At 57.5% G+C, this 103,690-nt stretch overlaps 9 protein-coding genes across 12 annotated transcripts; 4 read left to right on the top strand and 5 right to left on the bottom strand.

The window, feature by feature from the left end:
- Positions 1-7,530: 7,530 nt before the first annotated feature.
- On the top strand, positions 7,531-25,683 carry MEX3A (mex-3 RNA binding family member A). Its single transcript, XM_056510902.1, has 2 exons — positions 7,531-8,295; positions 21,342-25,683. The coding sequence occupies exons 1-2, from the start codon at positions 7,827-7,829 to the stop codon at positions 22,442-22,444; spliced, it is 1,572 nt and encodes a 523-aa protein (XP_056366877.1). The 5' UTR covers positions 7,531-7,826; the 3' UTR covers positions 22,445-25,683.
- Positions 25,684-36,118: 10,435 nt separating this feature from the next.
- LOC130263275 (ras-related protein Rab-11A-like) lies at positions 36,119-42,395 on the bottom strand. 2 transcript variants are annotated; one of them, XM_056510797.1, is made up of 5 exons: positions 42,287-42,395; positions 39,099-39,294; positions 37,654-37,847; positions 37,510-37,590; positions 36,119-37,287 (listed from the first exon to the last, which is right to left on the bottom strand). In XM_056510797.1, exons 1-5 carry the CDS (start codon positions 42,324-42,326, stop codon positions 37,151-37,153), a joined length of 648 nt encoding a protein of 215 aa, XP_056366772.1. In that variant the 5' UTR covers positions 42,327-42,395; the 3' UTR covers positions 36,119-37,150. The 2 variants fall into 2 exon arrangements, with proteins under 2 accessions (XP_056366772.1, XP_056366771.1); XM_056510796.1 differs by having other exon boundaries at positions 37,510-37,847.
- Positions 42,396-42,937: 542 nt separating this feature from the next.
- Positions 42,938-46,228, bottom strand: RAB25 (RAB25, member RAS oncogene family). The gene is made up of 5 exons (XM_056510901.1): positions 45,888-46,228; positions 44,920-45,115; positions 44,634-44,827; positions 44,401-44,481; positions 42,938-43,678 (listed from the first exon to the last, which is right to left on the bottom strand). Exons 1-5 carry the CDS (start codon positions 45,925-45,927, stop codon positions 43,548-43,550), a joined length of 642 nt encoding a protein of 213 aa, XP_056366876.1. The 5' UTR covers positions 45,928-46,228; the 3' UTR covers positions 42,938-43,547.
- A 1,176-nt stretch (positions 46,229-47,404) lies between these two features.
- On the bottom strand, positions 47,405-49,409 carry LAMTOR2 (late endosomal/lysosomal adaptor, MAPK and MTOR activator 2). Of its 2 annotated transcripts, XM_056510612.1 has the most exons (4): positions 49,265-49,409; positions 48,081-48,243; positions 47,895-47,984; positions 47,405-47,623 (listed from the first exon to the last, which is right to left on the bottom strand). In XM_056510612.1, the coding sequence occupies exons 1-4, from the start codon at positions 49,330-49,332 to the stop codon at positions 47,567-47,569; spliced, it is 378 nt and encodes a 125-aa protein (XP_056366587.1). In that variant the 5' UTR covers positions 49,333-49,409; the 3' UTR covers positions 47,405-47,566. The 2 variants fall into 2 exon arrangements, with proteins under 2 accessions (XP_056366587.1, XP_056366588.1); XM_056510613.1 differs by lacking the exon at positions 47,895-47,984 and having other exon boundaries at positions 49,265-49,372.
- A 355-nt stretch (positions 49,410-49,764) lies between these two features.
- Positions 49,765-62,202, top strand: UBQLN4 (ubiquilin 4). Of its 2 annotated transcripts, XM_056510609.1 has the most exons (11): positions 49,766-49,945; positions 51,781-51,932; positions 54,150-54,346; positions 54,654-54,916; positions 56,088-56,246; positions 56,904-57,129; positions 57,472-57,611; positions 58,043-58,126; positions 58,711-58,826; positions 59,751-59,928; positions 61,003-62,202. In XM_056510609.1, the coding sequence occupies exons 1-11, from the start codon at positions 49,793-49,795 to the stop codon at positions 61,153-61,155; spliced, it is 1,821 nt and encodes a 606-aa protein (XP_056366584.1). In that variant the 5' UTR covers positions 49,766-49,792; the 3' UTR covers positions 61,156-62,202. The 2 variants fall into 2 exon arrangements, with proteins under 2 accessions (XP_056366585.1, XP_056366584.1); XM_056510610.1 differs by lacking the exon at positions 58,043-58,126 and having other exon boundaries at positions 49,765-49,945.
- A 3,300-nt stretch (positions 62,203-65,502) lies between these two features.
- Positions 65,503-68,522, top strand: LOC130263212 (G patch domain-containing protein 4). Its single transcript, XM_056510745.1, has 7 exons — positions 65,503-65,676; positions 66,624-66,697; positions 66,778-66,870; positions 67,049-67,156; positions 67,244-67,344; positions 67,439-67,489; positions 67,599-68,522. Exons 1-7 carry the CDS (start codon positions 65,601-65,603, stop codon positions 68,176-68,178), a joined length of 1,083 nt encoding a protein of 360 aa, XP_056366720.1. The 5' UTR covers positions 65,503-65,600; the 3' UTR covers positions 68,179-68,522.
- Positions 68,467-70,949, bottom strand: NAXE (NAD(P)HX epimerase). Its single transcript, XM_056510746.1, has 6 exons — positions 70,678-70,949; positions 70,140-70,248; positions 69,684-69,794; positions 69,442-69,555; positions 69,212-69,359; positions 68,467-68,963 (listed from the first exon to the last, which is right to left on the bottom strand). The coding sequence occupies exons 1-6, from the start codon at positions 70,857-70,859 to the stop codon at positions 68,761-68,763; spliced, it is 867 nt and encodes a 288-aa protein (XP_056366721.1). The 5' UTR covers positions 70,860-70,949; the 3' UTR covers positions 68,467-68,760.
- A 126-nt stretch (positions 70,950-71,075) lies between these two features.
- Positions 71,076-75,427, bottom strand: TTC24 (tetratricopeptide repeat domain 24; the record flags this gene model as incomplete). The annotated part of the gene is made up of 10 exons (XM_056510744.1): positions 71,076-71,709; positions 71,844-72,017; positions 72,237-72,369; positions 72,485-72,549; positions 72,644-72,711; positions 72,798-72,914; positions 73,010-73,131; positions 73,955-74,083; positions 74,165-74,383; positions 74,830-75,427. Coding segments are annotated over 10 exons (1,725 nt in total), but the record flags the coding sequence as incomplete, so codon positions are not given.
- Positions 75,428-78,777: 3,350 nt separating this feature from the next.
- On the top strand, positions 78,778-96,420 carry IQGAP3 (IQ motif containing GTPase activating protein 3). Its single transcript, XM_056510792.1, has 38 exons — positions 78,778-78,798; positions 79,623-79,710; positions 80,055-80,211; positions 80,459-80,536; positions 80,661-80,737; positions 80,856-80,923; positions 81,191-81,304; positions 81,718-81,896; positions 82,174-82,261; positions 82,509-82,672; positions 82,858-82,945; positions 83,076-83,239; positions 83,353-83,513; positions 83,744-83,868; positions 84,041-84,204; positions 84,382-84,472; positions 84,552-84,719; positions 84,830-84,972; positions 86,121-86,291; positions 87,023-87,106; positions 87,604-87,675; positions 88,251-88,320; positions 88,671-88,879; positions 89,064-89,216; positions 89,295-89,458; positions 90,304-90,528; positions 90,613-90,753; positions 91,182-91,266; positions 92,189-92,415; positions 92,486-92,618; positions 92,892-92,994; positions 93,132-93,273; positions 93,415-93,502; positions 94,194-94,370; positions 94,832-94,998; positions 95,134-95,235; positions 95,582-95,690; positions 95,919-96,420. Exons 2-38 carry the CDS (start codon positions 79,646-79,648, stop codon positions 96,030-96,032), a joined length of 4,830 nt encoding a protein of 1,609 aa, XP_056366767.1. The 5' UTR covers positions 78,778-78,798; positions 79,623-79,645; the 3' UTR covers positions 96,033-96,420.
- The last annotated feature ends 7,270 nt before the right edge of the window (positions 96,421-103,690 follow it).

The following is a 103,690-nucleotide window of genomic DNA, read 5'->3' on the forward strand; positions in this document are numbered from 1 at the left end:
GTGCCAGAGGGCAGGGCTAGATGGGATATTGGGAGGGAATTCTTCCCTGTGAGGGTGATGAGGCCCTGGCAGAGCTGCCCAGAGAAGTTGTGACTGCCCCATCCCTGGAGGTGTCCAAGGCCAGGATGGATGGGGCTTGGAGCAACCTGGGATGGTGGAAGATGTCCCTGCCCAAGGCAGGGGCTGGTACTGAATGAGATTTAAATTCCCTTGAACCTTGGATGCAGCCAAGGGGATGGGGCAGCCACAGCTTCTCTGGGTCCCTCTGCTCTGACTCTTGTGTCCCCTCAACCTCCACCACCAAAAGCAGAACAGGGCAAGGCTGAGCCCAGAGCTAGGATAAAACACCCTCTTTTCAAGCTGTGAGATGCTTCCAAAACGATCTGGAGCTGCAGAGAGAAAATAAATGCAAAGGTCTGACAGTGTCACCTGCTTGCTTGTGCCCACAGTCCCTGTGCTGACAAGGCCTTCTCTGCATGGCAGAGCAAGAACCTTCTCTCAGAAAGGCTCAGCATCCCCACAGGAGCCTGCCCAGACAGGTGGAGCCAGGAGGTGAACGCCTGGGAACTCCTGGCCCTGCTTGAGGTGCCTGCATGAGACTGAACTTTGGAACTGCAGGTCCCCACTGTCTGTGCTGTGCCCCTGGAGAGGTGTCAGCCATCCCTGGGCTGTGCAAAGTGCAAAACAGCTCAAAAAGTGCCAAGATGTGCTCCTTAGACTTTTCCCAAGGAGGTCTGACACCCAGGCTCGTGCAGGATGCAGGAGCAGCAGTAGGATGGCAGCACACCTGCATGGCCCAGGCTCCATCCCATCCTGGCAGCAACTTCCACCACGAGACTAAAATTAGCACGGGCAGGAAGAGCTCTGGAGCACGGCAGGATGATTAGAGCCTGCCTGGAAAGGAGGCATCACCTGCAACGTAATGACTTTCCTCATCTCTGTCAAAATGTGCAACAGCCATTGTGAGCATGGTGGGGAAAAGTGAGGCAGTGAGACAGGGAAAGGGGTTTCTGCACAATTGGAGTGGTAGCACTTGTCCAGAGGAGAAAAAACAGGATGCTGGCTCTACAGCCTGGACCTGCTGCATGACTTCAATCAAATTGCTTAGAAAGACACAGAAGATTTAAGGATCATGCATGCCAACTCCACCTGCAGTTTAAGGACAGCAAGAAAACACCCAGATAGAAGGTAAAAAAATCTCTTTTACATGTATTTAACTCTGTATGTTGTGAGTGTGAGTAATCAGTGTCACTCTTCTCCAGCACAGAATTCATGCTTCAAAACTCTTTGTTGGCCTTCTATGGCTAAAAATAGCCAGCACCACCCACAGCAATGCTCCTGAAAGAATGGGATTCCATTGGGCATTGCCCCTCCTATAAACTTGCCCTGTTTTCATTTAAAATAACTCATAACTAGAAACCTTAAAAGGGGGTGCACTGAGACTCCAAGTGGGAAGATGTGACTGTGCTGAGGGAGCTCACAGAAATGCCAGAGCCACTCTTGTTGCACCCAGTGCAAGTTGGTTTGACTCCCTGACTCACATTCCTGTCTTGAAACTGGAATGTGAAACTGGAAATCGTGGAACCATGGGATGATTAGTGTTGGACAGGACCTGGAAGCTCAAGGTCCATCCCCTGCCATGGGCAGGGACACCTTCCACTGTCCCAGGCTGTTCCAAACCCCATCCAACCTGGCCTGGGACACTTCCACAGATGGGGCATCCACAGCTTCTCTGGGCAGCTTGTGCTTCACCTCCCTCACAGGGAAGAGTTTCCTCCTAATATCTGATGGAAATCTCCCCTCTTTTTGGTTTGAAATCTTTTTCCTCAGAATATGGCTCATCCTCCTTTCTCAGGTGGACCCTTACAGCCAAGGCTCATTTACCAGGATAACAGGAGACAGGTAAGTCCCTTGGATGAAGCTGCAGAATTTCCCTTCAAGATTTCCTGGACAGAAACACGTGCACATGCTCTGCACAGCTTGACAAGGGACGTGCAGCGAATCCAGCACATCCTGGACTTGCTGGATCTGCTGGGCACACATGGACCATCTGGCCACCACATGGGCCTGGGGCTTGGCATGTCCAGGAAGCATGTGAGAGATGGAGGATGCAGCAGGCAGCCAGCCCCACTGGCACCAGGCTGGAGGTGGGTGTGATGCTCACGAGCTGATCTCTGGCTGTACCAGCATTGCTGGGCTGGAGGAGGTTCAGACTCAGGCAAAACCCCAGTGTGCCCCTGGACAAAATTCAAAAGAGGATGTACCCAATGAAACACATGGTCATCCTGATGTCCTGGAAATTGAAACTGGGAGTTGTCTGCTTGCAGAAGATGGGATTCTAAAGGGAGGAAAACACTTTCCTTGGAAAATGAACTGTGTGTATAAGCAGTGGGAATAAGGGGAGAGTGTGACCTTGAAATATGAAAGTTAAGTTCATGTATTAAGTTAAAGGTCACTGACACATACATGGGCATCATAGTTCAACAGTATTTCTTTCCTTTTATGCATGTTAGTCTATCTCATCTGGCAGGTCTTTGAGAACAAAATTTTCACAGAAGACCCAACTACTGGCAGGATGAGCACAACTGTTGTGGGGAAAATTATCACTGTTCATGATGATCCATACATTCAAAGTAACTAGCAGTATTGCAACCATTTGATCCCAGATCTAAGATCATTCAGATTTCAGCAGAAGTTTCTTCAGCAGCCTCAGTGCAGTTTTTATGAAAGAGCCCCTCGTGACCAGAAGCCCAAACCCTCCAGGTTACTAACCAAGGGTGTGGCACCCGCCCTCCCAGCGCCAGATTGTGCCTGTAGCTTAGCACCCATCTGCAGCCAGCATGCTGAGCTCTTAACAAAATTGAGGGGTTTAAAATGTGGCCTCCTGGGCCTGATCCCATGGACCTGAGCTCACCAAAACCAATGGACTTCAAGGAGCTTTGGATCAGGCTTTGTGCTAATTTACTTATCTCGTAGAACAGCTTAATTAACAAATGTTTGCAAAGCACTTTAGGATCCTTGCAGGGACAGTGAGACTCCTCTTGCTGCCAGCCCATTGACAAAGCAAAGAGGTGTAAGGTCAACAGGCAGCAGAGGAGTTGTATGGGCAGTGGTGGCCACAGGGGATGGAGGGGATGGGAGGATCGGTCACCACGGAGTGCAGAGCTCCCCCGAGCCCCTGAAGGGCTCAGTGAGTGGAGAAGGGAGCCCTGAGAGCTTTCCAGCATTTGGGATACTTCTGCTTCACATGCAGCTGAGCAGTTTTTGAAATGAGCTGCCCAGGGACAGGGATGTGACATCTCAAAGCACTCGTGGCAATGGTGCCCCAGCTTCGGCTGTCTAACTCGGAATATTCAAAGATTCTGTGCAGTATGAAAATGAAGAAAAGCCTAAAAAAGGTGTTCTGCTTCCAAGCAGGTGTTTGCTCCCCCTGTCCCCCCCACCAGCTCATCACCTCAGTCTGTGGGATGTGGGATGCTTGCACAGCATTAAACCTTTCCTAGCAGCTGCCACCTTTCCCCCAGACTGGGCTGGTGCTGGTGGGCAGAGGGATGCAGCACTTGGAAGTGCCAAATTCAACTTCACACTGGTGACACAAATTCATCCAGAAAGTTTCTCTCTGCATTAGCTCTTGATGGTGACTCTGAGCTGCTGTTCTGCCTAAGGACAGGCTGCTGGCACCTCCTCAGTCAGTGTCAGCTTTATTGCTGCCTCCCACAGAACTTTCTGTCACCAGCCTGGCCACCCCTCCCCAGCAGCTCTGGCACTGGCAGCAGCTGCAGTTTGCATTTTCTCCCTTTTCTTTGGAGGTTCTGCAGCCTCCTGCCCTGGGAAGGGACAAGTGATGCCTCTGCCTGATCCTGATCCCTCTGCTCAGAGCACTCTGCCACCATCCCTGGCTTTAATTAATACTTTTTTTTCCCCTTGACAGTAATTCTGGGATTTGGATTTTAAAACATTTGGAAATACCCACTTTTTAACTAGAAACACTGTGTCTCTGCCAAAGTTTTGGCAAGGGTGTTCCTGGAGTGGATGTAGCTGTGCAGAGACTACACCCATGGTGAAATCCTCACTGGGAAACCAGCACTACCTGCCCCCCAAAAATAACATTTTACCCTCTATCCAGTGAGCTGGGGATGATCCAGCCCCCAGCAGCCCAGAGACACCAGCCCCTATGACCTACTCCAGCTCATTGAGCTGGTTCAAGCCACCTGGCAGAGCCAACTTTAACCTGAATTACTCCTGAAATCCAGCTGCCCCCAGGCAGTGATGCCAGACGGGAGGTAAGATCATTCCCAAGCAGCTGCTATCACTGGGAAGAGGATCAAAGTCTTGGTTGTAGCCCAGCTACGCCCCCAAAATATTGTATGAACTGAGAGATGCTGCTATCAGGGACCCATCAGGATTAGTCACTGCCCATGTTGCCAATTGCTGTGATTTTTCTACTCTCTGGTTGCCTTAAATTCCCAGCTCTGTGAGTCATGTGAATCTGAGCGAGTATGAATTTTTTTGTTTTTTTAAAGTAAGTTTCTAGACCTTGTGGCTGTGCAGAAAAGCAAGGTGATGTAACCAGAGTGAAATCCAACAGCCTCAGGAGAAGGCAAAGGAAAAGAAACTCGATTTTCAATATTTTTTTTTGCAGCCACACAAACTTTTTAGGCAGTTTGGTGATTTCTGAGCCTGGCTCATGCTGCTGGTATGCTCAGAGTTTTTTCCTTTTTTTCCTTTCACTTTCTGATTTCCAGGGGCACTTTCTTCTCCTGAGACCTCCGTGAGAGAACTTAAAATGGAGGTGGAAGCAAAACCATGCCCCTAAAATGCCGTGCTGCCTGCAGAGCAGGCATTGCTACCAGCCTCACACATGAGATCCAGCTTGGACAAGTGAAAAGTCCCAAATTTACAGGGCAGAACACCATAGTTCCCACCAGCACCACGTGTGTTCTAGCACATGGGCCCACTCTGGGAACCCCTGCACGGAGAAGTGTGTGCACACAAACACCTCATACACAAATTTGTGTGATTTATGGGCATACCCCAATGTACATAATTCTGTGCTTGCACTGTGACACGTGCTTAGACACACACACAAGGGTTTCACCTGGTTGTAAGCGTGGAGTGAGCCACAGCCAGCAGGTGAGTGCCAGGGAACCTGCAGAGTGTGTGTGTGTGTGTTGCATGTGCATTAAATGCACATTTTTGGCCGTTTAATGGGGCACACCCGGCTGAGTGCCTGTGTTAAAACTTGCCATGTGATGTGTGTGTGCGCCCTGTGAAGCCAACGTCCATCACATCCCAACACAAACACCTCTTAGAAGAAGGAATATCCCAAACTGCCACAAAGGAAAACATCCCAAACTGCCCCTCAGGAGCCCCATCACCACACAAAGGTGAAAAAAGAAATAAAGCCTAATTCAGGACACTGTTCTACAACCATAACCACGAAACACAGCATTGGGTGGGTTCTCCTTTACTTTTTTCCCTCTTTTTTGTGCACAACCAGCACAAACTCTAACCCACGGCTGCCCCACGCCAGCTCCTGCCAGCAGCAGCTCCTCCAGCGGGTGTCCCAGCACCTCCCTGAGTTTGTACTACACATCAGGAAGCCTGGATGCCAAAACCAAACTACAAGCACAAATTTCCCTTCCCAGAGCGGCTGGGCAAACTCAGAGGGAAAGCTCCAGCAGCACCTTACCGGCTGAGTCAGTGGATGAGCCATCTCCTTGTGCCGGGTGCCCCATCTGCCGAGTTAACTGCAGCTGAGATCTTCGGCTGGTAGACCCGGAAAGGGGAGGGGGGGAAAGGAAAGAAAACCCTTCCTGTAAGGATCCCAGAGAGAGCAGATCGTGCAGGATGCAGCGGGGGGAGAGGTCCAGCCCCGGGGACAAGGCAGCAGTGCCACAGCCCCCGGCGCAGCCATCGCCTCTGCCGGAGCTGCAGCGCGATGTGGCTCGGCGGGAGCCTCGCATCCCTCCGCATTGTCCCTCTCCAGCGCAGCTCCAGCGATCTCATTTCATGGGAGACATCTGGTTTGATTCAAAGGGAAGAAAGGGGCGAGGGGAGAACGGCGCGCTCACACGCTCAGCGCCCAGCCCGGCTGCCGGGAGCGGGGAGCGATTGTCGATGCTTCCCTCCACGCTGAATGCTCATTTCAATGAGAAAGGCCAGCCCAGGGAGCAGGGCTGTCCCACGGCCCCACCAGCATCCCCAGTCTGCGGGAGGGGGCTTTGCTGGAGCGCGGAGCCAAGGCTGGGGAGCTGAGCCCCACCGAGCCTCGCTGTGCCTGCAGCCACTGCCAGGCCTTGGGGGCCTGGGGGGCTCCCCCTTCCTGTTTTCCATAATTCCCAGGCCTGGTGGACGTGCAGTATTGCCCCTCAAATGCTGGTGGCTGTGTCCATATCGCAAGACTGAAGTCCTCCTGTTTGTGGGGACCCCTTTTGCAAGGCCACGTCCTCCTTTCAAGGACGGAGCAGCGAGCTCCTTGTCCATGGGAGGGGGTTCCTGCCCCCCTGTCCCACCACTCACCCCGCTGACCCCGGTGTCCTGCTGGCCTGTACCCACCCAGGGGTGTCCCTGGACTCCTCCCAGGGATCCCTGTGTGTCTCTGGATGGATCCCAGCCCCGGACACCTCTGCAGCACCCCTCGTGAGTGGGCAGCAACAGGTCCCCACACAAACCCTCCTTCACCCACGACCCCTCCACAGCGGGGTGAGTCCCCTCCCACTCATGACCCCTCCATGCCGGGTGCACCCAGTGGGTCCCCTCACAGACCCTCCTTTCCTGTGATCCCTCTATGCTGGCGTGTGCACAGAGTCACTCATGGAGCCCAGAGTGGGTCCCCACGCGGGTCCCTCCACAAGTGACACGGGAAATCCCACTGCAGCCCGCTGCACCCATTGCACAGCAGATCCCACCACAGTCCCTTCCACCCGTGGCACGGCTGATTCCCTCGATTCATCCTCCAGCCGTGTCACAGCGGCTTTTCCCACTGTCCCCTCCACCCGTTCATTGGGTCCCCTCGCACCTCCCACGCCCGTGTCACAGCGTGTACCCCCACTCCCCACCCCCATGTCATGGCATGCCCACCACAGGGTGGATCCTCCTGCATCCCCCTCCGCTGGTGGCACCGCGTGGTGCCCCCGCAGCCCTCACACCCGTGGCACAGTGCACGCCCCGGAGCCCCTCCATCCACGGCACAATGTGACCCCGCTCCGTGCCCCGCACATCACTCCACCCCTATCACCGTGGGTGCCCGCGCAGCCTCTCCACTCGTGTCACGGCGGGTCCCCTCCAGCCCCTCCCCGTGTCACATCCCACACCACGCGTGGCACCGCGGCTCCGCACACCCCCTGCCCGTGTCCCAGCGGGTCCCGTGCCCCCTCCCCGCCCGTCCCCGCCGCTCGCCGCTGGCCGCTGGCCGCTCGCCGCGGGCGGGGGTGTGCCGCGGCCGGACTACATCCCCCAGCAGCCCGCGGGCCGGGCCGCTCCCGCAGCGCCCAGCCGCCTTCAAACAAAAGAGTTTCCCCCCGCGGGGCCGCGCTCCGCTCCGCGCCCCCCGCACCCCCCGCACCCCCCGGCGGCGGCGGCCGGGGGCGGGGGCGGCGGCGGGGGGACCGCGGTGGAGGCGGCGGGCGCGGGGCTCGGGTTACACGGGAAAGGGGCTTGGCCAGGCGGGGGGCGGGGGGCGGAGGGTCCTTTTCTCTCTCTCGTTCTCTCCCTCTGCCTTTTTTTTTCCCTTCTCCCTCCCGAGCTCTTTGTGTCCCCCCCCTCCCCTCCTCTCGCCCCCCCCCCCCCCCAGCCCCCAGCCCCCTCCCAAGCCTTTGTTAGCCATGCCTAGCCTGGTAGTCCCAGGGATAATGGAAAGGAACGGGGGTTTCGGCGATTTAGGCTGTTTCGGTGGGAGCGGCAAAGACAGAGCGCTGCTTGAGGATGACCGGGCGCTGCAGCTCGCCCTGGACCAGCTCTGCCTGCTGGGGCTAGGCGAGCCTTCCTCCTCCTCCTCCTCCTCGGCCGTGGTGCTGGTGGAGGACAGCAACAACAACAACAATAACCCGCCGCCGCCGCCGCCGCAGCAGCCCCCGCCGCCGCCGCCGCCGCCGCAGCAGCCGCCGCCGCCGCCGCCGCCGCCGCCCCCGGCGGCCCCGAAGGGCTCGGCGGCGCCCAGCGCCGGGGCGGCGGAGCCCAAGTTGTGCGCGCTCTACAAGGAGGCCGAGCTGCGGCTCAAGAGCAGCTCCAACACCACCGAGTGCGTCCCGGTGCCCAGCTCCGAGCACGTGGCCGAGATCGTGGGACGGCAAGGTGAGCGCCGGGCCCCCGGTACCCCCGAACCCCGCAGCCGCCGCTCGCCGGCCCCGGGACACTCCCCCCGCGGCCGGGGGGCCCCGCCGCTCCCGCCCGCCCATTGTTCGGGACCGGGGCCGGGGCCGCTCGGCCCCGCCGGGGACAAAGCGCGGGGCTCCGGGGCGGCTGCGCTCCCGCACGGGGGGTTTTTGGGCGCCGTGGGATGGGCGGTCTGTGGCGATGCTGCGGGGGCTCGTCCGGCTGCCGGCACCGGAGCCCCGCGCGCCGCTCCCCGCTTCTGCCAAAGAGCCGATCTCCACCGCGCTCTCCTTAAGAAAAAAAAAAAAAAAAAAAAAACTGGGAATAAGGCGGGGGAAGGGCGGGGGGTGCAGGCTGAGCCCGGCCCCGCGCCTCGGAGTCCCCCTTTGTTGGCCGGGCGGAGGGGGTGTGGTGGTGCCGGGCTCGCTGCGAGCGGAGGGACCGCGCTCCCGCCGCCGCCCCCGGCCGCGCGGGGACCCCGGGGCAGGAGCCGCCGTCCCGCGTGGGGCCCCGCAGCCGCTGCCCGCGCGCCGCCACAGTGATGCTTTTGTTCTCCTCGCGGCTCCGTTCGGAGCGAGGTGGAATGGAGGAGGGCTTTAAAAAAAAATCATATATATATTTATATATATATATACCCATACCACACCCACTCTTAAGTCACCCCTCGCCCACCCCCACCACTCCCGGGTGTGTGGTGCGGGGCCCCGTGCCGCCCGTGGGCACTGCAGGAGCCGGGGCACGGCGCTGCCGAGAGAAGTTTTGAGTCGCTACAGAGAAAAAAAAATAATAATAGTGCGGCTAAGTGTTGGGCTTTTTTTTTTTTTTTTCTTTCTTTCTTTCTCTGAACAAGTAACTTGACGCTCTGGAAGTGCGGTGGGCAGAGCCAGCGGCTCCACGGGCAGATGCTCCCCTGTGGGTTGGGATCGAAGGCGCTTGAGCTGGGGGTTTGTGGTGGGACTCGGGGGGGGATGACCCCCAGTGTCCCGAGAAGGGCCGAGGTGGGCGAGGGGAAGCCACGGGGCGAGGACACAAATGGCTCCTTGCTGGGCATCCCCGACGCTAGGGCGTGCGGCTGGAACAATGGGGCCTGCGGAGGCTCGGCTGCCTCTCCCGGGCAGCGAGCGAGGGTCCGGCTCCTGCGCCGGGATGGAGCGTGGGCAGGGGTCCGGGGTGCTGACCTCCCCAAAACTTGGGGCGTCTGCAGCCGGGGGAGCAGCTCTTGCTCTGGCATCCGCACGAGGATGGGGGCCCCTCACTGGGGCACGAGGGGGTGAAGGTCTGGCCCTGATCCTGATCCCGATCCTGATCCTGATCCCGATCCCGATCCTCCCTGTGCTGCCTTTCCACGGCCGGGAGCGCGGCGCGGGCAGACAACGGTGGGCTCAGCACCAGCTCTGCACGGGTGGGTGTGAGGCCGCAGAGAATCAGGCCCCCTTTGTTTAACAAAGTTGGGAAAGAGGATTCGGCAGGCGGAACCGAGGGGAAATGTGCCAGGGCTGCTTTCCTGCGGGATGTCGGTGCTGCCCCAGACTCCTGAGAGGGGGGTGTGTTCCGATGTGCTCCGAACGCAGCACGTGCCTCTTGTGTCCAGAGCGATGGAGAGGAACGTGGAGACCTGGATTTTTTCCACCATTTTTTGGTGTGTCTGAGGGCTTTTTCCCACATCTGGGAGACTGAAATGTCAGTGTGCTGGGGCTGTGGGGGTGTGGCTGTGCTCCTGTGGCTGGTGGGGCAGATGGTGCAGCCTGTGCCCCATCGGGGAGGTGGGTGGGATGGATCCTGCGCCGAGGATTCCTTCAGCACTGTCCCTGCAGCTATGGCTCTTCACTCCAGCAGAGATCGTGGCCCACACTTGTTTCTAAAGGCATGTAGGAATGTCTCCACTGTCTCCTGTGCCATGTTTTGTGTAGAAGGACAGATTAAGAGAGTCTGGATCTGGGTGTGGGGCTCCCAGGGGGATTGAATCCTGAACTCTCATGGATGCCTGGCCAGGAATCCCAGAAACTGCAGATTGTCACCCCTTGGTAGGACTGCTCCTGTGGCAGATGGTTTTGCAGTAAAACAATTGTTTATGGGTACCTGTGAACAGGGTGATGAACATCTTGAAAAAGGGAGGGGGAAAGAAGTAATAATGAAATAAAAATTATTTCACAGCTTTGCTTGGTAACAGGGTTTAGCTTTTTCTTCAACTTACTATTTTCTGAAGAAACACACTATCCCTTCAGATTATTTTATAATAATATCAACCATCTATGAAAGTGTTCCTCACAGGCAGGTGTGGGTATGAGAGGCCTGGATCTGGGCACAGGGGCCGTGGTGCAGCCCTTGGCCTTGGGAATTCCACCTGCCATCAGGCACCCCTCACTTTGCCAAGGGAGTGAAAAGGCACTTAAGTGTAAATAAGGCTCAAGGCCGATGTATTTTTATTGGAGTGTCTGTAAGGGTGGTTTGTGAAGAGGTGTAATTGTGGCAGAGGGGGTGGCTCCACTCCAAGCAATAGATGCTGCAGGAGCTCAACCTGAGCTTGGCAGCTCCTGCTTTCCCCAGGAGCTGTGAACGTGCCCTCATGGAGCCAATTGCTGCTGGAAACCTTGCTCTGGTTTGAGCTGGGGCTGCTTTGTGTGCTGAATTTGAGCAGTGTGTCTCCAGCAGTGCAGCCACAGGCTGGGATGGGGGTACAGGATGGGGTGGGGCAGTGGCTGGGATGGGGGCACAGGCTGGGATGGGGCAGTGGCTGGGATGGGGGTACAGGCTGGGATGGGGGTACAGGCTGGGATGGGGCAGTGGCTGGGATGGGACACAGGCTGGGATGGGGCAGTGGCTGGGATGGGGCAGTGGCTGGGATGGGGCACAGGCTGGGATGGGGGCAGTGGCTGGGATGGGGCAGTGGCTGGGATGGGGCAGTGGCTGGGATGGGGACTGGCTGGGATGGGGGCACAGGCTGGGATGGGGCAGTGGCTGGGATGGGGGAGTGGCTGGGATGGGGCACGGCTGGGATGGGGGCACAGGATGGGATGGGGCAGTGGCTGGGATGGGGCAGTGGCTGGGATGGGGCAGTGGCTGGTATGGGGCACAGGCTGGGATGGGGGCACAGGATGGGATGGGGCAGTGGCTGGGATGGGGGCAGTGGCTGGGATGGGGCAGTGGCTGGGATGGGGCATAGGCTGGGATGGGGGCACAGGCTGGGATGGGGCAGTGGCTGGGATGGGGCACAGGCTGGGATGGGGGCACAGGCTGGGATGGGGCAGTGGCTGGGATGGGGCAGTGGCTGGGATGGGGCAGTGGCTGGGATGGGGCACAGGCTGGGATGGGGGCAGTGGCTGGGATGGGGCACAGGCTGGGATGGGGCAGTGGCTGGGATGGGGCAGTGGCTGGGATGGGGCAGTGGCTGGGATGGGGCACAGGCTGGGATGGGGCAGTGGCTGGGATGGGGCACAGGCTGGGATGGGGCACAGGCTGGGATGGGGCACAGGCTGGGATGGGGCAGTGGCTGGGATGGGGCACAGGCTGGGATGGGGCACAGGCTGGGATGGGGCACAGGCTGGGATGGGGCAGTGGCTGGGATGGGGCAGTGGCTGGGATGGGGCAGTGGCTGGGATGGGGCACAGGCTGGGATGGGGCAGTGGCTGGGATGGGGCAGTGGCTGGGATGGGGGCACAGGATGGGATGGGGCAGTGGCTGGGATGGGGGCAGTGGCTGGGATGGGGGCACAGGATGGGATGGGGCAGTGGTGGGATGGGGGCAGTGGCTGGGATGGGGCACAGGATGGGATGGGGCAGTGGCTGGGATGGGGGATAGGCTGGGATGGGGCACAGGCTGGGATGGGGGCACAGGCTGGGATGGGGCACAGGCTGGGATGGGGGCACAGTCTGGGATGGGGGCACAGGCTGGGATGAGGCACAGGCTGGGATGGGGGCACAGGCTGGGATGGGGCAGTGGCTGGGATGGGGGATAGGCTGGGATGGGGCAGTGGCTGGGCACAGGCTGGGATGGGGGATAGGCTGGGATGGGGCACAGAATGGGATGAGAGGTGAGCTGTGCAAAGGGGGATTGGTGGGAAAGGCCAGACTGGCTCCTCTCCACCTGGTGCCCCAGGGTCCATGGCAAAGAGCTGGGTGGCTTGGGGGATGTGCCAAGTGCTGCTTTGCAAACTGGAAAAGGAAGAATGAAGGGGTGAAGTCACAAGGATCCCTTTGACTGGAGCCTGTGACCCCTGGGCATGGTTGGAAGTGACATCCCTTCCCTGGCTGGAGATGGAGTGTGACCTCCATGCCTGTCCTGTAGCTGTGAGGGTGAGGAGCAGGGGTGAGTCTCTGCCTGAGTCAGGGCTCCTGCATGTCATCCTCCTTCCCCTGGCCTGTGTGTGACCTCCAGCTGTGCTGAGATGGGTGACCAAACCTGGTTTGTGCCATGGCACGGGCAGTGCTCCCTGCTTCTGCAGCCAGCCACAGGCACATCAGGGTGCTTGGTGGCTCTTGCATTTTCCTGCCAGCTCACATTGTGGGTGTCCTGCCTGCAATAGCCCACCTTGGCTGTGCTGGCTCTCACGGCCATGCCAATGAAATTGTCAGGACAAAGCACTGGAGGTGTTTGCAGTAGATCTTTGAGGAGGTGGTGGACATCACAGGATGTGTGTTGGCATGGGAGAGGTGCTGAAGGAATGGAGAGTGCATGAAGGGCATCTTGTTTTGGTTGTGCAGACTGTGAAATTAGAAAGGGGCAGAAATCCTCAGCCACTGTGGTGCCTGGGTTCTTCCCTTGAAGTGACTCGAGGTGGGTGTGGATCAGCCAGATCAAGATTCACATCCAACTTTTCTGCCTGCTCCCACGGACAACCTGGACTGTCAGTGGAGCCAGGGAAGAGCCCATAGGGCACATTTAGGGCCAGATGTTGTGGTTAGGGAGACACAGTGCTGGTTCTTTGTGTGTCTGGTGTGTGCAGGTGTTGGGAGAAGGTGTGGGGTTGGTTTGGCTTCATTCTGCAACCACTCCCAGGTGAGACTTTTCCTGTAAGGATTTTTGGACTCTGAGGATTTTTGGTCCTTCCAAGGGTTCTTGATCTCATCACAGTAGTAGCATCCATTGTCACCTGTACTCACAGACACCCTTTGATGCAGCATCTCCCAGCCTGCTCCAACCAGCCTGTTGTCACCAGGAATGAGATTATGTGAGAGGATCTTAACATAAATTGCTCTTTCTTGGCAAGGTGAAGTCAAATAACAAGAGGCCCTGCTAAACCCAGGTGATTGGGCTCTTTGTGTAGCGCCAAACATGCTCCAATGCTTTCAGCATTTAAAAATAGTCCAAGGAAGCCTTTTCCATTGAGGAAGTCTGATGATGGCAGCTCCCCCACCCACCCTGTGGAGGTGGATGTATGTACAGCATCCGAGAAGCAGCGAGGGGGGCAGATCTTCTTGTCTGCTGGCTTCACCGAAATCTTGGAGCAAAAGCCACCGGGTCTGGCGGGGTCTGAAGAAAACCTCCGTCCGCTGCTCCGGCAGCTCGGGATGGGCCTTAAAGGGAGAGAGAGAGAGATATTGCAGTCAGTGTCGGGTTGTTACAAAGTGCTAATGAGAATCGGTCTGAATTTTCACAAGGGAAAAGTGCGGAGCGGGATCGACTTTGCGCTGTTTGAACTGGAGGTGGGAGGAGAAAACTGGTCTGTGAGAGAGACAAAGGGAATTTTCTCGGGAGACACGCACGCTCCCCGCGCATGGGATCGGGCTGGGTGCCGCGCTGACCGAGTGAACCGCAGCGCAGCCGCCCGGAATGTAGGGCAGTGGGAAAGCGTGTGCTGCCATTGGGTGGGGGCCCCCGCCTTTGTCTGGCAGCCCCCTCCTCCCTCCCTCCTCCCTGCCCGCGTCCCCGCCGCTCGCCGTGCCCCGCATCCCCGCTCGCCGTGCCCCGCATCCCCGCTCGCCGTGCCCCGCATCCCCCGCACCACCCGTGCCCCGCATCCCCCTCTCACCGTGCCCCGCATCCCCTCCTCACCATGCCCCGCATCCCCCGCACCACCCGTGCCCCGCATCCCCCGCTCGCCGTGCCCCGCATCTCCCCGCACCACCCGTGCCCCGCATCCCCTGCTCGCCGTGCCCCGCATCCCCCTGCTCACCGTGCCCGGCATCCCCCTGCTCACCGTGCCCCGCATCCCCGCACCTCCCGTGCCCCGCTTCCCTCCCGCATCCCTCCCGCACCACCCGTGCCCGTTTCCCCTGCACCACCCGTGCCCCGCATCCCTCCTCACCATGCCCCGCATCCCCGCTCACCGTGCCCCGCATCCCTGCTCGCCGTGCCCTGCATCCCCCGCACCGCCCGGCCCCGCATCCCCTCTCTCTCACCGTGCCCCGCATCCCCTCCTCACCATGCCCCGCATCCCCCGCACCACCCGTGCCCCGCATCCCCCGCTCGCCGTGCCCCGCATCTCCCCGCACCATCCGGCCCCGCATCTCCACTCACCGTGCCCCGCATCCCCGCACCTCCCGTGCCCCGCATTCCCCGCTCACCGTGCCCCGCATCCCCTGCTCGCCGTGCCCCGCATTCCCCGCACCTCCCGTGCCCCCATCCCTCCCGCACCCTCCGCACCGCCCGTGCCCGTTTTCCCTGCACCACCCGTGCCCCGCATCCCCCGCACCGCCCGGCCCCGCATCCCCTCTCTCTCACCGTGCCCCGCATCCCCGCTCGCCGTGCCCCGCATCCCCCGCACCGCCCGGCCCCGCCTCCCCTCTCACTGTGCCCGGCATTCCCCCGCACCGCCCGTTTTCTCCGCACCGCCCGGTCCCGCTTCCCCCTGCTCGCCGTGCCCCGCATCCCTCGCACTGCCCGGCTCCACCTGCCCCGCACCGCCCGTGCCCCGCATCCCTCCCGCATCCCCCACATCCCTCTCGCACCGCCCGTGCCCGTTTTCCCCTCACCGTGCCCGTTTTCCCCGCACCGCGGACCGGCCGGGGCGCCGCGGGCACACCCACCCCACCCACCCCACCCAGCACGGCCGGGGGCAGCCGCTTCCCAACTTTCTTCCACCGCATAAGGCACCGATTGTCTGTGGCGCTGGGGCTGTTGCTGTTGGGTGTTTTTTTCCCTTTTTCTTTGTTTTGTTTTTGTTTGGGTTTTCTTTTTTTTTTTTTTTTTTTTTTTTCATAAACAACTTTCATCACAATGTGAAAAAGCGTAAAATCGCCGCACTGGAACAAGGCAGTCACTGATTTTCCTGGCATGGTGTGTTGGGTGGTGTTTTTTCCCCTTTCTTGTAAACACAACTTGCATCATCAGGACAATAAACCCTCGGTGCAAAGAGATTTGGTTGGTTGGTTGTGGTCCTTTTGTGTGCATTTGTGTTTTTTGACACCACTTCCACCAGGTTTTCAATGCAGCAAAACCTTACCCCACAGGCCGGCAGGAGGGTTTACTTGTGAGCTTCTTTGTGTGCTTGTCTTTTAACAAGGCTTTCATCTTAACGGGGAAAAGAATGCCCCACCTTACCCGAGGTAGCTGAGGGTTGTTGATTTTATGATCCTCTTCAATTTTATGACTACAGCAGAAAAACAGACCAAGTTCTGATTTGCCCTTAGACCCTCTTGCACCCCACTAGCGCTGCAAGAAGGGACTGTGGGGTATTCACAGGTGTAATTTGTATCTGTGCCTTGGGATAAAGGAGAAGAGGGCTACAAAGCTTTTGTCTGTAGAGATTACTTTGTATCTGATGAGAACAAGAAATATCAGAACCTGGAGTGATTTGTGGGGTGTGCTTTCCAAAATAAACCACGAGGCAGTCAATGAAACAAAAAGATCCACCCGGGGTTGGCTCGCAGCTGTTGGTGCAGCTCCTGTGGTGGTCCCAGGGCTGGGGTCGTGCTCTGGGCTGGAGGTGCCAGCTGGTGCCAAGAGGGAGCCTGGACTGCATCAGAAGCAGAGTGTACCTGGGCAGGATCTGGCCTTGTGGCAGGAGGACACCAGCAGGTCTCACTCTGAATTTACAAAGTGAAATTGTTTGAGGGGTGTGCTCCACAGGCTGCGAGTGCCATTGCTCTGTCCTGGTGGCACTGCCACCGTGCTGGCACGTCCATTCCATGCCCTGCTCTGTCCTCTGCCTGCTGCTGGGAGCCTTGGTGTAAACCCCACGAGAACACCTTGCTTTGGGGCTGCTGAGTGATTTGGGATGGGTTCATGGCAAGGAAACAACAGCTGGACCAGATGCATGCAGCACCCTCCAGTCCCTTGTGAGCAGCTGCCTCTGCTGGGGAGGTGAACCAGCTGCTGGAGCCTTCTCTGCTCATTTTGATGGATTTGTTGCCCTGATGCAGGGATAAGCAGAGACCAGAGGGTGGCTGTGCATCCAGATCTCCCCCTGACCCCCACCACCCATCTTGGCAATGTCTAGACTCAATTTATTATATGTTTTCAGCCAGAGATGGCTGCTCTGAGGATTAATTCCAGTTAGTCTGGGCACCAGAGGCTCTCCACTCCTCCAGGGTTTGGTCCTGTGTGGGAATGTTTGTGATCTACTCAGGTAATTTGCAAACACGTTTACTTTGAGTCAATTGGTAATCAGTGAAATTAAAGAGAAAAAAGGGTGAGGGGAGTAACTGAGCTTACAGCCTCCTTCATTAAATGCTTTGGGATCTGCATTATTGACAAAAACTAGGATAATAGAAGGTAGGCTGTGGGAACACAATGAGAAAGGGCTTAATTCTCTGTTTAATATAAAAATCTAAGTGGCAGGGGTCTGCCAGGGATCGACACACTGATGTCTGTGTGCTGCCATAACGAGGAGAACATACACCAGGTTATGTGTTAGTGTGGCTTTCATGGGTCCTTTTCTTCCCTTAGCTTCATTTTGTCACCACCTGCCAGGCAATTCCCTCCCTTCCACCTCCCTCCCCTTTGAATAATCCCCTGAGTGAAATGCTTTGTTACGTGGTGTTTTCAAATTTCAGTTATCAAAGAGAAAAGAGTGTCCAAAAAACGCCCCACGCAGGACAAATTTTGTTTGGAATGAGCACAGGGGGGTGTGCTGCCCACCTGGCTGGGATGCCCAGGCCACATCCTGATCCAGCTGTGCTCCAGCAGGAGCTGGGTGATCTCAGAGGAGGCTCAGACCCTTTTCAGTGTGCAAAGCAGAGTCGGGTGGGGCTGAGATGGGCCCGGAGCCTTGGCACTGAGTGAGTGAATCACGTTTGAGCCCAGCCTGGTTTTAGCTGATGTAAACCAGTGCAGCAGCCCTGGAAGTTTTCAGTCCTGTGGGTTTGGGCTGCTGATGGTTTGGCCATTGTCCGTGCCAGTTCAGAGCTGCTGGAGGTCGGGACCGCTGAGCCCACTGGGCTGAAGTTGGTCTGATTTCCTAGGAGGTGATTTTCTGCTGTTTGTAAGCACAGGATCCCCATCTGTCTGTCTCCACAAAGCTGGCTTTCCCGTCTGCAGGCCTGCACAGAGACCCTCCTTCCCTCCTCCCCCTCCCACACCACCGACTGCACCACGCGTCCTTTTGTCCCTTCCAGATCCTCCTCCCCTCCCTCTCCCCTCTCTCCTTGCCCATCTTCCTCCTGCCCTTTTGGGGTGTCCTGGCTGTGCCTCCACGCCCCTCCTTCTCCTCCTCCCTCGCGGGGAGCAGGGCGTGCCTTCCCCTCAATTTCCATCACCTTTGCTCCATCCCTAACTCGCTCCCGCCCTCGTTCCTTGAGCTGCTCCTTCCATCTGTCCCCGGCACGGAGCCCTGTCCTTTGTCACAGCCCTGCCTGCCTGACCCTCCCTGTCGGCTCTGTGATTGTTTCCTGTCCTGCCGGGCTCGGATCTCTCTCCCCACACGCTGTCATTGTCCCCCAGCTCAATCCCTGCCCGAGGTCATTTCTGCTCAGGAGACGAGCCCGGGGTCACTGCGGGATGTGCTGCAGCCCGGGGTGGTGCTCGGGGAGGCATTTCCAGCTCCCTGCTTGCTGGGAACACCCCTGGTTTTCCATGTGATATCCCTGGGGAAATGGTGGCATCTCGGTTAATCTTCCTAAGATGGAATCTCCCTCTCTGGAGTGAGCAGCACAGCAGTGGGGCAGGGAAATGTGTGCCAGCGTGGGGCAGGCACAGCCCACCCTGCCCAGGGGTGCCAGAGGGGGTAGGTGACCTCTCACAGTTTAGTCCAGCTCTCCTTGGGATGAGCCTTTGTGTGGGTTTATCCTACAGCTGAGCTGTGCCTGGCTCCATGAGATCCTGTCCTTTGAGTTTCCTGGGAAATAATCGCCACCACTGGGTGACCACTGGTCCACATGGGCTGTTTGGAAACTTGACTGCACAAAGCATCACAAATGCACCTCATGGTGCAAACTCTGGGGAGTAACCCTTGAGCTACACTGGATTTAGCAGGGGGTAGATTTGGTTTGGATTTGGGGGTTTTCCCAGGTCTTTCTTTGTGCCAGATCTGGCATTTCCATTCCCCAGGAACATGGAATTCCTGTTTCAGAGATGGGTTTAGTGCAGCAGCACTGTGATGTGGAGTCAAGAGGAAATTTTGCAGGAGCACAAGGCAGGAGACAGCTATTCCTGCTCCAGAAATGGGAAACGAGGCTCCAGGAGCTGAAGCAGCTCTGAGGAGTTAAAAGTCACACTGGGAGTGGGCAGTGAAGTTCTGATTTACTGCTGTGTGTCCCATGCTGCTGCCACGACCCTCTGAGGGGCAGCGGGCTCAGGGTGTGCCAGGGCTGTGCCAGGGACTGTGAGTGCCTAGGGCTGTGCCAGGGCTGTGCCAGGGCTGTGCCAGGGCTGTGAGTGCCTAGGGCTGTGCCAGGGCTGTGAGTGCCTAGGGCTGTGCCAGGGCTGTGCCAGGGCTGTGCCAGGGCTGTGAGTGCCTAGGGCTGTGCCAGGGCTGGGCCCAGTGCCTGGTGCCTGAGGGGCTGGTTGAGCTGAGCTGAGCTGAGCTGAGCTGAGCTGAGCTGGGCTGGGCTGAGCTGGGCTGGGCTGAGCTGAGCTGAGCCTGCTCCATACTGGGCTGAGCTGAGCAGACTGAGCCTGCTCCACACTGGGCTGGGCTAGGCTGGGCTGGGCTGAGCTGAGCTGAGCAGGGCTGAGCTGAGCTGAGCTGAGCTGAGCTGGGCTGGGCTGAGCTGGGCTGAGCTGGGCTGGGCTGGGCTGAGCTGAGCTGGGCTGGGCTGGGCTGGGCTGAGCAGGGCTGAGCTGAGCTGAGCTGAGCTGAGCTGGGCTGGGCTGGGCTGAGCTGAGCTGGGCTGGGCTGGGCTGAGCAGGGCTGAGCTGGGCTGGGCTGAGCTGAGCTGAGCCTGCTCCATACTGGGCTGAGCTGAGCAGACTGAGCCTGCTCCACGCTGGGCTGGGCTGGGCTGAGCTGGGCTGGGCTGAGCCTGCTCCAAGCTGGGCTGAGCTGAGCCTGCCCACCCCAGGCATGCTGGATGCAGCAGCACCTGCGAGCCCAGGGTTGGTTCCTGTCAGCTCCAGTGGCACCAGGCTGCTCCCATCACCACAGGAGCAGCTTCAGTTCTTGCCAGTGATACTGGGATCGTTCCAGTGATCACCCCGGTGTCACCAGCCTGTGTCACAGGAGGAGCTGTGGATGAGTGGCAGCCCTGAGCTCCCAGCCTGGGAGATGCTGTTGTTTATTAGGATCTGTATAAATAATAATGTTCCAGCCCAGGGGCTGAGGAATCTGCGTTTTGTGGCTGCAGAGGCATCGTTTGCAGGTCCTTGTGTGTTGGAGTGTGATGTCAGTGGAGTGTGTGGAGGAAAACCTGCTGGTGTCAGTAGTCAGAGAGGTGCAGGAGAAGGTCTTTTCTGGGGAAAGAAGGTGGGGTAGGAGGCACTGGGGGATCTCACAGTGGTCCCAGTGCTGTGTCCTCATCCTTGTGTCAGACACCCAAATCCTCAGGAAACAGCAGCAAAGTGCTCACCTTACTCCATCTGCACTGGAGAATCACAGGTTTTAACTTTCCTTTGAGATCTGGGCTCAGAGCAGAGGAACCCCCATCCTGCACAGGAGCTTGGTGCCAGGCTTCAGGAATGCCTTGGGGCACAAAGTGAGGCTTTTCAAGAGAGGGGACAGCAGCACAGAGAGCTCCAGGAATAGCTCAGAGAACTGTGCCACATCTGTAAAAACAGTTACTGGATGGCTTCCTGGTATCATCTGGGAACCTGGAGCCAAACAGCTGGATCAAGACCCTCCAAAAGATCTTTTGGAAGCCAAAACACACTGGGAAGTGTTTTGCCCTTTTTGGGAAAGCAGAAGGCTGTTTTCTGAGCTGGGCAATGGGTTTGGTGGGTTCTGGGAGTTGGGGAATGGGCTCAGTGGGCTCTGGGGCATGGATACTGGTGTGCCAAAGCACCACTTGGCCAGTGATCTCAGGGAGGGTCTGAGTACCTGGAGCAGGGGTCTTTGCACAGCCCTGCCCCATTTGTTGCTGTTTCAGCCCCAGAGCAAATCCTGGCCTCCTGCTACCCCTGGCCATCCAGCTGTGCTGGCATTTGCAGTCCTGTCATATCTGCAGTGGGGAGGCCCAGACTGCTGCATCTCTGCAACTCCTCTCCAAACTTGGCTCCCTGAATTTCACCACATTCACCACAAAACCTCCTCAGCAGTACCAAAATCCTCTGTCTCTCTGGAGTCATGGCAGGCAACTCCCCTGGGGCTCTGGCACCGGGTGGCCAAGGGGTTCCACACTGGCCGTGCAGGCTGTGGATCCCCCTGCTCTCCTGTGACCCCCAGGCTGTCCCCAGAGCCCAAGAATCGCCTTTGCCTCGGGGGGGTCGCCCTGGGGATCTCCCATTACTCCGTGGTGCTGGGGTGTGTGGAAGGGAGATCTTTGGGATGACTGCAGAGGGAAGGCAGGCGGGGGGACGGTGTGGGGTGCAGCACACAAACTGGTGATCCCCGTTTCGGGGGATGAGGGAGCAGGAATGGCGAGGGTGGAGCTCCCTCTGGCATTTCCCCTGCGGGTCGGGGGGGATCGGGCTTTTGTTCCGTGCGCTGCACGGGAGATTAGGCCGGGCAGGGTGGGGCAGCCCCGCTAACCACCGCGCTTCTCTCTCCCCCTAAGGCTGCAAGATCAAAGCCCTGCGGGCAAAGACCAACACGTACATCAAGACGCCGGTGCGGGGCGAGGAGCCGGTGTTCATGGTGACGGGGCGGCGGGAGGACGTGGCCATGGCGCGGCGGGAGATCATCTCCGCGGCCGAGCACTTCTCCATGATCCGCGCGTCGCGCAACAAGGCGGGCAGCGCGTTCGGCAGCGCGCCCACGCTGCCGGGGCAGGTCACCATCCGCGTGCGCGTGCCCTACCGCGTGGTGGGGCTGGTCGTGGGCCCCAAGGGAGCCACCATCAAGAGGATCCAGCAGCAGACCAACACCTACATCATCACGCCCAGCCGGGACCGCGACCCCGTCTTCGAGATCACGGGCGCGCCGGGCAACGTGGAGCGCGCCCGGGAGGAGATCGAGACGCACATCGCGGTGAGGACGGGCAAGATCCTGGAGTACAACAACGAGAACGACTTCCTGTCCAGCAGCCCCGACTCCGGCATGGAGAACCGCTACTCCGAGGCCTGGCGGGTGCACACGCCGGCGCCGGGCTGCAAGCCGCTCTCCACCTTCCGCCAGAACAGCCTGGGCTGCATCGGCGACTGCGCCGTCGACCCCGTCTACGAGACCCCCCGGCTGAACGACCAAAACGACTTCAATTACGGTTACCTCTTCCCCAACTACGGCGTCAACAAGCAGGATCTGTACTACGGGGTGCCGGAGTCGGGGGCCCCGATGTGGGCCGGCCAGGAGAACACCAACCCCGTCTCGGTGCTCTTCTCCAAGCAGCAGCGCTCCAGCAGCACCGGCGCCATCCACCCCGGCTCGCACCGCTCGCCCTCCTCCATGGGCGAGCCCGGGCTCTCGGGGCTGCCCCGGCGCTCGCAGGGCGAGCCCCTGCAGGGCTTCTCCAAGCTGGGCACGCCCGGCGCCGCCCGGACGCCGGTGGGCGGCAGCCGCGAGTGCATGGTGTGCTTCGAGAGCGAGGTGACGGCCGCGCTGGTGCCCTGCGGCCACAACCTCTTCTGCATGGAGTGCGCCGTCAGGATCTGCGAGAGGACTGACCCCGAGTGCCCCGTCTGCCACGCCGCAGCCACTCAGGCCATTAGAATATTTTCCTAAAGAGACAGAGCAGGGCGTTGGGGGGGGTGGGGGTAGGAAGGGAGAAGTTGTGGGGGGGGGTCGATGACAGAAAAATGATGACGATAATAATGCTAATGATAATAATAATAATAATAATAATAATGACATCCGAAGAACAAAAAAAAAAAAAAAAGAATGAAAGAATAAATTAATTTAAAGAATAAGAAGAAGAAGAAGAAGAAGAAAAAGAAATTATTTTACGAGCAATGTATGTTATTTTTTAAAAAAAAAGAAAAGAAGTGAATAATAAAATTAAAATTAATAGCAAAGCCAGAAATTTTGAAGGGCGAACGATGCTCCAGCCTGCAATGTCTTTTGTAAAGCAAGTGGTCAGAACGCACACTCGGATCTCGGTTCAGTTTTTTTGGTGTGAGATGGCGACTCCTTGGCCATGCCCAAGCCAGGCCACCTGGATGGACCGGGGAGGGAGCAGGGACGCAGGGAGGGCCCTGCCAGCCTTTCTCCAGCCACCTTCAACCTTTGTCTTGGCCTGAAGCCCCCCACTCTCCTCCCCCCAGGGTTGTCGGCCCAACTGGGAGCTCAGAAAGAAACAACAGAAAGAAAGGAAAACGGATGACAGGGATTTAGAAGAACAAGAAAGAAACCATCAACCTCTGGGAACCTGTTAGAACGAGGGCACAACTGTATTACCTCAAAGATTTAAACAAAAAAAAAAAAATCACAGCTAAAGAACTTTTATTGTTTTCCTTTTTTTCTAAAAAAAAACCAAACAAAAAAAAAAACACAAAAAAAAAAAAAAAAGAAAATCAAAAAAAACAAGGTGAAGAAATAAAAACGACGCCAGTGAAACTGAAGAAGGTTTGCAAGAACCTATTGGGATCACACCAGGCGACGAGCATTTATTTTGTTATTCTGAGCCACCGTGGAGTCTGGAACTTTGTTCTTTTTTCCTTATCCAAGCAGGGATTTGTTCATCAGTCCGATCAGGAGTCACTAACAGGGTATTTCCAAAGCAGTCCCGAGTTCCCATCCATGGGGGGAGTGCAGCGACTTCCACGTTTCATTCTTTTCTCCAAGTGATGCCAGCTGCAGCTACACACACACACAGAGAACATTGTGCTTTTCTTTTCTTAACAAATATTCCTATTGCACCAAAACCTAAGAGAGACGATCATGCAATACAGGCAATGAGCCCATGTGAAACCAACATGCATCCCAACAGAGAGCAAAAAAACCCCGAGTTTATAGAGATAATTTTGTTGTCGTTGTTTTTAAACTGGACCAAAACTTTTGTTACCCAAACCAAGTGGGGGAAAAAAAAAAAACAAAGAAGAAGTATTTCTTTATGGACCAAAACCTCTTCAGCTGTCCTTTTCCTGGATCTTCCTGAGGTTGGCCACTTTTATATATTATATTTTTTTCAGAACGAAACAAAACAGAAAAAAAAATTGCCTTGTTGAACATCCTTTAATCATTTCAAGACTCCTGGTTTTGTTTATTGAGATACTTTAAAAGCATTGGGAAGTGGGAGAGGATGAGCTCCAGATCTGGCTCCCCTGCCAACGCATGCAAGGTGCAGGCCAGCACCTTCACTCCATCAGGTTTGTTCAGCTGGTCTGTGGATGCCAAAATGCTGTGATGGTAAAAATGTGTTGGATTGACCTATTGAGTACCAGTACACCCAGCTATAAATATATGTGTGTATATATATATATAGGCACTTAATTAATCAAGCACCTATATATATATATATGTGTGTATATAAACCCATATATATAATTTTTCTCCCACTACCACCGCTTCCCCATTTCCTACCCCTCAACTTCTGCTCACAGATCCTGGACCCTGATTTAGAACTGAACCAACAAGTTTCACAACTTGGCAGAGACAGTTCTAACAGCAGAAAAAAAAAAAAAAAAAAAAAAAAACCAAACAAAAAAAAAATCGCCCGAGATTTTTTTATTCCCTTCAGTTACAGGAGACTTTATTTTCATCGTAATAACGTTCCTGGGAACATCCTCTCCTCTGCTCAGTTTGCTGCTGCTTGCTCCCAGGTGCTGTCTGTGCCCTGGCACAGGGGGCTCAGCCAGCCACAGCCACTGGAGGGGCTGAGCTCCCCGTGCTGGGGCAGGCGGGGCTGGTGCTCTGTGCTGATAAAGATCCACCTTTGATCTTCAGACACCAGCTGGAGGGTTTGAAATGATGGTGGGATGATGGGATGCCTCCACTGCTTGGCATCAGCAGTGATGTATTCTGTAGGGGCAGGAGGTGGATTGGAGGGGTGGACAATGTTCCCAGGCTGATATTTTGGAAAAAGTGAAGACAGATGTAACAATGCTGTGCTAACAGAGCACTGTCAGGCAGAATTGGTACTCCCCTCCGCCCCAAAGCTTTAACAAACCCCTGGCCATGGGGTTGTCCTGGCCCTGGGCACGCCAGGACTGGGTTGGAATGTGAGCCCTTCCTGGGGAAGGTGCTGTGAGCTGGACCCATGGGGTGGGGGCTGTGGGGGGATGGGGGCTGGGGTGGATCAGCTCCCAGAGCCCCCATGTCCCAGCACTGTCCTGGGCACAGCCACCCCTCCCCGTGACAGCAAAGGCTTCCAGCACTGGCCACAGCCTTCCTAACACTGAGCCAGTTCCCATTCCAAATCTGGCCTGCTTGGCCCAGTTAAGAGAAGGGAAGGGAGAGGGGGACCTGCCTGCTCTCTGGGAACCTCTCCCCTCCCCAGTGCCACCTTCTCCCCAGCCCAGGGTCGTGGTTTATCCGTTCATTGCGCAGAGTTCTGATGTGGAGAGAGCAGGAGCTGGGGGGCGGGGGGCGGGCAGGGGGTCAGCCACCCTTCGGAGGGGCGCTCAGAAATGTTGGTGTTGGTGCTGGAGGGGCTGAGCCCTGTGTTAGTGAGTGATGAGTAGTCGTTCTTGGCTGAGTGGAGTCTGTTCGTGGTAATGTGAGCAAGTTCTTGATCAATGTCTTTATTTGATGCCAGGTTGTGAAGAGGTGGGTGGGAGTGGGGAGGGGGGAAGGAGACCCCTGTGTTGGGGACCTGGGGTGGGGGGACCTGTTCTAGCACTGACTGTAGGGAGTGGGGAATGGGGAAGGTACAGGGGGCTCGCCTCTGCTCCTTGTACCTCCTCCCTCACCTTAACAAGAGAAAACGATGTAAAAGCCTCCTGCATGCTGAAAAATGTTAGAGAAAAAAACAAAACCCCTTTCTTTTTGGAAAAAAAAAAAATTAAAAAAAAAAAAAAAAAGAAGGGAAAAAAAAATAATCAAGACCCAAACAAACGTCCAATGCTTGCTGTTGGGAACCAGAGTGGGGCTGTCCTGGGGGGGCTGCCCCTCTCTGCAGATGAGGTTCCCACTCAAGTCTCCAAGCTGGCCTTTAATAAAATCTTCAGTTCCAATAACCTTTATATATATATATATATACACATATATATATACATATACATATATATTAAAAAAAAAGCTTGATGTAGCAGTTCTAGTTTAAAATGAATAGAAGTATTTCGGCCCCTGTTTTATTTTGAATTTTTTTCCCCGTTCCCCTGCTTCCCGCTGTACCCCCCACCGACTCCATATTTTGATGTAGCAACTTTGGAAGAAAGAAAAAACAGGCGCTGTAAATGCACCGAGAGCTACCTCTGCCTCGAGCGGGGGCTGCAGGGAGCTCGGGGGGCTCGGGCCTCTCCCTGGCCCCGTGGGGCACCCAGAGAGGGGCAGCCTGGGCCCTGCCTGTTGGCATCCATGGGGAACCCGGTTGCGGGGCTTAAACAACAAATTTGCGTAATTTTTTTTTTTCTCTCTTTTTAAATATATGTATATATATAAAAATCTTTAAAAAAAAAAAAAAATAAAAACAAAAAACAAGAAAAATGCCCATGACCTTAACTATTTGCTCTGACTTGTATCTTCCTTGATAGGTGACTAAAAATGGCTTGTTGGTCTAATTCACCAGCAATAACGATAACTAAAGACAGCCCCCTCCTCCTGCACCCATCCCTTTTCTGCAGCGCCCACCGAGCTGGGTCCCTGCACTTCTCCCCTTCCCTCCCACCATGAGGATGTAATGTGAACCAGCTGGACTGAGCCTCGCTGGCTCCAGCTGCCCCCACAATCCTCCCCAGGCTTTTGGGATAACCCCCTTGGAGTGCTGAGGTGATGGGGACACCCCGCTTGCGCCTGACCCGGAGGGAGGCAGGTGGAGCTGGCACCTGACACACCAAACTGGGTCTTTCTCCCTCTAGATTAGGAGCAGCAGGACCCTTGTGGGAAGCCTGTTCCATGAGACCTCCATGACAAAATCACATCCCAGCAGAGTGGGGTCGGTTCCTGGGAGCGGTGACAGGACACGGGCACCTCCCCAGGGGCGCCGCGGGTTCCTGCTCGCCCGGCTGGGCAGTGGGGAACTCCTCGGGGTTTGCATCAGCCCCTGGGGCCGGTGGAGCCAGGCTGGGGACGGAGCTGAGCCGTGCTGAGCAATTCTGTGGTGGATGTTGGTGGTGGAGCCCTTTTGTGAGGCAGCGACACGCGGGCACAAGCTGTGGCACCGAGGGCAGGTGCCCAAAAACCGGGGCTGGGAGCAGAGAGAGCAGAGCTGTGCTGGAAGGCGCTGGGCTGCGGGCAGGACGTGTCTGGGTCCGGGCAGGATCGGCAGGATCAGCCCTAGGGCTGGAGCGGCTGTAAGGCGGTGCCATCAATGGGATGGAGCGGCTGTAGCGTGGTGCCGTCACTGGGATGGAGCGGCTGTAACGGGATTCCATCACTGGGGTGGAGCGGCTGTAACGCGGTGCCAACCCCAGGGATGGAGCGGCTGTAGCGCGGTGCCATCAATGGGATTGTGTGGCTGTAACACGGTGCTGTCACTGGGGATGGAGCGGCTGTAGCGCGGTGCCATCAACGGGATTGTGTGGCTGTAAAGCAGTGCCATCCCCGGGGATGGAGCGGCTGTAGCGCGGTGCCATCAATGGGATGGAGCGGCTGTAACACGGTGCTGTCACTGGGGATGGAGCGGCTGTACCGCGGTTCCAGTCCCGGGGATGGAGCGGCTGTAACGCGGTGCCATCAATGGGATTGTGCGGCTGTAACGCGGTTCCAGTCCCGGGGATGGCGCGGCTATAGCGTGGTGCCAGCAATGGGATTGTGCGGCTGTAACTCGATGCCCGTCCCGTGGATGGTGCGGCTGTACCGCAGTTCCATCCCCGGGGATGGAGCGGCTGTAACGCGGTGCCATCACTGGGATGGAGCGGCTGTTCCGGGGTTCCATCAATGTGATTGTGCGGCTGTAACTCGCTGCCTGTCCCGGGGATGGAGCGGCTGTAACGCGGTTCCAGTCCCGGGGATGGAGCGGCTGTAACGCGGTCCCAGTCCCGGGGATTGTGCGGCTGTAACGCGATCCCAGTCCCGGGGATGGAGCGGCTGTAGCGCGGTTCCAGTCCCGGGGATTGTGCGGCTGTAACGCGGTTCCAGTCCCGGGGATGGCGCGGCTATAGCGTGGTGCCAGCAATGGGATTGTGCGGCTGTAACTCGCTGCCTGTCCCGGGGATGGAGCGGCTGTAGCGCGGTGCCATCACTGGGATGGAGCTGCTGTTCCGGGGTTCCATCAATGTGATTGTGCGGCTGTAACTCGCTGCCCGTCCCGGGGATGGAGCGGCTGTAACGCGGTTCCAGTCCCGGGGATGGAGCGGCTGTAACGCGGTTCCAGTCCCAGGGATTGTGTGGCTGTAACGCGGTCCCAGTCCCGGGGATGGAGCGGCTGTAACGCGGTTCCAGTCCCAGGGATTGTGCGGCTGTAGCGCGGTTCCAGTCCCGGGGATTGTGCGTCTGTAACGCGGTTTCAGTCCCGGGGATTGTGCGGCTGTAACGCGGTCCCAGTCCCGGGGATGGAGCGGCTGTAACGCGGTCCCAGTCCCGGGAATGGAGCGGCTGTAGCGCGGTTCCAGTCCCGGGGATGGAGCGGCTGTAGCGCGGTTCCAGTCCCGGGGATGGAGCGGCTGTAACGCGGTTTCAGTCCCGGGGATTGTGCGGCTGTAACGCGGTCCCAGTCCCGGGGATGGAGCGGCTGTAACGCGGTCCCAGTCCCGGGAATGGAGCGGCTGTAGCGCGGTTCCAGTCCCGGGGATGGAGCGGCTGTAACGCGGTTCCAGTCCCGGGGATGGAGCGGCTGTAACGCGGTCCCAGTCCCGGGGATGGAGCGGCTGTAGCGCGGTTCCAGTCCCGGGGATGGAGCGGCTGTAGCGCGGTCCCAGTCCCGGGGATGGAGCGGCTGTAACGCGGTTCCAGTCCCGGGGATGGAGCGGCTGTAACGCGGTCCCAGTCCCGGGGATGGAGCGGCTGTAGCGCGGTCCCAGTCCCGGGGATGGAGCGGCTGTAGCGCGGTTCCAGTCCCGGGGATGGAGCGGCTGTAGCGCGGTTCCAGTCCCGGGGATGGAGCGGCTGTAACGCGGTCCCAGTCCCGGGGATGGAGCGGCTGTAACGCGGTTCCAGTCCCGGGGATGGAGCGGCTGTAACGCGGTCCCAGTCCCGGGGATGGAGCGGCTGTAGCGCGGTTCCAGTCCCGGGGATGGAGCGGCTGTAGCGCGGTTCCAGTCCCGGGGATGGAGCGGCTGTAACGCGGTCCCAGTCCCGGGGATGGAGCGGCTGTAACGCGGTTCCAGTCCCGGGGATGGAGCGGCTGTAGCGCGGTTCCAGTCCCGGGGATGGAGCGGCTGTAACGCGGTCCCAGTCCCGGGGATGGAGCGGCTGTAACGCGGTCCCAGTCCCGGGGATGGAGCGGCTGTAACGCGGTTCCAGTCCCGGGGATGGAGCGGCTGTAACTCGCTGCCCGCTGTCCCGAGCTGAGATTCCCACCTGTATTTTACCAAACTGTCCCGAGTTCTGCGCTGGCTGTGAACAAGCAGCGGGCTTTGGGGCTGTGCTGCATTTTGCCTCATCCTACCACCTTTCCTTGCGGCTGTGCCGTCCCGGGCGGAGCCGAGCCGTGCCAGGGCGGGGCGGTGTCACCCGGTCGGGGATGTCGCGACAGTGCCGCGTCCCCAGAGCTGCGTCTTCGGGCGGTGTTTGGGGCGGGGACAGCGACTCCCGGCCCAGGGACGGTGCGGGGGAGCGGGTGACAAAACATAACAAAGGAAAACGGAGGGATAAAGTAATATCATGCTGTGATGTCATCCTCATCGACATAAATTATATAGAGAATAGTGTGTATTATAATGCATAATAAAAGAAAGAAGAAAGAACCAAAATTGGATTTATAGTTAATGAGGAGATACTATAAAAATATCTTGTCCTAGCTCCCATTTGCAAAAGTATTTTTCAGCTGGAGGGATATCTATTATTTTTTTCTCTTTTCTTTCTTTCTTAAAAAAATAATAATCTTCATACATACAAAGGCTCAGACTGTTAATATTGTTAACCTCTGAAATCAAAATACTCCAACCTGTTTTGTTTGGTGTTTGAAGGGTTTATTTTGATGCATTTCCTGGTGTTTTTTAAAGAGAGAGAGAGGAGGGAAAAAAAGATTAAGATTTTAAAATTAGAACATTTCTTTATAATTTAATATTCTATTTTAATAAATGCATTTATTACATGTAAATGTAGCAAGGAACTGGGCTAATAAAAATACTTTTTATTAGGTAATTTATTATAAGAAAAAAGGATATTTTATTTTATGATAAAGTGATCCTTAAAAGTTTAGAAGGTTTAGAATATATGTAGGTTAAAAAATACATTTGTATCCAGAGTATTGCTTAAAAAGTGTTTTTAATATATGTTTCCTTTTTCGTGTGTGCGTGTGTGTATGTAAAGGTGATAGTTATGGTGCAGATAGCCCTTTCCACAAATAAGAAATTAACACAGTTGGATGTATTTAAACAAAAAAAAAAAAAAAAAAATTTAAAAAAAGGTAATTAAAAGCAGAGAAGTAGAAGAGAAAAACCACTATAAACCCAAGCCTGCCCCCATCCTGTGGCTGCTCCATCTGGAATCCCCCTGCTGAGGGTCAGGTCTGGCTGGGTTGGGCTCGGGGGCAACCCTTGGTCCCACTGTGAGCCAGCCCTTCCCTGAGCACCCCGGGGTCCAGCCCGGCCTGACTCAGCCAGGGGGCTCTGGGGAGCAGGTTTGCTCCTGCTGAGGGTCCCTGGGATCTCTGGGGAGCAGGTTTGCTCCTGCTGAGGGTCCCTGGGGGCTCTGGGGAGCAGGTTTGCTCCTGCTGAGGGTCCCTGGGAGCTGTGGGGAGCAGGTTTGCTCCTGCTGAGGGTCCCTGGGGGCTCTGGGGAGCAGGTTTGCTCCTGCTGAGGGTCCCTGGGAGCTCTGGGGAGCAGGTTTGCTCCTGCTGAGGGTCTCTGGGAGCTCTGGGGAGCAGGTTTGCTCCTGCTGAGGGTCCCTGGGACAGGGTGGGGAGCAGGTTTGCTCCTGCTGAGGGTCCCTGGGGGCTCTGGGGAGCAGGTTTGCTCCTGCTGAGGGTCCCTGGGACAGGGTGGGGAGCAGGTTTGCTCCTGCTGAGGGTCCTTGGGACAGGGTGGGAGCTGCCTGTGCAGAGGCAGAGCTGGCATTCCCCTCTCCCCACCCTCCAGCATTGACTCCATCCCTGCAGCCAGGGCAGCTCTGTCCCTGGGCTGGTTGCAGAGAGCCCAGAGCCAGGTGAGGGTTTCTGGTCCTTCCCCAGCCTTGCTGGGCAGGACTGAGGGGGCTCTGCAGACCATGGGGGGCTCTGTCTGTGCCTCCCTTTGGGCTTTGGCTCCCTGTGCTGGCCGGGTGCAGGGACAGTGGTTTGGTCCCAGTGCTCAGGCCATGACCCTGAGAACCCTTCCCTGGAGCTGGTGCCAGAGCAGAGCTGGTTCCAGGGTGCTTTGAGCAGGGGCTGAGCTTGCACAGGGAGGGAAGAGCTGAGCCCATCTCCAGCCAGAGTGGGCACAGCCCCTGCGAGGCACAGCCAGAGCTGGGAGTGCCCCAGCTGCTGCTGAGCCTCCCTGAGTCCAGGGCAGCACTTCAGCCCGTGCCTGGCCCCAGCACACCCTGAGCTGCTGCAGGATCCTGCCCAGGAGCTGCTTTAGGGATGTGCAGAGCAGCCACCACCTCCCTGTGGGCTGGGCAGTGGGGACTCTGCCCCCCTCACCCCCAAATCCTGCTCCCCCCTCCCAAAGCAGCAGGAAGATGGGGGTGATGCTTCTGCTCTGTTGCCTTTCAAAGAAGCATTTTAAAGTAAGAAATTTTTTTTTTTCCTGTTTGTTTGTTTGTTTGTTTTTAACCAAAAACGAGAAGAAAAACAAAAAAAGGTTTGCATTAATGGGTATTAAAAAAATGTTAATAATAATAAACACTCAAATTTATTTCATATAATCCTAGAGTAAAGATTAAAAAAAAAAAAATTAACTAGTGCAAATAGTAGATGCTATCCATATTGTTTAATCTATAGTAGATCCAAGTGATCCCAGACAGAGCAGAATGTAAAATAAACTTGTGAACATGATCATTGTTAACTTCCCCAGGAACTTCATGTTTTTTTGGTACTATTTTTCTGAAGCAAACAAATAAATGACCGAAAGCCTAACAAAATAATGACCACCAACTGGTACCTTCTGTCAATCAAAGTCCTGAAGTTATTTTTATAGAGGGGGGAAAAGAAAAGACAAAAAAAAAAAAAAAAGGGTCTAATAATATGTATTTTTTTAAAAAGATACGTTTGGGGGCTTATGTTGCTTTTTAAATAAAAATAGACAGATTTGGCTAGTCATGGAACAAAATAAGGAAGTTTTAGGCCATTAATTTTTGCCTTATTCTGACTTCCAGCCTTGGGCTTGGAGCAGGAAATTGCAGAAAAATGTTCAAAGTTGCTGTTACTTTCCTTGGGCTGTTCTTGGCTTCTGAACTTCTCCAAGCACCAAAGGTGGGACGATGCTGGGATGGGCAGGCGGGACGGAGAAGGAAAGGAAGATTGGGTGATCTCCCCTCTGTAAGGTGACAGACAGAGCTGGAAGGCAGCTGGTGCTGGGTGGAGGCTCTGCCCTGGCACTGGGCAGGGTCAGGGCATTAGGGTTGCTTTGTTCCCTCCTCGTTTGTTTTATTTCCTTCTTTTTTCTTTTCTCTCTCACCCCGGGGGACGCCGTGCGCTCGCTTAGCGTGTGGCGCCTTCCAGGAGATTTGGGTTGTTGGGTGTTGCTTTGCTTGGCCTTTAAACATCACTTTTGAGCACTGGAGCTGCGGGTGGGATGTTTGGAAAATCCCTGCTGGCCCAGGAGGGCATTCCTGCAGCCAGGATGGGCCATGACATCCGTGAGCCGCAGCCTTGCCTCCCGGCACTGCCCCGGCGCTGCTCTGCTCGGGGACAGTGGCTCTCCTGGCACAAAGCAGGCTGAGGGCTGTTCTCCCAGCACAGCGATGTGGATGGATGCATCCTGAGCCCCTGCAGTGCCAGGAGCAGAGCAAGGGCCCCTGGAGCCGGCAGCACTGGGGGTGCTGCGGTGGCAACGCCGCTCTGAGCTCTGCAGGGCAGGGCAGCCCTGCCAGCTGCTCCATCCATTCCAGAGACAGCCCAGCGCTGCTCTCTGCAGCACCGCTGGTGCTTTGCACTGCACCAGGATCTCTGCTTAAAGGAGGGAACTCAGCCACATCCGAGAGGCAGCGCTGTCAATTAGCAGAGCCAAGTGCCACAAAGAAAAACCCTTGGAAGTTGGTTCCCTCTGGGTTTAGCCTGTGCTCCTCTCCTCTGTGCTGTGGCTCAGCTGTAGCAAACCCCTGCATCTCCTGCAGCTCAGGAGCATCCACAGATGCCTTGAGAAGCACGGTGACTCCCCTGGCTCCCTGTGCCTGCTCTGGGGGCTGGGGCAGCCTTGACCAGCATTCAGCACTCAGCAAAGCCATGCAATAGTCAGGACAGGAATGAAGACAGTTCTCATTCGGTTTCTGTACAAATAGCACTGTGAATCAGATCCCCAGGCCCCCCTGGGGGGTTTGGGAAGCAGGGCAGTGTCTCTGCCCTCGGGGGGCTCGTGCTCGGTGGAATCCAGCGCCTGCTCCTTCCCCACCGGGGTGGGAGGCGCCCTGTTTGCTCTTTCCGTTTTGTTTTACCTCATTTTCTTTGATTTGATACTTGAAGAAGCGTCAGAGGTGGACAAGGTGCAGTGGTGCCCTGGACTGGAGAGTGGATGCACTTTAGCAAGGTGTCCTTGGTGGCAGCAGAGCCAGCCTGGGCTGGTTCTTCCCAAACCCTTCCTAGGATGTCAGGGAGCAATCTCTGTGTTTAATGTGCGTTTTCACATCCTGGAGAAACTTGAAGTCACGTTCTGCTGTCAGTTGACCCAGTGGAAAGTTCAGCTGGAGTTGGTTTGGCTGTGCAGTGCCAGCAGAGGTTGGGCAGCTCCTGTCTCCCTCCTGTGTGACTCCCCTGTCCCAGAGGTTACTCTGCTGGAATCTGGAGTCCCTGCAGCCCTGGCAGGCTGCACATCCCCACTGGAGCTGCTTCAGCATCGCTTCAGGGCTGCTGATGGAGCAAATTGAAAGTCACCCCCAGTAAAGTGACACTAATGAAAAATCTGGAGTAGTTCCACTACTGCCTGTGTGAAAATGAAGTCCCCCTCCAGTGGTGGCACTGGGCTGCTGACAGCAGGATGTGCTTTCTGGGCTTATGATGATGCTTTTGAAACAATTTGCAGAGAAATGGAGTGGTGAGAGGTAGCAGTGTGGTGTGGCCATTGAGATCTGCTCTTGGCTCCCAAGAGCTGGGATCCAAGCTGTAGTCACAGGCTGTTTTGCTTACCTGTGAAACATCATTCTTTTTTCCTTTTTCTTTATGAATTCTGTTCAGGATAATCATAAAAGAAAAGGGGAAAAGAAAAAAGACCAGGGGCTGGATCCTGTTTTGCAGTGTGGGATTTGCTCCTGGGTTAGAAACCAGCAAACATGAAAGTCAATGGGCAGGAGGGCTGGCAGATCCCAGGCTGGCAGGTCTGGAGCCAGCTCTGATCCCAGCCCCAGGCAAGCCAAGGGAATCCCCAGGGGTGCCCAGAGCAGCCCCCAGGCATCCAGCTGTGAAACCAGGAGCCTGTGGGGCTGCAGAGACCCCCTCTGGCTCTGCCCTGCTATCAGAGAGACCCAGGCTCCAGCCTGCTGCTGTTGGGATCAGCTCAGTGGGATTTCCCACCTGAGACGTGCTCAAGCCGAGCCCAAGGCTTTGGGGGTCCCTGCAGCAGCTGATCTCACTGATAGCACCCTGCACACACCACGCTGATTTCCTCTCACCCTCCCTCCAGGCTGATGTGAAGTTTTCTGGAGCTGCTCTCCTTGCTCTGGTGCTGTCACACCCTCCTGCCCCACCTCGTGCTGAGCCAGCTGGCCACGAGTCACCCGTGCTGACTGTGTGGCCCTTCCATTGAAACTCCATTCCCTGCTATTCTGTGTTTGATTTTCTCTTTTTTTTTAATTTTTTTTTTATTATTATTTTTCCCCCCTCTTTTTTTTTTTTTTTTTTAACATCATAGGAAACCTGTAGTCGGGATTGTTACTATTGGAAACCGATCACATGTTCCATCCAGGTATTTTCATCTCTCTGGCATCAAGCAAAAATAAAGGCCTGAGAGAGAGATATAACCGAACATAGAAGTAGAGTTAGGCTTGTTGTCTGAGTTTTGAGGCATATAGTATAATGGGAGAAGGAAAAAAATTAAAATAAAATAAAATTAAAATAATGATGTTGCACAACTTGTAGAAAACAAAGAAGGGAAAGGGTTAATGTATTAAATGTGCTAAATTACATTAAGAACTTAATTTTATTAAAGTATTATTACTTAAGAAACTTGGTGTCTGCTCTTGGTTTGTGTCTGTTCACTCTTTAGGAAGGGCCAGGAGCAGTGGTTGGGAACAAGGGGGGCTGGACCTCCCTCTGCCCCCCCTCCTGCATCTCCCACCAGTCCCTTGCTTTTGGCAGCATTTTGGGGGCTCATTAAAGCCCCTGTGAGATGCTGAGCTCCCGAGGTCCCACATCCATGAGCCACCCTGTGCCACATTTCACCCTTCCCACTCCTCCATCCCAGCAGAAAACCTCTGAAAACTGGGAAGCCTGGAATAAAACTCAGTTACCCAGGCCAGAAGTGTCTCCATGAGCCCAAAGGAGCTGCCCATGCCCATCCATGGCCCAGGGGACACTTGGCTCAGCCTGTCCCTCTGCAGAGCATCCATCCCCACACCCACCCACCTCTCCAGCCCTGACATCACCCCCTGGCTCCTGTTTTGGTGTGGGCAGATGGTGTGGGAGGGGATGGTGCTGCAGCTCCAGCTGGTCTGCGTGGTGCCAGGGCTCTGCCAGCTGAGCTGGCCATGGGGGAAAGCACAGTGGGCACCATTCAGCTGCATCACACCAGGGCTTGGCAGGGAGGGTCTGGCCAGCTCGGGGATGGGGCTGCCTCTGGAGGGGCAGGGGGCTGGAGCCAAGGGGGAGGTGCTGCCAGGGCTGAGGGGGCAGCAAAGGGGAGGATAAAAAGGGACACTTTTCATGTGCTGTGGCCACTTCTGGCAGCAGGATCACACCTGAATTTCAAGCTGTCCCCTCCCAGCAGGACACCCCCCTGTCCAGGCTACAGTCACAGCTTCCTCCCAACCCTCCTCCTCCTCACCCTTCACTGCCTGTGGATGTTTCCCAGCTGCCCCATGTGGGGCTGGCACTGCTCCTGCCTCAAGGAAAGACCTGGCAGAGAGAGAAAAGGCTTCAACAGCAGCTTTATTTGGGGATTTTGCCTCAGTTTCTGTTTCACTGATAAATCATGCCCCAAGGGGGAACCCTGGCACAGATCCTACTGGCACAGCCAAGTGAGATGCAGAGACTGGGGGCAGCTGTGGAGGGAAAGAGACCCCCCCAAAACCCCACACTGCAGCAGAGGGCACACTCCCAGTGCTGAGTCAGCCTTTCCCACCTGAACCCCCCTGACTGACACCTGCCAACCACCCCTGGCTGCAGGGGCCACACTCCCAGTGCTGGGTCAGCCTTTCCCACCTGAACCCCCCTGACTGGCCCTGGCTGCAGCAGGGGGCTCAGCACAGTCTGTCCCAGCACCCTGGTGATGCCCACCCTGCAGGGTGCAGGGGACAATGCCACTGCCATCCCAGCAGTGCAGCAGACACCCCATCCAGGGGTGCTGTGCCCCCAGCAGGAAGGGCCAGGCCATGCTGGGGGTCCTTGCAGCTGGAGCTGAGGGGTCCCCAGTGCTGACACTGGCTCCCACCCTCTGCCCCCTGTCCCCTCCTCAGGGCTTCCTGCCCCTATCTCTTTCCATGGAAGAGTCACAGCTTTCCCCTTTGCTGGGCTCATGCCACAGGGAGAGGGTCACAAGACAAAAACACCATCCCCACGCCCCACCCTGGCCCCAGCAGCACCCACAGCTCCCAGTGCTGCAGGCACAGCTGGCTGCATCACTGCTGGCCTCAGCAGGAGGAGGATGCACCCGGCATCCCCTCCACGGGCTGCACACAGGGCAGGTGTCACCAAACAGGGACTCGCCGTGCTCAGGCTGCTCAGTGCCACCCAGTGACTGTGCCTGCAGGCTGGAGGGAGCAGGGACACAGGGCATGGCTGCTGCCAGCCTTGGGGACAGAGGGGACACGCCTGGTCCCTGCTGCTCCTGCAGGATCTGCTGCACACAGGGGCACACACGGCCTGCAGTGCTCAGGGAGCTGTGCTGGCAGGGCTGCAGGGGGATGCCAGCAGGTGCTGGGGTGCAGCTGGGGCAGCCAGGCTCAGATGTGGCAGCAGGGCCCCTGCCGGCCCTCCTGCTGCGTGGGCAGCACCCGGATGGGCTCGATGGCGCTGGAGGGGCCGAACTCGGGCTCTGGCTGGCCACTCATCTGCCTCTGGGACACCGTGTGGTAGATCTCTGCCAGCAGAGAGAGGAGGGAAAACGTCCTTTAGGTGAGCACTTCAGTGGGGGATCTGCTCCCTCCTCAAACACACAGCTCCAGGGGTGCAAATGTCGCCTGTCCCATCCAGGGGAGCAGGATTCCAAATCCCACCCAGGACAGGCAGGGTGTCTCCTGAGAGGACACAACAGCCAAAGCCACCTCTATTCCTGCCCCTATCTTTCCTGGCTGCCCCTCACCTGACAGGATGCTGTGGAAAGCTGTCTCCACGTTGGTGGAATCCAGAGCAGACGTCTCGAGGAAGGACAGCCCGTTCTCCTCTGCAGGAACAGGGAGCTCAGGGGCAGCCCCGGCCAGCCGGGCTGGGCGGGGCCGGGCCGTACCTGCGAAGCTCCGGGCCCGCTCGGTGGGCACGGCCCGCAGGTGCCGCAGGTCGCTCTTGTTGCCCACCAGCATGACGGCGATGCCGGCGGCGGCGTGCTCCCGCAGCTCCCGCAGCCAGCGCTCGGCGCTCTCGTACGTCAGCGACTTGGCGATGTCATAGACCAGCAGGGCCCCCACCGCCCCCCGGTAGTACCTGGGGACAGCGGGGACCGAGGGGACGGGGTCACAGCAGGGACGGGGTCACAGCGGGGACGGGGTCACAGAGGGGACGGGGTCATGATGAGGACGGGATCACAGAGGGGACGGGGTCACAGGGGTCACAGAGGGGATGGGGTCACAGGGTCATGGCAGGAATGGGGTCACAGAGGGGATGGGGTCACAGGGGTCACAGAGGGGATGGGGTCACAGGGTCATGGCAGGAATGGGGTCACAGAGGGGATGGGGTCACAGGGGTCACAGAGGGGATGGGGTCACGGGGTCATGGCAGGAATGGGGTCACAGAGGGGATGGGGTCACAGGGGTCACAGAGGGGATGGGGTCACGGGGTCATGGCAGGAATGGGGTCACAGAGGGGATGGGGTCACAGGGGTCATGGCAGGGACGGGGTCACAAGGGTCACAGAGGGGATGGGGTCATGGTGGGGATGGGGTCATGGTGGGGATGGGGTCACAGGGGTCACAGAGGGGACGGGGTCACAGCGGGGATGGGGTCACAGGGGTCACAGAGGGGATGGGGTCATGGAGGGGATGGGGTCACAGGGGTCACAGAGGCGACAGGGTCACAGAAGGGATGGGGTCACAGGGGTCACGGTGGGGATGGGGTCATGGTGGAGACAGTGGGCACGGAGGGGACGGGGTCATGGTGGGGATGGGGTCACAGGGGTCATGGTGGGGATGGGGTCATGGTGGGGACAGCGGTCACGGCGGGGACGGGGTCACAGGGTCACAGCGGGGATGGGGTCATGGCAGGGAAGGTGTCACAGCAGGGACAGGGTCACAGCAGGTTCAGGGTCACCGGGGTCACAGCAGGTTCAGGGTCACGGCAGGGATGGGGTCACGGCAGGGATGGGGTCTCAGGGGTCTCAGCAGGTTCAGGGTCTCAGCAGGTTCAGGGTCTCAGGGGTCTCAGCAGGTTCAGGGTCATGGCAGGTTCGGGGTCACAGCAGGTTTGGGGTCACAGCAGGTTCAGGGTCTCAGCAGGTTCAGGGTCACAGGGGGTCACAGCAGGGATGGTGTCACAGCAGGTTCAGGGTCACAGCAGGTTCGGGGTCTCAGCAGGGATGGTGTCACAGCAGGTTCAGGGTCACAGGGGTCTCGGCAGGGACGGGGTCACAGCAGGTTCAGGGTCACAGGGGTCCCAGCAGGGATGGGGTCTCAGGGGTCTCAGCAGGTTCAGGGTCCCAGCAGCCCCACGCAGAGCCCCAGGCCCGGAGCAGGGCACTCACGCTGAGGTGATGGCTCGGTACCGCTCCTGCCCCGCCGTGTCCCAGATCTGAGCCTTCACTGTCTTGTTGTCCACCTGGATGCTCCTGGTGGCAAACTCCACCCCGATGGTGCTCTTGCTCTCCAGGTTGAACTCGTTGCGGGTGAAGCGCGACAGGAGGTTGCTCTTCCCCACCCCTGAGTCCCCAATGAGTACAACTGGGGGCAAAGGCAGAGTCAGCTCCCCAGGCACCCAGGAAAGATGGGGATCTCCCCATCTGCCCCCCAGCCACACCCCACCTCCTCTCATCCAGCTGCCTCCACTCCTCCAGCATCACTGCTGCCTGTAAATACCCCTTGAGAAAATCCCTGTCCTCACTGGGAAGTTGCCAGGAGTTTCTGTCCCTGGGGATGGGAAAGCTGCACTGGTGTCCCCAAAACAGGCAGAAAACCAGGGTCAGGACCTGTGTGGGGGGAGCCAGGCAGAGCTGGGGCTCCTCTGCCAGCCTGTGTGCCCTCCAGCCCCGAGGGCACTCTGCAGGACTCAAAGACATGGTCTGAAAGGAAGCATCCTCCTCTGCAGCTGCTGGTCCAGCCCACGAGCTGGGAAGTCCCTGGGTGTGAGTTAAATGAATTTTCTGCCTGTCCCAGATCTGGCTGGTTCCTGTAAAACCTGGTGAAACAGGCTCTGGAGAGCTTTATCACACACCTCCCCAGTCAAGTTTGTTGAGTTTATGACTCAACAGGCTTTTTGTTTTATTTTTAAATTTATTTTTAATTCCCTCACTGCCGATCCTGTTCATTCCCCAGTGTACTCAGACACTTCTCCCACCTGTGGGACACATCTGCCCACCAGGGCTGAGCTCACAACCACCCAGTGACCAGGGCAGGGAGGACACAGGGACAGCAGCACCAGCAAGGGGCCACTGGGGTGCCACACACTGCAGGAGCCCCAGCAAGGCACAGCTACACTCAAGGCTCAGCAGCCACCATCCTGCAAGGATGTGGCTCCATGTCCTGGACATCCCCTCTCCACCAGCCCCAGCTCGTAGATGTGGCTCCCCTGCATGGTGCAGCCATCCCATCCCATCCCATCCCATCCCAAGCCCTCAGTGCAGGGCAGCCAGCAAACAGCCAGGAAGCCCAGCAGGAGTGGAGCAGCTCTCTAGCATCACTGAGGGAAGCTGCAAGAGCAGCTGCAGTGAGGGAAGGGCAGCTCCTCCACACACCACAGAACTGTTTTGTAGATGGGACTGTAAAACCCATCTGGTTCCACCACCCCAGGCTGCTCCAAGCCCTGTCCAACCTGGCCTTGGACATTTCCAGGGATCCAGGGGCAGCCACAGCTTCCCTGGAAACCCTCACAGCCAAGAATTCCTCCCCAATATCCCACCTAACCCTGCCCTCTGGCAGGGGAAAACCATTGCCCCTTGTCCAAAGTCCCTCTTCAGCTCCCTTGGAGCCCCTTTAGGCACTGAAGGGGCTCTGAGGTTTCCCCAGAGCCTTTTCTTCTACAGGCTGAACATCCCCAGCTCTCCCAGCCTGGCTCCAGCCCTTGGAGCATCTCTGTGGCCTCCTTGACTTCTTCCAGGAGCTCCACATCTTTTTCCCAAGCTGGAGGCAGCTCTGCAGGGGGGTCTCACTGAAGTGGAGCAGAGGGGCAGAACCCCCAACCTTTGCCTGGCTGCTGGGGAGATTTCTCAGCTGCTGCCCACTGCACAGAGGTCTAGAGGGCCACAACAGCCTGGACTGCCCTGGATAGGACAGCAGGAAATGCAGGCCAGTGGTGACCCAGGTTCCTTACCACCTTCTGAGCCTTGAAGTTTTGCTCTGAGCTCTGTTTTTTACCAGCAACAGGAAATTGCTGCTTCCCCAGCTCATCTGCCACAATCCCCATCCATGGCAGGCTCTGGAAGGCTCTGGAGCACAGCAGGGATGCAGGGTGGGTGTGCAGGGTCTGCAGCCTGTGGGGTGATGAGCCCCATGCCCTGGGCTTGAATGGCTCAGGGGCTGGAGCAGCACCCCCTACCCCAGCCACAAAGGCATTTGGCACATCCTGTGCTCGCTGCCCCGAACATCCTAGCACACTGCAGGGATGGAAAGAGCTGGAGCTGCACACAGGGCCCCAGGGAAGGCTCTCAGCCCTGCCCAGAGCTGTTCCCAGCCATCCTGAGCCCCCCACAGCATGGGGGCCTTGCACATCTGGAATGCGCACTGTGCTTTGCAATTTCAGTGGAACTCGGGATAATGCTGCTTCCAGCTGTGACAATCTCCCTTTCCTCAAGGGGGAGGCTGGGCTGACAGAGCCCTTGGGCCCTGGGAGCACTAGCCCAGCTCCATGCCCCTGGACACTGCACTCCCCTTTGGCTCTGCTTCGGAAGGGACGAGCTGCCTTGCATTGAAAACTGAGTTCTCCTATTTTTTAACAACTCTAGAGACCCATGAGGCCCAGGGGGGGAATGAAGAACCTATGACAGCTGCTCCCAGCCCTGGCTCCTGTAGGATGACAAGGGATGGACAGACTCAGAGTCACAGCACAGGGGGAGGCACAGAACAGAGCAGCTGGGACAGCCCCTGCCTGGGCAGCATACTTGAGGAACCCTTAGCATCAGAGTTTCCCCCATAGCAGGTCCCAGAGTAACTCCAGGGAGGAGGATTTTCCTGGGCAGCAGCCAGGGGAGGTGTGCAGGAGCCAGGGGCTACCAGCACATTGCTGGCTGGAATTACAGCTGTGGGTGGCTGGAATTACCCGGGGCCCCGGGGGCAGGGCTGTGTGGCCAGGCTGACTCACAGGTGAGCTCACACCCTGCCTGTGGTGGCTCAGGAGGCTGTGGCACTGCTGAGATGTCCCTTGGCTTCCCCAGCACCTGCTTTGGCCACAGCAGACCATGCACAGGGATGGGGGATGCCTCATGGGGATGCTGGGCTCCCACCAGCAGAAACTCCAGCACTGTGGCTCCAAGAGCCTGTCCCAGTACAGCCCCAGCTCCCCAGAACCGAGTGTTAGATCCCAGTACAGCCCCAGCTCCAGAGAACTGGGAACTGAGTGTTAGATCCCAGTACAGCCCCAGCTCCAGAGAACTGGGAACTGGGTGTTACACCCCAGTACAAACCCCAGCTCCCCAGAACTGAGTGTTACACCCCAGTACAAGCCCCGGCTCCCAGTCCCACGCCGAGGGGCTGCGTGGAGCCCTGAGGGCAGCACACCCACCTTTGAAGAGATAATCGTACTCATCGTCCTTGCCCCGCATCTCGCCCAGCAGCGCAGCCCCGCTCCCACTGGGCCAACTGGGATTTCCGGGCCTCCTCCAGCCCTGCCTGGGGCTGTCCCCCGCCACCCATTGGTGGCCACAGCCTTTCCTGCTCCACGCCCATTGGCGGCCGGCGCTGCCCGTCAGCACTCAGGTGCGCTCACCTGCGCCAGGTAAGGGCGGCGGGGATGCTGCACGGCGGCGGGGACAGGCCACCGCCTGTGTGTGCGCCTGGCGGGGACAGTGACGGCCACGGGCTCCACGCAGACCCGCGGGTGTGACACGGAGCCGGGCTGGCACGCCTGGCTTGGTACAAAGGGAAAGCGAGGGAAGACATGGAGAATCCAGCGGGGATTATCCCGTTTCCGAGGGTTATCAGATAACTGGCAGAGGCTGCGCCATCGTTCGAAGAGGGGATGTAAACCGGGCAGGGGGCGCAGGGGGAGCATGGCCTTAGGGTGGGAGGGTGTGCAGGGGGCCACGGCATCGGGGTAGGAGGGGACAGGGGAGCCGTGGCATCCAGCTGGGCTGGCCACGATCTTCAGCACATTATGAAGGTGGGGACCCAGGGCGTGGACCACAAACACGCAGGAATTCCAGCTCAGTAAACCTGCATTTCACAAGTCCTTTAATGATTGTGTCACGCCCGTGCTGGACACAGAGCTGCTCCCAGCCCCATGGCACTGGCCCTGTCCCACCATGCAGACACCTCTGCTTGGTCCTGCTGCCTGGGATGGACAGATGTCTAGGGATGAGACAGACAAGGACCGAGGGCTGCCACTTCCCACCCTGGGGCTTGGCTCAACTCCCTGGCTGGTCAGCCCTGTCCTCAGTGCATGGCACAGGGTGGCCCCACAGGAGCATCCCCAGGGCCAGCAGAAATCAGAGAGGCTCCTGTTGCTGGCATGATCCTGCCCAGAACCTCCTGGCTTCTTCCCCAGAGGTGCCTGGGGGGTGTCCTGGTCCTTTTGCCCTGCAGGTCCAGGAGGGCTGATACAGTATGTGACAGTGGTGATGCTAATCAGGGCCCAGCAAAAACAAAACAGAGAAGAGCTCCTGGAAATGGTGCTTTTCACTGTTTATGGCAGAATTTGGCCCCTGTCCAGGCTGCTGGTCCCCGCTGCACCAGGACAGGGGTGGCAGTGCAGGCAGGGTGACACCAGCCTGTGGCCACTGGTGTGTCCCAGGGCTGTGGGGCTCCCTGGGGGTTTCCTGGGGTGCTCAGAGGGCCACGCAGCACGGGCGCCTCTCTGCCTGTGCTGGGGCTGTGCTTGCAGGGCTCTCGCTGCCAAGTGACACCGTGTTGCTTTGGCTGCTCCTCTGCTTCTGCTTCTGCACTTTGTGGAAGATTTCTGCAAAAGAAGAAGTGCCAGGGGGTGCCTGCATCAGCCAAGCCCCCCCTCAGGATGCAGGGACAGCTTCAAGCCTGCAGCCCCCACTGCTTGGCACACTGAGCTCTCTTTCCACACAGCAGATGGGTGACTTGAGGGGGGACAAGGGAGCAGCTCCCACAGGTTTCATCCCTGCAGCATTTGGTGAACACCCTGTGCTTGGGCAATTTCCTCTTGCCCAACCTGGGATTAGTGCTTCACCCCGTGCTGAGGCTGGCTCAGCACAGCACTGCCTGGCACAGCATGGCATGGAACAGCACTGCCTGCCTTGGCATGGCTCAGCGTGGCATGGCACACCTCGTGCTGCTGCCTGCCATTCCTGGAGAGCTGATCTTGCACTCCAGCCCTCGCCCCCCAGCTCCCCACGGCCGGTTTGGCAGGATGCTGGAGACACCAAGTCATGAGCCCAGGACAACAGGAAGGAGACTGGAGATTATGGGGGAGAAGCAGCCCCTGGGGCTTCAGGGATGCCCAGGGGCCGTGAGAACAAAGCTTCGGGTGTGGGGAGTGCACCGCCCAGCAGCAAAGGCTGAAAACCAAAGCAGCCAGAAAGAAAATATCAAAAGAGCTGATGAAACCAGCCCCAAATAGCTCAAGTGGAGCAGGGAGAGAAGTGCTGCACATCATCTGCCCAGCTCTGCATCCCCAGGAACGGGACCCTGCCATGCCCTGGGACCCTGTACCCTTCAGGATGGTCTCAAACGCCTCCTCAACGTTGGTGGAGTCCAGCGCCGAGGTCTCGACAAACAGCAGCCCGTTGTTGTCTGCAAGGAGAGGAGCCCCTGAGGTGATGCAGAGCCCGGTGAGGACACGGCTCCAATCTGGAGCACCTCTAGAGATGTTCGGGTGCCTGCACTGCTGCAGCTCCACGCTCTTGGGGAGGCTCTCAAGCCCCCGGCCCTGTGGCAGCCCGTACCTGCAAACATTTTTGCCTCTTCCATGGGCACCTCTCGAGCCTGTGCCAGGTCGGTCTTGTTCCCCACCAGCATGACAACGATGCTGGCCTCGGCGTGGTCGTAGAGCTCCTTCAGCCAGCGATCCACCACATCGTACGTCTGGTGCTTGGTGATATCAAACACGACCAGGGCGCCCACAGCCCCCCGGTAGTACCTGTGGCAGAACCCACCGTCATCCACGCTGCAGATCCCCCCTAGCAGCCTCCCCCAGGGGCTGAGCCGGGAGGAGCAGGACCCCGTCCTCACGCGGAGGTGATGGCGCGGTAGCGCTCCAGGCCGGCCGTGTCCCAGATCTGAGCCTTCACCACGGCGTCCCCCAGCAGCAGCGTGCGCGTGGAGAACTCCACGCCGATGGTGGTGCGGCTGTCGTGGTTGAACTCATTGCGGGTAAAACGAGACAGCAGGTTTGTTTTTCCCACCCCAGACTCCCCGATCAGGACGACTGTAGGAGGAAGGAGAAATCCCCACCTGACTGCCCAGCCTCCAGCACCGGGCATCACCTGCTGCCTGATGAGCCCAGGCAGGTGGCAGAGGCTGGGCAGCTGAGAGGGTTTAACCCCTGGTGTGACTGCCAGGCCCCATGTTCTGGTGCAGCCCCAGAGCAGGGCCAGGATGTTGGTGAGCCCTGGGTCACCTGCTGCAGTGGGCACCAGGACAGCTGGCACAGCACAGCCCAAAGGGAGCACTGAGCTCCAGCAGAGTCCAGCCAATAGCACCTGGCAGAGACCAGCTGGGCCCAAGGAGCTCAGCACGGGAGGTGCGGGGCCTCGCCCCCATTTCTCCAGCTCAGGTGTGACCCCCATGTCCCCTGCATGTCCCAGTGCCCAGGTCACCACAGCAAATGACTTTTCAATGCCCACTGCTCTGGGAGTTACAGGCTCTTGTGTTATTTACATCTCACACACTCAGCCCCAGCTTTCACAGCCCCCACATCCCACAACAGCAATTGCACACCTGCACTCTTGGGGTGAGAATGGATCTTCCCGGGTCTCTGGGGACCCTGGCACCGCTCACCAGCCCTGGCCTCAGTGTGTCAGTGGTCGGTGCCTCCCCAGCTCCCGCTGCCCATCCCAGCTGCAGGGACAGTCAACACCGTCCCAGCTCGGGACTCAGCCACTCTGGGGAAAGGGCACCCTGCTTCCCTCCCCGCAGCTCCTGGCTTTCTGCTCCACCCCTTCTGGGGACGGGGGGCTGGCAGGGAGAGCAGGACTCACCCTTGAAGACAAAGTTATAGTCCTCCTCGGCGCTGCCCATGTCGCCGCGGCTGCCGCCCGCCCTGGCACGGCCGCCCTGCGTTTCCTGCTCGCCGCTGCCGAGCCTCGACAGGCGGCGGGGCGGGCCGGGCTCCCGGAGCGCCGAGCGACGAGACGGAGCCGCCGAAGCTCCCCTCTGCCGGGGAGCCAGCGGCAGAGAAGGGTGCGGGGAGCGCCGGGGGTCCGGGACAGCGGCGACACAGGCCGAGCTGGCGGCAGCGCGGCCGGTTGACTCAAGGGGTGGGACCGGGTGTCGCAGCGCAGGTTGGGCAGGTAGTGTCACCCCTGGGACCGTCACGGGGCGGCTGGAGGAGGAGCCTGATCCCGAGTGCAGGACAGGCGAGGGCAGCGAGAACGGCAGGAACAGTTTGGGCAGCGCGGGCAGGAGGGGTGCGAGGGCAGAGCGGGCAGCGCGGGCGGCGAGGATGGCACGGGCACGGAGATGGCACGGGCACGGAGGGCACGGAGATGGCACGGGCAGGGAGGGCAGGGAGGATGGCACGGGCACAGAGGGCAGGGAGGATGGCACGGGCACGGAGGGCACGGTGACAGCCTGGGGACGGGACAGGGGCGATGGCATCGAGGACAGCGATGGCAGAGCGGGGAAGCACAGGCAGAGCAGGGCACTGTGGGGTACCAGGACAGCAAAGGCAGAGCAGGGCAGTGTGTGGTGCGAGGGCAACACGGGCAGAGCAGGGCAGTGTGGGGTGCCAGGACAGCAAAGGCAGCACGGGCAGAGCAGGGCAGTGTGGGGTGCCAGGGCAGCAATGGCAGCACGGGCAGAGCAGGGCAGTGTGGGGTACCAGGGCAGCAAAGGCAGAGCAGGGCACTGTGGGGTGCAATGGCAGCACAGGCAGAGCAGGGCACTGTGGGGTGCAATGGCAGCACAGGCAGAGCAGGGCACTGTGGGGTGCAATGGCAGCACAGGCAGAGCAGGGCAGTGTGTGGTGCGAGGGCAGCACGGGCAGAGCAGGGCACTGTGGGGTACCAGGACAGCAAAGGCAGAGCAGGGCACTGTGGGGTGCAATGGCAGCACAGGCAGAGCAGGGCAGTGTGTGGTGCGAGGGCAGCACGGGCAGAGCAGGGCAGTGTGTGGTGCGAGGGCAGCACGGGCAGAGCAGGGCAGTGTGGGGTGCCAGGACAGCAAAGGCAGAGCAGGGCACTGTGGGGTGCAATGGCAGCGAGGATGAAGGAGCAGAACCCCCCTCAGCCCGGCTGCTGCCGCTGTGAATGTTCCCTCGCCTCTGCTGCCATCGTGTGAAAGCCAGGGAAATTGGGACAGGAAGGAGCCCCCACCACCCCCAGCCATCCCAGTGTGACCAGCAGGGCTGTGCAGGGGCTTGGCAATGTTGTTACCTCTCTCCTTTGACAACTGCCCCTTGCAACTTGTTTTTCCCCAGGGCAGAGGGCACCTCCCAAACACTGCCCAGCTGGGTTGTGTTACCCCTCAGCTCCCCCAACAACAGAAGCAATGGACACAAGCATCAAACACACGTTTATTCCCCGCAGCTTTTGTATTCCTGACACCTTATTTTTAAGAGCACACTGGAACTCCAGGATGCCCGTGGGGCCACTCGTGCCCAACCCACGCCAGTGATGGTGTCAGGGCTCAGTGGCACCTCAGAGCCCTCACTGCCTGCTCACGATGCAGCCACCTGTGTGAGCGGCTCCTCCAGGTACTGGACCAGCGCCTGTGCCTGCAAGCAGAGAACGGCATGAGCCACGCTCAGGTGGGTTTTGCAACCTGTGTGCCCACTGCCCACTCACTTACTGTAATTTATATTTCAGTTTAGAACCTTAAAAGGTGTGGTGCAGTGCCTGGACAGAGGAGTCTCTGCAAGGTGCAAAGAATGTCCCAGGAACAGCAGCTTCCTCCAGCCCTTCCATCCCAATCCTCTTCAACAGCTCTTTCCCACATCAAAGCGATGTGGCCCTGCTGACCCCCAGCCATCTCCCCACCAGCTTTACCTTGGCTTTCAGCATCCCAAATCCGACCGTCTCCTTGGCGTACATGCAGAGCAGCAGGTTTGCCACCCGTGTGATGGCCACTCGCCCCTCCTGCCCAGGGAGAAACAGCACCTGTGGCACCCCAGCTCGGTCCTGGCACCACAGCCAGGTGCCCAGGGAGGGCAGGCAGGCCCCAGCCCCACATACCATACAGTCCATGAGGATGAATTTGAGGTTGTCCTCATTGAAGGCCTGGTGCCCATTCTTGTCGTAGGCCACCCAGATGTTGCTGGCGATGGCCGCAGTGACCCTGGCATCGGTGTCCCCATAGCCCGAGTAGGCAAGCAAGGAGCCCTCATTGTTCAGCAGCCTGGGAAGGACACGGCAGGGAAAACTGATGCCTCCAACACCAGACCCTCTTTCAGTATCAGGGGCACAGCAAACCCCCCACCCAGTCCCAAGCACTGCTCCCAAGACACTCTCACTCTGCAGGGGCAAAGCCAGAGAGCCGTGCAGTGGCCCCAGGCCCGAGCAGGGCAGTGCAGGGCTGTGGTGGATGTCTGTTGAAGCAGTGGGACCTGCCACAGGCTGGGGGACAAACACTGTGCATGGCCCCAGCTCTGTGCATGGCCCTTGCACTGTGCATGAGGCATCCTAGCACCAGACATCAGGAACAGTGCAAGGCCCCGGCCCCACACACTGTGCACAGTCCCAGCACCATGCAGGATGTGTGCCTCAGTCCCACACCTGCCCTTGGAAGAGCCCCTCGCCTTCCCCAGGCAGGGACAGGGAGCATCCCTGAGCAGAGGCTGAGGACAGGGGAAAGGCAGGCAGCATTGCCAGGGCAGGAGCAGGGACAGGGTGTGGGGCAGGAGCAAGGGCTGGGGCAGGAATAGGATGTGGGGCAAGAGAAAGGGCTGGGGCAGGAACAGGGACAGGGTGTGGGGCAGGAGCAAGGGCTGGGGCAGGAGCAGGAATAGGATGTGGGGCAGGAGCAAGGGCTGGGGCAGGAGCAGGAATAGAATGTGGGGCAAGAGAAAGGGCTGGGGCAGGAGCAAGGGCTGGGGCAGGGACAGGGTGTGGGGCAGGAGCAAGGGCTGGGGCAGGAATAGGATGTGGGGCAAGAGAAAGGGTTGGGGGTGGGGCAGGAGCAGGGACAGGGTGTGGGGCAGGAGCAAGGGCTGGGGCAGGGACGGAGGAATGGTAGGCAGCATCTCTGGGCAGGGGAAGCACTCCCTGGGGCAGGGACACGGCAGTATCCGCCAGGGTAGGTACAAGGGAAACATCCCCGGGCAGAGAAAGCATCTCCCCGCAATGGCGTCACCCCGCATCAAGCACCGCCCGGGGCCCGCTCGCGGAAAGCCGCCCCCCGCCCGGCCCCCCGCACTCACAGCGTGCTCTGGACGCCGCCGGTGTTGGCCTGGCTGAGCACCTGCGTCAGGGCCTTGGGCCGCAGCATGGCCGCCGCCGGCACCGCGGGGCGGGGGTGGGGCCGCGCCGGGCGGCGCCGGCAAGCGGGCGCGCCGCGCCCGGAGCATGCCGGGAACTGTAGTCCCGTCCGGGTTCTGCCCGCTTCCCGGTGGGAGGGGGCCCGGAGCATGCCGGGAGTTGTAGTCCCGCCCGGGCTCCGGGGAGCCGGGACTCCAGAGGGGCCTCGGCAGCAGAAGGGAGCACGGGGCAGGGGTGGGATGGCGGGCATCGGGGATGGGGCAGGTCAAAGGGGGGCCGCTGCGGGCCCCGGTGGGGCTGGGGCACCACCCCCAGCCCGCTCCGCCCTCCCCGTTCTGCCTCTCCCGCCCCCGCGCTGCCGCTGTTCCTCCGGGCCGCCGGGGGGCGCTGTCGCGGGCCGAGGAGGCGCTGTGGCGCCGCTCCCCGCTCTCTGTGGTGGCGGCGGCCCGGGCTGGCGGCGGGCAGCGAAGATGGCGGAGCCGAGTGGCGGCGGCGGCGGCCCCGGCCCCGGGCCTGGCGGGGACGGGCAGGCAGGGCCCGGCGGGGCGCTCATCCGCGTCACCGTGAAGACCCCCAAGGACAAGGAGGAGATCGTCATCGCGGACGGCGCCTCCGTGCGCGAGGTGGGGGCGGGGGCAGGCCGGGGAGGCGGAGAGGCCTGGGGGGGCTGTCGCGGGGGTTGAGGGGCGAGGGCGGCTGGTCTGAGGGGAAGGGGGGTGAGGGATCGACGAGTGGGGTGAAGGGTTTTTGGGAAGGGACCCGAGTTTGGGGCCGGGGAGGAATTTCGGGCGGGCGTGAGGAGCGGGGGAAGGGGATGTGGGCTGGGGGCGGTCAGAGGGTCGGGGGCCCTTGGAGAGCCGGATCAGGGCTGGGGCTGCCTTTTCGGGGCACCCCGGGCTTTTCGGGCACCCCGGGCTCTTGGCCCTGCTGGAGCCAGGGAGGGAGCCGGGAGATCTGAAGGAGGGCAGGTGCTGGAGGGTTTGGGAGTGGAAACAGCCCCGAGGGCGGGAGGTGGTGTGGGGGGCTCACCTGTGGGAGTGGAAACCACAATAATTGAGGGACTGGGAGAGCGGCTTTGGGGGTGGTGGCAGTGGGAGGGGTGCGAAGGACCGGGGTGGGGTCTGGGGGCTGCGTGGGAGAGTGTTCCCTGAGGGAGCTATGGGAAAGGTGTTGGGATTGCGGGCAGAGCCGCAGGGGTGCGTGGGGAGCGGCCGGGGGAACATCTGGGGGGACATCTGGGGGTCCTGGCGTAGGTCTGGGCTTCTCTGGAGGCAGATTCCCCCGGCGAGGGGAGAGGAGCCAGGCAGATGTTTGGATGAGGTGGAGGAAAGGAAACATCGACCCTTGCACGGGTGGGCTGGGGGGAACCGTGCACCTGCTCGGGAGCGGGAGAGGGCTGGGATTGGCAAGAGCTGGGGTGAGCGAAGGCTGAGATTGGCAGGGACTGGCTCTGGGGCTGTCCTAGCGCTGAGGAAGTGGCGATGCCCACTGGGACAAGCTGTCACGGACTCTGCTGGGCTGGCTGCGCCCTGTCGGACACAGGGCACGAGGTCGGCGTGTGAAGGGCTTGGCAGGGATCTCTGGGCAGCAGTTCAGCGTGGGCAGAGGCTGTGCATGTCCCTCCTTCTGCTCAGGGGGTGTGGAGTCAGGGCTTTGTGCAGGGAGGGCATGGAGCTGTGTGGGGAGAGACACAGGCAGGGTGATCTGGGGCCAGGGCTACGCCATACCCAGCCTTGCTTTTAGAGTTCTGGTGCAGAGGCTGAGTGCTCTGCAACCAGTATGTGTTTCACTCTCCATCCTGGCCTTCTCCTCTGAATTCCCTGTAGTTTGTGTTTTCCAAGTACAAGGCTTTATTTCCTCCAAATCAGTCTGGGAATGCTCTGGCGGGGCCGGCAGTGAGAGTCTTGCTTGCAGGTGTAAATCCCAGCACAGCACACCGGCAGGAAGAGGTGGCCATGCTCTGTGGCATGCTCACAGGGAATTCAGTTGCAGAAATAGGAATTGGAGAAGACCTAGTTTATTTCCATTGGCTGATAAAGGATTATTCCCTTTTCCATAGAGCTCTGTCCTGTATTAAATCAGAGTTTGCCTTTCCTTAGGAAAAAAAAAAAAACTCTCAGATGAGCAGACGAAACCAGTTCAGTCATTCAGGATAAATGGTGTGTTTGGGTTAGGCCTGAAGCACAACTGATCTGGCTTTGGAACCCTTCAGCTATTCTGAGGGAATGGCTCTGCTTTTTCTGAGATTTACTCCATAGTTTGTGATTTCAGAGCTTGTCTTTGTTTTGGTTTTCATTAACACCTCAGACATCAGCAGCAACTGGTGACTGTGTGGTACCTTCATGGGCTCTGAGGACTTGTCAGTTCCTTGTGCTGTTCCCAGAGAGGATGTGATCCCTGGAGCTTTGTGTTTCTGGTACCAATCCTTTGGCTGAAAAATGCTCTGTTTGTTTTTCAGTTCAAAGAAGAGATTTCTAGGCGGTTTAAAGCCAAACAAGATCAGCTGGTTCTGATCTTTGCTGGGAAGATCCTGAAGGATGGAGACACGTTGAATCAACATGGGATCAAAGATGGGCTCACTGTTCACTTGGTCATTAAGACTCCGCAGAAGTAAGAGTTTGGTCTTGGGTCAAATGGGGGCTGGGAATAACTGCTTGTGATGATCCTGGTGAGCTTTCCCTGCCCCAGCTGTACCGTGCAGCAGTGGGGTTTGTCACTAACCTGTCCATGGATGGCACAGCTGTGATGGTGCATGGCAGCCTGGAGGGGCTGGTCCTTTGACATTACCCGTGTGTGTGTGTCTTGGAAGAACCCATTAGAAATGGAAACTGATTCTAGCAAACCACCAAAAGTCCTAGAAAAAGCTGCTGATAAAAGAAATCACTTTCCCAGTGAGTTTGTGTTGCTGTAGAAGCCAATACCTGCGTTTTCTGTCACCTCCTAATACATATCCAGCTCTGAGCCTGTGCTCAGGCTGTCTGAGGTGCCACAGGAGGCACATGGCATGTGAGCCCTGTGGGCACCTGTGTGGCCCCTGGAGGCACAGCTGCACAGGCCAGTGCAGCCAGGGGATGCTCCACGTGGGGCTGTGCAGCCACAGGGCACTGTGGGGGTGCTTATGTGGTGCTGTGGGTGCACCCAGGGCAGTTCCCAGTGGGGATGTGGCTCATGTGCACCACAGACCTCAGACTGAGAATGGGACACAGTGTCCTGTGGGTTTAGCTCTTTCCAGCACTTTCCAGAGGGTGGTGGGCATGGAAGGGTTTTGGGAACAGCTGCTGTGCTTAGTTGCAGCCACATTTCATTGATCACAGCTGTGCCTCAGGCTCTGGCTGCACTGTGCCCCAGCTCCTGGGGAGCTCCAGGGCTGTGTCTCTGTGCAGTTCTGCTGTCCCCTGGGAGAGCTGCATTAATCAAGATAGGTTTATTTCCCTTTTTTTTTCCACCTGTTTTTTTACAAACACAGGGAAGCGTACTGTCAGGTTCTGCAGCCTCTGCTTGGATTCTGCCTCTCCAGATAGCCTGTGAGCCTGTGGATGTTTCTGCTGTGTTCCCTATAAATGTGGTATTGGTGAACCATTTCAAAGGGTGAATCAGAGCTGTCCTAGGCTGCTCATTTCTCTCCTGCTAATAGTCCTAGATAAGTGCTTACTGAAGACATTGCAGACTCTTCCTGTGAGAAGAGGCTGGGAGAAACCAAGTGCACTTTCTCTAGCTTCCTTCTTCCTTTCTTGTTCAACTTTTTGTTTCCTTACTCTTCACCTCTCTCAGTGGCCACTGGTTTTCAGCAGCAGTCAAGTTAGTCTGGACAGTGGACAGGGACCTTCAGGGTTGATTTTTCAAGTTCTAGAAGAGTGAAAAAGGAAAGGGAGATAGAGAAAAGGAATAAATATTGGTCTGGGAAAAAAAATCAGGAAATCATTGTTCTTATTGTCAGAGGTATAATAGCATTACTGAGGTGAGTAAAGTGAATTTTGTGGTCTAATTTAATGAAAGCTCTTCAACACTAGTCCAGGATTCACTATGACTGCAGAGGCTTCAGAAAATCTTTAAATGCTCTCTTTCAAATTCCTGTAACACTCTAGAGGAGTAACTGTGGTAACAAGGTACTAACCTGGATTGGTGTATTCAGCAAAGTTGATGTCCAGCACCTGCTGTGTGGTGGCTTACAACACAGTGTTTGTGTGGGTGTGTTAAATGAAGCTCCAGACAACTTATGTTGGAGCAGGAGCCTTGCATCAAGGTGCAGCCAGTGGCAGAGCTGGGAATTTGCAGCCAAGCTGGCCAGAAATGTTCCGTGGCTTTGTGAGACAGGTGCTGGCTGCCTCGTGCCTCAGTTTCACTCTTTGTACAGTATTGCTGATGCTTCTTTTTGCCTCAGAAGCACTGATAGGAATATTCAGAAGAGAACATTGTTGTTTACCCCATGCACTAGCCCTGCTGTAACCTCCTGTGGTTTCTGTGGGAGCAGCAGAAGGATTTTCCTGTTTGGAGCCCAGTCATTGCTCAAGGATATGGCTGCAGTAAATAGTTCAGTGGGATTCAAGGAACAGTTGGATACAGCTTAGGGTAAGACCTGTCCAGCCACTCTGCGTGGGCCAGGATGTGTCAGGGGCTGCAGTGCATCAGGATGGGAGGCAGATTCCAGCAGATGGAAGCAGCTGGGAGCAGAGCAGTGGGTCAGTGCAGGCAGAGATGGGATGGAGCTGGGGCTGGCTGCTGTGGGGATGCCTGGTGTGCTGGGAGCCCAGTGATCATGGGGTGCACATCATGTATCCCCTTGCCCTTCCCCACTACCAGGAGTTTAATACTTTTTATCCTTTGCAGGGTCCAAGATTCAACATCTGCTGCTTCTGCCCCCAATGCTGCTTCTGCCCCCAATGCAACCCCTTCTTCTCCTGCTGCCCCATCTCAGCCCTCGACATCCAGCAGTGCTGGTTCGGACGCAGGGAGCGGCAGCAGACGGAGCAGTGGCTCGGGAGGTCCTGGAGATGGAAGCCCCAACAGTGCTGCATCCATCCTGTGTAAGTGGGGGCTGTGAGAAGGGAGAATTTCCAAGGAGTTGGGGTTCTTGGCCCCTGTTGTTGTCTCTGCTTGCCTTGGGCTTTGCATGAGTCACTCCCATGGCACATCTTTGTGTCTCTGCTCAAGGTGATGTCACTGAGTGAAGTGTGTGTGTAGGGATATCCTTACTCAGAGCTGGCTGCCACAGACATACAGGATGCCCCTGGATTTGTGGGGATGCAGTTCAGCTGATGTGCCTGTCCTCTTTTGCAGTTGCTGACAGTTACTGACTCACTCCTATCTTCCTGTGTATTGTTCCCTCTCCAGCTGGCTTCGGTGGCATCACTGGGCTGGGCAACCTTGGGATGGGCTCTGCCAACTTCATGGAGCTCCAGCAGCAGATGCAGAGGCAGCTGATGTCCAACCCAGAGATGCTTTCCCAGATCATGGAGAATCCCTTGGTGCAGAACATGATGTCTAACCCTGACCTCATGAGGCAGATGATCATGGCCAATCCCCAGATGCAGCAGCTCATGGAGCGAAATCCAGAGATAAGCCACATGCTCAATAACCCAGAGCTCATGAGGCAGGTGAGTCACACCAGGGCTCAGTAAAGAGGGTTGAGGAGAGTCTTTGTGGACCAACATCAGTGTCTGCACTGTGAGGAGAAGCAGGAATGCCAAAGCAGTGATTTTGGAGATCTCTTCCTTTCTGCTGTGAGCTCCCCACAGACAGATGGTGGTCTTGAGTTACGTGAATGCTGTTTACTCAACCCACATCCTTGCAACTCTTATCTCCCTTTCAGAGCTATTGAATCCATGGTGTATTGGGGAAAAAAGGGATGCTGGGATTTTCCTAGCATGCTGACTACAAGGCTACTGTGTTGTGATTCAGAAATGGGAGTAAAAACAGTGCTGGAGAAGTGGAGCTACTGCAAAAGCTCTTTGTTTCTCTCTAGTTCTCTTGACAGATTATGTAGACACCACAGCTGTACAGTGAGTGTGTCACTACTGTATCAGTGGGGAGCACTAGTGTAGGCTGGGATCCCAGAGGGCTCTCATTTTCCCCAGAGCAGAGAGGACCTGTGTTCAAGAGGATGGGCTGCCTGGAAGGCCAAAGGTTCATCAGAAGGGAATCCTAAGGGATCAGTGAGAATCTGGGTGTTAATAGCCATTGACAGGACTCTGCTGTTTCCTGGGAAGGCTTGTCAAGAGGGTTGTGCTGCGTGGGCCTAGTTTCCATCTGCTTCTCTGTTATTCTGCTTTCAACTGTGTTGGCCATATATGAAATTCCAGAGCTGCAGGACTAAATTGTGAATAATCTGTACTTAAGCAGTTCCTCGAATGAGACCTGGATATTCTTTGTGCAGGGGAGACCCATCAGAAGTCTGGAGAGGGTGGAAGGATCCACCTTCGTGGTTGTTGTGTGTAGTCCATCCAGTCTGAGTGGGAACATATGGGTACTGGATGTTTGGATGTCCTGATACTGCTTAGGAACAGAACAGTCTCATCGAGCTGAACCAAGGCTGAGAAGGAAGAGAGCTGAGCAAGGCTGGGGAGGAGTCTGGATCCCTGGGCTCTCTTTGCTTGGATAAATGATCTCTCTGCTCTCTGCCTGTAAATTGGGTTTAATTATGCTCTCTCTCCTGGGAGCTGAGATTTAACTCTTTCAGTGCTTGGCTGCTGACCAGGCTCTTGACCCACTCTGGCCCTTCATGGTGCATGTAGGCCTGAGCTTTCCACCTTTTCCTCCTTGTCGCAGACCATGGAGCTGGCTCGTAACCCTGCCATGATGCAGGAGATGATGCGGAACCAGGACCGTGCTTTGAGTAACCTCGAGAGCATTCCAGGAGGATACAACGCCCTGCGCCGGATGTACACGGACATCCAGGAGCCCATGTTCAGTGCAGCCAGGGAGCAGGTACTGCTGTGTCCTCAGTGTGCTCTAGTGTGGAAAGGGGCCTTCCCCTGCCCCTCTGCTGATGGGGCAGTTACAGAGTGTGGCTCTTCACCCCTCCACTAAAGTAGCCGGAGAATGTGGTGCAGTGCCTCTGGTGACATGGGTTGAGGTATTGGAGGAGGGACCTGCTGTGGCTCCTCCAGTCCCCCAGCAGGCTGGAAGCCAGCCCTGACCGACAGGCAGGTCCTGTCACTGTTAGCACAGCCCTCTGCTCCCTGGATTAGCTGGAGCCTGATGCCTTTGGAGCAGAGCTGGCTCAGATCCAGCTGGCTGGTAGTGCAGGAGGAGGGAGAACAGCTCTGGCTGCAGAGGGCTGTGCAGACACACTCCAGTCCAGCATTACCTACTGGTATGTCTGGGTGCTGGCTTTACAACGGCATTTTGAAGCCCTGCATTTGGGAGCTGAATCTGGAGCTGTGGCCACTCCTGAGCCTGGTCTTTTTCTGAGGGAGGTGTGTTGTGGATTGCAGATTTCTCAGGAGGCGGATCATGGCACGTGTTTAGCAAATTCTGGACTTGGCTGACTATGATCGGCTGTTCCCTGGCTCGCTCAGCGCTGGGGTTGGTCTGCTGGGACTAACTGATTCCATCTGTTTCTTTTTTTTTTTTCCTCTCTAGTTTGGCAACAATCCTTTCTCTTCCTTGACGGGGAATTCTGACAGCTCGAGCTCTCAGCCTTTGCGGACGGAGAACAGAGAGCCATTGCCAAACCCCTGGAGCCCCACACCCCCTGCTTCCCAGAGCCAGGCACCCAGCAGTGAAGGGAGCACGGGCTCAGCAACCACCCAGGGCACCCCGACTGTGTCCAACCCCTTCGGGCTGAACGCTGCCAGCATTGGCGCTGGTACGTGAGCCAGGAGCCAGAGGGTGCAGGTGCCCCAGTTCCTTGGGGGGCCAGTTCCTTGGGCATTTGAGCCCTGGCTGTGGCTGTTGTCCAGAGGAATGGGTCTAGCCCGCTTGCAGACACAAATGAGTAATTCTGATGCACTTGTTGGATGCTTCCTTTGGGAACTCTGCTGTCCCTGAAGCTCTCAAGAGCAGGAGAGTGGCCAGCAGAGCACTGCCATGGCTGTCCCCAGCTACTGGCTGGGGGATGGAGTACAGGCTGTCACCTGTCACATTATATTTCAGGCAATGCAGTGGTTCTCTGGCTCATCAGGGGTTTTCCTTTGTCTTCCCCTTGCAGGCATGTTCAACAGCCCAGAGATGCAAGGACTCCTGCAGCAGATTTCTGAAAACCCTCAGTTGATGCAGAATATGATCTCTGCCCCCTACATGCGGAGCATGATGCAAACTCTTGCCCAGAACCCGGACTTCGCAGCACAGGTAAAAGTGTTGCAGTTGTCTGCTGTTGCCAGGCAAGCCATGAGCTCAGTGTGAGGTCAGTCTGCTGCTGGGGTCAGGCTGGTTCCTCTGCTCCTCCCTGGAGCAGAGTGAATACACAGTTTGGTTGTATTTCTTGCTAGCCTGCTCTGAGCCCTGTGTGTTTGCAGAGCCCCTAACACAAGAGGTGGCTCTCAGAGGGACATGGGAGTTGCCCTTCTCTTTGCCTGTGGCCAAGTGGCCTCTGTTCAACACTGCTGTCAGGAGTTGAGCTGTCCTGTTTTGATCTCCCTTGGCAGGGGAGCACGTTGAAAGCCCAGGGAGGGAGTCAGGGGCCCCATAACTGACCTGTTCTTCATGGCTTGGTTGCATAGGGTTTAACAGCAAGTGGCAGCAACCCTCTGACCCTACCTACATGTGCTGTCTCTTGCTAGATCATGGTAAATGTCCCCCTCTTTGCTGGGAATCCACAGCTTCAAGAACAGCTCCGCCTTCAGCTCCCTGTCTTCTTGCAGCAGGTAAAGGCCTCTGGTTGGCCCTGTGCTGCCCTCAGCCCCTGGCTCCAGAGCTTCTCCCCCCACTGTGGGCAGGCAGGATCTCAGCTGCTTGGTCGAGTGCACCAGGGAGCATGTGGGCTTGGGGGGGCTGAGGAAGGAAGGGGGTTGCACAGGGGAGACAAAGAGGAAGAGCTTGGTTTGACAAGATGGTCTGAATAACTCATCTGAATTACTGAAAGGTGGACTCCAGATTAGGCTTGTTAAGCTACTTGGAACCCCTGTGTAGACAGTCTCTCACTGTGTTGAGTTTAGAAAAGTTACACAGCTAATTGTTCTAGAGCAGCTGTTTCTCAGGTAAATCAGAGTCCAAAGGCATGTGTCCCAGTTCTAATCTGATTGACCCAGTTCATTTAGGAAACCTGATGTGAGCTCTGTGAGTGTCCTGCAGGTGAGCCCAGAGGTCTGGAGCCTCAGAGGAGGATCAGACACGAAGGCCCGCGCTGGCTGCAGGCGAGAGCCCTGCTGCTGGCTCAGGTGTGACAGAGCTCTGGCTGCCTGAGCTCTCCCTGGTTGGTACCCTGGTGTCTCTCTGCCTTGCTCCCCAGATGCAGAACCCGGACTCCCTGTCCATCCTCACCAACCCCCGCGCCATGCAGGCCCTGCTGCAGATCCAGCAGGGGCTCCAGACGCTGCAGACAGAGGCGCCCGGGCTGGTGCCAAGGTACGGAGCGCTGCAGGGCGGGGTGCTGGGTGGGGTGCTGGGGCAGGGACAGGGACAGAGCTGTGTGCACAGGGACAGGGACAGAGCTGTGTGCGCAGGGACAGGGACAGAGCTGTGTGCCATGGGACAGGGCAGGGACAGGGACAGAGCTGTGTGGACAGGGACAGAGCTGTGTGCCATGGGACAGGGCAGGGACAGGGACAGAGCTGTGTTCCATGGGACAGGGACAGAGCTGTGTGCCATGGGACAGGGACAGAGCTGTGTGCCATGGGACAGAGCTGTGTGCACAGGGACAGGGACATGGACAGAGACAGAGCTGTGTGCACAGGGACAGAGCTGCTGTGCCCAGTGCCAGCAGGCAGAACTGGCTGTGGATTCATCTGGGAGATCTGCTTGGGCTCTCTGTAATGGGACTTGTGCAGGTGTGTGCCTGCAGGCCTCTCTGAGCAAGCTGATTAGCACTTGTTGCTTGCTTGTGCTTCACTGGGAAGTCCTTGACCCTTTCTTTTTGGAGAAAAGATTTGGAATGCACTTGGTCTTTCCCCCATCCTTTGTTTGCTGCATTTGGTGTGGACTGAACTCAAGGACTTTATCTCTGGAGGACAGTATGAGATGACAGACACAAGGCTGGGTGGCTCTGTTGGGGCAGGCTGATCTACTGACAGCCCTCAGCTCTCTGCTTGCTGTCCCCACGGGTCACACTCCATCACAGCAGTTCTGTGCAGGCTTCTGTTAGCTCTGCTCCCTCCCCGTGCCACGTGTGACCAGAACATGGATACAGCCAGTTCAGTTTTCAGAGCTGCCCTGTAGCAGCACCTGCAGTGAGGGCCAGCCTGGCTGAGCCTGCTGGCTGCCCTGCTGCCCCACTCTGGGGGTGAGCAGAGTGCCAGTGCCACCCTGAGCGTGCCCTGCCTCCCTCTGCAGCCTCGGCTCCTTCGGCCTGCCCCGGATGCCCCCGTCCTCCGCAGGAGGAAGCACAATCCCGGAGAACCCCGTTCCCTCCGCCTCCACGCCGGCCAGTGCCTCTCCAGCTGGGGGTGGCAACCCTCAGCAGCAGCTGATGCAGCAGATGATCCAGCTGCTGGCCGGAGGAAGCTCTCAAGTACGTAATGCCCAGTGGGGCTGGCACGGGCAGGGAGGTCTCTGGGGGTCCCCAGCTCACCCCATTTAGGGCATGTGGTCCCCAACAGTCTCCTGTGCTTGTGGTGCTCTAGGCCAGGTTTGGTGTTGGGTTCTGGCTGATTCTTTGGGGTGTTGAACACTTTGAGGGGTTTAAGCTCAGCATGCTTAACTCCCTGCACTGCTGCCACTGTGTCTTGGTTTGGAGGACAGGTGTCTGCCAGTAAAGGCTGGAGCTTCTCTTTGAAATGGAGAATGTAAACTCCTTTCCTCTAAGTTATTATTATAATTCTGAAATTAAGGGGCTCTCAGGCAAAGATATGGGAATTAGGAATAACAGTTCTTTACTAGGAAAATTAAAATAGAAATTCAGTATTACAAAGAACAATCCCAAAACCCTGCCAGAGTCAGAATCCAAGCTGACACCCGTCAGTCAGTCAGGGTGTTGGCACAGTCCCATTCAATGGTGGCTGCATCCTCCTGCAGTGGCAGATGTGGTTCAGCTGGAGCAGTGCTCCTGTAGAAGGTGCAGTTTTCCTCTGAAGCTCCAGGGATGATGTGGAAAGGTCTGGTTTTCCTCTGGAATCCAGTGGAAAGAAGGTTCCTTGGTGTCCAAAATGTCAGTTTTTATCTGGGTAGGAAAGGCTTGGCTCCTCCCCTGGCTGGAGCATCTCCCAGTGGGATGATGGAATTTTATCAGTCATGCCCTGGGACTCACTGGCCATTAACAGGAGATATCTCCTGGAGGGAGGATGGGCTGTGGGAAAGATAAAGATGATTGCCCAGCTGGTTTAAAGATGACCCATTAGCAGATAGTATGTGCCACTCAGCTTCAGCAGATGGTGACAGAATCCACATTTCTGGCCACGTCCTGCATTGCAGCCCAAGACACTCTGTCAGTAGCGAACCAGAACTGACTGTGGTGTGGCTGCTGTGCCACAGCCCGAGGGGACGTGGAGACTGTTCCCACAGGAGCCTGAGGCTGGGCTTGGGGCTCCTGCTGCACTCCTGTTGGAATGCTGTCCCTGACTCCAAGGTCTCTGTCCTTCCCTGGCAGGCGCAGAGTCCCGAAGTGCGATTCCAACAGCAGCTGGAGCAGCTGAATGCCATGGGCTTCATCAACCGTGAGGCCAACCTGCAGGCGCTCATCGCCACCGGCGGGGACATCAACGCAGCCATTGAGAGACTGCTGGGCTCCCAGCCTTCCTAAACTGTCCTGCTGCCCCACCGGCGCCAGCACATGCATCCATACACATGCACAGGGGATCTTTCCGGAAAGCCCGCCATCATTTTCATATCTGACAGCTGTCCATGTATTTAAAACAAAAAGATACAGCTTAACCCTTGACCTTCCTACTAAGTTAAGATTTCATGTTGAAATGCTCTTTAACTGGCTTGTATGTGGATTCCAGTTCTCATCGTGGCCACAGAGACTTCAGATGTGTATTTTTTCCTAAATATGCCCTGTCTCAGACACTCTTCTCTCTCTCTCTAGATGGTAGAGGCGATACTTCTAGTTACTTACCTGAATGATTGTGTTTTGAGTAGCTTGATTTTAACTGTACATGATTCCTTCCCCTAGCCCTCCTTTCAGGCAAATATTTAAAATATTGAGCCAAGTTTGGGGATTGGTTATTTCTCTCAGCATCTTATTGGGAATGGATCAAAAGAAAAAATGAAATTACCTGAGAATTTCTGATGTCATTTGTCTTAATGTTTCCTGGGATGAACCGAGCCTGTGGCCCTCACTCACAGGTGCCTCCAGTCTCCTGGTAGAGGGTTAATGGGTGGGAAACCTGTGTTTGAAGTGTGGCCTCTTTACACTCTGGGGGTGGTGTAACGGAGCCTGGGGTGTGCAGTGACCAGGTGTGCTGTTCTTGAGCTTGAGTAGAAGGTGCTGTGCAGAGGAAGGTGTTCTGAAGGTGTGTTTCTGCCCAAGTCATGTGGTTCCTGGTCGGAGGTGTCCGGGGGCATTGACTCCTGTGCTCAGTGGGCTCAGTGTTACAAGTGTGAAAACTAAAAAAGGAAATGGAAAATAAGCTAACGGTCTTTTCGCTTCACTGGAAAATGTTGGAGTTCGTGTTCTTCCCAGTTGAGACCCATCCTCCACCCCCCTTCCATTCTGGTGTGTTCGAATGTTCCGACTGTCCAAGAGACTCCAGGACCAGCAGGGTGGTATTTCCAGGAGCCTCCATGGCTGTGTAATTTGCATACACCATTTTTATCAAAGGACAATAAATGCGCACAACCATCTGTCTCCCTGCATCCCTGTCTCATCCTTGCCTGCCTCGGCTCAGCTGGGCCAGTTCTCAGTTCCTGGGGTTTAACCTGTCCTGTCCTGTTCCCCGTGCTCACAGCAGGCATGGGGTGTCACACTCCCTCTCCACCTGGCCCAGCTGCCTTCCCTTGTGGCCAGGAAACCTTTGACACTTCAGGAGCACTGCTGAACTTCCCAAACACTTGTCCTGAACTGCTGGTTTGGAAGCACTGAATTCCTTTGAAGCAAAGAATTCCTTTGAATTAGAATTGACAATTAGCAGCCGTTGGAACTGCTGAGAGCTGGGAGTCAGTGTTATTTGATAAGTTTCTTTCAGTGTGGGAGGATTGGGCAGAGAGGGAACAGGAGGTTTGCTGCATACCTGTAAAACCTGCTGCACCCAGCTGGCTCTGTAGCTGGAACTGGGACTGATGGGTGTTGGTGTTGCTGAGAGTGTAGGTGGTGGTGGAGAAAACATGGGGCTGGGAACACTCCTGCCTCTGTGTGTGCATCCTAATGAGACAGCAATCCTTGGAGGAGGATTTAGAAAGCAGCTTTAACCTCTTCTGGAGGCTGTGCACAAATGTGTGGATTGCTTTGTGCAACCTCTCCTCAAATGTGGGAAGTTTTCACAGAGCTGTGCAGGGATGGGACTGGAGATCCTGATTGGCACTGGCAGGGTCAGAGCCTTTTCCAAATGTTACTGATTGGCCCCTTTGCAGCTGAAAACAGGCTCCTGGAAAGGCCTGTGCAAGCCTTGGGATCTCTTCAGAGTCCTTTGACAGCACTGAAGTGTGGCCCTGCACAAGCCAGCTCTTGTAAGGAATGTGCTTGTGGGAGGATGGATGGTGCAAGCAGGGAAGGGAGGGTGCAGGGGGGTGCACAGGGTCACAGGGAGTGGGGATATCACCCTATGGTGAGTTTGAACCTCTGAGGAGCAAAATTAGTCCCACCAGTGTTGTTTCTGGCCAGGCAGAAATCGTCCACCCCTGAGTGTGTTGGCAGGGTGTGACATGGTAGTGTCACCACAGTGCAAGGGGTCTATGTGTGTGTGAGGGGGTCTGGCTTGGAACAGGGACCTGGAGGGATGGAGCAGTTTGGTGACTCCAAAGCCGGCTGGAAATAAACCCCTGCCTGGTGGGGGAATCCTGCTTTGAACCACTGAGGAGAGTCCACGGGAGTTTGAGAATCCCAGAATGGTTTGGGTGGGAAGAGACCTCATAGCTCATCTCATTCCACACCCCTGCCATGGGCAGGGACACCTTCCACTCTCCCAGCTTGCTGCAAGCCCTGTCCAACCCAGCCTTGGACACTTCCAGGGACAGCCACAGCTTCTCTGGGCACCTGTGCCAGGGCCTCACCACCCTCACAGGGAAGAATTTCTTCCCAATGCCCACCATAAATCTTCCTTCTTTTGATTTAAAACCATTTCCTCTTGTGTCATCATTATCTGCCCATATACAAAGACTTTGACCCTCACTTTCACAAGTTCCTTTAACTCCTGAAAGGCCAAAATGAGCCCTCACAGGCCATCCAGTCCTTGTTGTCTCTTGCTTGTTTATGTGGGAAAACAAACAGTTCATGTGTCTCTCCACATTGTAGCATCTGCTCTTGTGCAGATGGGATGGGATGGGATGGGATGGGATGGGATGGGATGGGATGGGATGGGATGGGATGGGATGGGATGGGATGGGATGGGATCATTCCCTGTTGCCAGCCCACCAGGCAAGATGTTCAAATAGAGACACGAGGCAGTCTGCAGCTTCTTGTGTCCCCTGATGGCACCTCCTGGCTCTGCAGCCTCCCAGCACTGTGGCAAAGCTGCCATCCCTCACTGCTCCCAGGGGCTCTGCTTGCTGTGCTGCTCTGTGCTGGGAAGGAGGGTTGGGAGGGTTGCAGCTTGCTGGCTGGTGGGACACAGTGAGGCTGGGGCAGGGCTGGGAGCTGCATGCAGCTGGGATGCAGATCTGGCCTTCCCAGGCTCCAGAGGAAAAGGCACTTTGAAGGTTCGTGAGAAGGAATCTTTTAGTGAAACCTTAATCCCCTCCAGAGCTTTCCCTAATCCCTGGTAATGTGCTGCTCAAAGCCCCACTTCCAAAGGAATGACTGCCCTTTCTCACTCCCATAGCTCTCCTGCCCCAAGGAATGGCCCAAAGGTGCTCTTACTGACTGTTTCCTCTCATTTTACTCTGGAAAATAGAACTAATTCCTTTAAAACATGATTTCTGCAGCAGGTAGTGGCAAATCCTGCTGATTGATTGGGAGAGATTTCTGCTGTCAGGAATATATTTTCACTTCATTCCTCCTCCTTTCCCTAGAGGGAATCCACAGCCTTTTCCCCCAATATCCCAGTGTAACACTTCCAACTCTGAAATCAAACCTGTAAAATGTGGAGGAGAGAAAGATGGCAGGAATCAACACCTACATTCCTTTCAATAAAGCATTTTTTTGGTTACCAACTTCCATAGTATGGGCAGTTTCCTGTGGCCACAGCCCTGACTATGGAGGGGCAAGTTCAAAGTGACTCAAAAGAGGGTCAGTAGGGAAATATCCTGGTGTTAGGAGGTCATGGAGTAGGATGGCTTGGAAAATATATATGTATGTATGTGGAACTGCTGCAGCACCTTTGCTCAGCCACAGGAGCCATGAGCAAGGGATGAATGATGCTCCTGAGCCTCTCTGCTGAATTCTGCAGCATTTAAGGGCAGAAAATGATGATTTAGAGCATGGTTGGGCCATTGCCAGCCCTGACAGGTCCCTGTTGCAAGACCTGACCATTCACATTTAGGGCCATATTCATGTTTCTCTGGCTTGGTTTATTTTTAATTCCACCAGCAAGCTGACACCTGGTTTCCTGTTGCTGCCTGGCTGGTGCTGGTCATGTTTGCTGTAGGTTTTTGAGTGTTTCCAGCTTGTAGGGTTGGCTATATCAGAGTTGACACTGCCCACATGTCCATATCCCTGTCCCCCTGTCCCTCCCCATGTCCCTCTCCCTGTCCCCATATCCCTGTCCCCACTTCTCTCTCCCTGTCCCCATGTCCCCGTGTCCCCATGTTCCTCTCCCTGTCCCCATATCCCTGTCCCCACTTCTCTCTCCCTGTCCCCATGTCCCCGTGTCCCCATGTTCCTCTCCCTGTCCCCATATCCCTGTCCCCATGTCCCCATGTCCCCGTGTCCCCATGTTCCTCTCCCTGTCCCTACGTCCCTTTCCCTGTCCCCGTGCCCCGCCCCCTGCCCCGTGCCCCGCCCCCGGGCCGTTCCCGGCCCCGCCCCTGGCGCATGCGCACAGCCCCTCCCGGCGGCCCGGCCTCGTGCGGCGGCGCCGGGACCGGCGGGACGGAGCGGGACAGAGCGGGACACACCGAGACCCTCCGGGCTCCCCCGGGAGCCGCCGGGCCATGAGCGTTCCGGAGGCGCCGGGCCGCGGGATGCAGTTCGCCGAGACGCAGTTGAGGCGGCACGGCTGGCAGCGAGGTGCGGCCGGGCGGGGTCCCGGGCCGGGCGGGGTCCCGGGCCGCGCCCCCCAACCCCGGCTCCTTCAGACTGCGATCCCCCAAACCCCGGCTCCCTCAGACTGCGATCCCCCAAACCTCTGCTCCCCTCAGACTGCGATCCCCCAAAAACCTCTGCTCCCCTCGGACTGCGATCCCCCAAACCCCGGCTCCTTCAGACTGCGATCCCCCAAACCCCGGCTCCTTCAGACTGCGATCCCACAAACCCCGGCTCCCCTCAAACTGCGATCCCCCAAAAACCTCTGCTCCCCTCGGACTGCGATCCCCCAAACCCCAGCTCCCCTCAGACTGCGATCCCCCAAACCCCGGCTGCCCTCAGACTGCGATCCCACAAACCCCGGCTGCCCTCAGACTGCGATCCCACAAACCCCGGCTCCCCTCACACTGTGATCCCACAAACCCCGGCTCCCCTCACACTGCGATCCCCCAAACCCGGCTCCCCTCAAACTGCGATCCCCCAAAAACCTCTGCTCCCCTCAGACTGCGATCCCCCAAACCCCGGCTCCCCTCAGACTGCGATCCCCAAAAACCCCGGCTCCCCTCACACTGCGATCCCCCAAACCCCGGCTGCCCTCAGACTGCGATCCCCAAAAACCCCGGCTCCCTCAGACTGCGATCCCCCAAACCCCGGCTCCCCTCAAACTGCGATCCTCCCAAGCCCCGTCTCCCTCCCCAAGCCCCATCTCCCCATAGGCCCCATCTCCCTCCACCAGGCCCCAGCTCTCCCCAAGGACATCCCTACTGGGGACCCTGCAGCCCCCGTTAGCCCCCAGGTCCCCACCCCAGACCCCGGTGGTCCCCAGAGCCCGGCTCCGTCCTCCTCCCGGTCTCCAGCTCACCCCGACCCTCGGGCTCCTGCAGCCCCCGGTGCCCCCGGGCCGTGCGGGGCTGACGGTGCCGTGTCCGCAGGGCAGGGGCTGGGCCGGCGGCAGGACGGCATCGCCGAGGCCATCCGGGTGAAGGTGAAGTGCGACACGGCGGGGGTGAGTGTGCCTCCCCTCGGGGGCCCGGCCCTGCCCGCTGCCCCGCGCAGCCCTCCCGGCAGCTCCTCTGCCCCCCGCAGGTCGGACACGACGCGGCCGAGCCCTTCACCTTCCACTGGTGGGACCACGTCTTCAACAAGGCGGCTGCCAACATCGCTGTGGAGGCTGGGCAGGTGGGACTGCTGGGGGTGGTGGGGGTTGAAGGCAGGGGAGGATGTTTGGGTTCCTTCGGTGGCTCCTGTACTGCCACTGTATCCCCCAAGCAGCACCTTGCACAGGGGCTGTGGTGCTGGAGAGGTGCTGCTGGAGGGATGAAGATAATTTCCAAGCCCTTTGCCTTTTCTCCCCCAGGATGGCATCTCTGTGAAGGCACTGTCTGAGCAGGGAGGCAGGATCAGCAACAAGAAGCCACGCAAGGCTGGCAGCAGTGGGAGCCTGCTGTACGGCCGCTTTGTGAAGGTAACCTGGAGCCTGGGGGCTGCAGGGCCCCAGAGCCCCCTTCTCCTTCTGCCCCTTTCTCACAGCCCCTGTGTCTCTGTGCTGCAGTCAGCCACGCTCACAGCCTGTGGGGAGGAGTCCATAGCACTGCCCACCAGCTCTGAGAGCAGTGAGGAGGAGGAGAAGCTGGACCTCTCTTCGGTCAGGAGGTGAGGCTGGGCCCCATCCCTTGATGGAGCCCTGCTCCAGACCCTGTTCCCCCACAGAGATGCTGGGCTGACAGGTCCTGTCTGTGTCCCACAGGCTGACAGACGAGGAGCTGGTGCAGGCGTGCGGGGGCCGCACAGCACACAAGTGAGTGAGCCTGGCTGGGCTGCCCTCTCCTCAGAGGGGCTGTTGAGCAGGCTGGGCTGGGGAGCACTGCTGGGGAGGTGCCAGTCCTCACTGCCTGCGCTCATTGCAGGGGTGCCCGGCACGGCCTGACCATGAGTGCCAAGCTGGCACGCCTGGAGGAGCAGGAACGAGCCTTCCTGGCCACCTATCGGCAGCAGGAGCCCCCAGAGAGCAGCCAGGGCAAAAAGAAGAAAAGGAAACAGTCCAGGGATGGAGCCAACCCCGAGGTGCCACAGAGCCAGGAACCAAACAGAGAGCAGGAGGAGGTGTTGGAAGAAGAAAAGGTTGTGAAGAGGAAAAAGAACCGGGGACCAAGCAGAGAAGAGGAGCTGACAGGAGAGGAAGAGGTCATGAGGAAGAAGAAGAAGAAGAAGGTGTTCACAGAGCCTTGTGGAGAACAGGTATCGGGAGAGGAGGGGAAAGTCATGAAGAGGAAGAAGCCAGAGCTAAGCACAGATGAGGAGGTGGTAGAAGAGGAGGGGAAGGCTGCAAAGAAGAGAAAGAAGAAAAAGAAGAAGAAGCAGGAAGAGAAGGACAAAGAAGAGCCAGCTGAAACAGACATACCTCTACAAGACATAGATGAGCCAAACTTGGGACACAGCCCTACAAAGAAGAGGAAGAAGAAGAAGAAGAAGAGAGAGCCAGAGTGAGCCAGTGACATGGCTGCCGTGCATGTCACAGCTGCCAGCCCCACCTGGCTGTCAGGGTCCTGATCCTGGTGCTGGTGGGTGCCATGGGGTGCTCTGAGCTCATTCCAGATGGAGTCCAGCACTGAGGCCCAGCTGCCTGGGGATGCTGGGCTAGGACAAGTTGGTCTGGAGCTGGATCAAGCTTTACTTCACCACGTGAACCTCAGGGGTGACCCTGGTTCCCCCCAGACCCTGGGGCAGGGACCCATTTGCCACAGACCTGTCACAGAGGGACACAAGGACACACCCTGCAGAGTACTGAATTTTTTTTCAAGGGCATGAATAAATCTTTATTGTAATCAGATTATCCTGAAGTGTGAGTGGTGCCATGAGTGGCAGAGCCCCAGATTCCAGATCACCTTTACACCTGTAGCACTTGGATTAGGCAGCAACCCCAAACAGAGCTCCTCACCACTCCTGGGCCTTCTGATCCTGCTGGCTCTCACTGAAGCTGTGAGGTGCTGAGCACCCTCCTGGCAGAGGCTTGGGCAGGATTGGCCCTGGTGTGAGTGCTGATGCCAAGGCTGCCCCCTGGCCCCGGCTCTAGGCGAGCTGCAGGACGCAGTCCGTGCCGGGATACGCCGGCAGGTTCAGAGCGTATTTCTGCTGGAGCGCAGGGGGCACGAACCGGCCCCCCAGGAAGTGGTACCGGCCCGTGAAATGCATCGCCGCCTTCTTGGGCGCCGTCAGGGAGATCAGCATGTCAGGCTGCAGCCCGTCTGCCTTGCCCTTCTCCACATCCCAGCCTGCAACAAGCCCCAGAGCCAGCTGCAGCAGCACCACCCTGGCTGAGCCCCTTCCTCCAGGTGCAGCTGTGACTCACCTACAGGCCCCAGAGCCAGGCTGCAGCCACCACCACCCTGGCTGAGCCCGAGGACCACCCTGGCTGAGCCCCTTCCTCCAGGTGCAGCTGTGACTCTCCTACAAGCCCCAGAGCCAGCTGCAGCAGCACCACCCTGGCTGAGCCCCTCGGGCAGGTGCAGCTGTGACTCACCTGAGGGGATGTCGATGCTGGCAATGGGCACGGTGATGTGCTCCAGCGTGCTGAGGATGCTGCCGAAGGGCTCCCGCACTGCTCCCTTGAAGCTGAAGCCGAAAATGGCATCCACCACCAGGCCATAGAGCTCATCGATGAAAGCAGCCTGCAGCAGGGATGGCAGCAGGTGAAGGGAGGGCAGTCCTGCTCCAGGGACAGGTGCTGCCAAGCTGGGGGCTGCTCCTCACCTCAGCTGGGAACTCAGTGAGGAAAGGAATATCCATCTTCTTGCACTGGGTGGTCAAACCTTCGAAGAGGGGCTTGCTGGGCTGCTTGGGGTAATACACGGTTGGCTGGTAGCCCTGCAAGAGCAGAAGGGACCTGAACTAATCCCACTCTGGCAGCAGCCAGAGGAGTGGCAGCCTGGAGCCCACAGGTACAGGGGTGCACAGAGACCAACACCCTCGTGGGGACCCTGTGCAAGACTCACAAACATCTTCAGGTGCCGGGCGCAGACCAGCCCATCACCGCCGTTGTTCCCTGGCCCGCAGATCACCAGCACAGCGGGCTGGCTCGTGGTGAAGGAGCTGGCTGGGTAGGCCTGATGGGGGCAAGAGGCACAGGGTTATCATGGGGGAGTGGGCCCACACCATGGGGCCAGGATTTGCAAGACCCCCAGCTTGGGATTGGTATGTCCATGGGACTGGGACCATTCCCAGGATCATCATCTGGTGCCCACCTTGGTGGTAGCACAGCTTGGTACACTATGCTAGGACCCTGCCTTGCCCCCCAGGGCCCCCACCTTGTCGATAGTGGTGACAGCACTCAGCCTGTAGGGCTGGAACTCTCTCCCAGGGTTTCCAACCACCTCCCAGGCACCCACCCAGGCAGTGGCACAGCTCAGCCCACGATGCCAGGCCCCCCTTCTGTCCCCCAGGATCCCCACCTTGGCAATGGCAGTGGCACAGCTCAGCCCTGCCAGCTCCATCAGCTGGTCCACGCTGAACTTGTACTCATTGAAGAGCTCCTGGTCGATGGCCTGGGCCTCCTCCTGCCTGGGGAGGGAGATGGCACCGCTGGGTACCCAAAACCCGGCCAGGGGGGCTGCTATGATCCCCTCGACTTCGCATGAGCCAGGGGGGACAACACCCAGAGCTGTGCCCCCGTGTGCATCTGCACCCCAACCCCATGTCCTGTGCGACTCCCCTGCACCCCCATTGTGCCCCTGCCCTGTTCTGTCCTGTCCAAATCCCTGCACCTCAGCGTGCCCCTACCTTGTCCTGTCCAAATCCCTGCACCCTCAGCGTGCCCCTGTCCTGTTCTGTCCTGTCCAAATCCCTGCACCCTCAGCGTGCCCCTGTCCTGTCCTGTCCAAATCCCTGCACCCTCAGCGTGCCGTATTCTGTTCTGTTCTGCCCTGCCCGGCCCCTCCGCCCCCAGCACCGCCGCCTCCTCTCCCACCTCCCTCCTTGTCCCGGCCCTACCCCAGGAAGCGGAGCCCGGTGGGGCCGGGGACGTGCATGGCTCGGCGGGGCAGACACCGGCCCAGCTCCCGGTCCCGGTACCAGTCCCAGCCCCGGTCCCAGCGCCGGTCCCGGCACCGCCCGCCCGCCCGCGCCGCCGCCACCAGCAGCCCGAGCCGCAGCAGCGCCCGCGGGCCCGGCATGCAGCGGGCACGGCCCGGAACCGCCCGGGACAGCCCGGGACAAACCGGGACAAGCCGGGACAGCTGCACGGAGCAGGCGCGGGGCCGCCCCGGGGCGGAGCCGCGCAGAATCCGCGCAGGATCCGCGCAGCGCTGTCATTTCCTCCCTCGAACCCCCGTGTGCAGAGGACGGCGGAAACGGAGCGGGGACAGAATTGCCAGGAAAATTAAGCCACAAACACCAGAGGTTTATGTCCAAAAAGGAGACAGAGGAGTCCTTTTTGCTGTATTCAAATAAAGGGAGAGGCCATGGGGCATTGCCCTGGGATATCTCAAATTTTCGGAGGACGCAGCCTCCCTTTTAATCCAAATTTCCCATCTGCATTTCCCTCTCTCTTTCCCCATGGGCTGAGGTACTTGAGAGGCACAGACTCCCCGGAACGCCTAATACCTGAGATTCCCCTCTAATATATAACCCTTCCTTTTAATTTTTAATTCTTATAGAATTCACAGTTTTCCCCCGTTGCTTTTTTCATCTTCCGATATCCAGTTTCATTTATCAGCAAACCTACAGTTTGTAAAGGCAAATATCTTTTCCCATTCATCAATCAGTGGAATCCATCCCGTTGTTTCTTTTATCTCTTCGTGCTGGTTTTATCTACCAGCAGATCTACAGCTCGTTTGTAAAGACAAATTCCTCTGGGAATGGTGTTGGCTCAACGCTCCCCTCCTCCCCCCCGGTTCGGCGGCGTTTCCCCGGTGTCCTGCTGGTCACACGAGGCTGCAGACCAGGGACAGAGTCCTGGTCCCCGAGCGAGGTCCCCGGCGGGACCAGCAGCCGGCAGCAGTGGCACCGGGGTCATTGTCAAGGCTGCGAGGTCACGGAGGCAGCCCGGGGAGCGAGGGTGTCCAGCAGGATGCAAAACGGAATAATCAAATTGCAGAGACACAGACTGGTTTGGGTGGGAAGGGATTTAAAGCCCACTGCCCCCAGGCATCACCTACCTCTGTGGAGGCCTGGCAGGGAGGGTCTGGTGGTTTTGGTGCCCTGTGGAAGGCAGTGTGAGCCCCTCAGGCCTGGGCTCGCTGCTGGAGGAGCGATGCTCTGGCTGTGTGTGGTTCTCAGGGAGCTGGAGGCTGGCATGGGGCAGCTTGGCTGAGTGCAGGGTGGTTTTCTTACTGAGAGACAAGTGAGCCTCACATCGGGTGAGCATCTCTGACAAGCTCTCCCCTATCACATTGTGACTGAACCCTCCCTAGGATCCAGCTGGAATTACCCCAAACACACTCACAGAATTATGTATCTTTTAAAAATATCTGGATTTTCACAGGAGAAGTGCTGCAGAGGTATTTGGGTGCCAGGGGCTGTACTGAGGTGCCTCCCCCTTGCCTGCCCACCTGTTAGCCTGGGGCTCACTGTGATACCCTGGAGCCGAGCTGGGACCATCATCATCCTCCCCAGAGGTGCCCAGGAGGCCGTGTGGGATGCAGGGCTGCAGTGTGAGACCACCAGCCAGGGCCACTCTTGTGCCTCCAGGAAGGAAGGACAAACAGGCAAGAACACAGTATCAGACTGTGCCAAGGCCTCAGCTCCATCAGGAGTTGCCTGGATGGCTCAATCCCACCTTTAGCTCACACTCTCTCACCTGAAAACCCAGCCTGAGCTCCTGGTGTGCACATGTACAGCTCGTCCTCAGCCTGGGCTTTCCCCCTGAAGGACATGGAGTGAGGAAAGGCTTGTCCCTGCGTGGTCTGAAAACTCATTCCAGAGGAAGGAGAGAGGGGATGGCAGCTTTCCTACTCACAGCTCATTCCCCTGGAGCTGCGTCCTGGCACGGGGCAACGTGGAGCAAAACCGCGGCTGCCTGGGCTCCTGGTGGGATTAACAGCCAGCAAACTCAGGCACCTCGTGCCACAGCCCCAGCTCCCAGAGTGTCCCCTGGCCTCGGTGATGCTCACCAGGGCTGGGGAGGGTGCCCAGCCCCCCCGGTGGGAGAGGTGGCTGAGGTGGACTCGGTGCTGGATGGCGTCCGTGAGCTTGTGCACGAGCCGTTTGTGGGCAGCTCTGGGGCTGTCCTGTGGTGGAGAGAACCCCGTGTGGGATGGGCTGAGGCCAGTGCCCTGTGATGCACGGGAGGGTCTGGCCCTGGGGGTGCCCCACCCTGCCTTACCTGACAGTGGGAAAGCAGAATCAGAGCCTGCTGGTAGTGCCCGATGGCTTTCTGGGGGTCTCCCAGGTGGAAGCACGCTGCGCCCAGCCCCTCGCACGCTTGCCACTGGCCCTGCAAGTCCCCTGGGAGGCAAAGGGCTGCATCAGTCCCAGCACTGCTGTGTTGGGTAGATGTGGCCAGAAATGTGGATTCTGTCACCGTCTGTTAAACCAGCTGGGGCAGTGACCCTGATCTCCTGGCACATATTATCTGCTCATGGGCCATCTTTAAACCAGCTGGGCAATCATCTTTATCTTCCCACAGCCCATCCTCCCTCCAGGAGATATCTCCTGTTCATGGCCAGTGAGTCCCAGGGCATGACTGATAAAATTACATCATCTCACTTGGAGATGCTCCAGCCAGGGGAGGAGCCAAGCCTTTCCTACCCAGATAAAAACTGACATTTGGGACAGCAATCTTTCCACTGGATTCCAGAGGAAAACCAGACCTTTCCACATCATCCCTGGAGCTTCAGAGGAAACTGCACCTTCTCCAGGAGCACTGCTCCAGCTGAACCACATCTGCCCTTGCAGGAGGATGCAGCCACCATTGAATGGGACTGTGCCAACACCCTGACTGACTGACGGGTGTCAGCTTGGATTCTGACTCTGGCAGGGTTGGGATTGTTCTGTGTAATACTGCATTTCTATTTTAATTTTCCTAGTACAGAACTGTTATTCCTAATTCCCATATCTTTGCCTGAGAGCCCCTTAATTTCAAAACTATAATAATTGGGAGGGAGGGGGTTTACATTCTCCATTTCAAAGAGAAGCTCCTGCCTTTATTGGCAGATACCTGCCCTGCAAACCAGGACAACTGCTCAGAGATCCCTGGTGGGCAGCATTGCCCAGCTTGAGCCCACGTGGGTGCTGCAGACTCCCCAGGGGCTGCTGTGCCTCTCCTCACCCGAGTCCCGGAAGGCTTGCAGGGCGTGCAGGTAGCTCTCGGCAGCAGCCCCGTGGTTCCCTAGCTGGCTGCAGGCGTAGGCCAGGTTCCCAAAGCACTGCCCCTGAGCTCTGCGGTTCCCCAGAGCACCTGGAATTGGGAACAGGGGGTTCCACACGGAGCTGTGGCGCTCAGGCCAAGCCCCGAGGCAGAGACAGCGGTGTGAGCTACCGTGCAGCGCGGCCGCCCGCCGGTGCCAGCCCAGCGCCGTGCCAAAGCTGCGCAGCCCGTTGTGGGCAGCGCCCAAATTCTGCAGCAGCGCAGCCTCCCGGCGCCGGTCCCGGCGCTGCTGCCCCCCGCACAGCCCGAGCGCCCGCTCGAAGCTCTCGGCAGCCTGGGAGAAGATCTGCAGCTGAGAGTAGCCCAGGCCGATGTCGCTGTAGAGCTTCCCTGGGGGCAGAGAGGAGAAGCGGCGGTGGGAGCTGCAGAGGGGAAATGCAGTGGTAGGAGCTGCAGAGAGGAGAAGCAGTGATGGGAGCTGCAGAGAGGAGGAGTGATGGGAGCTGCAGAGAGGAGAAGCAGTGATGGGAGCTGCAGATAAGAAATGCAGTGGTGGGAGCTGCAGATAAGAAATGCAGTGATGAGAGCTGCAGGGATGAAAAGCAGCAGTGGGAGCTGCAGGGAAGAGAAGCAGCGATGGGAGCTGCAGAGAAGAAATGCAGTGGTGGGAGCTGCACAGAGGAGAAGCAGCGGTGGGAGCTGCACAGAGGAGAAGCAGTGATGGGGAGCAGAGAAGCAGCGATGGGAGCTGCACAGAGGAGAAGCAGTGATGGGGAGCAGAGAAGCAGCGGTGGGAGCTGCACTCAGGGCACTGAGAGCGAAGGGCACGCCGTTACCTCGCAGGGCCGGGTCGGGGATGCTGTCGCAGAGCGAGCGGCACCGGGCCAGCACCCCGGCGATCTCGGTGGCCCCGAAGTGGCGGCTCTGCAGCATGGAGCCGCTCGCCCTGCTCAGAGCCACGGCTGCAGCCCCGGGGCTCTCGGCCGCCGCGAAGGTCTGCGCCGCCTCCAGGAAGCAGCGCGCAGCCCGGGCCGGCTCCTGCATGCCCAGGTAGCAGCAGCCCATCTGCACACAGGTCCCTGCTCGGCCATCAGCGTGCCCAGAACACTGCAGAGCCTTTGGGAAGTCCTGGAGCCCTTCGTGAGCCGCCCCGATGCTGAAATAAAGGCTCCCCAAGTGGTCCCCGCTCTCCACCTCTGAGGGCTGGGACTGGAGGAGGAACTCGAGGCCCTTTTTGGGCTTGCCAGTCTCCACGTAGGCAGCCCCCAGGTTGAAGGCACAAGCCCTGTGGAGCTGGGGGCTCGCCGTGTCCCTGGAGAGGAGCAGGGCCCGCCTGAAGCATCCCAGTGCCTCCCGCCCGGCGCCCAGAGCCAGCGCCCGCTGCCCGGCCCGTGTCAGCCCCTTGATGGCCTCCACCCGCCCTGCCTCGTCCCCTCCCTCCCCAGCAGCTTCCCTGGCCTCCTTCTCCTTTTTCCTCCTGCTCTTCTTGCAGCTGGTGGGGGCTGCAGGGGTGCTGGTGGTGGTGCTGGTGGGCTGCACTCCCAGCTCAGCAGCCTCTTCTGAATCCATGGGGAAGGGCAGCAACCTGCCTGCGAGAGAGACGTGCTCAGGCAGCCAAGCCAGCGTGGTCCTGCCACTTCAAACGAGCAGGGTTATTTTATATCATTTATGGAAAATTAGGGATGTCTTGTAGCCTGTTTGCTGTTAAGTTTCAGGAAGCAAAATGGCCTTTGCATGGAAGAACCCACGAGAGAGGAAAGAGGTCACGGGGGGAGGAGGAGGGACAGCACAGCGTGGAGTGGGGTGGTGCTGGGGTGCCTTTTTGGGAGGCAGAATAACCAGTTGCATACACTTACTGTTTGCTCTTCAGGTGCAAAGGGTGCTGAGAGCAGGGAGCAGAGAGACAGGGCATCCCCGGCACTGCGGCCACATCTCTGCTGCATCCACGGCTGCTGCTGCGGGATGGACGGTGTCTGCGGCGCCTCCGCACCTGGGCTGCCTGGAAAACTCCTGGAAAATTGCCTGGAGCGGGTCACAGCCCCTGGTGATGGACGCCAGCACCTAGTGCCGAGTTCTGAGGGACAGGGAGGTGGCAGGCGGTGACACAGGCTGGGACAAAGCCAGGCCTGTTCCTGGGGAAGCACGTCCCACAATGGCCCCGCTGGCTCCGGTTTCACCCCTGTCACCAGGGTGTGTGCAGTGCCATGGCAACTCAGTGCGGTGGGATGGATGGATGGGGAGCGGTGTGATGGACAGGACAGCCGTGCAATGGATGGCACAGCCGGCTCCTGGCTGTCTCAACAGCTCTGACAGGTGCTGGGGGCTCGTCCCGTGCAGGGCCATGCAGGAGCTGGTGGTGGATGTGGTCAGGACAAACTCAGGCTCTCTAAATTCTGGTCTTGAAGTTTGCAGTTTATTACATCGGACCCGGAGTGTACCGCGGTCCTGATGTGAGGGTCCTGATGTGTCCTGGTCTACCCCAGTGTGTCCCGGTCTGTCCCAGTCTATCCCGGTCTACCCCGCTGTATGCCGGTCTGTCCCGGTATATCCTGGTCTGTGCCTGTGTGTCCCGGTGTATCCTGGTGTGTCCCGGTGTATCCCGCTATCTCCCGTCTATCCCGGTATCTCGGTATGTGTTCTGGTGTATCCCGGTATATCCCGATCTGTCCCGGTGTATCCTGGTATATCCCACTGTATCCCGGTGTGTCCCGGTGTATCCCAGTCTTTCCCGATCTGCCTCAATGTGTCCCGGTCTATCCCGGTATATGCCGCTGGATCCCGGTCTATCCCGGTGTATCCCGATCTGTCCCGGTGTGTCCCGGTCTATCCCAGTCTATCCCGGTATGTGTTCCGGTGTATCCCGATCTATCCCGATCTGTCCCGGCCTATCCCGCTGTATCCCGGTGTATCCCGTTCTATCCCGGTCTCTCCCGATCTGTCCCGGTCTATCCTGGTCTCTCCCGATCTGTCCCGGTGTATCCCGCTCTATCCCGGTGTATCCTGATCTATCCCGGTCTATCCCGATCTATCCCGGTGTGTCCCGGTCTCTCCCGATCTGTCCCGATCTATCCCGGTCTATCCTGATCTATCCCGGTCTTTCCCGATCTATCCCGGTGTATCCCGATCTGTCCCGGTATATCCCGGTCTATCCCGGTCTGTCCCGGTGTATCCCGGTGTATCCCGATCTATCCCGGTCTATCCCGATCTATCCCGATTTATCCCGGTGTATCCCGATCTATCCCGGTCTGTCCCGGTCTATCCCGATCTATCCCGGTCTATCCCGATCTGTCCCGGTATATCCCGATCTATCCCGGTCTGTCCCGGTGTATCCCGATCTATCCCGATCTATCCCGCTCTATCCCGGTATATCCCGATCTATCCCGATCTATCCCGGTCTGTCCCGGTCTATCCCGGTCTGTCCCGGTCTATCCCGATCTATCCCGGTATATCCCGGTCTATCCCGCTCTATCCCGCTCCATCCCGATCTATCCCGGTATAACCCGGTCTATCCCGATCTATCCCGGTCTGTCCCGGTCTATCCCGATCTATCCTGCTCTATCCCGGTATATCCCGATCTATCCCGCTCTATCCCGATCTATCCCGGTGTTTCCCGGTCTATCCCGCTCTATCCCGATCTATCCCGGTGTGTCCCGGTCTCTCCCGATCTGTCCCGATCTATCCTGGTCTCTCCCGGTCTATCCCGATCTGTCCCGGTGTATCCCGGTCTATCCCGATCTATCCCGATCTGTCCCGATCTATCCCGGTCTATCCCGGTCTTTCCCGATTTATCCCGGTGTATCCCGATCTATCCCGGTCTGTCCCGGTCTATCCCGATCTATCCCGGTCTATCCCGATCTGTCCCGGTATATCCCGATCTATCCCGGTCTGTCCCGGTGTATCCCGGTCTATCCCGATCTATCCCGCTCTATCCCGGTATATCCCGATCTATCCCGCTCTATCCCGATCTATCCCGGTCTGTCCCGGTCTATCCTGATCTATCCCGGTCTATCCCGCTCTATCCCGATCTATCCCGGTATATCCCGGTCTATCCCGATCTGTCCCGGTCTATCCCGATCTATCCCGGTATATCCCGATCTATCTCGATCTATCCCCGTCTGTCCCGGTCTATCCCATTCTATCCCGGTCTATCCCGATCTATCCCGGTCTGTCCCGGTCTATCCCGGTGTATCCCGATCTATCCCGGTCTGTCCCGATCTATCCCGGTATAACCCGGTCTATCCCGATCTATCCCGGTCTGTCCCGGTCTATCCCGATCTATCCCGGTCTGTCCCGGTCTATCCCGGTGTTTCCCGATCTATCCCGCTCTATCCCGATCTATCCCGGTATATCCCGATCTATCCCGATCTATCCCGATCTATCCCGGTCTGTCCCGGTCTATCCCGGTGTTTCCCGATCTATCCCGGTCTATCCCGCTCTATCCCGATCTATCCCGGTATATCCCGATCTATCCCGATCTATCCCGGTCTGTCCCGGTCTATCCCGGTATATCCCGATCTATCCCGATCTATCCCGATCTGTCCCGATCTATCCCGGTATATCCCGATCTATCCCGCTCTATCCCGATCTATCCCGCTCCATCCCGATCTATCCCGATCTATCCCGCTCTATCCCGGTCTATCCCGATCTATCCCGGTCTGTCCCGGTCTGTCCCGCTGTGTCCCGGCAGCCCCCGCGCGGGTCACGCGGGCGGCGGGAGATTCAAACCGCGGGCGGAGCCGCCTGAGGCAGCGCGGCCATGGAGGGAGCGGGGCCGGCACCGGCACCGGCACCGGCACCGGGGCGCTGTGAGTCACTGGCACCGGGACAGGGGGCACCGGAGGGTGCGGGGGGCAGGGGGACGAGAGGGGAACAGGCTGGGGTGCGGGGGAGTGTGAGGGGACAGATAGAGCTGGGGGAGCAGGGGAGTGTGAGGGGCCAGGGGAATGTGAGGGGACAGACGGGCCGGGGGAGTGTGAGGGGACAGGTAGGGCTGGGGGAGCAGGGGAGTGTGAGGGGACAGGTAAGGGGACAGGGACGGCTGGGGGTGCAGGGGAGTGTGGGGAGACAGGTAGGGCTGGGGGGGCAGGGGAATGGGAATGTGAGGGAACAGGTAAGGCCGGGGTGCAGGGTGTGATAGAGACTCTGGATGGGGGAACAGTCGGTTTAGGGGTGCAGGGGGTCTAGGGGTACAGGCAGGTCTGCTTGTGCCTAGAGGGATGGTGATGGCAAGGTGCCATCCCATGGGGACAAACTGGGGGGACTGATTTTGAGGAGCAGTTTGTTGGGGGGGCAGCCGGGTGCCCCCAGCAGGAGCAGTGTCAAAGGACCCCAAACCTGGAGCTGTGTTCCATTCCCCACCTCCTCCTGGGTGCTCGCTCCACGCCCTCCCCACTCCAGTGCCAGCTCTGATGGCTGTTATTTGGAAAAAGGGAAATTGGAGACTTTCCTCCTGCTGCCAGAAGGGCCTGCCTGCTGCCACTGTGACGTGGAGCCACTCCCACGAGGGCTGTGGGAGGCTACTGCACACAAGGCCTGGCTTCTTTTCCCAAATCTTAGTTTCAGTGGCCATGGGGGCTTCAAGGAGCCTCCCTGAGCAGGGGCTCTGATGGGACACCCCCTTTCTGCCCAGGTGAGCGCCTGACTGCAGATGAGATGGATGAACAGAGGAGGCAGAACGTTGCCTACCAGTACCTGTGTCACCTGGAGGAAGCCAAGCGGTGGGGCTGCACTTGGGGAGATGCTCAAGCTCAGATCTGGAGGGAAAAGGGGTGTTATGGGGAGAGATGGGGGAATGGGTGGGAAGTGGCTATAATGCTGCAGAATGCTGCCTGGATCCTGGGGCTTTGTGGCTCTTCAAAATTGGTTGGGGGGTTGTGTTTTTTGTGGAGGGACACACAGCCCTATACCCAAACTGAAAACCACCCAGCAGCAAAAAAGCCTGAGGGCTGAGCTCTCCTGCCAGGGAGGTTTATTGGAATGGGGCTGGGGGGATGTCCTTTGGGTGCTTTTCTGCTGTGTGGGGTGCTGGCAGTCCGTGATGTGCCCTGTCTCTGCCTGGCAGCTGGATGGAGGCCTGTCTGGGTGAGGGGCTGCCCCCTTCCACAGAGCTGGAGGAGACCCTGCGCAATGGGGTGCTGCTGGCCAAGCTGGGCCACTGCTTTGCCCCTGCTGTTGTCCCAGTGAAGAAGATCTACGACCCTGAACAGACACGGTACAAGGTATGGCTGTGCAGAGGGAGGGTGTAGTACCCCTTAGGGTGTGCCCCCAACCTTTCCCTTGCTGCTGACAGCACTCAGTTTTGTAGCAGGTGGCTGCAATGGGGTCCTTGAGCTGTGCTGCCCCTGGGGGTCACAGGATTGCCTCTGTCTGTAACCTCCTGCCTTGGCTGGGTTGGTCTGGGGGCAAGGGGCACCCCAGGGATGGGAGAAGGTGGGGTTCAGCCTGAGCTCAGCTCCTGTTTTCCAGGCAGCCGGGCTTCACTTTCGGCACACGGATAACATCAACCACTGGCGCCATGCCATGAGCCACGTGGGGCTTCCCTCGGTAACGAGTCCCCTCTGCTGTCCCCAGCCAAGGGACACTCTGGCCTCTGCCAGGGGGTATGGCCAGGGGGGCTTTGTCTTTGATACCACCCCACCCTGGGGGCTGTCTCTTGTCTTGCTGGCAGATCTTCCACCCAGAGACCACTGATGTCTATGACAAGAAGAACATGCCCCGGGTGGTCTACTGCATCCATGCACTCAGGTGTGTGCCCTGGCCTGGCTGTCATGGAGTTGCTCATGCTCATGAGCCCCTTGGTGGTGTCACCTGTCAGCCTCAGGAGGGAGAAGCAGGTGATGTCACGGTGTGGGTTTTATTTCAGCTTCTACCTCTTCAAGCTGGGGCTGGCTCCTCCAATCCAGGACTTGTATGGGAAAGTGAACTTCACAGGTATAATGCTGTGTGGGGACACCTGGGCTGGGAGTTGCCAAGGGGGGTTTACCACCAATGTTCTAGAGTCATGTGGCAGGAGGGATGTGGGGAGTGAAAGTCGTGGATGCATTTTGCCAAAGCTGCCTCAGGGATATTCACCCCAATGTGGAGGTTTTCTGCACCCCTCTTGGTCTGGCAGGGGAGTGGGGGCTCTGCTGGCTGCCCCTGCTCCAGTACGGGACTACAGGGCTGGTGCTGAGCAGTGCTGCCTCTGCTCTGTTCCAGAGGAGGAGATCAACAACATGAAGCGGGAGCTGGAGAAGTATGGGCTGCAGCTGCCTGCCTTCAGCAAGATCGGTGGCATTTTGGCCAATGAGCTCTCAGTGGATGAAGCAGCAGGTGATGGGTGCCTGGTGGGGAGTGGGGATGGGTGTCAGCCCATAGCAGGATCCTGGCTCAGCCCCTGAATGCCAAATCAGGGGCCAGCAAACTGGGAGGGAGGGCTCTGGGAGGTGAGGGTGGTCTGGGATGCAGTGGGAGGCCCCTGGGTGTTCTCTTTCAGCCTGGCACAAGGCTGCAGGTGCTGGCACAGCCCTTTGCTAGGCAGCAGCAGCAGCTGGGGCTCTGCATTCCCTGGGCTTGCTGTGAGGCACAGACATCCTGGGTGCTGGAGACTGCAGCCTGCCTTTTGAGCAGGGCAGGTTCCCACCCTCTCCCATGGAATGTCTTGTCCCACTGCACGCAGGGATAAAGCAGATGGTCCATCTTGCCCCTCCATGTCCCATCTCACCTCCTCCCTGGCTCCCCTCCAGTGCATGCTGCAGTGCTGGCCATCAACGAGGCGGTGGATCGGGGGGTGGTGGCCCAGACCATGGAGGCCCTGCTCAACCCCCACGCCGTGCTGGTGGGGCTGCAGGAGGAGCTGGCAGCTGCCTACCAGGAGGTGCTGCACCAGGCCAAGCTGGAGAAGGGCAGCAATGCCAGAAACAGGGTGAGGAGGGCACAAGGTGCTCTGGGGGGCTGGGAGAGGAGCAGCCCCTTTGCTGATGGGCAGGTGGAAGGGTCCCTTGACCAGAGACCATATGGTGCTTGCTGGGTGAAACACGGCCTGGGAGCCCTTGTGCTGATGGGGGAGATGATTCCTCTTTGGGGGCTGGTTCACCCAGGGCTTGGGGGTGGGAAATGAGCCCAGGTACCTGCAGGGGACCCCACTGCACATGGTGGGGTGTGCTTGGGCAGAAAGCTCAGGCTGGGAAGTCGCTGTCCAGTACCTGCAGGTGATCCCCGAAGGAGAGGATGTCTACGACTGGTGTCTGACCCAGGCTGAAATCCAAGGGAACATCAACAAAGTGAACGGTGAGCAAAGCTGGGCCTTCCCTCTGGGGGTGCTCCAGGGCTTATGGTGGGATCATGGTAGCCCAGGGCATAGCAGAAAGAAGTCTGCTCAGGCCACCCTCAGACCTAGTGGGAAGAAAGGCTGGGTGTGTTTTTCCAAGGGGAAGTTAAAATGATGGATATGCAGGCTTTAGCCATGGCTACCTTTGCTCTCTGGAGCTGTGGGATGATTTACTACTCACCTCTGGGGTGAACTGGCCTCTTGCAGTGCGTGGGGCTCTGGAGGAGGTGGACAATGCCCTGGAGAGACAGGATGTGCTGGCACTGCACCGTGCCCTGCAGGACCCTGCCCTGGCCCTGCGCTGCCTCCAGCGTGACAACCTCGAGCTCTACCTGGAGCAGCTCAGCATGGACCGGGAGGAGAAGGCACTGGTAGGGACTGGCAGGAGCCTGTGGTGCAGGGTGCCTGTGCTGGGGGCAGCCCATGCTCCCCAGGAAGAGGGAGATCCCATGGGCTGGGGAGTGGGTAGCTTTCTGCCAGGGGTCTGAGCCTGGCTGCTCAGTCAGCACAAGCATGGAAAGCTGTCAGACCTGACACTTGTCCCTGCCTGCTGCAGGAACTGGGCTACCTGGAGCTGCTGGAGCAGGAGGAGGTGCAGGCAGGGATCCTCACAGCAAACCAGAGGGAGGAGAAGGAGCGAGCCAGTGAGTGCATGGGTGAACACTTATTGCAGGTGCTGCTGCCCAGGGGATCCCAGGAGCTGGTGGGCCTGCTGGCAGCCTGGCCCTGAGACAGGGCACTGCCCCCTCCTGCAGCCCCCTGTCTGTCCCTCAGTGCTGCAGGCTGTGGGCCGGATAAACGCTGCTGTCCGCCGAGGGATGCCAGCAGAAACCTTGGAAGCACTGATGGACCCTGCAGCCCAATTGCCTGATGTCCATCCCCCTGCTGCACCCCTGTACCAGCACCAGCTGGCCCTGCTGCAGGGCCAGCACCCACGGGTGAGACACCCCCCATGGGTCACCTTGGTGATGGGTGGGTGGTCCCTCTGCTAGGCTGGGGTGCTGTGACTGGAGAAGGATGGGGGTTCAGTGTCTCTGCCTGTCCTGCGCAGGGCGAGTTGGCACAGGAGGAGCTGTTTGTGGCTGTGGAGATGCTCTCAGCTGTGGCACTGGTTAACCAAGCCCTGGATGCCAAGAACCCCAACAGGTTCTGGAGCAGCCTGGTCAGCCCTGCCCTGGGCCTCTCAGGAGTTGAGGATACAAATGCACAGCGGTGAGTTGGGCTCTGTGTGAAGAAATCTTGTGGAAAGGGGTGGTCAGGGACCCTGGGCTTTTTATGGGCTTGTTCCAGCAGCCTCCCTGTCCTGGGCTTTGCCTATTCCCTCTGAAGAGCTGGGCAGCTCTTGCAGGTGCCCCTGCTGCTTGGAATGCACCAAGCCCTCCCCAGAATGCACTGAGCCCTGCTTGGAATGCTCCAGTCATTGCCCTGTGTCTCTTCTGCAGGTACTTTGATGACTTGTTGCAGCTGAAAGGCCAATTGAGGAAAGCAGGAGCTGAGTTCCTGAGCTGGAATGACATTCAGGATAGCGTCAACAGCACCAATTCATCAGTGCAGGATGAAAATGACCGTGAGTCCTGCCCACATGAGGTTTGGGTGTGCAGGGAGTCTGCAGATATCCTTGGAGGGAGGTTGCACTGGGATTCCAGCCCCAATGAGACACCAGAGAATCTGGGCTGTGACTCCCTTGGGTGCCTGGGGCACTGCAGGGGTTGAAAGGCATGTCCTGTTCCTGCACACAGGAGTCCATGCAGTCCAGCTGGTGAACGAGGCACTGCTGCAGGAGGACCCTGAGAGGACCCTGGCAGCATTGCTGCTGCTGGCACCTGCCCTGCCTGACATTGCCCTTCCAATTGCCCCACGTTACCATAGTGTGCTGTCCAGGGCACGGAGGCACAAGGTCCAGGTGGGAGTCATCAGCTATGGAGCTCCTCCATGGTAGCATAGTGTCCCCCTTGGGTACCCTGCCTTGGTGACAAGACTGTGAAGTAACCCCCCCATCCTAGCAATGCAGTGTCTCCAATACAGGAGGTGCTCAAAGGGGGCTGCCCAGCTCACTGGACCCCATGTCCCCATCTCCCAGGCCACGGAGGACGATGGAGCTGTTCTTTGGTGGGAAGAGATCCAGGAAGGGGTCAGCCAGGCCAACCAGGACACAGTGGCAGCCAGGAGCAGTGAGTGCTCTCCCCACGTGGGTGCTGCTGGGGGGCATGGGACATGAAGGGGCTGATGTGAGCCCCTCTGCTCCCACAGTGGCTCTGGGCATAGCTGCCATCAACCAGGCCATCAAGGAAGGGAAGGCATCACAGACACTGAGGGTGCTGTGCAACCCTGACGTGGCCCTGCGTGGGGTGGTGGATGCCTGTGCTGACACCTACCAGGAGCAGCTGGCAGCTCTGATGGCCACCAAGAGACCAGCAGGTAAAACTGGGGGCTGCAAAACCTCCCCTGCCCTTGGAACCTGGGATGCACCCCTGGCCAGGGTGTTCAGGGAGAGCAGCACCCTCCAGCAGCTCCCACCCATCACACAGGGAGCGTGAAGCCATCCTGGATCCGGCACAAACTGCTGGATGGTGCCGAGTTCTACCTGAACCTGCAGACCTTGGAGGGCAGCTGGCAGTGCCCACGCAATGGCAGCTTCAACACCACACACCTGAGCCGGGAGGAGATCCAGGTATGGGCAGCAGGATGGGGCTGGGTGGGGTCACCATCCGCTCAACCCCAGCGGGAGTCGTGAGGGTTCGTTCGACCCCAGGGTGCAAATGACAAAAGGCAAAGACTCAGGCTTTGCTCAGCAGAAAGCAGTAATGCAGTTCATTGTGTGCCAACAATTCAGTTTTGAGATAGAAGAGAGACAGGGGGGTAAAGGAAACAAAGTAAAAGGGGAGGGAGAGAGAGAGAGAAAGGTTGGGATATAGCTACCAACAGACAGGACGCATCCTCATGACTGTCTGATGACAGACGCGTCTTCAATTCATTGGGGAGAAAGAGATCTCAGAGTCTCTTTAGGAGAGTCACTTTTTATAGTCCTTTGCCAAAGTCAGAGGCCTCTGGCCAAAAGGTGGGGAAATTCATGGACTGTTGTATGTGGAGATCATTACTCCAACAAACAGGTGCAGGAACAGGGCACTATAACCAGTACCAGTGGAGATCCTTGTTCCAATAAACAGGTGCTGGAACAGGGCACTATAACCAGTACCAGTGAGGATCATTGCTCCAACAAACAGGTGCTGAACAGGGCACTATAACCAGTACCAGTGGGGATCATTGCTCTGAGAAACAGGTGCAGGAACAGGGCACTATAACCAGTACCAGTGGGGATCATTGCTCTGAGAAACAGGTGCAGGAACAGGGCACTATAACCAGTACCAGTGGGGATCATTGCTCCAACAAACAGGTGCTGGAACAGGGCACTATAACCAGTACCAGTGGGGATCATTGCTCTGAGAAACAGGTGCTGAACAGGGCACTATAACCAGTACCAGTGGGGATCATTGCTCTGAGAAACAGGTGCAGGAACAGGGCACTATAACCAGCACCAGTGGGGATCATTGCTCCAACAAACAGGTGCTGGAACAGGGCACTATAAGCAGCACTCTGCTCGAGTGCAGCGTGCCATGGCAGCACCAGGCACACCCACAAACAGTCCCTGGCAAGCATCCACCTTGGCCAGGCCAGAACTCAGGCCCAGAGTGAGCAGTGGGTCCTGGTCCAGTCTCCAATGATGGTGGTGAGGCGGATCAGAGAAACCTCAGACTGACTCCCACGGTGGGCACGGTGGCAGCCCTGGGGCTGAGCTGGTGCCTCGTGCTCTCCCTGCAGGCTGTGATCAGCAGGGCGGCAGCGGCGCAGGAGCGGTGGCGCCTGTGGGCAGCCAGCGAGTCCCTGGTGCTCCGGCTGCAGGCGCGGCTCCGCGGCTTCCTGGTGCGCCGGCAGCTCGCGGCGCGGCGGCACGTCCTGCAGCAGCAGGGGCCAGCTGCACTCAGGATCCAGGTGACACGGTGGTCTGTCCCTCCTCTGAGCACAGCCACACAAACTGTAGCTGCCTGGGCTGGGGTGGTTCCAGCTTCAGGCTGCTATGGGGTTTGGATAGCCCTGGGGGCTCCCAAGGCACAATTCAGCTTCTCAGCTAGCAAGGAATGAGACTTTGGGAGTTGCTGTAGAGGTTCCAAAAGTAGCTTTATTTCTTAGAAGGGTTCTACCAGCAAAATCTGGTTACATAGCACAGCAAGGGGTCTTTATAGGTTTTAGGGGGATTGAAATTCTAACCAGTAAAATTATATGTTGAGAAGTGTCCAATTACTTAAAGATTCTAGGTGAGAAAAGACCAATCATCTAGTAAAGTTACAGACCAATAGAAATCCTAAATGATAACAGGGGTTTTGGTAGGGAGGGGGGCATCTCTCATGAAAGGTTTCATTGTCTCAGGGCACAAAATCCCAAGGGCCTTTTTCAGGGACAGTTGTATCATCCACAACAAACCAAGGGCAGCTGCTCACAGCACCTTCCAGCAGGTGCAGGGAGTGCCAGAGCTGCTGCTCTGTGATTTTACTGCCAGGACACCTGAGGTGCTGCAGGGCTTGTTTCTCTCACAGTAGCTGCTTTGGGTGTGCTGGTTTCCTCTTTCCCCACGCTGTGTTATTCTCTTATGTGCTCCCTGAAAAACCAATGGAGTCACAGTGACCTCACACAGGTCTCTCTATCTGGTGTCTTCTTGTGCCCAGGCTTGTTGGAGGGGGTACAGGCAGCGCAGAGCTTACCTGGAGAGGCTGCACTACCTGAAATCCAACACAGAGGCTGCAATCAAGGTTTGGGAGATTCTTTCTTCAGCATTTGTTCCCATGTTGGGCATTATTGCCTGCTTGTTCAGCTTGCAAGGGTGGCATCTACCCCTGCCCAGTGCAGAGGAGCCAGGGGGGATTGTGGCAGCTGGGCCAGGGCAGTGTGTGAGTGGGCAGTGGAGAAAAAAATCATAGAATAGAATTGTTACCATGGGCTCACTGAGGCTGGAAATGCCCTTGGAGATCACTAAGTCCAAGTGTTCCCCCAGCACTGCCAGGGCCAGCACTAACCCTGTCCCCAAGTGCCACATCCCTATGGGTGTTAGATCCCTCCAGGGATGGTGAACCCACCACTTTGCTGGGCAGTCTGTGCCAATGCCTGACCACCCCTTCTGTGAAGAAATTTTTCTTCATATCCAGCCTAAACCTCCCATAGAACTCCTCATGATTTTTCCCCTCCACCCATTCCCTTTGGCCAAGCAAGTCCTTCCAGAATCCAAATTCTGTTTGAACATCTCTGCCAGATCCAGGCAGCTGTGAGGATGTGGCAGGCACGGAGGAAGTACCAGGAGAGGCTGCACTACTTCAGGCAGAATGTAAGTGATGGGATGGGATGGGATGGGAGTCAAAAACTTCTGGGACCATGTTGGTGGGGATGTAGGGGATGATCCAGAGCACACAGTTGGATCCTTGTCCCTGAGTGCTTTCTGAGTGTTCTTCCAGTGCAGCTGGATGGACTGATTCATCCTGGCAGGGAGACAGATGGGAAGGAATAGGTACCTAGTGGATCTGGAAGTCAAACTCTCAGGTTTTGTAAAGTGTGAGGGGAGAAAAAACACTCCAGTTCCATCAAAAAACAACAATGACTTCGAGATTCCCATTAAGAGGGGAAGGAAATTTTTTGGGGAAAGGAGGGGGTATCAGCTGTGGGAAGTGAAGTTGCACCCCTGGAGTTGCTGCAGCTTCTGATACACAGTGAGTGGAGGAGAATGACCAGTGAGAAGGGTAGAATCCCAAAATCTCCTGTGTTGTAGAGACCTCCATCCCAGGCCTTAATACATTCCTGGCAGTTGGGACCAGGCAGTGATGTGCATGTCCAGCTTTCCTTCACTCCCTGTGTGGGTTAGGGACACTGGAAAAGCATCTCCCACCCCCTTGTTTGCCTTGGCAGATTAAAGCTGTGGTTAAAATCCAGGCTTTTGTGCGAGCGAGCAAGGCCCGTGGGGATTACAGGATGCTGGGTAAGTGCTCTTGGCTGCTCTGAAGTGTGGTGGCTAATTGGGAGGGGGTTCTGCTCTTCCCTTGCTGGCCCTGCACAGGGAAGCAGTTGTGGGCAGGCCAGGCAGGTGGCAGGGACAGGAGTGACAGAGCCTTGGTGTTTCTTTAGTTATCAGCCCTCTGCCCCCAAAAGCTTCCTGGAGGCTGTTCACAGTGTGGCCATGTGCTGTCCCATGTCCTGGTGCTGCAAGAAGATGCTTTCTGGGGAGGAGGATGGGGTGTCTGGGTGAATGCTGGGGTCTGAGGGTCTGTGGTGGGAGCAGCCACTCCATCCACCTGCAAGTGCTCATGGCATTACTGTGCATTGCCACAGTCCACACCAAGAGTCCACCCTTGGCCGTCATCCAGCGCTTCATCCACCTGCTGGAGCAGAGCCAGCACGACTTGTGGGAGGAGTCGGAGGTGCTGCGGCTGCAGCAGGAGCTGGTGAAGAGGATCCGTGCCTTAGGGCAGCTGGAGAGCGACCTGGACCTCATGGACATCAAGATTGGGCTGCTGGTCAAGAACAGGATCACACTGCAGGTAGAGAGAGTGGGGGAGGACTTGGTTGCCTCTATCCTGCCCTCCATGGCATTGCAGCTTGGGCTTGTCTCCACTTCTTAAGCAGTTGGAGGGGTTGGGGAGCACTGGGGTGCCTCTGGCTCTCCCAGAAATGGTCAGAATACCAGAGACCCCAGTGCATCTCTTCCTGCCTTTGTGGCTGCAGGAGGTGGTCTCCCACTGCAAGAAGCTGACCAAGAAGAACAAGGAGCAGCTGTCAGAGATGATGTCCCTGGACAAGCAGAAGGGACTCAAGTCGCTCAGCAAGGAGAAGAGGCAGAAGCTGGAGGCCTATCAGCACCTCTTCTACCTGCTGCAGGTGGGCCTGGGGGGCTCTGCTGTGTCCCCATGTGTCCCCACAACACTTGGCTTAGCTTGGTGTCCCTTCTCCCTGCAGACACAGCCAGTCTACTTGGCCAGGCTGATCTTCCAGATGCCCCAGAACAAGTCCACCAAGTTCATGGAGTCGGTGATCTTCACCCTTTACAACTATGCATCCAACCCACGGGAGGCTTATCTGCTGCTGCAGCTCTTCAAAGTGGCTCTGCAGGAGGAGATCAGGTGGGTGTCCCTGGTGTGGGGACAGGCCCAGGCAAAGGCTGAACTGCATCAGCTTGGATGCTGTCCTGGTTTGCAGGGCAGGTGTCTGCCAATAAAGGCTTCTCTTTGAAATGGAGAATGTAAACCCCCTCCCTCCAAATTATTATTATAATTTTGAAATTAAGGGGCTCTCAGGCAAAGATATGGGAATTAGGAATAACAGTTCTTTACTAGGAAAATTAAAATAGAAATTCAGTATTACAAAGAACAATCCCAACCCTGCCAGAGTCAGAATCCAAGCTGACACCCGTCAGTCAGTCAGGGTGTTGGCACAGTCCCATTCAATGGTGGCTGCATCCTCCTGCAGGGGCAGATGTGGTTCAGCTGGAGCAGTGCTCCTGGAGAAGGTGCAGTTTCCTCTGAAGCTCCAGGGATGATGTGGAAAGGTCTGGTTTTCCTCTGGAATCCAGTGGAAAGATGGATAACTTGCTGTCCCAAATGTCAGTTTTTATCTGGGTAGGAAAGGCTTGGCTCCTCCCCTGGCTGGAGCATCTCCCAGTGGGATGATGGAATTTTATCAGTCATGCACTGGGACTCAGTGGCCATGAACAGGAGATATCTCCTGGAGGGAGGATGGGCTGTGGGAAAGATAAAGATGATTGCCCCAGCTGGTTTAAAGATGGCCCATTAGCAGATAATATGTGCCACATAGGAATCACTACCCCACCTGGTTTTAAGGGTGGTGACAGAATCCACATTTCTGGCCACATCACCCCAACACAGATGCTGTTATCTCTTCTGTCTGCTGCCTCCTGCTTGGAGAGCACATGGTGCACCCCCTCATGCCATCTGCCCTGTGTCCCCAGGTCCAAAGTGGACCATGTTCACGACATCCTGACGGGCAATGCCGCAGTGCTCAGGCTGCTGGTCAGCTTCTACCGCAACGCGCCTGGCCAGAGCGCCCTGCGGCACATCCTGGCTGCCCCCGTGCAGCAGGTGCTGCAGGACAGGACCCTCAGCCTCCACACAGACCCTGTGGACATCTACAAGGCATGGATCAACCGGACTGAGTCGCAGAGTGGGCACAGAAGGTCAGACCCCGGCTCAGAAGGGTTGGCTCGGCCGCAGGGTGATGGGCACTGGGATGGTGATGGGGTCCTGTCTTCCCTTCACAGCAAGCTCCCATATGAGGTCAGTCCTGAGCAGGCTCTCAGCCACCCCGAGGTCCAAAGGCAGCTGGACATTTCCATCAGCAATCTCCTGGCAATAACAGACAAGTTTGTCTCTGCCATCACCTCTTCTGTTGACAAGATCCCGTAAGTATCCCGATGGTTTCTGTGCTGCTGGATCTAAGGTGTCTCCAGCAAGGCCTTAGAAAGGAAGCTGGGTTGTGGGGGGCTTCCTGGCCCCTTTGCTGCTGTAGGACTGAGTTATTGCACTGTCAGCAAGGGGAACCCCAAATATCAGCAGTGCCTCATGGGCTGGCTTGTTTTTCTGCTCCATTTCTGGGCAGTTTACTGCTGACATTGAGATGTGTGCCAGGAAGAAACTGAGCTTTGTGGTCATCTCAGATGTGCCTGGGCTGGCAGCAGGATGGGGGAAGGAGCTGAGGGGTGCTTTAGCTGCCAATTCTACCTATGGGCTTCTCCATCACCCCAAGTCTGGGGCTTGCTGCTCCTTGGAAGATGGGTAGTAAGCAGGACTGGGTCATCATGCTGATGGTCCTCTCACTACATCTCCTCAGCTATGGGATGCGCTACATGGCCAAAATCCTGAGGACATCCTTGGTTGAGAAATTCCCCAAGGCCCCAGCAGAGGAGATTGATAAGGTACTGTGAGGCTGGGGCACCTGCATGGTTTGAGGGGGTTCAGCTGTCTGTACATGGAGGGTCAATATCCCTCCACAGCAGATCAGGTCCTCTTGACTTCAAAACACCTTCCAAGCCAACATTTTCCTTGAGCCACTAAGGAAATGCCAAGAGTGGGCTTTTCCCTGCACTGCCATCTCTTCTAGGAGGCTCCTACCATGCAGTGCAAGGATGAAACATCCTTCCCTGCTGAGCCCCAAGGTTCCCACCTCCTTGGGCCCCAGCCCTGTGCGAGTCCAGGGTGTTCCCCTGGCTTCCCTGGATGCCTTGAGACCCCCCTGCCAGGTGTCTCAGAGGCCCTGGCAAGGTGCCCAGGGGTCCTGGGGACTGGATTTAAGTCCCTGGAAAAATCTACCAACATTGCAGGAAGAATTACAAGTCACAAAAAATAAGTAGAGTATAAATTAGATTGTTAGAAAGTAGAAAAGTGAATTCTTAGCAATGTTTATATTAGGGAGTTTGAAGGTAATATGGAGGATTTGGGGCATGGTATGTCTTTTCTTTCTTCTTCTTCATGCCATCCATGTTAAGTGCCAGGCTGGCATTATTGGATTGGTCTGAGACAGAGTTGGACAGTGTAATAAAATTGTCATGTATTGGAAAGTAATTGTAAATATTAGGTATGTAATTTATAGTATAAAGGATAAGTCTTGCCCCAAGGACAGGCAGTGTGCCTCGGATCTCAAGATGTTAGTTAGAGAAAGAATTTCTTAGACAAGAAAGAATAAACAACCCTGGAAACCTGAGATAACAGCCTCGTGAATCTCCTTCGGTGACCAGCTGGGAAAACCTGAACTTTAAAGCACCTCTGTGTCCTGCTGTGAGGCTGCCAGGCTCTGGAGCCCCACAGCCAGTGGCACAAGCCCAGCCTGTCGTGCCCTAGGTGGTGGGGAACCTGCTGTACTACCGCTACATGAACCCGGCCGTGGTGGCCCCCGACGGCTTCGCGGTGGTGGCCGTGCCGGCCGGGGCCGCGCTGCGCCCCGAGCAGCGCCGCAGCCTGGGCTGCATCGCCCGCCTGCTGCAGCACACCGCTGCCCGCCGGCCCTTCCCGGGCCCCCACCTCTGCCGCCTCAACCGCTACCTGCACGACACCCACTGCAAGTTCAGGTGGGCCCGGGCCGGGAGGGGGAGGAGCTGCTGGCAGGGGCGTGGGGCTGACCAGGGTCCCTCCCTGCAGGAGGTTCATCTCGGCTGCCTGCTGCGTCCCCGAGCCTGAGGAGAGGTTTAACATGGACGAGTACTCAGAGATGGTGGCAGTGGCCAAGCCAGTCATCTACGTCACTGTGGGGGAGCTCATTAACACACACAAGGTCAGGGCATAAAGCTCTGTTTCTCCTTCTCCCACTTCCTGGGCTTTCTGCTGCCTTTCCTCTCATTCCTCTGTACCCCACCCCTAGCACAGCTTCCCTCTTCCTGACCCTTTTTTCCTCTTCTAAGCAAGGAGAGAACCTAGATTCTGCAGGTTTGGCCTTTTGCAAACCCCATATCTTCTCCATCCCCTCTCGGGTGCAAAGGCTGTTGAGTCCCTCTGTCCCTCTCCCTTTGCATCTCCCTTTGCCACTGACATCCCTTGCACTGTCCAGCTCCTGCTTGAGCACCAGGACTCCATTGCACCACACCACAGTGACCCCCTGCATGAGCTCCTGGAGGATCTTGATGAGCTCCCTACAGTCCAGTCCCTGGTTGGTAGGTTGAACTCTGGGACCCACCACCTGTCCTGATGGCAGGAGGGTGGATGTGGGCACATTTTCCTTGCTCAAAGCTTGAGCTGGTTTGCTTTGAGCATGGGAACACAGCTAGCAGGAATCTCTCTGCCCTTGCAGGGGAGAGTGTTGCCAGCCTGGGAGATGGTGCTGAGCAGGTGCTCTCCCAGCTCAGCAGAACAGAGATCTCCCTCACCCTCACCAACAAGCTGATGCCAGTGGCCAGCAGTGAGGAGAGTGACACGAGGAGCCTGCTGCTGAGGTGAGGACAGACTGGGAGGGTACTGGGGCTGTTTGAAGCTGGGATGCTCAAAGTGGGCAAGAAACCTCTAGGAGGCAACTGAATATTGTGTGGAGGGTGTTGGTCTGGAGTGGATGCCTGACATCTCCCTCTGGTCTCTAGCACCAAGCAGATGCTGGTGGATTTGATCCAGGTCCAGCCAGGAAATTCCCTCCCAGAAATCCTGTGGACACCAGCCTCAGAGCATGAGGTGGGATATGTGAGGCTGCTGCTGGGGATGAACTGAAAAACTTCATGGGCAAACAGCAAAAAAATTCTCAGCAAAGAGCTGCCCTGCTCCTCTTGAGGTTTGGCCACTGCTCTTGTGATCCAGCAGTGACTGAACTCTGGTTTTCAGAAAAATCACATTCTGGGCCAGGAGAGACCCACATTAAAGTGTGGGTGAAGGAGTTTGGTTGCTCCATTGTAGCTGCCTGAGCTAGGGTGGTTCTAGCTTCAGGCTGCTATGGGGTTCAGATAGCTCTGGGGAGCCCCAAGGCACAATTCAGCTACTCAGCTAGCAAGGAATGAGACTTGGGGAGTTACTGTAGAGGTTCTGAAAGTAGCTTTATTTCTTAGAAGGGTTCTACTAGCAAAATCTGGTTACATAGCATAGCAAGGGATTTTTATAGATTTCAGGGGGACCGAGTTTCTAACCAGTAAAATTATAAGTTGAGCACTATCCAATTACTTTAAGATTCTAGGTGAGAAAAGACCAATCATCTAGTCAAGTTACAGACCGATAGAAATCCTAAATGCTAACAGAGGTTTTGGCAGGGAGGGGGGGCATCTCTCATGAAAGGCACAAATTCCCAAGGGATTTTCAGGGCCAGCTGTATCACCCACCCTCCACCTCTGGAGCAGAGCTGGAATGGGTGCAGGCTCTGTTTTCTCCTCCCTAGGAGGCTGCCCACGAGCTGCTGGTGCGCCGGCGGGCGCTGCAGGACGCGCGGGGCGCGGCGCGGCTCGGCATGCAGGAGAAGAAACGCAGGGTCATCCACAACCTGAGGCACCTGGAGAGCCTAGGGGTGCTGAGCCCTGCCCACCAGTACCAGCAGCTGCTGGAGGAGCTGGCCAAGGTGTGCTGGGGGTGGCTGTCAGGCTGCTATGGGGTTCAGATAGCCCTGAAACAAAATTCAGCTACTCAGCAAGGAACGAGACTTTGGGAGTTGCTGTAGAGGTTCCAAAAGTAGCTTTATTCCTTAGAAGGGTTCTACCAGCAAAATCTGGTTACATAGCACAGCAAGGGGTCTTTATAGGTTTTAGGGGGATTGAAATTCTAACCAGTAAAATATGTTGAGAAACTATCCAATTACTTGAAGATTCTAGGTGAGAAAAGACCAATAGCAATCCTAAATGATGGCAGGGAGCGGGGCATCCCTCATGAGAAGTTTCATTGTCTCAGGGCACAACATCGCAAGGGATTTTCAGGGCCAGTTGTATCATCCACACTGGGGACACTGAGCTGGGGATCAGCCCTGAACCCCCAGCCCTGCTGCTCATGGCATCTCTTGGCTCCCTGGCACTGCTGTTCCCCCAGGACATCCGGAACCAGCGGCGGCACCGGCAGCAGCGCCACAGGGAGCTCCTGAGGCTGAGGCAGACCCTGGAGGGCCTTGATGCCAAGACTCTGTTTTATGAGGAGCAGATTGATTATTACAACCAGTACATCAAGACCTGCCTTGACAACCTGGCAGCCAGCAACAAGTGCGCTTCCTTACAAAAAATCAGTAATTAAAAAAAAAAACATTATTTGTTTTCATTGCTCTCTAGTTGTTGTGAGTCCAAGGAGCCATGGATGGCCAGACATGAGCTCCCAGCATGTGGTGCCTTCTCTTCCAGGGTCAGTGGGAAGAGCAAGAAGCTGCCATCACTGCACTACACAGCAGCCCAGCTGTGGGAGAAGGGGGTGCTGCTGGAGATCCAGGACCTGCCACCCAGCCAGTGAGTAACCCTGCTCCAGGGGAGGAGCTCCTGCCTGGGGTTATTCAGTGCAGGGCCAGGAGCTGGGCTTAGTGCACTCAGGGATCTCTGTGGGTCCCTTCTGACTCAGGATTCTATGAAAACATGGGCAGGTAGAGGAAAATAACCAGGGAGGAGGATGCACATGGGCCACTGTTTCTTGCCACATGGGGCAAGTTTTGTGTAGGAGAGTGCAGGAAAGTTGGGATTTGCAGTGGGATTTGGGCTGTGGGTCTGGCTGCTGTGCTGAGGGTGTGCACTGGGTGGTGACCTGGTTGAGTTAGAGCTGTGAAGCCCCTTTTGGTAACAAGTGGCTCTGTCTTCTCAGGCTCAAGAATGTGATTTTCGACATCATCCCCTGTGAGGAATCAGGCAGGTTCCAGGTGAAAGCCAAATTCATGGGGATTGACATGGAGTGTTTCCAGCTGCACTACCAGGTGAGGAGCCTGTCCTGCAGCTGCTGGGTCAGAGAGATGAGGGCAGGGGGGTGTGTGGGGGCTGGGTGGTGTCCCCACACCTGCAGCTCTCTGGGGACTTGGAGCCCTGCCCTGAGCTGCTGGGGCAGCCTGGCTGTGCCTGTCCCAGTGCCAACCCAGCTCCCTGTCCCCAGCTGGGCACTCAGGAGGGACACAGCCCTGTGGCAGTGACAGTCCCCTCTCCCACAGGACCTGCTGCAGCTGCAGTACGAGGGTGTAGCAGTCATGAAGATGTTTGATAAGGCCAAGGTCAATGTCAACCTGCTCATTTTCCTCCTCAACAAGAAGTTCTTCAAGAAGTAACAGGGTCAGGGGTGGGGGGCAATGTAAAGCTGACAAAGAGACCTGAGGTCAGTGGTCCCAGGGCAGGGAAGCTGCTGCTGGCCATGGAGCTTTCCTGCATGGTGCAGTGTGCTTGAGCATCTGCAGCCAGCACTGCCTGAGTGGGGAGCACAGGGCTCAGCCCCAGCCCTGGGCACCCCCAGCTTGGTGCTAAACCAGTGCCCAGCCTCCCTGCAGGAGGATGCAGCTGCCAAAGCTTTTGCACCATGTGCTACTTTTTAAATCTATTTTATCTGGGTATTTTGGCTGTTTAATAGTGTGCTGCCAACAGCCAGCTGCCCAAGGACACTGTATTTCTGGACACTACAGAGGTTTTACTGATGTAATAAAGGTATTCTTATCTATCTATCTATCTATCTATCTATCTATCTATCTATCTATCTATCTATCTATATCTATGTATATATTTCTTCCTCATACTAAGGCTGGGGAAATGTCAGAATCAATCTTTATATAGAGAGGTAGGGAGAGGCCAGAACAGAGGCAATAACTGTTTGTGGTGACACCTGTGAGCTCTTCGCTAGAATGCTGAGGTACAGTAGAAGAATTTTGGTTTTAAAGGTGAATTTCACTGCTCTTCAGCCAGGCTGTGAAACAAGAGAGAGGCTCAGTGTCCCTGCTGTCCCATGGCTGCTTTGAGGGACTGGAGCAGGGAGCACAGCTCTGGACTACACTGGTGCCTGGCATCTGCAGTGGAACAACCCCACATGGTGGTGTCTCTTACTGGTTTGCTCTGGTGTTTAATTGGTTTTCAGGTGTGGGACAATGACTGGCCATGGCTGCCTTTAAAGCACTTTCTCTCCATGTGAGCTCCTCCTCCAGCCCCTTCCATGGGATGGGAAGGGAGCTGCTGGTAGTCCCAACCTCCTCCCACCCATCTCCTGCAGGCACAGGAGCAGCAGGTCCCAAACCTGCTCTGCAAAGGAAGTTTTTGGGGGATTGGAACAGGAATCTCCCTCTCTGCTCAGTAACTGTGGGACCTTGAGGCAGCTCAGTGGTACCTGATCTATTGGAATCTCTGTCTTGTCTTTGGAAAGTGATGTTTGTTTGTGAGGTTTTTAAGTGTTTTTTCTTTCCCTGCTCTCATATAAATGCCTCAAACTAGGCTTATTTTATCCCCATCCGTGCTGGAGTCCTGCTGTGCTGCCTCTGCTTGTTTACCCTACATAAAGATGTATCAGAAAATGCAGAATTTCTCTGGGTGATCATTTCCATGTGCTCCTCACCTGCCTCTCCCCTTGCTTACCAGGGTCCCTGAGGCTGGTGCCATTGCTTTTCCCAAAGCAAGGTGTCCCCTTGGCTTCTGCCCAGGGACACCAGGGGCTGGCCCCTCACAGCAGAGCCCAGTCAGGTGCTGAGGCACCAACTCAGCTCCTCACAGGGCATTTAGGCCACTTTCAGACACACTTAATTCTTAAATAAATACTATGATTATGTTTCCTGAAGACTATGATTATATCTCTACAGGAATGAAGTGGGATCAAGCTGCAGCACTTTTCCATGTTTAAAATAGGCCTGGGCTGCCATTAACCTGTTGGATGCTGCACCATCTGCAGGGACAGGATCCTGGGCAACTGCTGCACATTACTCATTGTCACACTGGAGGTTTTATCTTGTGGTTACCATAATTGTTTATTTTTTTCCTTCCTTGCCTTTACAGGAGGATCCAGCCTGTCTCTGGCTGTGGCTCAGTGTGGTTTGCTCCTGCCAGCAACCAGGCAGCCACTGGCTTTGCACCAGCAGCATTTGGCATGCTGAAAACACTTTTTTTGGGGTGCTTTGGGGATGGAGGGGAAGCTGAAGAACTCCAGCTAATAATAGTAGTCCCAACTATTCAGTAAGCACAGTTGCAGCATGGGCTGGAGGGGACTCGGTGTTGCTGTGGAAAAGGTGATTTTTTTTTTGGCTCCCGGGAAGCTGTGCTGCGGCCAACCATGACTCAGAAACAGGGTGCCACCTCTTGCCTCCTGCCCACATGTTTTGGAGAGAAGGTCAGAGGGGAAATGAAGCGCTGGGAGTGCAGGAGCCGGCTGAGCTCCTCCCGAGCCAGCTCCACTAGATGTCACCGCGAGCTGGGGATAAGCGCTGGAACGGCCGGGCCGGGAGCGCTCGGCGAGCCCAGCCCCGCCCGGGAGCGCTCGGCGGGGCCCCGGCTCCGGGGAGGGTCCGGCGGCAATCCCAGCGCCTCCCGACGGGGACACAGCCGGGCTGAGCCTTGCAGACCAGCAGCTTGCAGCACAGGCTTTCTTCAGCTGTCCTGGAGTGCTGAGCTTGCTGGGCACACTGGGCTCACTGGGCACGCTGGGATCATTGGGCTCTCTGTGATCTCTGGCCACACTGAGCTTACAGGGTTCACTGGGCATATTGGGCACACTGGGATCATTGGGCACTCTGGGCACACTGGGCTCAGTGAGCTCTCTGTGATCTCTGGCTACACTGGGATCATTTGGCACACTGGGATCATTTGGCTCTCTGTGATCACTGGGCACACTGAGCACTCTGGGCACACTGGGCTCAGTGGGCTCTCTGTGATCTCTGGCCACACTGGGATCGTTGGGCTCTCTGATCTCTGGGCACACTGAGCACTCTGGGATCATTGGGCACACTGGACTCAGTGGGCTCTCTGCATTCTCTGGCCACACTGAGCTTACTGGGCTTATTGGGCTCACTGGGTACTCTGGGCTCTCTGCATTCTCTTGCCACACTGGGCTCACTGAGCACATTTGGCTCACTGGGCACTATGGGCACACAGGGACACCCACTCCAGCCTGCTCATGGGAATCCATACACCCAGAAGGGATGAAAAATGGTTAAATGGGCTCAGAAAGGTGCTGCTGCAAGTCCTGACCCCACCAGCTTGGGTCTGCCTGGCCTGGTGGAGAAGCTGCTGGGAGCTGGAGCTGGTTCTGGGAGCTGGGTGCTATTGTTGGGTTCTGGGTGTTGGGTGCTATTGCTGGGTGCTGGATTCTGGGAGCTGGGTGCTGTTGCTGGGTGCTGGGAGTTGGGTGCTGTTGCTGGGTTCTGGGTGTTGGGTGCTATTGCTGGGTGCTGGATTCTGGGTTCTCAGTGCTGAGCTCCAAGGCTGTGCTCCTGCAGTGCCACTGTCCCCTCTGTCACGTGCCACAGAGTTGCTAATCCCATTTGGAAGGCCAGCACCCCAAGCTGTGCCCACTAATCCCCCCTGGTGCCAGGGCTGTGGGGCTGTGCTGTGACAGCCCAGGGTGTCCCTGCACCCAGCCCCTCTGCAAGGCAGGCCTGGATGTGCTCCTGTCCTGCTCCTGTCCTGCTCCTGCTCCTGCCAGTCCTGAGGATGCTCAGGTGCCTCCTGCCCTGTGCCAGAGGCTCCTGAGTCACACTGGACAGAGGCTGGTACATCCCCAGCTGCATCCCCACAGTCTGTGGAAGCCCTGGAGGAGGATTCACCTGCTTGGCCAGCCTGCCCTCAGCACAGCCCTGGCCACTCAGAACAACACCTGGAGGCAGGTGAGCAGCTGCACTGCCCGTGGCAGAGCCAGGGCTCAGCTCAGCTCCTCCCCAGGAGCAGCAGCTCTCTGGCAGTGCTGGAGCTCTGCTGCACTGGAGAATAATATTGTTATTCCCTTCTGATGGCAGCAGCTTCCTTGTGGGAGAGGGGAGAAAGCACAAACCCAACTGGGGAGAAAATAAGAGGGGAATGTTTGCCGACTGTCTGCCGTGTGTTGTTGCTGTTTGTTGTGTTTCTGTGGTTGCTTTGGCAACCCTGGGAAGACACCCAGGCTGCAGCACGGCGGGCACCAGCGTGGTGTGATGGGAGCTGGGGCTCTGCTCCGTGGGGATGAGCTGGGGCCTGGTGGCAGCTCCTGGTGGGGATGGGAGGCTCCAGGCAGGGGATTGATGGGGTCACCTTTGTGCCCTCCTGGCTGAGCCTGGGCTGGGAGCTCACTTCACATCCCATGGGCCCTCTGAGGGGGACCTGGATGGAGATGAGCAAGGAAAGACTGGCTGAGGGTCCGTGGGGACAGCTGCTCTGGGCTCACCTCCTCCTTCTTGTCTGGAGGAAGGAGAGTGGAGGGGCAGTGCCAGCATGAGGAGCTGTGAGGGTGCCAGGCAGTGCTGTGGCAGCATCTGCACCGGCCCAGGAGCCATTCCCGGCTCAGCGCGGGGAGGGACACGCTGCTCGCTGTCTCCTGTGCAGAGGGGGATGCTCCCCGCAGCATCCTCCTGCGTTCCGTGGGCTGGAGGGTGCCGAGGGGCAGCGTGGGGCTGGGGGAGCCTGGCAGAGGAGGGGACAGCGCCGGGGGCAGCTCGGCAGGATGGGGAAGCTCGCAGAGCCCCGCTCTCCCTCCCGCAGCCCCGCACTGTGCGAGCTGACAGCAGAGGAGCCTCTGTGCCCGCGGCATCCCCGGGGCACGGCAGGCAGGGCTGGGTGAAGGATGTGCCCCCGGGAGCCAGCAGCGCTCTCTGCAGCTCCAGACGTGTGTGCTGTTAACCCTTCGCGGTCTGCAGCTCCTGGGGCCCCGGAGCCTGCAGATCCCGCCTCCGGGTCGAGATTCCTGCAAGAAAATGGTTTGAGGGCTCTGCTGCTTCCCATCCCACCCGGCACCAAAAGTGCCACCGTGGGAAGGTTTCAGCCTGTCACTGGTCAGAAGTGCCAGTTTAATGAAATTGTTTAACTGCTGCGTCTCCAAATGATGATTTTTTTAAACTGAGAGGGCTGATGAAGAATCCTGCCCTGAACTGGAAGCTGACTCATTCCCCTTGCAGTCCCGGGGTCATTGTTGGATTGCAAATAAACAGAGCAGATTCCCACTGCTGGGCTCTGGGAACGTGCTCCTGGCCCTGCTCGGAGGGCAGGGTCCCAGGAAGGGGCTGGTGTCTGCATCCTCCCACCCTTGGAGCGGGGAGGGGCTTTGGTGGCACCTGGAGCTGTCTGGGGCGAGGGGAAACAGCTTTAACACTGATGGGGGCTGGAAAATCCCAAAGTGCCGAGATTCGCTGCCCTGCTCCCTCTTTGAAAAGCAGAGAGCACGAACCAGGCCCCAGCTCTCTGCCACCCCTGGGGCAGCGATCAGGACAGACCCAATCCCCATTTCTTTGCTTCCAGCACCGGTTGCAGCATCTCTGGTGCAGCTTCAGCCCAAGCCCCGGTGTGGGGAGCAAAGAAAAACTGAAGAAACAAGAGCTTGGAGCTGGGACTCCCATCCTCATCCCAAGATGGGGGGTGGTGAGGGGAGGGCAGTGCTTTCCGCCCCAAAAACCTCTCCAAAAACACGGGGCTGAGCAGAGCTGGAGCCAGCGTGAGTCACCCTGCGGCTGCTGCCAAGGCAGAGCGACCTTGTGCTGCTGAGGCAGCGTGGGCTGGGGCAGCCACGGCGAGGGGAAGCTTCTGCTCAGGCCGGATGCTCCGGGGGAAAGAATGAGCTCCGAGGATGAAACCGCTGGCCAGAGAGAGCAGAGCAGTGGGTGCGAGCGCAGGGAGGGTCAGGGCGGCAGCGAGCGGGTTTGGGCACTCCCGGCTTTGCACCAAACCTCAGGGAAAACAGATCAATGTCCCCCCTGCTCCCGCCACCCTGTCCTCAGCCTTGGGATCCTTCCAGGCTGGCGCTGATCAATGTTTTCCCCCTTGGACTTGTCCCGCTTGAATCAGCGGACGTGACTCAGCGGGAGGAACGGGAGGCGCTGCTCGGTGCGCGATGCTCCGGGAGCGGAGCAGGGCCCGGTGCCGGTCCCGGTGCCGGTTCTGGTCCCGGTTTTGGTCCCCATCTCTGCCAAAGCAGCGGCCAAACCCAGCGCTCGCATTCCCCCCGTCCCTCCCAGCGCCCAGCCCAGTGGGTGCAGCACAGGGGGAACAGGTCGGGCCGGCGCCGGCTGAGAGGGGAGATTCCTCTGCACCCTTGGGGGCTGCGCCTTTGTCACCGCCACGCCCTGAGCGCTGGGGACACGCGTCAGTCCCCCAAGGGACCCTCGGAGCGGGGCTGCACTTTGGGGAAAGATGGGGAGATGGGGAGGTGCACTTTGTGGGTTAGGGGAGATGGAGAAAGATGGGGAGATGGAGAAAGATGGGGAGATGCACTTTGTGGGTGGGTGGGAGATGGGGAGATGCATTTTTGGGTGGGTGGGAGATGGGGAGATGCACTTTCTGGGTGGGTGGGAGATGGGGAGATGCATTTTTGGGTGGGTGGGAGATGGGGGGATGCACTTTCTGGGTGGGTGGGAGATGGACAAAGGGCTCTGGGGGTCACTGCTGGCGGCACTGGGTTAGGGGAGCAGCCCAATCTCTGGATTAGTTCAGGAGATCAAGCAGCTGAGGGATTAGGGAGTCAAGAGACCTACGGGGGAGGGAAAAACCCAGGAAGGAGAAGGAGATGGAGAGAGGTGTGCAAGGCCTGGGCTTTGGAGCGATTAGATAAGTGAATCAGGGCCTCGGGGCGATTAGAGAAAGAAATCAGGTTTTACACCAATTAGGTAAAGTCCCCAAGCGATTAGACACAGAGGAGGTCTCCCAGCAGTCCCTGGAACTGATAGGGCCCAGCATTGATTAAAGGAGCATCCGAGGCTGAGAGCAGTTTGATAAGAAAACAAAACAGTGGATCAATTAGCCTGGGAAGAAGGAGAGGGCTGGGTGATAATGGGAACAGCTTGAGAGGGGTGCTGGTGGAGCTGCAGGGAAGGGCTGGAGAGAGGGGAAGGGGCCCCAGCTGGAGCCCCCGAGGGCACCTGGGGCACTGGGATGGGCTTGGGGGGGTTTCAGAATTCACACCTGGCCTAAGGATGAGTTTGCTGTGGCTGAGGCTGGTGGGGCTCACTCAGCTCCTTGTGGCTGCACTGGAGCATCACCAGGCAGCTGCTCCTCCCACCAAGAGCAGCAGGAAATTCTGCATTTCCCACAATCTCAGAGTCATGGAATGGTTCAGCTTGGAAGGGACCTTAGAGTTCATCTCTGGCCTTGGGCACTCCCAGGATGGGGCAGCCACAGCTCACTGGGCAGTCTGAGCAAGTGAATTTCAGAATTTTATTTTTTTTATTTTTTTAAATTTTTAATTTTTTTTTTTCCTGAGCAGGATTTGCTCTGGGCTCCCACTCTCACACACCTGGAGCACTTTTATCCTCTGGGAAGGAAGCTGTACCAGGATAACTCAGCCTGTGCCCTGTCTCAGATGCTCTGGGAGTTCCCAGATATGGGTGCCAGACGAATAAGCAATTAAGGAACTCGATGGAGCCTTGAAATAATTAGACCAAGGAATGCAGCTCCAGCAGATGAGTTTAGTGAAGAAATGGGAGTGTTGGAGAGATGGAGATGAGAAGGGTGATCAGGTCTCAGCACAATTATCTGGAGAAAGTCTGCTCCAGACTGATTAGAGGAGGGGAAAAGAGCTTTCTGGGCAATTAGGTGAGGGGAATCAACTCTGGGCAGGAAGAAAATAGACAGTGGAAGAGATTGGGAGATGGTGAGTTATCTGTGCCCTGAGTTAGCAAGGGAGCTGGGTAAGGGCTCCCTGAGGCAGAGATGGGGATGAAGGGGCAGGGCTGGGTGTGCAGCAGATGCTGGGAACGAGGGAGGGAGGTGGCAGGTTCTGCATGGGACTGAGCAGGAGAAGCTGAGCCCTGTCCCCGAGGAGCAGGAGCAGCAGAACCTGGGG

The sequence above is a fragment of the Oenanthe melanoleuca genome, chromosome 25, assembly GCF_029582105.1.
Source record: "Oenanthe melanoleuca isolate GR-GAL-2019-014 chromosome 25, OMel1.0, whole genome shotgun sequence".
Lineage (NCBI taxonomy): Eukaryota > Metazoa > Chordata > Aves > Passeriformes > Muscicapidae > Oenanthe > Oenanthe melanoleuca.

Excerpts from the sequence above, each read along its gene's own strand:
- LOC130263275 (XM_056510796.1), bottom strand. The coding sequence starts at position 42,326 with ATGCGGGGCAAGGACGATGAGTACGATTATCTCTTCAAAG. Across the intron at positions 39,295-42,286 it reads GTACGATTATCTCTTCAAAG|TTGTACTCATTGGGGACTCA; the intron begins GTGGGTGTGCTG and ends CTTTGCCCCCAG. Across the intron at positions 37,848-39,098 it reads TACCGAGCCATCACCTCAGC|GTACTACCGGGGGGCGGTGG; the intron begins GTGAGTGCCCTG and ends CGCTGTCCCCAG.
- NAXE (XM_056510746.1), bottom strand. The coding sequence starts at position 70,859 with ATGCCGGGCCCGCGGGCGCTGCTGCGGCTCGGGCTGCTGGTGGCGGCG. Across the intron at positions 69,556-69,683 it reads CCCGGCACCTGAAGATGTTT|GGCTACCAGCCAACCGTGTA; the intron begins GTGAGTCTTGCA and ends CTGCTCTTGCAG. Across the intron at positions 68,964-69,211 it reads CAGCATCGACATCCCCTCAG|GCTGGGATGTGGAGAAGGGC; the intron begins GTGAGTCACAGC and ends GGCTTGTTGCAG.
- MEX3A (XM_056510902.1), top strand. The coding sequence starts at position 7,827 with ATGCCTAGCCTGGTAGTCCCAGGGATAATGGAAAGGAACGGGGGTTTC. Across the intron at positions 8,296-21,341 it reads CGAGATCGTGGGACGGCAAG|GCTGCAAGATCAAAGCCCTG; the intron begins GTGAGCGCCGGG and ends TCTCCCCCTAAG.
- IQGAP3 (XM_056510792.1), top strand. The coding sequence starts at position 79,646 with ATGGATGAACAGAGGAGGCAGAACGTTGCCTACCAGTACCTGTGTCAC. Across the intron at positions 86,292-87,022 it reads CAGCTGCACTCAGGATCCAG|GCTTGTTGGAGGGGGTACAG; the intron begins GTGACACGGTGG and ends TCTTGTGCCCAG. Across the intron at positions 95,691-95,918 it reads GTTTCCAGCTGCACTACCAG|GACCTGCTGCAGCTGCAGTA; the intron begins GTGAGGAGCCTG and ends CCTCTCCCACAG.
- RAB25 (XM_056510901.1), bottom strand. The coding sequence starts at position 45,927 with ATGGGCAGCGCCGAGGAGGACTATAACTTTGTCTTCAAGG. Across the intron at positions 45,116-45,887 it reads CTATAACTTTGTCTTCAAGG|TCGTCCTGATCGGGGAGTCT; the intron begins GTGAGTCCTGCT and ends TTCCTCCTACAG. Across the intron at positions 44,828-44,919 it reads TACCGCGCCATCACCTCCGC|GTACTACCGGGGGGCTGTGG; the intron begins GTGAGGACGGGG and ends GTTCTGCCACAG.
- LOC130263212 (XM_056510745.1), top strand. The coding sequence starts at position 65,601 with ATGAGCGTTCCGGAGGCGCCGGGCCGCGGGATGCAGTTCGCCGAGACG. Across the intron at positions 65,677-66,623 it reads GCGGCACGGCTGGCAGCGAG|GGCAGGGGCTGGGCCGGCGG; the intron begins GTGCGGCCGGGC and ends CCGTGTCCGCAG. Across the intron at positions 66,871-67,048 it reads TCGCTGTGGAGGCTGGGCAG|GATGGCATCTCTGTGAAGGC; the intron begins GTGGGACTGCTG and ends TTTCTCCCCCAG.
- LAMTOR2 (XM_056510612.1), bottom strand. The coding sequence starts at position 49,332 with ATGCTGCGGCCCAAGGCCCTGACGCAGGTGCTCAGCCAGGCCAACACC. Across the intron at positions 47,985-48,080 it reads TCATCCTCATGGACTGTATG|GAGGGGCGAGTGGCCATCAC; the intron begins GTATGTGGGGCT and ends CTCCCTGGGCAG. Across the intron at positions 47,624-47,894 it reads TTGGGATGCTGAAAGCCAAG|GCACAGGCGCTGGTCCAGTA; the intron begins GTAAAGCTGGTG and ends CTCTGCTTGCAG.
- UBQLN4 (XM_056510609.1), top strand. The coding sequence starts at position 49,793 with ATGGCGGAGCCGAGTGGCGGCGGCGGCGGCCCCGGCCCCGGGCCTGGC. Across the intron at positions 49,946-51,780 it reads ACGGCGCCTCCGTGCGCGAG|TTCAAAGAAGAGATTTCTAG; the intron begins GTGGGGGCGGGG and ends TTTGTTTTTCAG. Across the intron at positions 51,933-54,149 it reads GTCATTAAGACTCCGCAGAA|GGTCCAAGATTCAACATCTG; the intron begins GTAAGAGTTTGG and ends TATCCTTTGCAG.